Consider the following 140,012-nt stretch of genomic DNA (forward strand, 5'->3'; position numbering starts at 1 on the left):
GGTACTAGTACAGTGCAGTTCAAATACAGATTATTTCAGTTCATCAAAATGCTGCACCTTAATTTTTATTTTATTATATTTTGTATTTATTTGAGTGAATACATTACTCCCAGTTTAATAATAATAATAAAAAAAATATATATATATATATGTTATGTTTTTTGATAATCTTTTCTGCTGTACTGAAAACGTACCGAACCGAGCCGTGACCTAAAAACCGAGGTACGTACCGAACCGAAATATTTGTGAACCGTTATATATAGAAATAACAGTCACTTCAAGATTGTCTATAGCAGCGTAAAAATGTGTCTGGTGCTGGAATTGAGTGTCTGAGTGTGCGAGGAGTTATTGTCTAGTGGGGGCAGGGGGAGGGGAGAGAGTTCAGCCTCCTGACAGCCTGGTGTAAAAAACTGTTGTTTCATCGAGTTTGTTTATTTCAAACATGTTTAAATTGGAAGAGATTAAAATGTACTTCCTTTGTATTCGCAGGTCAGTCTCAGCTGATTGGCTCATATCAGCCAATAGTAGCAAACCTTGGCGGTGACATCATTTTGCCGTGTTATCTCGTCCCGGCGATAAATGTTGCCGATTTGACGTTGGAGTGGACGAGGCCCGACATGGACCCAAGATTCGTCCATTTGATTACGGCTTCGTCACGAACTGGCGAATAAAAAACACAAATTATTCAAGGGAAGAACATCAATGTTCACCGATGAGCTGAAGAACGGAAACATTTCCCTGAAACTCTCCAACGTACAACTCTCCGATCAGGGGAAATACAGATGTTTCATTCCAGAACTGAACCGGCAAGCTTTTGTTCAACTGGTTTGTGGTAAGTTAACAATCAATGTGTTCAGGGTGCATATTTTGCTGTGTGCCGACTTTTGTATCGAGAAAAGGGCTGTATTTATATCTCTGTGTTCCAAAAGACAATGATAATGTAATACTCTAGTCTAGAGCTCAAAGGTGAGAGTATCAGATTGTAGTTGGTTGTTTGGAAATGGTATAAGTCACATGATTATTCCCATAGCAAAAAGCCATAAAACTGGGAAACAATTCAATTTCAGGATGAATACTATTTCTTAGGGTTAGAGTAACTTTTAATAATGGGTTGATCATAGTTCACAGAAAGTAAATGCTATTTAAAGTTAAGAACTAAATATTTGTCTTATGAGAAACCTTTTAGTGTATTTTCTTAATTCTGATCATCTTTGGGATGCAAATGTGAGCTTTAACTTCCATTGCTTCCTCTAGCACAGCATCAGGTGCTGCTATTCCACCGATTGTAACTTTAGTTGTAGTCCGAAGCAAATCCTTTTATCCAACTTACAATAGGTGCAAATCCTGCAGAACTCCTGCTGTTGCATTGGTGGTTTCTTTGGTGTTTGATAGCAGAAAACAATAGACTAATCAAAACATGGATCCAGAAAAGAAAATGATTAGAAAAGGTGTTTGGGACAGAGTTTAATAACTTCAGTTTTGTGTCCAACACCAAATAGTAGCTGGTATTCCAAGTGTCCTTAAAGGCACGCTTAGGTTAAGTTAATTCACACAATTACATCTACCTTGATTGATAGATGTAATTGGGTATCATCTGCATAAACACTTAACTAACAGTGTTTACCTAAAGTGCATTAGCCTTAACTAAGCTAAACCATTTAGAGAACTACACCTTCTTTGTGTGTTCTGGATTGTATGGTCTAAGGTGCAGTAAAAGCAGGTGGGTTTTCAGTGTCTGACAGAGACTCTCTGCTGTCCTGAAGTCTATGAGGAGATTGTTCCAGCACTCCTTGGTTAGGATTTCTGTAATAATTCTCAAGTATTCTTACACTCTGTTCTCCTTTACTAGTATCAGCTGCTGCTCACCCATCAGTCGTAACGTTATCAGGGCTGGACGGTCAGAGTGGAGGAGTGGTGCTGCAGTGTGAGTCTGCAGGCTGGTATCCGGAGCCTGAGGTGTTGTGGCTGGACGCTGAGGGAAAGCTCCTCTCTGCTGGACCTCCAGAGACAGTCAGAGGTCCTGATGACCTCTATATTGTCAGCAGCAGAGTGACTGTGGAGAAGAGACCCAGCAACAGCTTCACTTGCAGAGTCCAGCACCACAACACCACCCGCACCACACAGACGCAAATCCATTTTCCAGGTAGACATCATGTTCATCTAACATGTTTTAGTTTATATATCAGAGACCAAGTTTTACATAAATGCTGTGATGTTCTGTGTTTTATCATTTCAGATGATTTCTTTAAGCTCCAGTCCAGGTCTTCTTCCATCAATATTGGTCTGGCCGTCAGTTTGGCTGTTTGCATTCTGTTAATGCTGGCTACTTTCTTCTTTCTGTGGAGAGAACTCATATTCAGTAAGTTACTAACTGTCGGGAGATTTGATTCAGTTTGGTTAATTAAAGGGGCCTACAATGCTGAGTGCTGTATGTTCTGTAGGTTTGTGTGCATGTTAATGGTCTCTCCCACAAACACCCCCCCCCCCCCCTTGCCTGAAACGCCTCCATTGAAGTCCTTTGTTTTGGACATAGTGACATCACTATGTAACACTCATGCTTCTATTGGCTAGCACTAGGGGCGGGACATCTCTAAGCTGTTGACCAATCACCAACTGTTCAGTTACATTTAGCCTGAAAAGTTTAATGTGCTTCGATCCCTTCCTAAAGTTCCTCTGATTATCTTTCAACACATCTTAACACACGTTTCATTTCACACAGAGACAAAGAGAAAGCATTCGGATGAAGATCAGTCTCTTAATGAAGGAGAAAGAGGACAGCTGATGAAACCTGACGAGGAGCAGATGGAGGCTTTGAAGGGAAACATCAAAAAGAAGAGCAAACCGGTGAGTAGAGAAACAACAACATGAAAAGTAAAGTCTTAGCAAGAAGCACAGAATACTTTACATCAAGATACAGGATCTGCCAGAAATGCATGAAAACATGTGTCATTGTGTGGCACCTTAAGAAATGATCACTAAAGAAACGTGACTATTCCTCTCATAGAAAAATCAATCTGAGCAGCAGCTGCTTGAGGAGCAGAGGAGGAGAGAGGAAGCTGAGAAGGAAGTCCAGACTCTGAAAGAGCAGCTGCAGAACAAGAAGAAAGAGGTTCATCTCCACTTCAATAATGAAACACATTGATTCCTGTTTGAAGTCTCTTTCAATGTCCTCCTTAGTGTAGACAAGGTCAAACCTTCAGGTCCAAGTAGAGACCACATCCAGACAGTCCTACTTTTAGACTGTGAATAAATGATGTTAATCTTCCTGCTGTTCTTTCAGGTTGAATCTAAAGAGTCTGAGCTGCAGGGTCTCCATGCAGAGAAGAGCCTGAAGGGAGATCTGGAGAACAAGAACAGAGAGGTTCACCTCTTCATCTTTGAACTTTAATGCTCATGTGAATAGAGAGATAGACATTGGGTTCATTGACCCCTCTCATGTGATCATCTGTAAACCTGCAGACAGTCAGGAAGCTGAGAGACTCAATCATCACCATGTTTAGGACCCACTGCACTGTAGCTACTTTGTAATGAGGTACTCGTCTGTCTCTACATGTCCCTTTCCTTCCCCCAGCTGGAGAGAGCTCAAAAAGACTTGCTTGCTTCCAAAGAAAATAAGGTAAGTTGGCCTGAGATTAATATAATATGCAATATATAAAATAAACAGTATACGTTCTTAATGTACATTCTAACCACAACATAAACTGAATTTTACTTACTGTGATAAGTCTGATTAAAAGACTGATATGTTGAGAAATGAGAATCAGACTGCATTCATCACCAGATAAAGGACAGTTTTGTGAAAGCAGAAGAATCAGTAGAAAATAATCTCAATATGTCGGTTAAAGACAGGAGGAACCATTTTTATTCAACCACCTGAATTAAAGTTACACAGAAAATGTTTCATTGAAAAGCAGAATTTATGTTATTCAGAGATATATATTATACAGTATATTAGATGCTTAATTATGTTTGCTGGGTCATTTTACAATAGTCACATGTCTTGATATAATTCAGGATCTCAGAGTTGAAAAACTGCAGAAGAAGAAGGATAAAGTTGAACAGGAAGTGGAGAACCTGAAGAAGAAGCTGGAGGCCCAACAGGAGAAAACAGACACCAAAACCAAAGAGGTTTCTGATATTTTACTGAACTCTGGGCTGAAGTCCTGAGTGTAAACTGTAACTAATCGACCCGGCCCTTACATGTAGAATGGTATTAATGATAAAACATGTCTCTCTCTCTCCTCTCAGGTTGAAGTGAAGGAAGCTGAAGTCCAGCAGCTCCAGGAGGAGGGTCAGAGGATGGAGACCCGCCTGCAGACCCTGAGGGAGGAAGTGGAGGTTTTGAGCATCCTGGTTACCTCTGGGGATAATCATTAATACATTTGTTGAATTTGTTGAATTGTTAGTGTACTTACAACTTTATTGTTTATATTGTAAAGATATGTGTAATTTTAAGCTTTAAAAAAGATAACACGTTAAACTGATTTTATAACCGTAAACCCAGCTTTAGTTTCCTCCATGTTTGCAGTCTTCTCCCCTCTCTTTGATGGCACATTTCCTCGTGTGTGTGTGTGTGTGTGTGTGTGTGTGTGTGTGTGTGTGTGTGTGTGTGTGTGTGTGTGTGTGTGTGTGTGTGTGTGTGTGTGTGTGTGTGTGTGTGTGTGTGTGTGTGTGTGTGTGTGTGTGTGTGTGTGGGTGGGTGGGTGGGGGTGGGTGTGTGTTAGCTGGAAGACAGAGATCAAGCTGAGCTGAATTGGACTATCACTGATGAAGAGCTGAAGAAAGCAAAGAGTCACCTGGACAGCAAGGACACAGAAATCATCCAGCTTAAGAGACATGTAAACACACACGCACACACACACACACACACACACACACACACACACACACACACACACACACACACACACACACACACACACACACACACACACACACACACACACACACACACACACACACACACACACACACACACACACACACACACACACACACTCACTCCCTTCATGTCTGGTTGTGTATCTGAAAGTCTTCTCTCTGTAATCCTCTCTCCTCCCAGATGGATGCACTTTTAGCTGATATCCAGAATCTGAAAGATGAAAAGCAGAAAAGTGAAAACATGCAAAAGGATCTGGAGGCAACGAGAAAAGAGGTTCATCTTCCATGATTTTTCAGTTTCTATGTGTTGTTTTTAGTTCTTTATATATTAATGACTTTGTTTCTTTCTTACTTTTTTGTTGATTTGCATAAACCACACTAATAGTCAGAGTATTTACATTTTTTAAATTGAAGCTACTGGTTTTTGTTGACATGTTTCTTATCTCCTTTCCTTTATCTGGCCTTAAAGTATGAAGCAAGTATTGAAGTGGTAACCATCCAGTTTGACACTAGCTGAACTGAACATTTGATGAAGGGGACAGAATACAGAAGTTAATGCTAATCGTTAAGATATCACTGAATTAAAAATCATTAGGACATTAGTCATGGTCAGGGTAAACTAGAGGTAGAATTTAAGACTTTGTCCAATAAGATAAATAGTTTTGCATCTATATCTAATTACATCTCACAAGAAGTTGAAACCAACGTGTGTGTGTGTGTGTGTGTGTGTGTGTGTGTGTGTGTGTGTGTGTGTGTGTGTGTGTGTGTGTGTGTGTGTGTGTGTGTGTGTGTGTGTGTGTGTGTGTTAAAATATCTTTATCTCTCTTTATATCTCAGTTTGAGGAGAAGCTCCAGGAGGAGAAGAGAGGAAGAGAGGAAGCTGAGAGAAAACTGAAGAACCTAAAGAAAGAGGTGGAGAGCAAGGTACACCCACACACACACACACACACACACACACACACACACACACACACACACACACACACACACACACACACACACACACACACACACACACACACACACACACACACACACACACACACACACACACACACACACTGTACCTAGCTTTCACCCAGACAAGGATATCATGTTAAATTAGTTCAAATGTAAAAGTTCAAATGTCCTTGTCTCTCTTTATCTTGCAGGTTCTGACGGTCCCGGAGGAGAAGAGCAGGATAGAGGAAGCTGAGAAAGACCTGAAGCTCACAGTTCCTCCCAGTGCTTCATCTCCTTTACATGGTCTCTCCGAGGGGAACCAACAAGCCCATGAGATGAAGGGAAAGGAAGCTGAGGGATTAGCAAAGGAGGTGATGGACAATTTTATTCAAATATTTACTTCATCTTCTCCAAAAAAACATTGATATATCAAGAGGCTAAAGTCTGTGACACAGAATGAAAGAGAAGTGAAGGACCAAAAAGATGCGTTGTTTATATTCTTTTTTTCAAAAATAGTTTAATCTTCTTTACAAGTTGTTGATATTTGAGACAAAGACAACTCAAACTACATGAACACAAACTGAGACACCAAATGAGATGGACCACAGCGTGTCACAGGGATCAAACAGCTGAGTCAAAGATGATGGATGAATATTTCCTGTGTTTTCCCCTTAGTTTCAGGAAGGAAACTGTGAAGGGTCTCGATCAGTGGAACCACCCCTCACCCCGAACGCTGAGACCTCAGACCCAGGATTTAATATTGAGGTCGACCAACAGCACACATATATCCGTCTCAGAAACACTTCCACTGAGGTAATGTTGTGAGCATTAACTCTGTATGAGCGCTTTATGAGAGAGAATAATATAATTTAAGCATACTCCAAATGAGCTGTTTAATTCTTCTTCTTCTTCAAACTCTCATAATCACCTGTTTAACTTTAAGAATAACTTTTATCTTGTTTTTGTGTAAATTGTTTTAAGTGAATTCAATGGTCACCTCCATTTGTTGGTCTCTCTGTCTCTCATCCTCTCTGCCTGTATGTGACCTCCTGCAGGACAAAGGGATGGGAAAATGGAAGTTAGATCTGCAGGTTAACAACAACAAATCCATCACGTACACATTTCCACCATCTTTCAAACTCAAGGCTGGAGAAACTGTCACTGTGAGTCCTTCTTGATTGTTCACTTTATGTTGCATTTTTCCTTTTCTTATTTGTTTCATTCAGCACTTCATTATATGTTAAAGAATAAGAATATTAAAAAATAATGCATTATTATTTTAATTATTTAATGATTCTGCTTGTAAGTCTGATTTTATATTTCACAGATGTGGGTTAAAGGTCATGGTCGCAATCATGCTCCCACTGACCCGGTGTGGAGGGACCTGAAGTCCTTGAGCTCTGGAGACAAACTGCAGGTCGTCCTCTTCAACCAAAAACAAGAGATCCAACATGAACTCTGTGTGACAATACCTTAAAGATTTAACTACCCTTTGTTCTGCTCTCATTGTGCTCATCTTTCCCTGCATTTATCAACAGTTACATATACACGTCTGCTCTCTGTCTGCCTAGCAACAAATAGCTGGAGTCCATTTGAACTTGTCCTCGTGTTGTGAAGTGACGGAGCAGATTTATCAGCAACAGCAAAAATGAGAGAAAGTTACAACGTTATAAAATATCTGAACATTATTCACAGGAACAGAAAGACTCAGAGATCAACCATTCATTTAATATAGAATCACACATTTTACTTTAACTATTCAGGTTCATTTAACAGTTTAAACATGTGTTGAGGTGAACTGCCTTCATTTTGCTGCCACTGCTTTTATATTTCACTAAACCTACTCTTTTATCGTGCTTTATGAAATGTCAAATATTCCACTCTAATTAATACAAAATGTGAGATAATGCAAATCATCAAATAACAAGTTTCCTCAAAAACCATAAGAAATGTTTATTTACCTGATCTCAAATACATTTGAGGTCAGGTAAATAAACATTTCTAATTTCTAATAGATCTTGGCAGAGCTTTGTAATTCTTTCTTTTGTATTGTTGACGGTGTAAATTGGCCATGTTAACTTCCAAATATGTTTTTAATATGTTTAAGATAATGTTTAATTTCAAGGTGATATATTTTAATTATATGATTTTTTTTTAACCCAAAACCAGATAAGTTAGTTTTGTTGACTGAAAACACGTTGACATGATTTCTGTTGAAATAAACAGTTTTTCTCTTTCAGTCTACAGTCTTGTTTCTCTGAGGCTCACAGCCGTCCTTTGAGCTATAAGCCAAAGTTAGCATGCTAACAATCTAGCAGGTATTACCACGTTCAAACCTCAACATTATATGATATGCTATAAGTTACTTGTTTCTATAAATCCTCCTGAAGGCCTCTTTACATATGTATTCATTTATTTATACAGACATGTCTGAGAAGCTGAAAGTATCTGGAGTCTAAAACAAAACTCAGAACAACATACACTCAGCTCGCCTTTTAAAATAAATGCATGCGTCAGTCAGTACCTCTGTGGTTTTTAACTTTATCTTGAGTGTGAGAAAGTCTAACAGCTGCTGCTCGTACCATCATGAGACACAGAGAAGTTACAGAGCTCACACTCAACCTGAGCAAAAGAAGAGATCAAACGCTGAAGAAGTGATAATGTCCTCGGCTCGTGGTGTTCATTGTGTTGATGACCAAACTATCTCTGATATTTTTACATGAGTTATTTCTGTGTGACCCTGAGTTTCCCACAATGCAGCAGTCCCACCAGCAGCAGCAGCAGCAGAGCCACCATCACTACACTCTAAAAACAAATGCCTTGGCTCAACAAAGAAAATCAATGCAACAGTTTGCATCAATGTTTATTGAGTTAAGACAACTTCTAATGAAATTGTCTTAAAGCAACAAAGTTATTTGAGTTAGGGGAGAAGGCTTTTCCTCTACAATCATAGGTGTTTTTAATTACCACTTACTTAATAATTGGTAGCATAAACACAAGACGTTTTGAAGTTGATTACTCAAAAATTAAGTTGTTCCAACTAGTTTTACCGTATGATTTAAAAGGAATTTTAAGTTGTATGTACTTAATTACCATCATTGTGAACACAGGTTTTTAAGTTGACGAGTTCTTAGGTTTTTCATGTTTTTGCCTTCAAAGAAAGAAATTAATTGATTCCACAACAAAAATATCAGGCAATTCACTTTTTAATTTGAACTGCAGTTGTTTATTTCAACACATGATGTTTCAATCAGGAGAGAATTAATTTAGTTTGAACATGTATTGACACCATATGATAAGGTGCATGAACACCTGGAATCACAGCTGGCTGCAGGAGAGAGGAGAACCATTTTATAGTTTGGCTGCAGCACGCTGATTGGCTGCTGGAGAATGAGGTGAAATGTAATAGGTTAAAGAGAACGCCTGTGATGAGCTGATTATAAGCAGCTGCGGAGTGAATGTATATACACCCAGTCTTCCTGAAAGAACTTGTGCTGAGCTTCATCTAAATCATGAGAAAAAAAAGATGAATAACACAAATTTAAATTGCCCCACAAATAATAAATAAACACATTAGCCATATTACCATATATTAGCAAATAAATGCTCCCATCACTTCGAAGTTAGAGGCCTTTGCATATTTAAAACCAGTGCCTAATATGTAAAATCTGTAAAGTTTTTGTAAAAATACAGTAACAAACTCTCAACGGCCACCAATCTGCAGATCACACACATCAATTTGACAAAAGATGTAACAAAGATGTTTACACTGCCGACAGTCATTATTTCAAACAGTATGAACACATTTAACGCAGAATGCTTGCTCATTCATTTGTTTCCCTCGACCACGATTGTTGCCATCGTATGGTCAGATCCTGGGGTGGACCGGTCACTGATGAAGGCGATATTCATGTCCTTTTGAAGCACATTGAATAATAGGTTAGCGCATTAGAGATAATGCATTAGGTAACTGCATACTTTCGAAACTGTCACTCTTCGCTAATTCAGAGCCATTATTACCAGCTGCTAAAGCAACGCTGGTATTGTTTTCACCTATTGAGTCTGCATGTGTGTGTCGTCATGACAATGTGGTCCTGAAGACACACAGAGGTGGTTTTGAGTACTTTGCCTAGTGTTTAAATGCATTTTGTCAATCCCAACCGTGCAAGTTTAAGTGTGTCTTCTCATCTTTTTAGCAGGTTCCACACAATATGTGAGCTGGTTAACTGAAGAGCAGAAGCCACTTTTCACATTGTACACAATCGTTTTCCCATGGCATTGCTGTCAACACCTATCCATGCTGAACGTTGCTAAGATATTATTGATTGGGTTGTGGCCAAAAGTGCAATATGCTTCAGAATGTAACTGACAGAGAGCAGTGCTTTTGTCCTGTGTTTTTACACTGTGCATGGATTTCATTTTATTTCAAGATTTTTAATTACGTCGCTAAACTCCTTGAAAAGGTCCTCTTCCTTTTCTCCAAGGTACACGACAAGGCAGCGGATGGCTATAGTTCTCTGCGTACTTCAATTGTATTGTGCTATTTTTCAAAAAGGAAAAAAAGAGAAATTACGTAAATTAATATGTTCTGAATGGGTGACTGCCAACAACTTGCATTTCAATGACAACTCTAAATAACGATCCTACCTCAAGAAGCATGTCCTTGATCTGCTTCACGAGATTCATTTTTGATAGAAAGCGATATCACAATAGCAACCAAAGTATTTTTACTCTCACAGTAGCCTCTACTACTTTGTATCCTCTCACAGAACTATTCACAGTTCAAAGGATGCTAGTTTTGGCCAAACAGCAATTTGCCTATACAGTGCAACCACAAGGCTATCTACTGTATTTGAATGACAAAAGATGACACTCTCCTTAAAATGTCCTTTGTATATTTATATTTGTCTTAACTGTCGGAACTTGTCCAGGCATGTTAAGTGGGAGTGGACTTGAAATCCTTAACTCAAGGTGTGTAATTGCATTACTTACTACAACTTGAATTTTGTTTTAAGTCAATTAAGGCAGAAATCAGAGTTCAAATTACACACAATATTAAGTTGATTTAATTACCAACATTATTACGTCAACACAACTTATAAATTAATGTTTGCAACTTAAAATGTTTATCTAAATCAATTAACTCACATTTGTATCTTGCAACCATGCATTTAATTAAGTGGAGGTGAAAGGTCGCCTGAATTCGTTTTTAGAGTGTACGGTGAACACAGTCCTTAAGACGAGGAGGACGTAAAGGGAGTGATCCAAGGAGGGACACGTCTCTCTGTGAACAGCTGCAAACACAAAACAACATAAATATACTATAATAACAAACTCCACATATACTCTCCAAATGTAAACTACAGGTTATATCTCACCTCTGACAGCCAGCCAGCTCTCTGGTGTGCTAAAAAGGTGACATTTCTGGGTGACTTTGTCAGTTTATGGAGCTTATCCCACAAATCCTGGAGATTCCAGGCCGAATTTGGGAGCTCATAGGCGGCCTGCCATGCGCCCCCACCCGTTGAAAGAAGGAAAAATTAAGGAAAAGGGTCAATTATATCTTAAAATAATCAAAAATGAAGTTTAAAAAAAGTCTCGAAAAAACGACTAAGTGCCAACGGAGAAGGGGCTCAACAAAGCTCAACCCTTCGGCGCTTCGGGCCGAAGCCCCGAACACTTTTCCACTCCCCCGTTGCAACTTACAACGGAGAGGGGAAACCAATCCTCCCCTACTCTGTCAAAAAATTCATTCATCAATTTCAGACTACTGTCTGCATGTAATCGGAAACCCGTTTTTTGAGAGGACTCAGGAAAAAAAAAAGGATGTCTGATTTCATGGAGGAATGTATCCGCTCCATGTGCACTCTGGCTCGGATTCATTTGTTGCCCGGAGACCCCCCAGCATGGTTCTTACCAAACTTTAAGTATTTGAACTGGTCTCTGGAGGAATGTAAGGGGAGTTGGCAGGGGACTCTACCCGCATTATGAGGTACTATTTTCGGATACATTTTTATCACTTTTAACCCTTTTTTTTATGGTTCTCCAAAAAGTTAACAGACTTTTTCTGCCTCTGGAGGAAAGTGAGGGAAGTTGACATGTTCTCACTTTCACCCCTTTTCTATGGATGAATTGAAATACATTGCCTGGAGGATAGGACAGAGAGATGACAGACTCTCTGGGGTTGCCCTCTTGAGGCTGTGTAACGCATGCGCAGTTAGTCTGTGTCGACCTGGAGCATGAGGTCCACTGTTCGTTAATGGCTCTGTATTGGTGTTATGCACGTTGATTGAATAAACCAAGTTAACAGAAGATAAACGTCGCGTTTATTTGTAGTAGACTAACAGTGTGGATTTAAAATGTATTTTCCATCATGTCATAATGCTTTTTGTCTGTTCTACACATCAAGACGTAAAGTTGTGTTTCTCACATGTGAGTTTTTGGCCTCAGCCTCTAATATTAACCCCACCACTGACACGTATTTCCTTCCATGACACGCGTCTGAGCTACAAGGCGTTTCATTAGTGAGCCACAAAGGAAGAGACCACTCCTCTTCTTCTTTTTATATTTCAGTGTGAGGTTCACTCAGTCAGCAGCCAGACACCATGGAGGCCATAGGGCTCTGCATCACACTGTGTGAGTACTGAGTCTTCATCTGCTGTTTTTCATATCAAAGATGATATCATATAGGCTAAAGGAACATATGGTAGATTTGTGTCAATATTGCTTGATTTTATACGTTTTTTGTTACGACTGGAGCACACACAAAAATGTTAGGACCCAAATGCATGACTCCAGACAAAAGATGATTCAAAAAAAGGATTTACTTGAGGTGATATACAAGGTAATACAAAACTCTCAAAAGACTTCACAACTATATATATTCACGTTGTGTTGTGTTTGCAGCTGTTCACAGAGAGACGTGTCCCTCCTCGGATCACTCCCTTCACGTCCTCCTCGTCTTAAGGACTGTGTTCACCGTAGTGATGGTGGCTCTGCTGCTGCTGCTGGTGTGACTGCTGCATTGTGGGAAACTCAGGATTACACAGAAATAACTAATGTAAAAAGATCAGAGATAGTTTGGTCATCAACACAATGAACACCACGAGCCGAGGACATTATCACTTTCTTCTGCGTTTGATCTCTTCTTTTTCTCAGGTTGAGTGTGAGGTGTGTAACTTCTCTGTGTCTCATGATGGTACGAGCAGCAGCTGTTAGACTTTCTCACACTCAAGACTAAGTTAAAAACCACAGAGGTACTGACTGACGCATGCATTTATTTTAAAAGGCGAGCTGAGGGTATGTTGTTCTGAGTTTCATTTTAGACTTCAGATACTTTCAGCTTCTCAGACATGCCTGTATAAATAAATGAATATGTAAAGAGGCCTACAGGAGGATTTTTTAACGTATAGCATATAATATAATTGTGAGGTTTGAACGTGGTAATACCTGCTAAAGTTAAAAACCACAGAGGTACTGACTGACACATGCATTTATTTTTAAAGGCGAGCTGAGGGTATGTTGTTCTGAGTTTTATTTTAGATTCCACAGATACTGGTGATACTTTCAGTTTCTCAGACACAACCCACAGAACATTTTGTATGTAAATGGGGGTGGAAGAGGCTTTGTAGAAACAGCAAAACGTTTAGGGTTTTATTGGGTAACTGAAGGGGTCAACAACTCACAAATCAATTTACAAATACAAAATGGTAGTTTTAATATATTGTTAATTTAACTGACGGGACACGTATACAAAAACATATTTGAAAGTTGGTATTTCCAAAAGAAAATATCAAAACTGTAAATCAGCATCTGAACTTTTCAAATTAAAATACAATTTGAAATTGATTATATCTTCATAGCAGAAAGTATAGTGCTGTATTATAGTTTTGACGTACACAATGGCAACAATACATGATTCATAAGTTCTGTAATGATCGTTCATACATTTCAAATCCAGTAAACTCAAAACCTTTTATTTTGTTAATTTCCGTATTCTCACCTTTCATAAGAATGTTTTCACTGAAGAAAAGTATTTTTTTATAACAATATATAAAATAAAGATATGTTCACCACATTTTAAGATTTTTTTTTTTGAATGGTTGAAATACCAGAATAATAAAAGTGAAATGTTTGTTTGAGCATCACGACTGTCATGTTGTTCCTGATGTATGATGTGTATAATGTTGGAAATGTGCTAACTTCTCTTATGACTCTTTCCTGTTGGTGATAAGTCTGTTCAGAGACGTTGCACATCTTTTTCATGAGGCAGCGGACAAGAGCATCAAAAGTCGCAAATCTACTTTTGTTGCTATGCAGATGATGAGCAGGAGCTTATTTGCAACCTTTAATAAAAATAGAGTAAGATCAGCTGAAGGAAAATAATATGAGCAGAAAAGAAGGGGTTGGTTATTGTCTTTCAGGGGATTTCATACAGAGTTGATGTTGTATCACCCCCTTTTTGTTGCGGAGGCTGAACCACAGTATATCTCCAGAGCTCCAGGGCTTCAGATCCTCCCACACCAGGTCATTGGGAGGATAACAGGGATCAGTCATTGGTACCCAGATCTGTAAAATACAAGTTCACACTCATCAGACGGAATCATTAAATGATGAAAAAATTAAAACAATAAATACTATGTGTTTTTAGACCTGGAATATATTAAATTCAGTGTTGAAAAAAGAAGAGTATTACAAATCTTTCAACAAAGTTTTTTAATACAACTCACAGTGACAGTTTCTCCAGCCTTGAGTGTTAAAGACTTAGCAAATTTGTATTTGTTTTTCTTTTCTTTGTTGTTGACTTGCAGAGTTAACTTCAAATCCTTCAATTCTTTGACCTGCAAGAGATAAAATCCGGTTTTGGAGGGAGGACGAGAGACAGAAACCCTAATCTTTTAATATCACAGGTAAATCCTCTATGTTCCAACAAGTCCTCCAACTCATACGACCAAGTGGTCCGATTGTTCAAGCGCATAATACGTCCTATAATTACGTTTTAAAGTTTTCGCCCTCTAGTGCTCCCGTTGAATGCAAACGTTACAGATGGTCGTTTATTCACGAATAACCCTCTCTGTAAAATCCTAAATTGTTGGATAGTTTGGCCATTAAAACGCTTTTTTATTAGATTTCTAGCGAGAAGTGTATATTGTACTTTTAGATTCCACGTCCAGTGGATATGTAGGATCTATAGTTTGATAGATATTACGAGGATGATTTGAGGTATGCGGCAGTATTTCCGGTCTCAACGTTTTCATAATAAAACCAATGATCAAATGATTTAACAGTGATATCTGCAGTACTCATCAACTAAAAAACATCAGTTTATCCTTGTTAATTATACAATATCTATTAGTTTAAATTGTGTACAATGCTTTTGTGTTTTTACCATAGGTTTTTCTCTTTAGATTCTGAGAGACACCTTTCTTTTTTCAGAGGTTTTTTGATAGGCTAAAACATTGATTGATTTTGCCGCAATGCATGTTGAGATATGGTGTTTGTGCGATATGAAATCGGAAAAACATTTTTTTAAAATAAAATAATACTTTCTTCCGAGTGTTCTTGCTTTTCTCTTTGGAAGTCATCACATAACGGCATTCTAATACACGGTTCGGCTGCATTAAATATTACATATCTGCCGTAGATATTTATTTATAGAGCCCTGATCAGAAGACTTCTGGACAAACTTGAATAACTGCCGCCAAAACTGAATATGTGACGTGGATCATAAATATATCATCAATTAAACAACATCTTGCATTTATTTTTACACAATACGTCTCTTTGCAGTATCAACACTAATTCGGCTGACTTTTATATTTGATCCAATCGGTTATATTTACACCATAACGGGGCACAGCTGATAGAAAGGGAATCTTTTGTAGTTTTTAAAGATATTATTTACAGAACTACCTTTCCAACTCCTCAGGCAGTTGACTGTTACAGGTCTATACAGGTTCATGGTACAATGCATACGCTTCAAATCAAGAGACTGAAACTGTATTTTCCTTTACCGTTCTGTTTTAATTTTACAATAAAGTTAATAGTCGTATTATGTTTGATATTATTATGTTTTATTAACTACACCACTGGTATTTTAACCCGCGCCACCTTGTGGTTAAAGCACGTTATTTAATTTAGTTGTTGAATAAGTTTTATGTGATGAAAACATTTAAATATTAAGAGTAGCCTACATACAAAATTTAACATATCAAGTAGATACTGTAGTGATCTCTACAATAAAACAGTTTAGTGCAGGACGTCCAAAGATATTAACAGGAGGATGTGAACAACAGACCAACTAATAAGGCTTTATTTAAACATTAAAGAATACTTTAAGTTAAGGTCTTCTTTTGAATAAGAAAAAAACGTTGGGGTTATCCACAGATAAATATGAAGTCTGACAAAGTACTTAAAGTCCAATATATTGCACAGTTTATTTTGGCCCTCGACAATCACCTTCCCTGAATTTGAGTCAGGTGTAACTAAAGTCTGATTAAAGGGTTGTTTATATTTCACATCATTAATCAGAATCTGCAAAGTAACTAAAATAAATGTGGAGTTAAAAATACCAGGTTAACCTCTGAATTGTAGTGGAGTAGAACAAAGTAGTACATGGTGCTGTAACAAAAACATTTCCCAATTTGGTATCAATAAAGTATATCTTATCTTAAGATGATCGATGGCTACTGCCATATTTGCAAAATGTGCCTCTGAACCTTGACAAGTAAATGGTAAATGGACTGTACTTATATAGCGCTTTATCCAGTCTTTAAGACCCCTCAAAGAGCTTTACATACTACATGTCATTCACCCATTCACACCCATTCATACAGAGCAGTGTACCTTACTCTAGGACCTAACATTCACACACATTCACACACCGTTGGCCATGCCATCGGGAGCAACTCAGGGTTAAGTATCTTGCCCAAGGATACATTGACATGTTGACTGCATGGGCTGGGATCGAACCCACAACCTTCTGGTTGAAAGACGACCACACTCCCTCACAGCCACAGTCGCCCAAGTGCATGTTTCTGGCTTATCAATGAACAACAGGAGGGGTCACAGACATAAGACCAGCTGTTAAATAAAGCTCTTCTGACCTTAGGTGTCATGTGGGTATATGAATTCACCCATTTATTAATTATATGTTTTAAATGTGATAACACCACTGTGTTTCGTATCCCCTAAACCTCCAGGGTGTAAACAGTTTAATACTGGCAACGTCTAATTGGGGGAAATACGAAAACGTCTTATAAATAGACGTGCCATAGAACATGTTGCAAAACACACAATAGACAGCATGTGTAGTTCCGGGGGGGGGGGGGGGGGAGGGGGTGCAGTGTCTAAATTCCGAAAAAACTATTTGTTTCTCCGAATCGAAGGTTAAACACACAAAAGCATTCTACACAATTTCAACTAATCAGTGTAATTAACAAAGATAAACTGATGTTTTTTAATGGATGAGTAATGCAGATATCACTGTGTAATCATTTGACAGTGAGGGGAATATATCCGGTTTTATTATGAAAACTTCGAGACCGGAAAAACTGTTTTCACCCACGCTAACTTTACATGGAAGCTGCATAGACGTTATACTGACGAGACCTCAAATCATCTTCGTAATATCCATCAAACTATAGATCCTACACATCAACTGGACGTGGATCTTAAAAGTACAATATACACTTCACGCTAGAAATCTAATCAAAAATCATTTTAATGGCCAAACTATTGTACAATTTAGGATTTTCCAGAGAGGGTTATTTGTGAATAAACGTCCCTCCGGAGCGTTTGCAATGAACGGGCCGGAAGCATGTTGTTTCTTACACGACCACTCGAGCACCTCGAGCGGTCGTGTAAGAAACAACATACACTTTAAAGCGTGTCTCTGGGTCGTAATAAGGGCATAAACAATCGGCCTATATGGTCGTTTTTTGTAGGAGGACAGGCTGCTATGTTCATAGAGGGGGAAATAGCACATACAAATATTGTTCACACTTAAAGTACTTATACAGAGGTCATCCACCCAAACCACATTACCTCAGTGGAAGTGTTTGTGAGGCGGATATTTTCACGTCGTTGGTCGACCTCAATATTAAATCCGGTGTTTGCCTAAGAGAGAAACAAAACACACAGTCATTTTCTTCTCAAACTGAGATTTAAAGAGTGATAAAGACATTTTAACTTAATTTGAATGAATATAACATCCTGGTCTGGATTAAAACTAGTTCCTGTTCTGCATCATATTTTCTTTCAAAGGAACAATAAATACTTTTACTACCTTACAGTTGAACTCGAGAAACAAAACACACCAGTCATTTAGCTTAGTTTAGTAAGTAATATATATGTGTGTGTGTGTGTGTGTGTGTGTGTGTGTGTGTGTGTGTGTGTGTGTGTGTGTGTGTGTGTGTGTGTGTGTGTGTGTGTGTGTGTGTGTGTGTGTGTGTGTGTGTGTGTGTGTGTGTGTGTGTGTGTGTTGAGCCTTGCTCTCCACCTCTTCCTTTATGTCCTTCAGTTTGTTCTCAGCTTCCTCTCTTCTGCTCTTCTCATCCTGGAGCTGAGTTGTAAAGAGAGATAAAGACATTTGAACTTTATTTAGTTTACATTATATCATGGTCTAAGTGAAAACTAAATAAATATGCTCACAGTGTCACTTTCAGTTTGAGTTGTTTGGTGTCTCAGATTTTCTCTCATGGACAAAGACAGATGTTAGGTTCAATTACAATCAGAGAGATGATTCAGAAAAATACATTCAGCTGTTTGTTTTATTTGTGATGTGAGAAGTTCTATATGATTCAAGACTCTTTAACTGCACAAAAACAAATTAATATGATACCTGTTTTATGGCATCTGGGTAAGACTGGGTCTATATATACAGGACTGTCTCAGACAATTAGAATATTGTGATAAAGTTCTTTATTTTCTGTAATGCAATTAAAAAAACAAAAATGTCATACATTCTGGATTCATTACAAATCAACTGAAATATTGCAAGCCTTTTATTATTTTAATATTGCTGATTGTGGCATACAGCTTAAGAAAACTCAAAAATCCTATCTCAAAAAATTAGAATAGTTCCTCAGACCAAGTAAAAAAAAAAGATTTATAACAGCAAAACACAATCAAACATTTGAAAATGTCCATTAATGCACTCAGTACTTGGTTGGGAATCCTTTTGCACGGATTACTGCATCAATGCGGCGTGGCATGGAGGCAATCAGCCTGTGGCATTGCTGAGGTGTTATGGATGCCCAGGATGCTTCAATAGCGGCCTTTAGCTCATTAGCATTGTTGGGTCTGGTGTCTTTCAGCTTCTTCTTCACAATACCCCACATATTCTCTATGGGGTTCAGGTCAGGGGAATTTGCAGGCCAATCGAGGACAGTAATGCCATGGTCAGTACACCAGTTACTGGTGGTTTTGGCACTGTGGGCAGGTGCCAGATCATGCTGGAAAATGAATTCCTCATCTCCATAGAGCTTTTCAGCAGACGGAAGCATGTAGTGCTCTAAAATCTCTTGGTACACAGCTGCATTTACTCTGGGCTTGATGAAACACAGTGGACCAACACCAGCAGCTGACATGGCTCCCCAAACCATCGCTGACTGTGGGAACTTCACACTGGATTTCAAGCAACTTGGATTTTGCTCCTCTCCAGCCTTTCTCCAGACTCTGGCGCCTTGACTTCCAAATGAAATACAAAACTTGCTTTCGTCTGAAAAGAGGACTTTGGACCACTGTGCAACTGTCCAGTGCTTCTTTTCCTTAGCCCAAGTCAGACGCCTCTTCCGTTGTCTTGAGTTCAGAAGTGGCTTGACCATGGGAATACGGCTATTGTAGCCCATTTCCCGGACACGTCTGTGAACAGTGACTTTTGATACCTGGACTCCAGCTTCAGTCCACTGTCTTTGAAGCTCCCCCAAATTCTGGAAGCGACTCTTCTTCACAATGCTGTTAAGGCTGCGGTCATCTCTCTTGGTTGTGCAGCGTTTCCTGCCACATTTCCCCCTTCCAACAGACTTTTTGTGGATGTGCTTTGAAACTGCACTCTGTGAACAGCTTGCTCTTTGAGAAATTTCTTTTTGTGTCTTACCCTCCTGATGGAGGGTGTCAATGACGGTCCTCTGGACAGCAGTCAGATCAGCAGTCTTCCCCATACTTGTGATTTAGTTTACTGAACCAAGCTGAGTGTTTTTCAAGGCTCAGGAAACCCTTGCAGGTGTTTCGAGTTAATTAGACGATTCAAGTGATTCGTTGAACACCCTACTAGTATACTTTTTCATGATATTCTAATATTTAGAGATAGGATATTTGAGTTTTCTTAAGCTGTATGCCATAATCAGCAATATTAAAATAATAAAAGGCTTGCAATATTTCAGTTGATTTGTAATGAATCCAGAATGTATGACATTTTTGTTTTTTTAATTGCATTACAGAAAATAAAGAACTTTATCACAATATTCTAATTTTCTGAGACAGTCCTGTATATACATTCACTCCTTAGCTGCATATAATCAGCTCATCACGGGCGTTCTCTTTAACCGATTACATTTCACCTCAATCTCCAGCAGACAATCACCGTGCTGGAGCCACACTTTAAAATGGTTCTCCTCTCTCCTGCAGTCAGCTGTGATTTCAGGTGTTAATACTGCTGCCTCCTCCCCATCCACCTCCTTTCATCATATCCAGGAGAGCTAATCCAAAGACCTCATAAACCAACACAGTCTCACTCCCTGAACGTCCAGGAGCAACGCTTGGTCAGGGTCCCGTGCAGTTGTGACGCGCCGAGGCTCCTTCAGCTTCATAAAGGGACGGAAAGAGCTTTCAACTGATTGCAATGTATTCCCAGCGGCGGTATTTGACGCTCAGGGAAGCACCGCATCGGTCCATGTCGGCGGCAGTTAAAGGCAATGTGAGCGTCCATTCCCATTGGATAACGGAGGATTTTACACCCGGAAGTAAGTATTCTCCTTACTGTCGATTAATTTTACAGTGATATCTGCACTACTCATCAACTCAAAAACACCAGATTACCTTTGTTAATTACACAACATTGATTGGTTTAAATTGTGTGCAATGCTTTTGTATTTTTCCCCCTTCGATTCGGAGAAACAAATATTTGTTCAGAGTTTAGGATGGCCGAAGACACTACACTACCCAGAGTCCTCAGCTATCGTTCCGCGTTGATCGACAAACCCCGTGATTAGTCCTCAAGCTCTGTGTGCCACGCTCACAGGTACAGATCAGAACCCAATAGCACGACACAGATACAAGCAGTGTTCAGAAATGTTCAGTTTAATCAGGTAAGGGACAGGCAGTGTCAAAACCAGCAAATCCAGCAGTAAGGCAAACAAATCCGAAAGGGCAGGGAGGGAAGTCGAGTTCCGAATACAGGTAGGCAAGTATGGAGTCAGATTTGGGTCAATATTCTAGCGCGCAAAACAAGCTACTCACGAGCGGAAAATGTGCTTTTACACGAGCATAAAATGACCCTCGTGCGCAGATTAAACCCCTGCGAGCGGCTATGCGCTCGCTCGTGGGAGTGTCAGCCTCTCTGAAACTTTGGGGCGGAGCCACTGAACTTTGATTGACAGCTGCCAGGAAGCCCGGAGTTGCCAGGTTTGATAAATGCCTGAACTACCAAGAGCCGAGGAGTGACAGCAGCAATGATCAGTTGGATGAGATTGAATGGTAAAGTTGTCCATTCAAAACTATTATATTCGTAAAGTGTACAGCTAATGTGTGATATATACGATTTCAGGATGGGGGTCTAATCATCAAAGACTTAAACAAAATGAAGTCTCTCGTGATTGAAATGACACAAAGTCTTGCTTTGGTAAACAAAGAAACAGACAAAGACTGCAAACATGGAGATAACCAATCTTGGATTTATGCTAATATAAATGTAGATACCTGTATATTGCAGATAACAATATAATCAAAATAATGTAGGGTTCACCCCTCAGTGAACTAGGACACCTAAAACGTTCACATATTGACAGTTGTTTTATCTTACTAGAACTAGACTAGAGATCTCAACAGACTCAGCTAGTCATGGAGTCCAACAACAGATCCTGTCTCAATGTTAATAATTTGTATGCTTAGATCAATCTTGACCTCAGTCAGTTTATCTCCATTTACCAAAGTGGTGTCCTGTTTCTTTACTTACCTGTTTGCTCTCTTCTTCTCCTTTATCCTTCAGAGTCTCACAGTTGGCACAGAGTCTCACAGTTGGCACAGTTTCAGGTGTCGTAAGCTTCCCTTTTTCTTCGTCAGTGGAAATCTGATCTTTTGTTTTATTAATTTTAAAGCATTCTGAAGGGTTTCTTATGGTATCTGTGTGAAACAAGACCAACGTATTTAAGACATGTATTTATCTAAAATACTTAGATTGTGATCAATTTAACTTTAATCAACACAACTGAAACATATCACTTAACCCTAAACCAATTGAGTATAATTTGACAAATTAAAAGTAATGAAATGAACAAGTCACTTACTGAATATGTTTTGTCTCCGCTTCCACAAAAAGAAGAAAGAAACCGCCAACATTAACAGAATGCAAACTGCCAAACTGACAGCCAGTCCAATATTGACGGAAGAAGAACTGGACTGGAGCTTAAAGAAATCATCTGAAATGATAAAACACAGAACATCACAGCATTTATGTAAACATGGACATCAGCCATTGGAGACTAAAGCAGTGGTTGTTTAAAACAATTTATATTTAGTCTACCTGAAATGCTGAAGTGTGTCTGTGTGATGTGGTTGGTGTTGCGGTGCTGGACTCTGCAGGTGAAGCTGCTGCTGGGTCTCTTCTCCACAGTCACTCTGCTGCTGACAGTATAGAGGTCATCAGGACCTCTGACTGTCTCTGGAGGTCCAGCAGAGAGGAGCTTTCCCTCAGCGTCCAGCCACAACACCTCAGGCTCCGGATACCAGCCTGCAGACTCACACTGCAGCACCACTCCTCCGCTCTGACCGTCCAGCCCTGATAAACTGATGACAGGCGGAGAGGCAGGACTGGATGCTGAAAACAAAAGGAAGACGAGTATTATTTGATATCTGATAGCAGGTGAGGAGATGCCACAGAAACAGACATTATTGTTACAATCCTCGAGAAATGTACAGCCTAATTTCTATTTCTATCCAGCTCCTCATGTAAGAGTCCAATGGGCTCGTCACTGTGAGATGGACCGAGTCACCCTACATCTGAAACAGTCCTGTTGCTGGCTCCAAAATGGTGGAACAACTTCCACATATCAAAATCAAGATAGCAGAAAGTCTACACGCTTTTTTCTTTTGAAACACGTAACTATAATCCGATACTCTTATCTTCAAACTCTCACTAGAACATGCAGTAGGCTAAGGCAAACAAAATAAACGACAGTATTACATATTTAGAGTGTCTGAAAACACGGAGATACTATAACTACAATCCTTTCCTAGAGGTGAAAGTAGGGACTTGGTAAAACATGCACCCTGAACACATACATTGAGGTGAAAGCATTTGATAAAGCTTATAGTTAGGGCTGATTAGATTCAGCCCCTAGTTTTGCTGATATAGGCTTAGTTTGTCGGGGGACATCTTACTTCTTCCTTCTCTCTGTCTATACCTGTGTACTCTCATGTTCCGATTAACCCAGCTTCCCCAAATTTCTTTCTTTTTGGTGTCTATATACGCCGGGATCCAGAGTCATGGATGATCCTGCGGTCCTGTGTCATGGATTGCGAGTCCTGGATCTTGAGTCGTGGCTGCGGTCCTGGATCATAAGTCCTGGATGGATATCCTCGTGGATTCATCTTCTTATTATACACACATGCATTTCAAAACATTTGGACTACCTATGTTGCAAATGTATTATCTTTTCAATTTACACACGGCATCTATTGCACGTCTGTCCGTCCTGGGAGAGGGATCCCTCCTCTGTTGCTCTCCCTGAGGTTTCTCCCATTTTTCCCTTTAAACTGTGGGGTTTTCTCTGGAAGTTTTTCCTTGTACGATGTGAGGGTCTAAGGACAGAGGGTGTCGTATTGTCATACTGATATTCTGTACAAACTGTGAAGTCCACTGAGACAAATGTAACATTTGTGATATTGGGCTATATAAATAAACATTGATTGATTGATTGATTGATACATTGCTCACTTACCACAAACTAGTTGAACGAAAGCTTGCCGGTCCAGTTCTGGAATGAAACATCTGTATTTCCCCTGATCGGAGAGTTGTACGTTGGAGAGTTTCAGGGAAATATTTCCGTTCTTCAGCTCATCGGTGAACATTGAACTTCTTCCCTTGAATAATTCATGTTTTTTATCCACCATCTCGTGACCAAGCCGCATCACATGGACGAATCTGGGGTCCATGTCGGGCCTCGTCCACTCCAACGTGAAATCGGCAACATTTAGCACTGGCACCAAATAACACGGCAAAATTATGTCACCGCCAAGGTTTGCTATTACTGGCTGAGGTGAGCCAGTCAGCTGAGACTCACCTGCGAAGATAAAGGAAGTAAAAACGTTCTCTTCCAATTAAGGTTAGAAATAAACAAAGATCAATCATTGTGTATGTATTTGTACTTGAATCAAAACATAATTAGGTGTTATTATTAACATGCGTGATAGATAGAAATCACACGGGCATACATGATGGTAGCTCGAGTGGTCTCCCCACACTATTGACTTATCATAGACATACGTTTGGCGCCTTTGGGAAAATAAATCCATATATTGGAAATCAAGAAGCCTTACAGACTTTTGAACCTCTAGGCTCTGTATTCAGGATTTCGAAAGTCTTGGCGTTGGACTGTAGACTAATCAATGAGGATTTCACAAGTTGTGGCTGGTCGCAGGCCTATACAGAGCAGTCTCAGTAGATATATAATTGTGGCAGCGAGGTGTGGTTAGGGCGCCAGCTGCTGGAGCGATGGGAGTGGCTCAGCCGGAGACAGCTGATCTGAATCAGGTAAATATGCTCTCAGTAAAAAGCATGCTGGTAACCTGATACTGGTCTCTTGCAGTAGACTGGGTCCTGAGAGGAAGACCGTCACTCTCCCGGCCACCTCCAGAAATATAGGAGCGGACCGGTGCTCATGTGTACCCCTTTTTGTGCTCAGTTGGAAATTAACCCTGCTTGTTTTCCCACCAACCTTTTTCCATCTTTCATTTTGTATCCCTATCGTGAGCTGGAACATTTACAATAATATATAAAAAATAAAAAATAAAAAAATAATATATAAAAAATATTTGCGAGTAGATTAGTAAATTTGCAGTGATGAGGCCGGAGCCTAGATGCCAAATCGAACTATAAGATCCTGCTAATAAACATTTCAAACGTGAGTTGTCTGACTGAACTGAATATTTGCCCAATAATGCCAAACATACATTCCCCCATCCTCTTTCAAATTGTCTTTTGAGGCTTGTATTTGTGTGAATTACCTCTACAGTGGTGTGTTAGGAGAAGAAGGAAAACCAAAACACTGAGAGCTCTGAGATGAGTTTTAAGGGGCTTTCCGTCTGCGTGGAAAAGCATCATGGAGCGCTGGAAATGAACAGAGAAAAGAGAACAGTGTGAACTTCCAGGTGAAAACATATTGTAAATAGTTAAAACTTGGAAAAATGCTGATAGTCATTTCAATTTGGCCATTAGTGCTGGAAGCTCCAATAAATGAAAAATAAAACTTTGCTGGCATCTTCTGTGCTCTGCTTATAATTACACACATGCAATGTTTCCTCATATTATGAACTCTGTTTCAAACACAGCCTACTCAAAGCTTCGCTTTTCTGTCATTTATACCTCTGTGGAAATAAATCAATACACCAATATTAAGAGAGTCAAGTCATTATGTATCTGTTTTAGCAACGTTCAGCAAAGAAATCACATTACAATTTCACTAAAGTAGACTAAAGCAAACCAAAGTGCATTGAAATATATTTCCTTCATTTGTTGAATATCTTAGTAACAGTAGGGTTAGTCCAATATCTCCGGTACATTTTCAGACTCTGTCGACAATAACCGGTTTTTGCTATGACCAACAGTTGATCTGTAAGTACGGCTAAAGGTTAACAATTCATGAAACATTTCAGAACTGTAGAAATCATAAATCAGTAACACAGTTTGAATCTGGATGCAGCTTTCACTTCGACACAAACATATTAAACATGTTTTGTTATATGTTCTAATCTGAAGTTGTGGCTGAGAGCACAACTCAAAATGCAGACACACTTTTTTCTCCAAAGTTTAAATCTATTTTAGATCCAATGTTAGACCAAGACCACTTACCTGTTGAGTGTTGCGAGGTCAAAGTCAGTAAATCATTAACAGGCTCCAGCAGTGTATCAGGAAATTTAAATAACACCTAATTAATTTGCTCCACTGAGTTTCTTAGTCGTCAATATTTAGTTTAGTTTTTTCAGAGTCTCTGTAACAGCAAGAGACATTTCTTCCAGAGCTTTGTAATATATTCAAGTACAGTTAAAATGTATCCACCCTATTGTTATCTGAGTGTTTGAGCGTCTCGGTCCATCCTATCTGAACTTTGGACTCACTTATCAGGTTATAAATCATACACTGCAATGAAATAAGTTCCAGGCGAATATCAGCTTATTTTTATTCTGGTAACAATTGAAAGGCAATTCTCTATTAAGGAGGATGACCTTGATCTTTTAGGGCAGGGGGCGGGACTTCTCCTTTTTAGAACATCTGTCAGACTTTATTGTATTGTGTGTGATTGAGAAATCACGCAAACAATGGCAGGATGTTTGTATATCTGAATAAATCTCCATCAGATAATAAACTCTGACCTCAATGTTTTTCAATGTACAGCAGTATGCATGGCCCTGCAGCCTGTGATGCAGAAAACCAGCAGGAGAAATGGGTCTGAAGTTGAAAAACAAAAACAACTCAGGGTTTCATAAAAGAAAGAACACTTGAGTGCATCAAATCTCTGATTGAGCGATGAGGACACAGCAGGATATTTAAGAATCTCTGCAGAAGTCCTGACTGCAGGCCTCTCTCTCTTGCTCTCTCTCCCTCTCTCTCTCTCTCTCTCTCTCTCTCTCTCTCTCTCTCTCTCTCTCTCTCTCTCTCTCTCTCTCTCTCTCTCTCTCTATCATAATCGTTTTTGTTTGTCTGTTCTACACATCAAGATGTAAACTTGTCTTTCTCACATATGAGTTTTTGGCCTCAGCCTCTAATATTAACCCCACCACTGACACGTATTTTCTTCCATGACACGCGTCTGAGCTACAAGGTGTTTCATTAGTGAGCCACACAGGAAGAGACCACCCCTCTTCTTCTTTTTGTATTTCAGTGTGAGGTTCACTCAGTCAGCAGCCAGACGCCATGGAGGCCACAGCGCTCTGCATCACACTGTGTGAGTACTGAGTCCTCATCTGCTGATTTTCAGATAAAGATTATACTAGATCATATTAGCTAAAGGAACATATGGAGCTAGATTTGTGTCAATATTGCTTTATTTTATACGTTTTTTACACATCTTTCATGAATAGTTTCTGATTTTACAAGTCCTTTATATAATTTTTGGAGGTCTTTAAACATTTACACACGGGTTATTGATCTGTCCAAACACATCATATAGAGAGAAATCTTCCTCCATATGAATAAAGACAATATGTTTCAAATGTTTTCATTCATGACAAGACATTTTTTTTATGTAGAGGATCTTCTTGGTGAGATCTCTTATAAAAAACTTGTTTTTATTTTATGCTTATTATTAAATATTTAGATATATGTATAATAAAGAAGAGCAAACATAGATGCTATTACTTATTGCTGCTAAATGGCCATTAGTGCTGTTCTCTATTGTGAATTCTATGTTTTAATGGTGAGTTGCTTTTCAAGTATTATCTATCAAAGACACATTTAAATAATAAAGTCAAGGTAATAAAATCTAATATAAGAACTCTGTGTGATGTTTGTCTCTGTTGTCTCTGCAGGGATGACGGTGTTTCTGCAGCTCTGTGAACAGAACGTTGGTAAGAAGCTTGTTTACCAAAAAGAAAGCAGAAAAAAAAGATGCAACAAAACAAAAATAAAGGTCATAACTTTATTTAAAGTGCTATATATTAATCTCAACAATACATGTATTTTTCAGTTTCAGATGCAGATGTTTGGATCGAACCATCCAGACTTCAGGTCTTTGAATACGAGCCTTTCTCTTTAAGATGTGTGGGCTTCGATGGTTTGACTGATGTGAACATTTCACGGTGGAGTGAAGCAGGAAAGGAAACTTGTGATGGTTCAAAATGGGGCTCGTTTCAAGAGTTTATTTGCACCATTAAATCTCCTTATAAGGAGGACAGTGGAGATTACTGGTGTGAGGCTGGAGGGAAGAAAAGCAACTATGTGAACGTCATTATCACCGGTATGTTGACATTAACTCAGCAAGAATCTCTTTCTGTGTGTATTTATGAAATATTAAACACCAAGACAAGTTCCCTGTATGTGGAAAACAACTTAGCAATAAACGTGATTCTATACAATGTTTGTTAGAAGAACATAAAAAGTGCAATGATGCCAAGGTTATACTATATAATAAACATATACTTTTTAAGCACGAAACATTTTTATATCTTAATATTGTTAAGAAAGAACATAATTCATGAAGAAAATGCAATGAAAGCAAACAGCGTTCACAAAGCTGAGCGTAGTCATTAAGCATAGCCTATTATTGGATTAAAGTCATAAAATTGCAAACAGATATGTTTCAAGTTGTTTCAAATCTAAACCAAATTGTGTTTTTTCTCCTGTCTCTGATGTCATTTTAATAATTTTCCACAAATATTATATCAATAAAACACTCAACGTTCAATGCTGCAACGATATCAGGAAAAGTTATTATGAACCTCTATGCAGACGATACACTACTATACATAACTGTTAAATTCATCTGTTCAGTTTATTTCTGATATTTTAAATTATTTTGGGCATGTTACAACCTGACTTTACTTCACAGTATCTTCACAATGCCTTTGTCTAAATCTATTGTAAATAACTCCTACTACAAAACTCAAACTGAATGTTTGATCCCCATGTTGTTCAGCTGGCTCTGTGATCCTGGAGAGTCCTGTGCTTCCTGTGATGGAGGGAGAATCTGTGACTCTGAGCTGCAGAACCAAGACGACCACTTCCTCCATCCTCTCAGCTGACTTCTATAAAGATGGCCGCCTCATCAGGAGCAGCTCTACAGGAAACATCACCATCCACAGAGTTTCTAAATCTGATGAAGGACTCTACAAGTGCAGCATCTCTGAAGGTGGAGAATCTCCAGAGAGCTGGCTGGCTGCCAGAGGTGAGATATTGCATTAAAGCTAACATTTGGGGATATATCTGGAGTTTCTGGATAATATATATATTCACGTTGTGTTGTGTTTGCAGCTGTTCACAGAGAGACGTGTCCCTCCTCGGATCACTCCCTTCACGTCCTCCTCGTCTTAAGGACTGTGTTCACCGTAGTGATGGTGGCTCTGCTGCTGCTGCTGCTGGTGGGACTGCTGCATTGTGGGAAACTCCGGGTTACACAGAAATAACTCATGTAAAAATATTCGAGATAGTTTGGTCATCAACACAATGAACACCACGAGCCGAGGACATTATCACTTCTTCAGCGTTTGATCTCTTCTTTTGATCAGGTTGAGTGTGAGGTGTGTAACTTCTCTGTGTCTCATGATGGAACGAGCAGCAGCTGTTAGACTTTCTCACACTCAAGACAAAGTTAAAAACCACAGAGGTACTGACTGACGCATGCATTTATTTTTAAAGGTGAGCTGAGTGTATGTTGTTCTGAGTTTTATTTTAGACTCCAGATACTTTCAGCTTCTCAGACACAACCCACAGAACATATTTGTATGTAAATCTAAGTAGAAGAGGCTTTGTAGAAACAGCAAAACTTGTATTGTTTTATTGGGTAACTGAAGGGGTCAACAACTCACGGGACATGTATACAAAAACATATTTGGAAGTTGGTATTTCCAAAAGAAAATATCAAAACTGTACATCAGCATCTGAACTTTTCAAATTAAAATACAATTTGAAATTGATTATATCTTCATAGCAGAAAATAAAGTGCTGTATTATAGTTTTAACGTACACAATGGCAACAATACATGATTCATAAGTTCTGTAATGATCGTTCCTACATTTCAAATCCAGTAAACTCAAAACCTTTTATTTTGTTAATTTCCATATTCTCACCTTTCATAAGAATGTTTTGACTGAAGAAAAGTATTTTTTTATAACAATATATAAAATAAAGATATGTTCAACACATTTTAAGAAAAATATTTTTTGAATGGTTGAAATACCAGAATAATAAAAGTGAAATGTTTGTTTGAGCATCACGACTGTCATGTTGTTCCTGATGTATGATGTGTATAATGTTGGTAATGTGCTAACTTCTCTTATGACTCTTTCCTGTTGGTGATAAATGTGTTCAGAGACGTTGCACATCTTTTTCACGAGGCAGCGGACAAGAGCATCAAAAGTCGCAAATCTACTTTTGTTGCTATGTAGATGATGAGCAGGAGCTTATTTGCAACTTTGAATAAAAATAGAGTAAGATCAGCTGAAGGAAAATAATATGAGCAGAAAAGAAGGGGTTGGTTATTGTCTTTCAGGGGATTTCATATGGAATTGATGTTGTATCACCCCCTTTTTGTTGCGGAGGCTGAACCACAGTATATCTCCAGAGCTCCAGGGCCTCAGACCCTCCCACACCAGGTCATTGGGAGGATAACAGGGATCAGTCATTGGTACCCAGATCTGTAAAATACAAGTTCACACTCATCAGACGGAATCATTAAATGATGAAAAAATTAAAACAATAAATACTATGTGTTTTTAGACCTGGAATATATTAAATTCAGTGTTGAAAAAAGAAGAGTATTACAAATCTTTCAACAAAGTTTTTTAATACAACTCACAGTGACAGTTTCTCCAGCCTTGAGTGTTAAAGACTTAGCAAATTTGTATTTGTTTTTCTTTTCTTTGTTGTTGACTTGCAGAGTTAACTTCAAATCCTTCAATTCTTTGACCTGCAAGAGATAAAATCCGGTTTTGGAGGGAGGACGAGAGACAGAAACCCTAATCTTTTAATATCACAGGTAAATCCTCTATGTTCCAACAAGTCCTCCAACTCATACGACCAAGTGGTCCGATTGTTCAAGCGCTTAATACGTCCTATAATTACGTTTTAAAGTTTTCGCCCTCTAGTGCTCCCGTTGAATGCAAACGTTACAGATGGTCGTTTATTCACGAATAACCCTCTCTGTAAAATCCTAAATTGTTGGATAGTTTGGCCATTAAAACGCTTTTTTATTAGATTTCTAGCGAGAAGTGTATATTGTACTTTTAGAATCCACGTCCAGTGGATATGTAGGATATATAGTTTGATAGATATTACGAGGATGATTTGAGGTATGCGGCAGTATTTCCGGTCTCAACGTTTTCATAATAAAACCAATGATCAAATGATTTAGCAGTGATATCTGCAGTACTCATCAACTAAAAAATATCAGTTTATCCTTGTTAATTATACAATATCTATTAGTTTAAATTGTGTACAATGCTTTTGTGTTTTTACCATAGGTTTTTCTCTTTAGATTCTGAGAGACACCTTTCTTTTTTCAGAGGTTTTTTGATAGGCTAAAACATTGATTGATTTTGCCGCAATGCATGCCGGGATGTGGTGTTTATGCGATATGCAATCGGAAAAACATTTTTTTTAAATAAAATAATACTTTCTTCCGAGTGTTCTTGCTTTTCTCTTTGGAAGTCATCACATAACGGCATTCTAATACACGGTTCGGCTGCATTAAATATTACATATCTAACGTAGATATTTATTTATAGAGCCCTGATCAGAAGAATTCAGGACAAACTTGAATAACTGCCGCCAAAACTGAATATGTGACGTGGATCAAAAATATATCATCAATTAAACAACATCTTGCATTTATTTTCACACAATACGTCTCTTTGCAGTATCAACATTAATTCGGCTGACTTTTATATTTGATCCAATTGGTATATAGGCTGTATTTACAAAATAACTGTGCACAGCTGATAGAAAGGGAATTTTTTGTAGTTTTTAAAGATATTATTTACAGAACTACCTTTCCAACTCCTCAGGCAGTTGACTGTTACAGGTCTATACAGGTTCATGGTACAATGCATAAGCTTCAAATCGAGAAACTGAAACTGTATTTTCCTTTACCGTTCTGTTTTAATTTCACAATAAAGTTAATAGTCGTATTATGTTTGATATTATTATGTTTTATTAATTACACCACTGGTTTTTTAACCCGCGCCACCTTGTGGTTAAAGCACGTTATTTAATTTAGTTGTTGAATACGTTTTAAGTGATGAAAACATTTAAATATTAAGAGTAGCCTACATACAAAATTGAACATATCAAGAAGATACTGTACTGATCTCTACAATAAAACAGTTTAGTGCAGGACGTCCAAAGATATTAACAGGAGGATGTGCAAAACAGACAAACTAATAAGGCTTTATTTAAACATTAAATAATACTTTAAGTTAAGGTCTTCTTTTGAATAAGAAAAAAACGTTGGGGTTATCCACAGATAAATATGAAGTCTGACAAAGTACTTAAAGTCCAATATATTGCACAGTTTATTTTGGCCCTTGACAATCACCTTCCCTGAATTTGAGTCAGGTGTAACTAAAGTCTGATTTAAGGGTTGTTTATATTTCACATCATTAATCAGAATCTGCAAAGTAACTCAAAAAAATGTGGAGTTAAAAATACCAGGTTAACCTCTGAATTGTAGTGGAGTAGAACAAAGTAGTATGCTGCTGTAACAAAAACATTTCCCAATTTGGTAACAATAAAGTATATCTTATCTTAAGATGATCGATGGTGACTGCCATATTTGCAAAATGTGCATCTGAACCTTGACAAGTGCATGTTTCAGGCTGATCAATGAACAACAGGAGGGGTCACAGAAATAAAACCAGCTGTTAAATAAAGCTCTTCTGACCTTAGGTGTCATGTGGGTATATGAATTCACCCATTTATTAATTATATGTTTTAAATGTGATAACACCACTGTGTTTCGTATCCCCTAAACCTCCAGGGTGTAAAAAGTTTAATACTGGCAACTTCTAATTGTGGGAAATACGAAAACGTCTTATAAATAGACGTGTCATGGAACATGTTGCAAAACACACAATAGACAGCATGTGTAGTTCCGGGGGGGGGGGAGGGGGTGCAGTGTCTAAATTCCGAAAAAACTATTTGTTTCTCCGAATCGAAGGTTAAAAACACAAAAGCATTGTACACAATTTCAACTAATCAGTGTAATTAACAAAGATAAACTGATGTTTTTTAATGGATGAGTAATGCAGATATCACTGTGTAATCATTTGACAGTGAGAGGAATATATCCGGTTTTATTATGAAAACTTCGAGACCGGAAAAACTGTTTTCACCCACGCTAACTTTACATGGAAGCTGCATACACGTTATACTGACGAGACCTCAAATCATCTTCGTAATATCTATCGAACTATAGATCCTACACATCAACTGGACGTGGATCCTAAAAGTACAATATACACTTCACGCTAGAAATCTAATCAAAAATCATTTTAATGGCCAAACTATTGTACAATTTAGGATTTTCCAGAGAGGGTTATTTGTGAATAAACGTCCCTCCGGAGCGTTTGCAATGAACGGGCCGGAAGCATGTTGTTTCTTACACGACCACTAGAGCACCTCTTGTGGTCGTGTAAGAAAAAACATACACTTTAAAACGTGTCTCTGGGTCGTAATAAGGGCATGAACAATCGGCCTATATGCTCGTTTTTTGTAGGAGGACAGGCTGCTATGTTCATAGAGGGGGAAATAGCACATACAAATATTGTTCACACTTAAAGTACTTATACAGAGGTCATCCACCCAAACCACATTACCTCAGTGGAAGTGTTTGTGAGGCGGATATTTTCACGTCGTTGGTCGACCTCAATATTAAATCCGGTGTTTGCCTGAGAGAGAAACAAAACACACTGTCATGTTCTTCTCAAACTGAGATTTAAAGAGTGATAAAGACATTTTAACTTAATTTGAATGAATATAACATCCTGGTCTGGATTAAAACTAGTTCCTGTTCTGCATCATATTTTCTCTCAAAGGAACAATAAATACTTTTACTGCCTTACAGTTGAACTCGAGAAACAAAACACACCAGTCATTTAGCTTAGTTTAGTAAGTAATATATGTGTGTGTGTGTGTGTGTGTGTGTGTGTGTGTGTGTGTGTGTGTGTGTGTGTGTGTGTGTGTGTGTGTGTGTGTGTGTGTGTTGAGCCTTGCTCTCCACCTCTTCCTTTATGTCCTTCAGTTTGTTCTCAGCTTCCTCTCTTCTGCTCTTCTCATCCTGGAGGTGAGTTGTAAAGAGAGATAAAGACATTTGAACTTTATTTAGTTTACATTATATCATGGTCTAAGTGAAAACTAAATAAATACGCTCAGTGTCACTTTCAGTTTGAGTTGTTTGGTGTCTCAGATTTTCTCTAATGGACAAAGACAGATGTTAGGTTCAATTACAATCAGAGAGATGATTCAGAAAAATACATTCAGCTGTTTGTTTTATTTGTGATGTGAGAAGTTCTATATGATTCAAGACTCTTTAACTGCACAAAAACAAATTAATATGATACCTGTTTTATGGCATCTGGGTAAGACTGGGTCTATATATATATACATTCACTCCTTAGCTGCATATAATCAGCTCATCACGGGCGTTCTCTTTAACCGATTACATTTCACCTCAATCTCCAGCAGCCAATCACCGTGCTGGAACCACACTTTAAAATGGTTCTCCTCTCTCCTGCAGTCAGCTGTGATTTCAGTTGTTAATACTGCTGCCTCCTCCCCATCCACCTCCTTTCATCATATCCAGGAGAGCTAATCCAAAGACCTCATAAACCAACACAGTCTCACTCCCTGAACGTCCAGGAGCAACGCTTGGTCAGGGTCCCGTGCAGTTGTGACGCGCCGAGGCTCCTTCAGCTTCATAAAGGGACGGAAAGAGCTTTCAACTGATTGCAATGTATTCCCAGCGGCGGTATTTGACGCTCAGGGAAGCACCGCATCGGTCCATGTCGGCGGCAGTTAAAGGCAATGTGAGCGTCCATTCCCATTGGATAACGGAGGATTTTACACCCGGAAGTAAGTATTCTCCTTACTGTCGATTGATTTTACAGTGATATCTGCACTACTCATCAACTCAAAAACACCAGATTAACTTTGTTAATTACACAACATTGATTGGTTTAAATTGTGTGCAATGCTTTTGTATTTTTCCCCTTCGATTCGGAGAAACAAATATTTGTTCAGAGTTTAGGATGGCCGAAGACACTACACTACCCAGAGTCCTCAGCTATCGTTCCGCGTGGATCGACAAACCCCGTGATTAGTCCTCAAGCTCTGTGTGCCACGCTCACAGGTACAGATCAGAACCCAATAGCACGACACAGATACAAGCAGTGTTCAGAAATGTTCAGTTTAATCAGGTAAGGGACAGGCAGGGTCAAAACCAGCAAATCCAGCAGTAAGGCAAACAAATCCGAGAAGGGGCAGGGAGGGAAGTCGAGTTCCGAATACAGGTAGGCAAGTATGGAGTCAGATTTGGGTCAATATTCTAGCGCGCAAAACAAGCTTTTACACGAGCATAAAATGACCCTCGTGCGCAGATTAAACCCCTTCGAGCGGCTATGCGCTCGCTCGTGGGAGTGTCAGCCTCTCTGAAACTTTGAGGCGGAGCCACTGGACTTTGATTGACAGCTGCCAGGAAGCCCGGAGTTGCCAGGTTTGATAAATGCCTGAACTACCAAGAGCCGAGGAGTGACAGCAGCAATGATCAGTTGGATGAGATTGAATGGTAAAGTTGTCCAAAAAAAACTATTATATTCGTAAAGTGTACAGCTAATGTGTGATATATACGATTTCAGGATGGGGGTCTAATCATCAAAGACTTAAATAAAATGAAGTCTCTCGTGATTGAAATGACACAGAGTCTTGCTTTGGTAAACAAAGAAACAGACAAAGACTGCAAACATGGAGATAACCAATCTTGGATTCATGTTAATATAAATTTAGATACTTGTATATTGCAGATAACAATATAATCAAAATAATGTAGGGTTCACCCCTCAGTGAATTAGGACACCTAAAACGTTCACATATTGACAGTTGTTTGATCTTACTAGAACTAGACTAGAGATCTCAACAGACTCAGTTAGTCATGGAGTCCAACAACAGATCCTGTCTCAATGTTAATAATTTGTATGCTTAGATCAATCTTGACCTCAGTCAGTTTATCTCCATTTACCAAAGTGGTGTCCTGTTTCTTTACTTACCTGTTTGCTCTCTTCTTCTCCTTTATCCTTCAGAGTCTCACAGTTGGCACAGAGTTTCACAGTTTCAGGTGTCGTAAGCTTCCCTTTTTCTTCGTCAGTGGAATTCAGATCTTTTGTTTTATTCATTTTAAAGCATTCTGAAGGGTTTCTTATGGTATCTGTGTGAAACAATACCAACGTATTTAAGAAATGTATTTATCTAAAACTTAGATTGTGATCAATTTAACTTTAATCAACACAACTGAAACATATCACTTAACCCTAAACCATTTGAGTATAATTTGACAAATTAAAAGTAATGAAATGAACAAGTCACTTACTGAATATGTTTTGTCTCCGCTTCCACAAAAAGAAGAAAGAAACCGCCAACATCAACAGAATGCAAACTGCCAAACTGACAGCCAGTCCAATATTGACGGAAGAAGAACTGGACTGGAGCTTAAAGAAATCATCTGAAATGATAAAACACAGAACATCACAGCATTTATGTAAACAAGGACATCAGCCATTGGAGACTAAAACAGTGGTTGTTTAAAACAATTAATATTTAGTCTACCTGAAATGCTGATATGCGTCTGTGTGGTGCGGATGGTGTTGTGGTGCTGGACTCTGCAGGTGAAGCTGTTGCTGTGTCTCTTCTCCACAGTCACTCTGCTGCTGACAGTATAGAGGTCATCAGGACCTCTGACTGTCTCTGGAGGTCCAGCAGAGAGGAGCTTTCCCTCAGCGTCCAGCCACAACACCTCAGGCTCCGGATACCAGCCTGCAGACTCACACTGCAGCACCACTCCTCCACTCTGACCGTCCAGCCCTGATAACCTGATGACAGGCGGGGAGGAAGGACTGGATGCTGAAAACAAAAGCAAGAAGAGGAAGTATTTGATATCTGATTGCATAGTTAGGTGTGCTTTTGAAACACCTAACTATAATCCGACACTCTTGTCTTCAAACTCTCACTATTGTGAACTTACCACAAACTAGTTGAACAAAAGTTTGCCGGTCCAGTTTTGGAATGAAACATCTGTATTTCCCCTGATCGGAGAGTTGTACGTTGGAGAGTTTCAGGGAAATGTTTCCTTTCTTCAGCTCATCGGTGAACATTGAAGTTCTTCCCTTGAATAACTCGTGTTTTTTATCCACCAGTTCGTGACCAAGCCGCATCACATGGACGAATCGGGGCTCCATGTCGGGCCTCGTCCACTCCAACGTGAAATCGGCAGCATTTAGCACTGGCACCAAATAACACGGCAAAGTGATGTCACTGCCAAGGTTTGCTACTATTGGCTGAGGTGAGCCAATCAGCTGAGACTGACCTGCGAAGATAAAGGAAGTAAAAACGTTCTCTTCCAATTAACAAGGTTAGACATAAACAAAGATCAATCATTGTGTATGTATTTGTACTTGAATCAAAACATAATTAGGTGTTTTTATTAACATGCGTGATAGAAAGAAATCACACGGGCATAGATGATGGTAGCTCGAGTGGTCTCCCCACACTATTGACTTATCATAGACATATGTTTGGCGCCTTTGGGAAAATAAATCCATATATTGGAATTCAAGAAGCCTTACAGACTTTTGAACCTCTAGGCTCTGTATTCAGGATTTAGAAAGTCTTGGCGTTGGACTGTAGACTCTGAGGATTTCACAAGTTGTGGCTGGTCGCAGGCCTATACAGAGCAGTCTCAGTAGATATATAATTATGGCAGCGAGGTGTGGTTAGGGCGCCAGCTGCTGGAGCGATGGGAGTGGCTCAGCCGGAGACAGCTGATCTGAATCAGGTCAATATGCTCTCAGTAAAAAGCATGCTGGTAACCTGATACTGGTCTCTTGCAGTAGACTGGGTCCTGAGAGGAGGACTGTCACTCTCCAGGCCTCCTCCACAAATATAGGAGCGGACCGGTGCTCATGTGTACCCCTTTTTGTGCTCAGTTGGAAATTAACCCTGCTTGTTTTCCCACCAACCTTTTTCCATCTGTCATTTTGTATCCCTATCGTGAGCTGGAACATTTACAATAATATATAAAAAATAAAAAATAAAAAAATAATATATAAAAAATATTTAAGAGTAGATTAGTAAATTTGCAGTGATGAGGCCGGAGCCTAGATGCCAAATCGAACTATAAGATCCTGCTAATAAACATTTCAAACGTGAGTTGTCTGACTGAACTGAATATTTGCCCAATAATGCCAAACATAAATTCCTCCATCCTCTTTCAAATTGTCTTTTGAGTCTTGTATTTGTGTGAATTACCTCTACAGTGGTGTGTTAGGAGAAGAAGGAAAACCAAAACGCTGAGAGTTCTGAGATGAGTTTTAAGGGGCTTTCCGTCTGCGTGGAAAAGCATCATGGAGCGCTGGAAATGAACAGAGAAAAGAGAACAGTGTGAACTTCCAGGTGAAAACATATTGTAAATAGTTCAAACTTGGAAAAATGCTGATAGTCATTTCAATTTGTCCATTAGTGCTGGAAGCTCCAATAAATGAAAAATAAAACTTTGCTGGCATCTTCTGTGCTCTGCTTATAATTACACACATGCGATGTTTCCTCATATTATGAACTCTGTTTCAAACACAGCCTACTCAAAGCTTCGCTTTTCTGTCATTTATACCTCTGTGGAAATAAATCAATACACCAATATTAACAGAGTCAAGTTATTATGTATCTGTTTTAGCAACGTTCAGCAAAGAAATCACATTACAATTTCACTAAAGTAGAGTAAAGCAAACCAAAGTGCATTGAAATATATTTCCTTCATTTGTTGAATATCTTAGTAACAGTAGGGTTAGTCCAATATCTCCGGTACATTTTCAGACTCTGTCGACAATAACCGGTTTTTGCTATGACCAACAGTTGATCTGTAAGTACGGCTAAAGGTTAACAATTCATGAAACATTTCAGAACTGTAGAAATCATAAATCAGTAACACAGTTTGAATCTGGATGCAGCTTTCACTTCGACACAAACATATTAAACATGTTTTGTTATATGTTCTAATCTGAAGTTGTGGCTGAGAGCACAACTCAAAATGCAGACACACTTTTTTCTCCAAAGTTTAAATCTATTTTAGATCCAATGTTAGACAAAGACCACTTACCTGTTGAGTGTTGCGAGGTCAAAGTCAGTAAATCATTAACAGGCTCCAGCAGTGTATCAGGAAATTTAAATAACACCTAATTAATTTGCTCCACTGAGTTTCTTAGTAGTCAATATTTTGTTTAGTTTGTTCAGAGTCTCTGTAACAGCAAGAGACATTTCTTCCAGAGCTTTGTAATATATTCAAGTACAGTTCAAATGTATCCACCCTATTGTTATCTGAGTGTTTGAGCGTCTCGGTCCATCCTATCTGAACTTTGGACTCACTTATCAGGTTATAAATCATACACTGCAATGAAATAAGTTCCAGGCGAATATCAGCTTATTTTTATTGTGGTAACAATTGAAAGGCAATTCTCTATTAAGGAGGATGACCTTGATCTTTTAGGGCAGGGGGCGGGACTTCTCCTTTTTAGAACATCTGTCAGACTTTATTGTATTGTGTGTGATTGAGAAATCACGCAAAAAATGGCAGGATGTTTGTATATCTGAATAAATGTCCATCAGATAATAAACTCTGACCTCAATGTTTTCAACGTACAGCAGTATGCATGGCCCTGCAGCCTGTGATGCAGAAAACCAGCAGGAGAAATGGGTCTGAAGTTGAAAAACAAAAACAACTCAGGGTTTCATAAAAGAAAGAACACTTGAGTGCATCAAATCTCAGATTGAGCGATGAGGACACAGCAGGATATTTAAGAATCTCTGCAGAAGTCCTGACTGCAGTCCTCTCTCTCTTGCTCTCTCTCTCTCTCTCTCTCTCTCTCTCTCTCTCTCTCTCTCTCTCTCTCTCTATCATAATCGTTTTTGTTTGTCTGTTCTACACATCAAGACGTAAACTTGTCTTTCTCACATATGAGTTTTTGGCCTCAGCCTCTAATATTAACCCCACCACTGACACGTATTTTCTTCCATGACACGCGTCTGAGCTACAAGGCGTTTCATTAGTGAGCCACACAGGAAGAGACCACCCCTCTTCTTCTTTTTATATTTCAGTGTGAGGTTCACTCAGTCAGCAGCCAGACAACATGGAGGCCACAGCGCTCTGCATCACACTGTGTGAGTACTGAGTCCTCATCTGCTGATTTTCACATAAAGATTATACTAGATCATATTAGCTAAAGGAATATATGGAGCTAGATTTGTGTCAATATTGCTTTATTTTATACGTTTTTTACACATCTTTCATGAATAGTTTCTGATTTTACAAGTCCTTTATATAATTTTTGGAGGTCTTTAAACATTTACACACGGGTTATTGATCTGTCCAAACACATCATATAGAGAGAAATCTTCCTCCATATGAATAAAGACAATATGTTTCAAATGTTTTCATTCATGACAAGACATTTTTTTTATGTAGAGGATCTTCTTGGTGAGATCTCTTATAAAATAACTTGTTTTTATTTTAGGCTTATTATTAAATATTTAGATATATGTATAATAAAGAAGAGCAAATATAGATGCTATTACTTATAGCTGCTAAATGGCCATTTGTGCTGTTCTCTATTGTGTATTCTATGTGTTAATGGTGAGTTGCTTTTCAAGTATTATCTATCAAAGACACATTTAAATAATAAAGTCAAGGTAATAAAATCTAATATAAGAATTCTGTCTGATGTTTGTCTCTTTTGTCTCTGCAGGGATGACGGTGTTTCTGCAGCTCTGTGAACAGAACGTTGGTAAGAAGCTTCTTTACCAAAAAGAAAGCAGAAAAAAAAGATGCAACAAAACAAAAATAAAGGTCATAACTTTATTTAAAGTGCTATATATTAATCTCAACAACACATTTATTTTTCACTTTCAGATGCAGATGTTTGGATCGAACCATCCAGACTTCAGGTCTTTGAATACAAGCCTTTCTCTTTAAGATGTGTGGGCTTCGATGGTTTGACTGATGTGAACATTTCACGGTGGAGTGAAGCAGGAAAGGAAACTTGTGATGGCTCAAAATGGGGCTCGTTTCATGAGTTGAATTGCAACATTAAATCTCCTTATAAGGAGGACAGTGGAGATTACTGGTTTGAGGCTGGAGGCAAGAAAAGAAACAATGCGAACGTCATTATCACCGGTATGTTGACATTAACTCAGCAACAATCTCTTTCTGTGTGTATTTAGGAAATATTAAACACCAAGACAAGTTCCCTGTATGTAGAAAACAACTTAGCAATAAACGTGATTCTATACAATGTTTGTTAGAAGAACATAAAAAGTGCAATGATGCCAAGGTTATACTATATAATAAACATATACTTTTTAAGCACCATACATTTTTATATCTTAATATTGTTAAGAAAGAACATAATTCATGAAGAAAATGCAATGAAAGCAAACAGCGTGCACAAAGCTGAGCGTAGTCATTAAGCATAGCCTATTATTGGATTAAAGTCATAAAATTGCAAACAGATATGTTTCAAGTTGTTTCAAATCTAAACCAAATTGTGTTTTTTCTCCTGTCTCTGATGTCATTTTAATAATTTTCTACAAATATTATATAAATGACACACTCAATGTTCAATGCTGAAACGATATCAGGAAAAGTTAATCTGAACCTCTATGCAGACGATACACGACTATACATAACTGTTAAATTAATCTGTTCAGTTTATTTCTGATATTTTAAATTATTCTGGGCATGTTACAACCTGACTTTAATTCACAGTATCTTCACAATGCCTTTGTCTAAATCTATTGTAAATAACTCCTACTACAAAACTCAAACTGAATGTTTGATCCCGATGTTGTTCAGGTGGCTCTGTGATCCTGGAGAGTCCTGTGCTTCCTGTGATGGAGGGAGAATCTGTGACTCTGAGCTGCAGAAACAAGACGACCACTTCCTCCATCCTCTCAGCTGACTTCTATAAAGATGGCCGCCTCCTCAGGAGCAGCTCTACAGGAAACATCACCATCCACAAGGTTTCTAGATCTGATGAAGGACTCTACAAGTGCAGCATCTCTGATGGTGGAGAATCACCAGAGAGCTGGCTGGCTGTCAGAGGTGAGATATTGCATTAAAGCTAACATTTGGGGGATATATCTGGAGTTTCTGGATTTTATATATATTCATGTTGTGTTGTGTTTGCAGCTGTTCACAGAGAGACGTGTCCCTGCTCGCATCACTCCCTTCACGTCCTCCTCGTCTTAAGGACTGTGTTCACCGTAGTGATGGTGGCTCTGCTGCTGCTGCTGGTGGGACTGCTGCATTGTGGGAAACTCAGGGTTACACAGAAATAACTCATGTAAAAATATTCGAGATAGTTTGGTCATCAAGACAATGAACACCACGAGCCGAGGACATTATCACTTCTTCAGCGTTTGATCTCTTCTTTTGCTCAGGTTTTGTGTGAGGTGTGTAACTTCTCTGTGTCTCATGATGGAACGTGCAGCAGCTGTTAGACTTTCTCACACTCAGGACAAAGTTAAAAACCGCAGTGGTACTTACTGACACATGCATTTATTTTAAAAGGCGAGCTGAGGGTATGTTGTTCTGAGTTTCATTCTAGACTACGGATACTTTCAGCTTCTCAGACATGTCTTTATAAATAAATACATATGTAAAGAGGCCTTCAGGAGGTTTTTTTAACATATAGCATATAATATAATTGTGAGGTTTGAACGTGGTAATACCTGCTAAAGTTAAAAACCACAGAGGTACTGACTGACACATGCATTTATTTTTAAAGGTGAGCTGAGGGTATGTTGTTCTGAGTTTTATTTTAGATTCCACAGATACTGGTGATACTTTCAGTTCCTCAGACACAACCCACAGAACATTTTGTATGTAAATGGGAGTAGAAGAGGCTTTGTAGAAACAGCTAAACGTGTATGGTTTTATTGGGTAACTGAAGGGGTCAACAACTCACAAATCAATTTACAAATACAAAATGGAAGTTTTAATATATTGTTAATTTAACTGACGGGACATGTATACAAAAACATATTTGAAAGTTGGTATTTCCAAAACAAAATATCAAAACTGTACATCAGCATCTGAACTTTTCAAATTAAAATACAATTTGAAATAGTTTATATCTTCATATCAGAAAATAAAGTGCTGTATTATAGTTTTAACGTACACAATGACAAAAATACATGATTCATAAGTTCTGTAATGACCGTTCGTACATTTCAAATCCAGTAAACTCAAAACCTTTTATTTTGTTAATTTCTCACTCTCTCATGTACCCAGATTTGAGCTCCTTTCATGAGTAATAAATTGAGATGAAGCAGCCTGTCCTCTTGGTGCGCTATGTGGGTCTCGCAGCCTGCTTCTCCGGGGTGCTGGAGAGTCATTTTCAGGCTCCTCTCCACAGTTGTCCCCCTAAAAATGATTTTTAATCATTATTTTTGCATTTAAATGATTTCATTTATCATTAATATGGTTCCTTAACACAATGCACATAGTCTGGAGCTCACTGGGGTCCTGCATATGCTTTAATCAGGCGTTTTAACACTTTTTTCCATGAAAATGATTTTTATTCACTATCATTGGGCCATATAAATCAAATTCCGGGTAATTCGGAGCATAATTGTACCTTTTACTATTTAAATGTATTTGTATTATATATGTATGTTTGGGCTAAAAAGGTGACATTTCTGGGTGACTTTGTCAGTTTATGGAGCTTATCCCACAAATCCTGGAGGTTCCAGGCCGAATTTGGGAGCTCATAGGTGGCCTGCCATGCGCCCGCACCCGTGGAAATAAGGAAAAATTAAAGAAAAGGGTCAATTATATCTTAAAATAATCAAAAATGAAGTTTAAAAAAATTCTCGAAAAAACGACTAAGTGCCAACGGAGAAGGGGCTCAACAAAGCTCAACCCTTCGGCGCTTCGGGCCGAAGCCCCGGACACCTTTCCACTCCCCCGTTGCAACTTACAACGGAGGGGGGAAACCAATCCTCCCCTACTCCGTCAACAAATTAATTCATCAATTTCAGACTACTGTCTGCACGTAATCGGAAACCCGGTTTTTGAGAGGACTCAGGAAAAAAAAACGGGTGTCTGATTTCATGGAGGAATGTATCCGCTCCATGTGCACTCTGGCTCGGATTCATTTGTTGCCCGGAGACCCCCCAGCATGGTTCTTACCAAACTTTAAGTATTTGAACTGGTCTCTGGAGGAATGTAAGGGGAGTTGGCAGGGGACTCTACCCGCATTATGAGGTACTATTTTCGGATAAATTTGTATCACTTTTAACCCTTTTTTTATGGTTTTCCAAAAAGTTAACAGACTTTTTCTGCCTCTGGAGGAAAGTGAGGAGAGTTGACATGTTCTCACTTTCACCCCTTTTCTATGGATGAATTGAAATACATTGCCTGGAGGATAGGACAGAGAGATGACAGACTCTCTGGGGTTGCCCTCTTGAGGCTGTGAAACGCATACGCAGTTAGTCTGTGTCGACCTGGAGCATGAGGTCCACTGTTCGTTAATGGCTCTGTATTGGTGTTATGCACGTTGATTGAATAAACCAAGTTAACAGAAGATAAACGTCGTGTTTATTTGTAGTAAACTAACAGTGTGGATTTAAAATGTATTTTCCGTCATGTCATAATGCTTTTGTCTGTTCTACACATCAAGATGTAAAGTTGTGTTTCTCACATGTGAGTTTTTGGCCTCAGCCTCTAATATTAACCCCACCACTGACACGTATTTCCTTCCATGACACGCGTCTGAGCTACAAGGCGTTTCATTAGTGAGCCACACAGGAAGAGACCACCCCTCTTCTTCTTTTTATATTTCAGTGTGAGGTTCACTCGGTCAGCAGCCAGACACCATGGAGGCCACAGCGCTCTGCATCACACTGTGTGAGTACTGAGTCTTCATCTGCTGTTTTTCATATCAAAGATGATATCATATAGGCTAAAGGAACATATGGTAGATTTGTGTCAATATTGCTTGATTTTATAAGTTTTTTGTTACGACTGGGGCACACACAAAAATGTTAGGACCCAAATGCATGACTCCAGACAAAAGATGATTCAAAAAAAGGATTTACTTGAGGTGATATACAAGGTAATACAAAACTCTCAAAAGACTTCACAACTATATATATTCACGTTGTGTTGTGTTTGCAGCTGTTCACAGAGAGACGTGTCCCTCCTCGGATCATTCCCTTCACGTCCTCCTCGTCTTAAGGACTGTGTTCACCGTAGTGATGGTGGCTCTGCTGCTGCTGCTGGTGGGACTGCTGCATTGTGGGAAACTCAGGGTCACACAGAAATAACTCATGTAAAAAGATCAGAGAGAGTTTGGTCATCAACACAATGAACACCACGAGCCGAGGACATTATCACTTCTTCAGCGTTGTATCTCTTCTTTTGCTCAGATTGAGTGTGAGGTGTGTAACTTCTCTGTGTCACATGATGGTACGAGTAGCAGTTGTTAGACTTTCTCAAACTCAAGACAAAGTTAAAAACCACAGAGGTACTGACTGACGCATGCATTTATTTGTAAAGGTGAGCTGAGTGTATGTTGTTCTGAGTTTTATTTTAGACTCCATATACAGTACTTTCAGCTTCTCAGACACAACCCACAGAACATATTTGTATGTAAATCTAAGTAGAAGAGGCTTTGTAGAAACAGTAAAACTTGTATTGTTTTATTGGGTAACTGAAGGGGTCAACAACTCACGGGACATATATACAAAAACATATTTGGAAGTTGGTATTTCCAAAAGAAAATATCAAAACTGTATCAGCATTTGAACTTTTCAAATTAATAGACAATTTGAAATTGATTATATCTTCATAGCAGAAAATAAAGTGCTGTATTATAGTTTTAACATATACAATGACAACAATACATGATTCATAAGTTCTGTAATGATCGTATACATTTCAAATCCAGTAAACTCAAAACCTTTTATTTTGTTAATTTCCATATTCTCACCTTTCATAAGAATGTTTTGACTGAAGAAAAGTATTATTTTTTTATAACAATATATAAAATAAAGATATGTTCAACACATTTTAAGATTTTTTTTTTTTAATGGTTGAAATACCAGAATAATAAAAGTAAAATGTTTGTTTGAGCATCACGACTGTCATGTTGTTCCTGATGTATGATGTGTATAATGTTGATAATGTGCTAACTTCTCCTATGACTCTTTCCTGTTGGTGATAAATCTGTTCAGAGACGTCGCAAATCTACTTTTGTTGCTATGTAGATGATGAGCAGGAGCTTGTTTGCAACTTTTAATAAAAATAGAGTAAGATCAGCTAAAGGAAAATAATATGAGCAGAAAAGAAGGGGTCGGTTATTGTCTTTCAGGGGATTTCATACGGAGTTGATGTTGTATCACCCTATTTTTGTTGCGGAGGCTGAACCACAGTATATCTCCAGAGCTCCAGGGCCTACGACCCTCCCACACCAGGTCAATGGGAGGATAACAGGGATCAGTCATTGGTACCCAGATCTATAAAATACAAGTTCAAACTTATCAGATGGAATCATTAAATGATGAAAAAATTAAAACAATAAATACTATGTGTTTTTAGACCTGGAATATATTAAATTCAGTGTAGAAAAAAGGAGACTTACAAATCTTTCAACACAAATTTAAAATGCAACTCACAGTGACAGTTTCTCCAGCCTTGAGTGTTAAAGATTCATCAAATGTGTGTCTGTTTTTCTTTTTTTTGTTGTTGACTTGCAGAGTTAACTTCCAGTCTCCCAGCTGTTTGACCTGCAAGAGATAAAATCCGGTTTTGGAGGGAGGACGAGAGAGAGAAACCCTAATCTTTTAATATCACAGGTAAATCCTCTATGTTCCAACAAGTCCTCCAACTCATACGACCAAGTGGGCCGATTGTTCAAGCGCTTAATACATCCTATAATTAAGTTTTAAAGTGTTCGCCCTCTACTGCTCCCGTTGAATGCAAACGTTACAGATGGTCATTTATTCACGAATAACCCTCTCTTTAAAATTGTTGGATAGTTTGGCCATTAAAACGCTTTTTGATTAGATTTCTAGCGAGAAGTGTATATTGTACTTTTAGAATCCACGTCCAGCCGATATGTAGGATCTATAGTTTGATAGATATTACGAAGATGATTTGAGGTATGCGGCAGCCTCCATGTAAAGTTACGGGTTGAAAACAGTATTTCCGGTCTCGACGTTTTCATAATAAAACCAATGATCAAATGATTTAACAGTGGTATCTGCAGTACTCATCAACTAAAAACATCAGTTTATCCTTGTTAATTATACGGCATTTATTGGTTTAAATTGTGTACAATGCTTTTGTGTTTTTACCATAGGTTTTTCTCTTTCGATTCTGAGAGACACCTTTCTTTTTTCAGAGGTTTTCATAGGCTAAAACATTGATTATTTTAGCCGCAATTCATGCCGGGATGTGGTGTTTATGCGATATGAAATCGGAAAAACAATTTTTTTAAATAAAATAATACTTTCTTCCGAGTGTTCTTGCTTTTCTCTTTGGAAGTCATCACATAACGGCATTGTAATACACGGTTCGGCTGCATTAAATATTACATATCTGCCGTAGATATTTATTTATAGAGCCCTGATCAGAAGAATTCAGGACAAACTTGAATAACTGCCGCCAAAACTGAATATGTGACGTGGATCATAAATATATCAACAATTAAACAACATCTTGCATTTATTTTCACACAATACGTCTCTTCGCAGTATCAACACTAATTCGGCTGACTTTTATATTTGATCCAATTGGTTATATGTACACCATAACGGGGCACAGCTGATAGAAAGGGAATTTTTTGTAGTTTTTAAAGATATTATTTACTACCTTTCCAACTCATCATGCAGTTGACTGTTACAGGTCCATACAGGTTCATGGTACAATGCATAAGCTTCAAATCGAGAGACTGAAACTGTATTTTCCTTTACTGTTCTGTTTTAATTTCACAATAAAGTTAATAGTCATATTATGTTTGATATTATTATGTTTTAACTGAACCACTGGTCTTTTGACCCACGCCGCTTTGTGGTTAAAGCACGTTATTTAATTTAGTTGTTGAATAAGTTTTATGTGATGAAAACTTTTAAATATTAAGAGTAGCCTACATACAAAATTGAACATATCAAGAAGATACTGTAGTGATCTCTACAATAAAACAGTTTAGTGCAGGATGTCCAAAGATATTAACAGGAGGATGTGCAAAACAGACAAACTAATAAGGCTTTATTTAAACATTAAATAATACTTTAAGTTAAGGTCTTCTTTTGAATAAGAAAAAAACGTTGGGGTTATCCACAGATAAATATGAAGTCTGACAAAGTACTTAAAGTCCAATATATTGCACATTTTATTTTGGCCCTTGACAATCACCTTCCCTGAATTTGACTCAGGTGTAACTAAAGTCTGATTTAAGGGTTGTTTATATTTCACATCATTAATCAGAATCTGCAAAGTAACTCAAATAAATGTGGAGTTAAAAATACCAGGTTAACCTCTGAATTGTAGTGGAGTAGAACAAAGTAGTATGCTGCTGTAACAAAAACATTTTCCAACTTGGGATCAATAAAGTATATCTTATCTTAAGATGATCGATGGCTACTGCCATATTTGCAAAATGTGCCTCTGAACCTTGACAAGTGCATGTTTCTGGCTTATCAATGAACAACAGGAGGGGTCACAGACATAAGACCAGCTGTTAAATAAAGCTCTTCTCCACCTTAGGTGTCATGTGGGTATATGAATTCACCCATTTATTAATTATATGTTTTACATTTGATAACACCACTGTGTTTCGTATCCCCTAAACATCCAGGATGTAAACAGTTTAATACTTGCAACTTCTAATTGTGGGAAATACGAAAACGTCTTATAAATAGACGTGTCACGGAACATGTTGCAAAACACACAACTATTTGTTTCTCCGAATCGAAGGTTAAAAACACAAAAGCATTGTACACAATTTCAACTAATCAGTGTAATTAACAAAGATAAACTGATGTTTTTTAATGGATGAGTAATGCAGATATCACTGTGTAATCATTTGACAGTGAGGGGAATATATCCGGTTTTATTATGAAAACTTCGAGACCGCAAAAACTGTTTTCACCCACACTAACTTTACATGGAAGCTGCATACACGTTATCCTGACGAGACCTCAAATCATCTTCGTAATATCTATCAAACTATAGATCCTACACATCAACTGGACGTGGATCCTAAAAGTACAATATACACTTCACGCTAGAAATCTAATCAAAAATAATTTTAATGGCCAAACTATTGTACAATTTAGGATTTTCCAGAGAGGGTTATTTGTGAATAAACGACCCTCCGGAGCGTTTGCAATGAATGGGCCGGAAGCATGTTGTTTCTTAAACGACCACTCGAGCACCTCGAGTGGTCGTGTAAGAAACAACATACACTTTAAAGCGTGTCTCTGGGTCGTAATAAGGGCATGAACAATCGGCCTATATGGTCGTTTTTTGTAGGAGGACAGGCTGCTATGTTCATAGAGAGGGAAATAGCACAAACAAATATTGTTCACACTTAAAGTACTTATACAGAGGTCATCCACCCAAACCACATTACCTCAGTGGAAGTGTTTATGACACGGATATATTCACGTCGTTGGTCGACCTCAATATTAAATCCGGTGTTTGCCTGAGAGAGAAACAAAACACACAGTCATTTTCTTCTCAAACTGAGATTTAAAGAGTGATAAAGACATTTTAACTTAATATTACATTACATTACATTGCATTTAGCTGACGCTTTTATCCAAAGCGACTTACAATAAGTGCATTTGACCAGGAAGATACAACCTTTAAGAAAACAGAATCATATAAGTACATCAGGTTTCATAGAGCCAAACATTTCAAGTGCTACTCAACTGGCATTTAGAAAGCCAGCCCTTTATTAGTATATAAGTGCTTATTAATATGAATGAATATAACATCCTGGTCTGGATTAAAACTAGTTCCTGTTCTGCATCATATTTTCTCTCAAAGGAACAATAAATACTTTTACTTTTTACTTTTACTTTTACTTTAGTTGAACTCGAGAAACAAAACACACAGTCATTTAGCTTAGTTTAGTAAGTAATATATATGTGTGTGTGTGTGTGTGTGTGTGTGTGTGTGTGTGTGTGTGTGTGTGTGTGTGTGTGTGTGTGTGTGTGTGTGTGTGTGTGTGTGTGTGTGTGTGTGTGTGTGTGTGTGTGTGTGTGTGTGTGTGTGTGTGTGTGTGTGTGTGTGTGTGTGTGTTTGTGTGTTTGTTTGTTTGAGCCTTGCTCTCCACCTTTTCCTTTAGGTCCTTCACTTCTTACTCAGCTTCCTCTCTTCTCGTCTTTTCCTCCTGGAGCTGCTTCTCAAGCTGAGTTGTAAAGAGAGATAAAGACATTGTAACTTTATTTAGTTTACATTATATCATGGTCTAAGTGAAAACTAAATAAATACGCTCACAGTGTCACTTTCAGTTTGAGTTGTTTGGTGTCTCAGATTTTCTCTCATGGACAAAGACAGATGTTAGGTTCAATTACAATCAGAGAGATGATTCAGAAAAATACATTCAGCTGTTTGTTTTATTTGTGATGTGAGAAGTTCTATATGATTCAAGGCTCTTTAACTGCACAAAAACAAATTAATATGACACCTGTTTTATCGCATCTGGGTAAGACTGGGTCTATATATACATTCACTCCTTAGCTGCATATAATCAGCTCATCACGGGCGTTCTCTTTAACCGATTATATTTCACTTCAATCTCCAGCAGCCAATCACCGTGCTGCAGCCAAACTTTAAAATGGTTCTCCTCTCTCCTGCAGTCAGCTGTGATTTCAGGTGTTAATACTGCTGCCTCCTCCCCATCCACCTCCTTTCATCATATCCAGGAGAGCTAATCCAAAGACCTCATAAACCAACACAGTCTAACTCCCTGAACATCCAGGAGCAACGCTTGGTCAGGGTCCCGTGCAGTTGTGACGCGCCGAGGCTCCTTCAGCTTCATAAAGTGACGGAAAGAGCGTTCAACTAATTGCAATGTATTCCCATCGGCGGCGGTATTTGACGCTCAGGGAAGCACCGCATCGGTCCATGTCGGCGGCAGTTAAAGGCAATGTGAGCGTCCATTCCCATTGGATAACGGAGGATTTTACACCCGGAAGTAAGTATTCCCCTTACTGTCGATTGATTTTACAGTGATATCTGCACTACTCATCAACTAAAGAACACCAGATTATCCTTGTTAATTACACAACATTGATTGGTTTAAATTGTGTGCAATGCTTTTGTATTTTTCCCCTTCGATTCGGAGAAACAAATATTTTTTCAGAGTTTAGGATGGCCGAAGACACTACACTACCCAGAGTCCTCAGCTATCGTTCCGCGTTGATCGACAAACCCCGTGATTAGTCCTCAAGCTCTGTGGTTCAGAAAATTTCAGAATTTCTTTAAGAAATGTATTTATCTAAAACTTAGATTGTGATCAATTTAACTTTAATCAACACAACTGAAACATATCACTTAACCCTAAACCATTTGAGTATAATTTGACAAATTAAAAGTAATGAAATGAACAAGTCACTTACTGAATATGTTTTGTCTCCGCTTCCACAAAAAGAAGAAAGAAACCGCCAACATCAACAGAATGCAAACTGCCAAACTGACAGCCAGTCCAATATTGACGGAAGAAGAACTGGACTGGAGCTTAAAGAAATCATCTGAAATGATAAAACACAGAACATCACAGCATTTATGTAAACAAGGACATCAGCCATTGGAGACTAAAACAGTGGTTGTTCAAAACAATTAATATTTAGTCTACCTGAAATGCTGATATGCGTCTGTGTGGTGCGGATGGTGTTGTGGTGCTGGACTCTGCAGGTGAAGCTGTTGCTGTGTCTCTTCTCCACAGTCACTCTGCTGCTGACAGTATAGAGGTCATCAGGACCTCTGACTGTCTCTGGAGGTCCAGCAGAGAGGAGCTTTCCCTCAGCGTCCAGCCACAACACCTCAGGCTCCGGATACCAGCCTGCAGACTCACACTGCAGCACCACTCCTCCACTCTGACCGTCCAGCCCTGATAACCTGATGACAGGCGGGGAGGAAGGACTGGATGCTGAAAACAAAAGCAAGAAGAGGAAGTATTTGATATCTGATTGCATAGTTAGGTGTGCTTTTGAAACACCTAACTATAATCCGACACTCTTGTCTTCAAACTCTCACTATTGTGAACTTACCACAAACTAGTTGAACAAAAGTTTGCCGGTCCAGTTTTGGAATGAAACATCTGTATTTCCCCTGATCGGAGAGTTGTACGTTGGAGAGTTTCAGGGAAATGTTTCCTTTCTTCAGCTCATCGGTGAACATGGAAGTTCTTCCCTTGAATAACTCGTGTTTTTTATCCACCAGTTCGTGACCAAGCCGCATCACATGGACGAATCGGGGCTCCATGTCGGGCCTCGTCCACTCCAACGTGAAATCGGCAGCATTTAGCACTGGCACCAAATAACACGGCAAAGTGATGTCACTGCCAAGGTTTGCTACTATTGGCTGAGGTGAGCCAATCAGCTGAGACTGACCTGCGAAGATAAAGGAAGTAAAAACGTTCTCTTCCAATTAACAAGGTTAGACATAAACAAAGATCAATCATTGTGTATGTATTTGTACTTGAATCAAAACATAATTAGGTGTTTTTATTAACATGCGTGATAGAAAGAAATCACACGGGCATACATGATGGTAGCTCGAGTGGTCTCCCCACACTATTGACTTATCATAGACATATGTTTGGCGCCTTTGGGAAAATAAATCCATATATTGGAATTCAAGAAGCCTTACAGACTTTTGAACCTCTAGGCTCTGTATTCAGGATTTAGAAAGTCTTGGCGTTGGACTGTAGACTAATCAATGAGGATTTCACAAGTTGTGGCTGGTCGCAGGCCTATACAGAGCAGTCTCAGTAGATATATAATTATGGCAGCGAGGTGTGGTTAGGGCGCCAGCTGCTGGAGCGATGGGAGTGGCTCAGCCGGAGACAGCTGATCTGAATCAGGTCAATATGCTCTCAGTAAAAAGCATGCTGGTAACCTGATACTGGTCTCTTGCAGTAGACTGGGTCCTGAGAGGAGGACTGTCACTCTCCCGGCCACCTCCAGAAATATAGGAGCGGACCGGTGCTCATGTGTACACCTTTTTGTGCTCAGTTGGAAATGAACCCTGCTTGTTTTCCCACCAACCTTTTTCCATCTGTCATTTTGTATCCCTATCGTGAGCTGGAACATTTACAATAATATATAAAAAAAAAAATAAAAAAAAATAATATATAAAAAATATTTGCGAGTAGATTAGTAAATTTGCAGTGATGAGGCCGGAGCCTAGATGCCAAATCGAACTATAAGATCCTGCTAATAAACATTTAAAACGTGAGTTGTCTGACTGAACTGAATATTTGCCCAATAATGCCAAACATAAATTCCTCCATCCTCTTTCAAATTGTCTTTTGAGGCTTGTATTTGTGTGAATTACCTCTACAGTGGTGTGTTAGGAGAAGAAGGAAAACCAAAACGCTGAGAGTTCTGAGATGAGTTTTAAGGGGCTTTCCGTCTGCGTGGAAAAGCATCATGGAGCGCTGGAAGTGAACAGAGAAAAGAGAACAGTGTGAACTTCCAGGTGAAAACATATTGTAAATAGTTCAAACTTGGAAAAATGCTGATAGTCATTTCAATTTGGCCATTAGTGCTGGAAGCTCCAATAAATGAAAAATAAAACTTTGCTGGCATCTTCTGTGCTCTGCTTATAATTACACACATGCAATGTTTCCTCATATTATGAACTCTGTTTCAAACACAGCCTACTCAAAGCTTTGCTTTTCTGTCATTTATACCTCTGTGGAAATAAATCAATACACCAATATTAACAGAGTCAAGTCATTATGTATCTGTTTTAGCAACGTTCAGCAAAAAAATCACATTACAATTTCACTAAAGTAGAGTAAAGCAAACCAAAGTGCATTGAAATATATTTCCTTCATTTGTTGAATATCTTAGTAACAGTAGGGTTAGTCCAATATCTCCGGTACATTTTCAGACTCTGTCGACAATAACCGGTTTTTGCTATGACCAACAGTTGATCTGTAAGTACGGCTAAAGGTTAACAATTCATGAAACATTTCAGAACTGCAGAAATCATAAATCAGTAACACAGTTTGAATCTGGATGCAGCTTTCACTTCGACACAAACATATTAAACATGTTTTGTTATATGTTCTAATCTGAAGTTGTGGCTGAGAGCACAACTCAAAATGCAGACACACTTTTTTCTCCAAAGTTTAAATCTATTTTAGATCCAATGTTAGACAAAGACCACTTACCTGTTGAGTGTTGCGAGGTCAAAGTCAGTAAATCATTAACAGGCTCCAGCAGTGTATCAGGAAATTTAAATAACACCTAATTAATTTGCTCCACTGAGTTTCTTAGTCGTCAATATTTTGTTTAGTTTTTTCAGAGTCTCTGTAACAGCAAGAGACATTTCTTCAAGAGCTTTGTAATATATTCAAGTACAGTTCAAATGTATCCACCCTATTGTTATCTGAGTGTTTGAGCGTCTCGTTCCATCCTATCTGAACTTTGGACTCACTTATCAGGTTATAAATCATACACTGCAATGAAATAAGTTCCAGGCGAATATCAGCTTATTTTTATTGTGGTAACAATTGAAAGGCAATTCTCTATTAAGGAGGATGACCTTGATCTTTTAGGGCAGGGGGCGGGACTTCTCCTTTTTAGAACATCTGTCAGACTTTATTGTATTGTGTGTGATTGAGAAGTCACGCAAAAAATGGCAGGATGTTTTTATATCTGAATAAATCTCCATCAGATAATAAACTCTGACCTCAATGTTTTCAACGTACAGCAGTATGCATGGCCCTGCAGCCTGTGATGCAGAAAACCAGCAGGAGAAATGGGTCTGAAGTTGAAAAACAAAAACAACTCAGGGTTTCATAAAAGAAAGAACACTTGAGTGCATCAAATCTCAGATTGAGCGATGAGGACACAGCAGGATATTTAAGAATCTCTGCAGAAGTCCTGACTGCAGGCCTCTCTCTCTTGCTCTCTCTCCCTCTCTCTCCCTCTCTCTCTCTCTCTCTCTCTCTCTCTCTCATAATCGTTTTTGTTTGTCTGTTCTACACATCAAGACGTAAAGTCGTCTTTCTCACATGTGAGTTTTTGGCCTCAGCCTCTAATATTAACCCCACCACTGACACGTATTTCCTTCCGTGACACGCGTCTGAGCTACAAGGCGTTTCATTAGTGAGCCACACAGGAAGAGACCACCCCTCTTCTTCTTTTTATATTTCAGTGTGAGGTTCACTCAGTCAGCAGCCAGACAACATGGAGGCCACAGCGCTCTGCATCACACTGTGTGAGTACTGAGTCTTCATCTGCTGTTTTTCACATAAAAGATGATCATATTAGCTAAAGGAACATATGGAGCTAGATTTGTGTCAATATTGCTTTATTTTATACGTTTTTTACACATCTTTCATGAATAGTTTCTGATTTTACAAGTCCTTTATATAATTTTTGGAGGTCTTTAAACATTTACACACGGGTTATTGATCTGTCCAAACACATCATATAGAGAGAAATCTTCCTCCATATGAATAAAGACAATATGTTTCAAATGTTTTCATTCATGACAAGACATTTTTTGTATGTCGAGGATCTTCTAGGTGAGATCTCTTATAAAATAACTTGTTTTTATTTTATGCTTATTATTAAATATTTGTAAATATATGTATAATAAAGAAGAGCAAATATAGATGCTATTACTTATTAATGCTAAATGGCCATTAGTGCTGTTCTCTATTGTGAATTCTATGTTTTAATGGTGAGTTGCTTTTCAAGTATTATCTATCAAAGACACATTTAAATAGTAAAGTCAAGGTAATAAAATCTAATATAAGAACTCTGTCTGATGTTTGTCTCTGTTGTCTCTGCAGGGATGACGGTGTTTCTGCAGCTCTGTGAACAGAACGTTGGTAAGAAGCTTGTTTACCAAAAAGAAAGCAGAAAAAAAAGATGCAACAAAACAAAAATAAAGGTCATAACTTTATTTAAAGTGTTTTATATTAATCTCAACAACACATTTATTTTTCAGTTTCAGATGCAGATGTTTGGATCGAACCATCCAGACTTCAGGTCTTTGAATACGAGCCTTTCTCTTTAAGATGTGTGGGCTTCGATGGTTTGACTGATGTGAACATTTTACGGTGGAACAAAGCAGGAAAGGAAACTTGTGATGGTTCAAAATGGGGCTCGTTTCATGAGTTGAATTGCAACATTGAATCTCCTTATAAGGAGGACAGTGGAGATTACTGGTGTGAGGCTGGAGGGAAGAAAAGCAACAATGCGAACGTCATTATCACCGGTATGTTGACATTAACTCAGCAACACTCTCTTTCTGTGTGTATGTATGAAATATTAAACACCAAGACAAGTTCCCTGTATGTGGAAAAAAACTTAGCAATAAACGTGATTCTATACAATGTTTGTTAGAAGAACATAAAAAGTGCAATGATGCCAAGGTTATAGTATATAATAAACATATACTTTTTTAACCCCGAAACATTTTTATATCTTAATATTGTTAAGAAAGAACATAATTCATGAAGAAAGTGCAATGAAAGCAAACAGCGTGCACAAAGCTGAGCGTAGTCATTAAGCATAGCCTATTATTGGATTAAAGTCATAAAATTGCAAACAGATATGTTTCAAGTTGTTTCAAATCTAAACCAAATTGTGTTTTTTCTACTGTCTCTAATGTCATTTTAATAATTTTCTACAAATATTATATAAATAAAACACTCAATGTTCAATGCTGCAACGATATCAGGAAAAGTTATTACGAACCTCTATGCAGACGATACACTACTATACATAACTGTTAAATTCATCTGTTCAGTTTATTTCTGATATTTTAAATTATTTTGGGCATGTTACAACCTGACTTTACATCACAGTATCTTCACAATGCCTTCGTCTAAATCTATTGTAAATAACTCCTACTACAAAACTCAAACTGAATGTTTGATCCCGATGTTGTTCAGGTGGGTCTGTGATCCTGGAGAGTCCTGTGCTTCCTGTGATGGAGGGAGAATCTGTGACTCTGAGCTGCAGGAACAAGACGACCACTTCCTCCATCCTCTCAGCTGACTTCTATAAAGATGGCCGCCTACTCAGGAGCAGCTCTACAGGAAACATCACCATCCACAAGGTTTCTAAATCTGATGAAGGACTCTACAAGTGCTGCATCTCTGAAGGTGGAGAATCACCAGAGAGCTGGCTGATTGTCAGAGGTGAGATATTGCATTAAAGCTAACATTTGGGGGATATATCTGGAGTTTCTGGATTATATATATTCACGTTGTGTTGTGTTTGCAGCTGTTCCCTCCTCGGATCACTCCCTTCACGTCCTCCTCGTCTTAAGGACTGTGTTCACCGTAGTGATGGTGGCTCTGCTGCTGCTGCTGGTGGGACTGCTGCATTGTGGAAAACTCAGGGTTACACAGAAATAACTCATGTAAAAATATTCGAGATAGTTTGGTCATCAACACAATGAACACCACGAGCCGAGGACATTATCACTTCTTCAGCGTTTGATCTCTTCTTTTGCTCAGGTTGAGTGTGAGATGTGTAACTTCTCTGTGTCTCATGATGGTACGAGCAGCAGCTGTTAGACTTTCTCACACTCAAGACTAAGTTAAAAACCACAGTGGTACTGACTGATGCATGCATTTATTTTAAAAGGCGAGCTGAGGGTATGTTGTTCTGAGTTTCATTTTAGACTCCAGATACTTTCAGCTTCTCAGACATGTCTGTATAAATAAATGAATATGTAAAGAGGCCTACAGGAGGATTTTTTAACGTATAGCATATAATATAATTGTGAGGTTTGAACGTGGTAATACCTGCTAAAGTTAAAAACCACAGAGGTACTGACTGACACATGCATTTATTTTTAAAGGTGAGCTGAGTGTTTGTTGTTCTGAGTTTTATTTTAGACTCCACAGATACTGGTGATACTTTCAGTTTCTCAGACACAACCCACAGAACATTTTGTATGTAAATGGAGAGCAAAACGTGTATGGTTTTATTGGGTAACTGAAGGGGTCAACAACTCACAAATCAATTTACAAATACAAAATGGTAGTTTTAATATATTGTTAATTTAACTGACGGGACATGTATACAAAAACATATTTGAAAGTTGGTATTTCCAAAAGAAAATATCAAAACTGTACATCAGCATCTGAACTTTTCAAATTAAAATACAATTTGAAATTGATTATATCTTCATAGCAGAAAATATAGTGCTGTATTATAGTTTTAACGTACACAATGACAACAATACATGATTCATAAGTTCTGTAATGATCGTATACATTTCAAATCCAGTAAACTCAAAACCTTTTATTTCGTTAATTTCCATATTCTCACCTTTCATAAGAATGTTTTGACTGAAGAAAAGTATTTTTTTATAACAATATATAAAATAAAGATATGTTCAACACATTTTAAGAAAAATATGTTTTGAATGGTTGAAATACCAGAATAATAAAAGTGAAAAGTTAGTTTGAGCATCACTACTGTCATGTTGTTCCTGATGTATGATGTTTATGATGTGTATATTGTTTATAACGTGGTAACTTCTCTTATGACTCTTTCCTGTTGGTGATAAATCTGTTCAGAGACGTTGCACATCTTTTTCATGAGGCATCGGACAAGAGCATCAAAAGTCGCAAATCTACTTGTGTTGCTATGTAGATGATGAGCAGGAGCTTATTTGCAACTTTTAATAAAAATAGAGTAAGATCAGCTAAAGGAAAATAATATGAGCAGAAAAGAAGGGGTTGGTTATTGTCTTTCAGGGGATTTCATACGGAGTTGATGTTGTATCACCCTCTGTTTGTTGTAGAGGCGGAACCACAGTATATCTCCAGAGATCCAGGGCCTCAGACTCTCCCACACCAGGTCATTGGGAGGATAACCGGGATCAGACATTGGTACCCAGATCTGTAAAATACAAGTTCACACTCATCAGACGGAATCATTAAATGATGAAAAAAAAAAAAAAAAAAAATACTATGTGTTTTTAGACCTGGAATATATTAAATTCAGTGTTGAAAAAAGGAGACTTACAAATCTTTCAACAAAAATTTAAAATGCAACTCACAGTGACAGTTTCTCCAGCCTTGAGTGTTAAAGATTCATCAAATGTGTGTCTGTTTTTCTTTTTTTTGTTGTTGACTTGCAGAGTTAACTTCCAGTCTCCCAGCTGTTTGACCTGCAAGAGATAAAATCCGGTTTTGGAGGGAGGACGAGAGAGAGAAACCCTAATCTTTTAATATCACAGGTAAATCCTCTATGTTCCAACAAGTCCTCCAACTCATACGACCAAGTGGGCCGATTGTTCAAGCGCTTAATACATCCTATAATTAAGTTTTATAGTGTTCGCCCTCTAGTGCTCCCGTTGAATGCAAACGTTACAGATGGTCGTTTATTCACGAATAACCCTCTCTGTAAAATCCTAAATTGTAGGATAGTTTGGCCATTAAAACGCTTTTTTATTAGATTTCTAGCGAGAAGTGTATATTGTACTTTTAGAATCCAAGTCCAGTCGATATGTAGGATCTATAGTTTGATAGATATTACGAGGATGATTTGAGGTATGCGGCAGTATTTCCGGTCTCGACGTTTTCATAATAAAACCAATGATCAAATGATTTAACAGTGATATCTGCAGTACTCATCAACTAAAAAACATCAGTTTATCCTTGTTAATTATACAATATCTATTAGTTTAAATTGTGTACAATGCTTTTGTGTTTTTACCATAGGTTTTTCTCTTTAGATTCTGAGAGACACCTTTCTTTTTTCAGAGGTTTTTTGATAGGCTAAAACATTGATTGATTTTGCCGCAATGCATGCCGGGATGTGGTGTTTATGCAATATGAAATCGGAAAAACATTTTTTTAAAATAAAATAATACTTTATTCCGAGTGTTCTTGCTTTTCTCTTTGGAAGTCATCACATAACGGCATTCTTATACACGGTTCGGCTGCATTAAATATTACATATCTGCCGTAGATATTTATTTATAGAGCCCTGATCAGAAGACTTCTGGACAAACTTGAATAACTGCCGCCAAAACTGAATATGTGACGTGGATCATAAATATATCAACAATTAAACAACATCTTGCATTTATTTTCACACAATACGTCTCTTCGCAGTATCAACACTAATTCGGCTGACTTTTATATTTGATCCAATTGGTAGATAGGCTGTATTTACACCATAACTGTGCACAGCTGATAGAAAGGGATTTTTTTGTAGTTTTTAAAGATATTATTTACAGAACTACCTTTCCAACTCCTCAGGCAGTTGACTGTTACAGGTCCATACAGGTTCATGGTACAATGCATAAGCTTCAAATCAAGAGACTGAAACTGTATTTTCCTTTACCGTTCTGTTTTAATTTCACAATAAAGTTAATAGTCGTATTATGTTTGATATTATTATGTTTTATTAACTACACCACTGGTCTTTTAACCCGCGCCATTTAATGTTGTTGTTGAATAAGTTTTATGTGATGAAAACATTTAAATATTAAGAGTAGCCTACATACAAAATTGGACATATCAAGAAGATACTGTAGTGATCTCTACAATAAAACAGTTTAGTGCAGGACGTCCAAAGACATCAACAGGAGGATGTGAACAACAGACAAACTAATAAGGCTTTATTTCAACATTAAAGAATACTTTAAGTTAAGGTCTTCTTTTGAATAAGAAAAAAACGTTGGGGTTATCCACAGATAAATATGAGTGTAGTGTCTAAATTCCCCAAAAACTATTTGTTTCTCTGAATCGAAGGTTAAAAACACAAAAGCATTGTACACAATTTAAACTAATCAGTGTAATTCACAAAGATAAACTGATTTTTTTTAGTGGATGAGTAATGCAGATATCACTGTGTAATCATTTGACAGTGAGGGGAATATATCCGGTTTTATTATGAAAATTTCGAGACCGGAAAAACTGTTTTCACCCACGCTAACTTTACATGGAAGCTGCATACATGTTATCCTGACGAGACCTCAAATCATCTTCGTAATATCTATCAAACTATAGATCCTACACATCAACTGGACGTGGATCCTAAAAGTACAAAATACACTTCACGCTAGAAATCTAATCAAAAATCATTTGAATGGCCAAACTATTCTACAATTTAGGATTTTCCAGAGAGGGTTATTTGTGAATAAACGTCCCTCCGGAGCGTTTGCAATGAACGGGCCGGAAGCATGTTGTTTCTTACACGACCACTGGAGCACCTCTAATGGTCGTGTAAGAAACAACATACACTTTAAAACGTGTCTCTGGGTCGTAATGAGGGCATGAACAATCGGCCTATATGGTCGTTTTTTGTAGGAGGACAGGCTGCTATGTTCATAGAGGGGGAAATAGCACATACAAATATTGTTCACACTTAAAGTACTTATACAGAGGTCATCCACCCAAACCACATTACCTAAGTGGAAGTGTTTATGAGACGGATATATTCACGTTGTTGGTCGACCTCAATATTAAATCCGGTGTTTGCCTGAGAGAGAAACAAAACAAACTGTCATGTTCTTCTCAAACTGAGATTTAAAGAGTGATAAAGACATTTTAACTTAATTTGAATGAATATAACATCCTGGTCTGGATTAAAACTAGTTCCTGTTCTGCATCATATTTTCTTTCAAGGGAACAATAAATACTTTTACTGCCTTACAGTTGAACTCGAGAAACAAAACACACAGTCATTTAGCTTAGTTTAGTAAGTAATATATATATGTGTGTGTGTGTGTGTGTGTGTGTGTGTGTGTGTGTGTGTGTGTGTGTGTGTGTGTGTGTGTGTGTGTGTGTGTGTGTGTGTGTGTGTGTGTGTGTGTGTGTGTGTGTGTGTGTGTGTGTGTGTGTGTGTGTGTGTGTGTGTGTGTGTGTGTGTGTGTGTGTGTGTGTGTATGTATGTATGTGTGTGTGTGTGTGTGTGTGTTTGAGCCTTGCTCTCCACCTCTTTCTTTAGGTCCTTCACTTCTTTCTCAGCTTCCTCTCTTCTCGTCTTCTCCTCCTGGAGCTGCTTCTCAAGCTGAGTTGTAAAGAGAGATAAAGACATTTGAACTTTATTTAGTTTACATTATATCATGGTCTAAGTGAAAACTAAATAAATACGCTCACAGTGTCACTTTCAGTTTGAGTTGTTTGGTGTCTCAGATTTTCTCTCATGGACAAAGACAGATGTTAGGTTCAATTACAATCAGAGAGATGATTCAGAAAAATACATTCAGCTGTTTGTTTTATTTGTGATGTGAGAAGTTCTATATGATTCAAGGCTCTTTAACTGCACAAAAACAAATTAATATGACACCTGTTTTATGGCATCTGGGTAAGACTGGGTATATATACATTCACTCCTTAGCTGCATATAATCAGCTCATCACGGGCGTTCTCTTTAACCGATTATATTTCACCTCAATCTCCAGCAGCCAATCACCGTGCTGCAGCCAAACTTTAAAATGGTTCTCCTCTCTCCTGCAGTCAGCTGTGATTTCAGGTGTTAATACTGCTGCCTCCTCCCCATCCACCTCCTTTCATCATATCCAGGACAGCTAATCCAAAGACCTCATAAACCAACACAGTCTCACTCCCTGAACGTCCAGGAGCAACGCTTGGTCAGGGTCCCGTGCAGTTGTGACGCGCCGAGGCTCCTTCAGCTTCATAAAGGGACGGAAAGAGCTTTCAACTGATTGCAATGTATTCCCAGCGGCGGTATTTGACGCTCAGGGAAGCACCGCATCGGTCCATGTCGGCGGCAGTTAAAGGCAATGTGAGCGTCCATTCCCATTGGATAATGGAGGATTTTACACCCGGAAGTAAGTATTCTCCTTACTGTCGATTGATTTTACAGTGATATCTGCACTACTCATCAACTCAAAAACACCAGATTATCCTTGTTGATTACAAAACATTGATTGGTTTAAATTGTGTGCAATGCTTTTGTATTTTTCCCCTTCGATTCGGAGAAACAAATATTTTTTCAGAGTTTAGGATGGCCGAAGACACTACACTACCCAGAGTCCTCAGCTATCGTTCCGCGTTGATCGACAAACCCCGTGATTAGTCCTCAAGCTCTGTGTGCCACGCTCACAGGTACAGATCAGAACCCAATAGCACGACACAGATGCAAGCAGTGTTCAGAAATGTTCAGTTTAATCAGGTAAGGGACAGGCAGGGTAAAAACCAGCAAATCCAGCAGTAAGGCAAACAAATCCGAGAAAGGGCAGGGAGGGAAGTCGAGTTCCGAATACAGGTAGGCAAGTATGGAGTCAGATTTGGGTCAATATTCTAGCGCGCAAAACAAGCTACTCACGAGCGGAAAATGTGCTTTTACACGAGCATAAAATGACCCTCGCACGCAGATGAAACCCCTGCGAGCGGCTATGCGCTCGCTCGTGGGAGTGTCAGCCTCACCAACACTTTGGGGCGGAGCCACTGGACTTTGATTGACAGCTGCCAGGAAGCCCGGACTTGCCAGGTTTGATAAATGACTGAACTACCAAGAGCCGAGGAGTGACAGCAGCAATGATCAGTTGGACGAGATTGAATGGTAAAGTTGTCCATAAAAAACTATTATATTCGTAAAGTGTACAGCTAATGTGTGATATATACGATTTCAGGACGGGGGTCTAATCATCAAAGACTTAAACAAAATGAAGTCTCTCGTGATTGAAATGACACAGAGTCTTGCTTTGTTAAACAAAGAAACAGACAAAGACTGCAAACATGGAGATAACCAATCTTGTATTCATGCTAATATAAATGTGGATACTTGTATATTGCAGATAACAATATCATCAAAATAATGTAGGGTTCACCCCTCAGTGAACTAGGACACCTAAAACATTCACATATTGACAGTTGTTTGATCTTACTAGAACTAGACTAGAGATCTCAACAGACTCAGTTAGTCATGGAGTCCAACAACAGGTCCTGTGTCTCAATGTTAATCATTTGTATGCTTAGATCAATCTTGACCTCAGTCAGTTTATCTCCATTTACCAAAGTGGTGTCCTGTTTCTTTACTTACCTGTTTGCTCAGTTCTTCTCCTTTATCCTTCAAAGTCTCCATTGGCACAGTTTCAGGTGTCGTAAGCTTCCCTTTTTCTTCATCAGTGGAAATCTGATCTTTTGTTTTATTCGTTTTAAAGCATTCTGAAGGGTTTCTTATGGTATCTGTGTGAAACAAGACCAACGTATTTAAGAAATGTATTTATCTAAGACACTTAGATTGTGATCAATTTAACTTTAATCAACACAACTGAAACATATCACTTAACCATAAACCATTTGATTATAATTTGACAAATTAAAAGTAATGAAATGAACAAGTCACCTACTGAATATGTTTTGTCTCTGCTTCCACAAAAAGAAGAAAGAAACCGCCAACATTAACAGAATGCAAACTGCCAAACTGACAGCCAGTCCAATAATGTGGGAAGAAGAACTGGACTGGAGCTTAAAGAAATCATCTGAAATGATAAAACACAGAACATCACAGCATTTATGTAAACAAGGACATCAGCCATTGGAGACTAAAACAGTGGTTGTTTTAAATAATTTATATTTAGTCTACCTGAAATGCTGAAGTGTGTCTGTGTGATGTGGTTGGTGTTGCGGCGCTGGACTCTGCAAGTGAAGCTCTTGCTGGGTCTCTTCTCCACAGTCACTCTGCTGCTGACAGTATAGAGGTCATCAGGACCTCTGACTGTCTCTGGAGGTCCAGCAGAGAGGAGCTTTCCCTCAGCGTCCAGCCACAACACCTCAGGCTGCTGATACCAGCCTGCAGACTCACACTGCAACACCAATCCTCTGCTCTGACCGTCCAGCCCTGATAAACTGATGACAGGCGGAGAGGCAGGACTGGATGCTGAAAACAAAAGGAAGACGAGTATTATTTAGGGATGTAACGATACCAAAAACTCACGGTACGATAATATCGCGATAACAAGCCCACGGTACGGTATTTATCGCGATATTGAATAATAAAGGGAAGAAGAATAAAGATATCTGAATTTTTTTTTCAATAAAACATTTTTTTACTCGGAAAAGTTTTTTTTATTACATAATAAATCTGATTTTTACAGCATTTTTGTAGGATAGCAGTATTTTAAAGTGTCAAAAACAAAGTGACAGTAACAGACTGGAACAAGAAAACCAGTGTTTTTGTACCTACTAGTACTACCAAACAAAGTAAGCATTTTCTTTATGCCACTGCATCTCACAAATAAACAAGGACATTTAATAATCAGACCCTGCAATAAAATAAATCAAGTTTCACTTTAGTTTTTCAAGTAACTCAACTCAAACTCACTAGTCACTCACTCAGCATCATCAGACCGGTTTTTAGGAATATGAGAATGTCCACATTTCCAGGTATTTATAAGCTGGGATGTTTGGGCATTTACAATATCCCCTGCTCTGGAAAAAACTCTCTCGCTTGGTACTGATGTTGCTGGGACAGCAGTGGTCGCGTTAACCGAATATTTTATTTAACAATGACGGAAAAATCTGAAAGCAGTCTGTCATTTTGACAGATTAGAACAAACTCGGAACAGCACCAACGTTTCCCCGCAGCGAGGCTCTGGTGTTATGCCGTGTTATGCATGCCCTCCAAAAGGAAATGATATAGTTTCCAAACCGTACTTTGCCGTACAGATCAATACATGTCTGGGAGGTCTTGCTTTACGCTGTGCGCGTCGCGCAAGGTGCATGCACACACGGCATAACACCGCCCCCCCCCCCCCCCCCCCCCGCTGACAGTTCACGAGCATGCTCTATCGTGAACTTTTCAGACCCGACGGGTAATAAGGAATTATGACGGATATTTTATGATCCTGTCTGTCGAAATGACGGACAGCGAAAAAGTCTAACGCCAGGCTTATTGACAGGGCGAGATATAAATATATGGTTGATACTTGTCAATGTCTCTAGGTGTTTAAATGTAGCCCTGTAAATACGATGTCCTTTTGTGTTATCTGTTGTTTTATTTTCATGTTGTAACCTACTTGCTGCCATGTTAGACAGGTATCTCTTGAAAAAGAGATCGATGATCTCAATGGGACCACCTGGTTAAATAAAGGTTTAAAAAAAAAAAAGTGTTTACAAAAAATAATATATATTTTTTTAATTAATTTTTTTTGAAAATCGCGGTAGATTTTGTCAGTCTCACGACGGTATTGGGAAGTTTATTTACCGCGATACCGCGATATTCGGTATATCGTTACATCCCTAGTATTATTTGATATCTGATAGCAGGTGAGGAGATGCCACAGAAACAGACATTATTGTTACAATCTTCGAGAAATGTACAGCCTAATTTCTATTTCTATCCAGCTCCTCATGTAAGAATCCAATGGGCTCGTCACTGTGAGATGGACCTTGTCACCCTACATCTGAAACAGTCCTGTTGCTGGCTCCAAAATGGTGGAACAACTTCCACATATCAAAATCAAGATAGCAGAAAGTCTCCACACTTTTTTCTTTTGAAACACGTAACTATAATCCGATACTGTTATCTTCAAACTCTCACTAGAACATGCAGTAGGCTAAGGCAAACAAAATAAACGACAGTATTACATATTTAGAGTGTCTGAAAACACGGAGATACTATAACTACAATCCTTTCCTAGAGGTAAAAGTAGGGACTTGGTAAATATGCACCATGAACACATACATTGCTCACTTACCACAAACTAGTTGAACAAAAGCTTGCCGGTCCAGTTCTGGAATGAAACATCTGTATTTCCCCTGATCGGAGAGTTGTACGTTGGAGAGTTTCAGGGAAATGTTTCCGTTCTTCAGCTCATCGGTGAACATTGAAGTTCTTCCCTTGAATAATTCATGTTTTTTATCCACCATCTCGTGACCAAGCCGCATCACATGGACAAATCTGGGGTCCATGTCGGGCCTCGTCCACTCCAACGTGAAATCGGCAACATTTAGCACTGGCACCAAATAACACGGCAAAATGATGTCACCGCCAAGGTTTGCTATTACTGGCTGAGGTGAGCCAGTCAGCTGAGACTCACCTGCGAAGATAAAGGAAGTAAAAACGTTCTCTTCCAATTAAGGTTAGAAATAAACAAAGATCAATCATTGTGTATGTATTTGTACTTGAATCAAAACATAATTAGGTGTTTTTATTAACATGCGTGATAGAAAGAAATCACACGGGCATACATGATGGTAGCTCGAGTGGTCTCCCCACACTATTGACTTATCATAGACATACGTTTGGCGCCTTTGGGAAAATAAATCCATATATTGGAATTCAAGAAGCCTTACAGACTTTTGAACCTCTAGGCTCTGTATTCAGGATTTAGAAAGTCTTGGCGTTGGACTGTAGACTAATCAATGAGAATTTCACAAGTTGTGGCTGGTCGCAGGCCTATACAGAGCAGTCTCAGTAGATATATAATTGTGGCAGCGAGGTGTGGTTAGGGCGCCAGCTGCTGGAGCGATGGGAGTGGCTCAGCCGGAGACAGCTGATCTGAATCAGGTCAATATGCTCTCAGTAAAAAGCGTGCTGGTAACCTGATACTGGTCTCTTGCAGTAGACTGGGTCCTGAGAGGAAGACCGTCACTCTCCAGGCCACCTCCAGAAATATAGGAGCGGACCGGTGCTCATGTGTACCCCTTTTTGTGCTCAGTTGGAAATTAACCCTGCTTGTTTTCCCACCAACCTTTTTCCATCTGTCATTTTGTATCCCTATCGTGAGCTGGAACGTTCACAATAATATATAAAAAAAATTAAAAAAAATAATAATATATAAAAAATATTTACGAGTAGATTAGTAGATTTGCAGTGATGAGGCCGGAGCCTAGATGCCAAATCAAACTATAAGATCCTGCTAATAAACATTTCAAACGTGAATTGTCTGACTGAACTGAATATTTGCCCAATAATGCCAAACATAAATTCCTCCATCCTCTTTCAAATTGTCTTTTGAGGCTTGTATTTGTGTGAATTACCTCTACAGTGGTGTTTTAGGAGAAGAAGGAAAACCAAAACGCTGAGAGTTCTGAGATGAGTTTTAAGGGGCTTTCCGTCTGCGTGGAAAAGCATCATGGAGCGCTGGAAGTGAACAGAGAAAAGAGAACAGTGTGAACTTCCAGGTGAAAACATATTGTAAATAGTTAAAACTTGGAAAAATGCTGATAGTCATTTCAATTCGGCCATTAGTGCTGGAAGCTCCAATAAATGAAAAATAAAACGTTGCTGCCATCTTCTGTGCTCTGCTTATAATTACACACATGCAATGTTTCCTCATATTATGAACTCTGTTTCAAACACACCCTACTCAAAGCTTCGCTTTTCTGTCATTTATACCTCTGTGGAAATAAATCAATACACCAATATTAACAGAGTCAAGTCATTATGTATCTGTTTTAGCAACGTTCAGCAAAAAAATCACATTACAATTTCACTAAAGTAGCTTAAGACTTTAAAGCAAACCAAAGTGCATTGAAATATATTTCCTTCATTTGTTGAATATCTTAGTAACAGTAGGGTTAGTCCAATATCTCCGGTACATTTTCAGACTCTGTCGACAATAACCGGTTTTTGCTATGACCAACAGTTGATCTGTAAGTACGGCTAAAGGTTAACAATTCATGAAACATTTCAGAACTGCAGAAATCATAAATCAGTAACACAGTTTGAATCTGGATGCAGCTTTCACTTCGACACAAACATATTAAACATGTTTTGTTATATGTTCTAATCTGAAGTTGTGGCTGAGAGCACAACTCAAAATGCAGACACACTTTTTTCTCCAAAGTTTAAATCTATTTTAGATCCAATGTTAGACAAAGACCACTTACCTGTTGAGTGTTGCGAGGTCAAAGTCAGTAAATCATTAACAGGCTCCAGCAGTGTATCAGGAAATTTAAATAACACCTAATTAATTTGCTCCACTGAGTTTCTTAGTCGTCAATATTTTGTTTAGTTTTTTCAGAGTCTCTGTAACAGCAAGAGACATTTCTTCCAGAGCTTTGTAATATATTCAAGTACAGTTCAAATGTATCCACCCTATTGTTATCTGAGTGTTTGAGCGTCTCGGTCCGTCCTATCTGAACTTTGGACTCACTTATCAGGTTATAAATCATACACTGCAATGAAATAAGTTCCAGGCGAATATCAGCTTATTTTTATTGTGCTAACAATTGAAAGGCACTTCTCTATTAAGGAGGATGACCTTGATCTTTTAGGGCAGGGGGCGGGACTTTTCCTTTTTAGAACATCTGTCAGACTTTATTGTATTGTGTGTGATTGAGAAGTCACGCAAAAAATGGCAGGATGTTTGTATATCTGAATAAATCTCCATCAGATAATAAACTCTGACCTCAATGTTTTCAATGTACAGCAGTTTTTTTTGTTTGCCTGTTCTAAACATCAAGACGTAAACTTGTCTTTCTCACATGAGAGTTTTTGGCCTCAGCCTCTAATATTAACCCCACCACTGACACGTATTTCCTTCCATGACACGCGTCTGAGCTACAAGGCGTTTCATTAGTGAGCCACACAGGAAGAGACCACCCCTCTTCTTCTTTTTATATTTCAGTGTGAGGTTCACTCAGTTCTAATCCTTGGCTGCTCCTGGTCTCTTGGACGCCTAGCAGGCTCATAATTATAAGGTTGTGGTCCGTCATATGCATTCGAATATTCATGTTCAACTTCTTCTGTGTCTTCTGTGTCGAAACTAGCATTGTGATCCATGTTTATTCATACCTTACACTGGCCGCTCTCCCTTTTGTTTCCCCCATGTTACGTCACACGCGGGAGGTCACGTGCTGAGGCTTTTTTATGCGGAAGTGAAAATGTCTTACAAAAACCCCGCCAGATGTCTCTGTAGTGTATATTTCTGTATATTTTTTAGAAAATCTAGTGTATTCATCATTTTCCTAGACATTTATTCACAGGTGTCTTTAACCTGGAAGTTGCTCTTTAAAGAACAAATCATGTTTTTCTTATTCATTTTTTTGGGTAATGAAACACTTCCATCCAGCAGTCAAGGACATTTTTGTTATTCAGCTGTTCATTTTATCCACAGCGACCTATAATAAGTGCATTAAATCATGAGGAAAAAAACTCAAAACAAGAAGATTCAAGTGGATACCATCCATAAACCAAACACACAAACTGAACCTCCTGCTGGTGGGTTTCTGCATCACAAGCAGGAGGGCCATGCACACAGCCTCATCAGAGTTTATTATGTGACAGTACATCACATTTTATTGGCATTTTATGGCACTTTTATTTAAAGCGCTTTATTATATGTGCACTCAACCATGAAGATTCAAATCCAAAAAAGCAAGAATCCTGCAGGTGCATTGGCTTGTAATATGCCAAATCAGTTGATACTGCAAAGGCTTTAAATAATTGTATTGGCCAAGGGTGAAATCATAACTAGCCCTTCCGACAAATCCTGCTATCTTTTTATGTGCTTCATCTCAATTAATTTATTGTTCAGTCTTTGCCAGTCACACACACACACACACACACACACACACACACACACACACACACACACACACACACACACACACACACACACACACACACACACACACACACACACACACACACACACACACACACACACACACACACACACACACACACACACACACACACACACACACACACACACACACACACACACACACACACACACACACACACACACACACACACACACACACACACACACACACACCAGTAGAAAGTCTGACAGATGTTATACAAACTGAAAGCAGTGGCTCAGTGAGTAGTGTGCTGGACTTCGGATCAGGGGATAGCAAGTTCAAACCCCACTGCAGTCAGCATGTCGTTGTGTCCCTGAGACACTTCACCCCAAATTGCTTCTGTGGGGATTGTCCACAGTACTGAATGTATGTCGCTTTGGATAAAAGCATTTAACAAATTATATGTAATGAAAGTCCTGCGCCCTGCATTCAAAGATCAGACATCTCATCTGCCTTAATAGAGAACTGTTTTTCAACCGTTGCCACAATAAAACCATATAAAAGGTCCATCGCAACTGATATTATTGCCATGTATTAATTTATAACCCGTAACCGAGACACTGAATCCAAAGTTCAGATGTTCAAAAACCGAGAAACTCAGACTGAAACTCAGATAACAATTCAGCGGATAGATTTGAACTAAACTAAATATTCAACACAGCTTTTGTAGAAAATGCCTCTTGCTGTTGAAAAAAATAGTAAGCATAACATTAACCATCAAGAAGTTTGGTGAAGAAAAATGAATTACCCATTACTCTATTTGCTTCATACTCTGCATGAGCCTGTCAATGATTTACAGGCTTTTCCTCGCAGTCAGAGACGGTGATACGCAACATTCAACAATTATGTGTTCTTCAATGTGTTAAGCCAGGGTTCCCCAGACTACGGCCCGCCACGCCCCTTTGACCGGCCCTCCACCTCTCTGCACCTCACCATTTGAACTGGCCCAAAGAAGAAAAAAATAAAAAATAATAAAATATTTTTTAAAATATTTTATTTTAGTTGTCCAACTTGTTTTTTGAAATAATAACATGACTCTCCAAACGAGGGCGGTAATCGCTGTTCATTCCGTCACCTGAGATTAGAACTCGAGGCCGTCAGTATGTAGTGGCCAGAGCGGCTCTGGTAGTGGCCATGAGCCAAACAGTGGAACTGTCAATCAGATCGCCAGCGCCTCTATCACGCTTTAAAAGCAACGTTATGTAACGTTCTGGTTGACATCTGTTACATTTGTATCTTGTTTTTTTAACACTAAAATATTTTTTTATTAACCATTTATATTTTATATAATTTAATATGTGTGTCTGTATTATTTATATGACGTATGTTTATGACCGAATTTCCGCCACCTTACAAGCTGATCGAAGTCATGCGCAGAAAATATTATGCTACAGTTGAACAGCAGTGTAATGGCGTGCAGTAAAGTGAGGAAAATTGACAGAGAGTGTCGGGTTTTTAAAGAACAATGGACCAAGGATTATTTTTTTGTTCCATGGAAGGACCGTGCCATTTGTATTATATGTAAAGAAAATGTGGCCGTGTTTAAAGAATTCAACCTTCGCCGCCATCACGAAACCCGGCACAGAGAGTATGCTAGCTTGAGCGGGCTAGCGAGAGATGATAAGGTTCGGCGTCTGAAAGGCGGACTAGCTGTTCAACAGGATGCCTTCCTTCGTCAATCCCGGGTCAACCTGGCTGCTGTCCGAGCTAGCTACAAAGTAGCTAACCTACTGGCTACCCACGGCAAGCCGTTCACAGACGGAGAATTCGGGAAGGCCATGATGCTGGCTGTGGCCGAGGAGGTGTGTCCCGAGAAGACAGATGCCTTCCGTGGGGTGAGTCTCTCAGCACAAACGATGACGAGACGAATTGAGGAGATGGGGGGAAACGTGTTTGACCAACTGAGAGAGAGAGCCGCAGAATTCAAGTGTTTTGCTTTAGCCATGGATGAAAGTAATGACGTACAGGACACGGCACAACTGTTGATTTTTATTCGTGGAGTCAACACACGTTTTGAAGTGTCAGAGGAGCTGGCATCACTGAGAAGCCTAAAAGGCACAACAACTGGAGAAGACCTTTTTGTCGAAGTGTGCAAAAACAATGGGCGAACTTGGTCTGCAATGGGCTAATTTTGCCGGTGTCACTACAGATGGTGCGCCTAGCATGGTCGGATCTACGAGGGGTCTAGTAGGGCGCTTGAACGGCGAGTTCGAGGAACGAGGTCTCGCCCCACCGATTCAAGTCCACTGCCTGATTCACCAGCAAGCGCTGTGCTGCAAAGTTTTGAAGTGGGCGTCTGTGATGAAGGTGGTTGTGCACTGTGTCAACTACATCCGGAAAAATGGGCTGAAACACAGGCAGTTCCAGGCCTTTCTCTCCGAGCTGGGGTCTGCTCACCAGGATGTGCTGTACTACACCGAAATCCGGTGGTTAAGTCGAGGCAAAGTATTGCGCCGTGTCTATGACCTGCTGCCCGAAATCAACACCTTCCTCCAGTCTAAAGGTGAAACGGTACGGGAGCTGACCGACCCGGAGTGGAAATGGGACCTCGCGTTTTTAACTGATGTGACTGAACTGTTGAACCACCTCAACCTACAGCTCCAAGGCAAAGGGAATCTCATCAGTGACATGTATTCCCACATAAAAGCATTCGAGGTCAAACTGCAGCTCCTTGTGCGACAGGTCCAAAAGCTGGACTTCACACATCTCCCTGCCACCCAAAGCTACTGCGCCGAGAAACCAGCCGCCCCTTTCCCAGTCGCGAAGTGCAAAGATGCCCTGGAGATGCTGCAGCGAGAGTTCAGTGTGCGCTTCCGCGAGCTTCATGTCAACAACAAAGACATAAGTCTGTTCCAGAACCCCTTTGCTGCTGACATTGACGACGTACTTCCCTCTCTTCAGTTTGAACTAGCCGAGCTGCAGAATTGTGATGTCCTTAAAGACGCATTCAAGCCTGACCACCTCCTTGAGTTCTATGCTGAGCTACAAGAGGGCACTTACCCAAACATTAAACAACATGCTCTGAAGATGTGTACCGTTTTTGGCAGCACCTACACCTGCGAGCAGACGTTTTCCCGCATGAAGCAAATAAAAAATCCAACGAGGAACAGACTCTCAGATGAACATTTGCATCAAACTTTGAGACTGGCAACCACTAGGCTACACCCAGACATCGGACTTCTCACCAGCCAGAAGCAAGCACACAGTTCACACTGATATGGTAAATATACTGATTTTAACTATTACGATTTTATATGGCTGTAAACATGAACTATGATTTTTTGATGAAATATGATTAATGTTTTTAATGAATTTTAATGAATAATGCTACACTGTATTTGTAAAATCACATCACAAGGAACAACAGGCAGCATATTTATGTAATTTACTGAATGTGTCCAATGTCATCCCTTTATGCCAGGTTTCCAGGCAGCAAGAGAGGGGACTGCAACTGCTGACCTCAAAGATCACTGCCCATCCATCCTTCCTTCCACCCTGGCTACAAGTACCAATTCAGTTCACCTACTGCACATATTGCTGACTTCCCATTCTGTTACTCTCTTCTAGTTTAACCTGCCGAGGGTTTACTGCTCAGTCTCTCCTCCCAATCTCTTCTCTCAGCATCTGCCTCTCCATCGTTGTCTCTCTCTCTCCCTCTCTCTCCTCTCTCTCCTCTCTCTCCTCTTTCTCCTCTTTATGCACTGCCCCTCATCTCAATCTCCTATTTCAAAGGGATGATAATTGTGCTGTAAAAGTGTTTGGGTGCTCATTGCATTTTCACCTTGAACAAAAAAAATCTCACCTGAATATACAAATAAGAGTTGGTTAGTTGATATATTGTTCACCAAGTTTCTTGTCTTGATGATTTCTCATCTCACTGTAATATAGGCCTACCATTTCTATTGTATCACTCATAAACTGTCAATCACCATGTTTTTCTAACCTTTCCTTGCTATTTTTACATGGTTGTTATTAGAAAATAAAAGGAATACCTGTGGTATTTCAAATTGAAAAACATGTGAAGTACTCACTTCTTTTGCAAATCACTTGTAATGATGAACTATTTTTGTGCTAGAAATTATGGCTATAACAGGCAGTGGCCTAGTATACAGCCCACATGATCGATCCCGGCCCCTCATCACAGTCAGGAACGATAATGTGGCCCCCAGAGAAAAAAGTTTGGGGACCCCTGTGTTAAGCAATGGCGGATGTGGATCACAGCTTGGCAGGTGCTGTTCTTCCACCTTTCCAAACAAAACACACTAGGAAACTTCACGACCGTCGACCAAGTAAAGCAGGAATACACAAATCATCACAGTCGGCTGGTGTAAGATGGAAATGTGATCCGATGTATATTGGACTTCTAATAACAAACATACTGATGATTGCTCTCTTACCTATGTGTAGCGCCTGGTTTGCGGCCTCTGTGTGCTCGGTATGCTGTGCTGAGAGTGCAGGGAAGCCGCCTGGCTTCCTCGACTCATGGAGCCAATATATTATATACTCCACAATTCTCAGAAGCGGGCAGGCTGTGGCTCAGTTTCCCAAGTCGGGTCACAATTGAAACAGGACCTTGATGTCTGGAAACGGAGGGTTTGCTGGATTTTGCTGCGTCATGCTGATTCTGAGCGGGGATATACATCTAAACCCGGGCCCTGGTCATGTTCAGCAGACGCATACCGACGGTGCTCCACTTTCGTTCATACACTGTGAACAAGTGGCGGGCGCGAAGCACTTTGTTCCTGGCTCGGTTTCCGTGGCGATGACCGGGGTGCCATCATGCGGTTGTGGAGCTGCGGCTGTGATTGGCGACCCTTCGATCGGCTGGACCCGAGCCGCGCAGAGCTGTGCGTTGTCCGGAGAGACCCCGCATCTGATGACCGGGGTGGCGTCTTGCGGTTGTGGAGCTGCGGCTGTGATTGGCGACCCTTCAATCAGCTGGACCCGAGCCACGCAGAGCTGTGCGTTGTCCGGAGAGATCCCGCATCTGACCTGCGGACCCAGGCTTCGTATCAACGACACACCGGTGCCTGTTCCTCCAGTCCAAGGGGAGCTTTATGATACAATTCAACAAGGTAACTCTGTCACCACTTCTGAACGATCATCTCATGCACCCAGTGGCAAACGACACTCTAACTTTCAGCGCACTATTTGCAGCGATTTGAAGACAAAACAACATGACACCAAAATGTTTCAAACTGTAAATCATGCAAAGGTGTTATGGGACTCAAATGTCAAACCTAAGGGCATTTTCGGTGGACACTTAAATATCAGAAGCATGACGTCAAAAATGGAACAACTGGAGCAATTATTAACAAACTCAAACCTTGATTATTTATGCCTTTCTGAAATCTGGCTACACCCTTCAATTCCGTTGGATATTGTTAATATCCCAGGATATAACATTTATAGACTAGATCGTAATCAAGGTAAGGGAGGGGGTGATATGATTTATGTTAAGAAAAGCCTGCAAAGTAAACAAATCAAATGATCCTGTGATACCACTGAATGTGTGGGAATAACTATCTCACTATCTCAGGAAATGTGTTTTAATGTAATTGTTGTATGTCGACCTCCGCAAAGAGTGTTTTTTATGATAATTTAACTAGTATTCTCAAACAGTGTAATGGTAAAGAAACAATCTTAATGGGTGATTTTAATATTAACTGGTTAGACAAAAAAGGCAGGAAGAAATTAAAGGATATTAGTGATAGATTTCAAATGAGTCAATTAATTAAAAATGCAACAAGAATTACTAAATCATCACAAACATTGTTGGATTTAATTTTTACGAACAAAAAGGATCGCATCTCAAAAACATACAATCTTGTTACTGGCATGTCCGATCATAACCTTACTCTAGTTGCCAGGAAGCTATCCAAGCTGAGTTACAAAAATAACAATATAACAAAGGGTAAAAGATATATCTCGTACATCCCAAAGCGGGACATGGGAAATCTGGAGAATGAAATAATGCAAACTCACTGGTTTGATTTGACATATGGTGAAAATTGTGAGGGGGCCTGTGATAATTTGAAACATACTTTAAAACAAACCGTAGCTAAATATACAAAAGCAATGCCTCAAAATCGTATTGGCAAACAACTGTTACCATGGTTTAACACTGCTTTATGGGAAGTAATGAAAAAAAGGGATGTAGCTCTAAAGAAACCTTTAAAATCGGGACTAGAAACAGATCGCTTGATATACAAAAGTCTTAGAAATAAAGTTACAGTTCAATTAAGAAAGGCAAGGGGAAATTACTTTTTAGATACTATTCGACAGGCAAAGGGGAATTCTCAAAAACTATGGAAAACCATTGACAAACTTATTGGAAAAGATCACTCAAAAAATTATAATACTGAGCTTATGATAAACGGAACCTTACAACAGGATAGCCTAGCCGTGGCCAACCATTTTAATACTTTCTTTATTGAGTCTGTTTCAGAATTGGCACACAGTTTCAATGTAACAGAACCGCTTCTTACATTAGCTGACGATACAAAATTGCTCAAACTCAACTGTACAAATGAGACTAAAGTGAATAAAATAATTTCCACCTTATCAAATTCTAAGGCTAAAGATCACAGGGGACTAGACACAGTATTTATAAAAAAACATAAAAAGAACTTAGCTAGCTCCATCACCTATATTACAAATCAATCATTAAAAGAAAATACATTTCCATCAGTTCTTAAAACTGCGATTTTAACACCAATTTTTAAATGTGGCGACAAGAAAGAACTAGGCAACTATAGACCCATCAGCATTCTACCTGTTGTGTCCAAAGTAGTTGAAAAAGTAGTCGCGGAGCAGCTGGTATCACACTTAAGCTACAACAACCTACTCCATCCTATGCAGTTTGGTTTTAGGACCAATTATTCTACTGAGACTGCATGCTGCTATTTAGTGGAAGGAATCAAGGCTAAGGTAGACAAAGGAGGGATAGTTGGAGCAGTGTTCCTTGACCTGCGAAAAGCATTTGACACAGTAAACCATACCAAACTTTTATCAAAACTCAACAATTTCAACCTGTCAGTTAGCACAATACAATGGATCAGGTCTTATTTAGCTGGTCTTTCTCAATGTGTCTGTATAAATGATAAACTGTCAGAAACTACGCCATGCTCAATCGGAGTGCCACAAGGCTCAATTCTTGGACCGCTGTAGTTCAGCATATATATTAATGATCTCCCATCTGTTTGTGAGGATGTGGACGTCCAGATGTATGCTGACGACACAGTGGTTTACACTCATGGGAAAGATGCTGAACAGGTTGCCTCTAAGCTCTCGTCGACGCTGCACAAAGTTGCTCAATGGTTAAATGACTCGTGTCTTACTTTAAACACCAACAAAACAGTGACAATGTATTTCACGAATAAGAAAAAAACAACCATGCATCCACAGCTTCGTGTGAATGGTAAAATAATTGAAAACGTCAATGAGGTCAAGTACTTGGGAGTGATCTTGGATGCCAATTTGACTTTTGAAAGCCATATTAGAAGCATGACTAGAAAGCTGAAATATAATATTTTCAAATTTAAACATATTAGGAACTCATTAACACAGAAGCATCGAAAACCTTTTTGCATGCCATGATACTATCACATTTTCAATATTGTATAACCTGCTGGTCCAAAGCAACTAAGACTGCTATGAGACCACTTGATGTTCTTTATAAACAAGCCTTAAAAGTTATGGATAGAAAGTCATTACAACACCATCATTGCAATATACTGTCCAAATACAAACTTTTCAGTTTTGATAGTCTTGTTCTATTTTCCCGAGTTTGATTGATATTCAGAATCATTCACAATTCTACAACACCACCGTTGAGGGGCTTTTTTCAGTTTCGCCATGAGCAGAGTTGCAGAAACTCCAGATCTTCATCAAATGCAGATCTAACCATCCCTCTGAGGCGCACTGCCTTTGGACAATCAGCATTTTCGTTTACGGCCATCAAGCACTGGAATACTCTTCCAGTTGAACTTAAAACCTGTACTGATTTTAACTTGTTTTCCCATGGCTCAAAAAAAATGATATTAAGCAACCAGTCATGCCAACATTAATTACACTGTAATCTGATTTTTTTTTATTCAATCAATCAATCAATGTTTATTTATATAGCCCAATATCACACATGTTACATTTGTCTCAGTGTACTTCACAGTTTGTACAGAATATCAGTATGACAATATGACACCCTCTGTCCTTAGACCCTCATCATACCCTGCTTTCATCAAAGGTTGCAAATAAAATCCTGCACAGTATATAATGTGAAAAGTAATGCATTGAATTGCAAAGTCTATACCACTCTTCTCCTGAAAAAGTCTGTGCTTTATCAGCATCAGGAAGTCATGAGGGAAAGATACCAGATTATAAACATTGAGGAACAGCATGACTCAGAGATCACATATATATGGTATAGATATAAAATCACCCACTTTACCTTTATCATTCTGGTATATTAAACTTTTCAGAACATATTTATTGGTGAACAGATCTGCCTTTTTCAAACCACTGCTTTTATATTTGACTGAAAATCAATTGTAGGCATTACATGATTAAGAAATCTCAAATATGGAACTCATATACATCCATTAAAAAAAGTGAGCTAATGCAAATTAGCTCACATTTTGTAATTGTCTCAAGAACTGTTATTTTGCATGATTACTGGATTTGAAATATATATTTTTATATTATATTATATATTATATTATATATCAATGTATTCTGTAAACATATTATCCACTACTCCTTTTTCTGTAATCAAGATAATGAACAATTTTAAATAAAGTTTATTTTGACATATGCTCGTGTACCATTTGGATTATTTTTGCTTTTAGAAATACGAGTTCAAAATGTGTTTCTTTTTCATATTTCCTGTGATATTCAACCTCAGTTGATAGATAAAAGTTTTTTTTGTGATACGTGCACGTTCTTTGATAAGTTCAAACTAAATCAGGAGTGACAACTACATTTTTTAAATTACTGTACATGTTTGAATAAACGTTTAAAATAAGTTTGTATTTTCTGCTCAAATATCACTTTTGTACTCAGATCTTATACTTGAGTAAAACAGAAGTACTCAGATCTTATACTTGAGTAAAAATAGAAATACTCAGATCTTGTACTCGAGTAAAAGTAAAAGTACTCAGGTATTGTACCAGAGTAAAAGTAGAAATACTCAGATTCTTGTACTTGTGTAAAAGTAGAAGTACCAGAGTGTAGGAATACTCTGTTAGATAGATAGAATTGGAGGGATGAAACCCCTCTTTAATGGTCACACATGCAGAGCACACAGCACACACAGTGAAATGTGGCCTCTGCATTTAACCCATCCTAGTACTAGTGGGCAGCTACTGTACAGCGCCCAGGGAGTAATGGGAGTGAGGGGGGGAGGGGGATGTCCGGTGCCTTGCTCAAGGGCACCACGATGTGGCCACCTTGGGAAGAAATCGTCGATATATGCCCGTATCCCTGGACAGGGTCCTGAAAACAGCTAAATATTTGACATTGTCCAATTGTCTCCATTTTCACACCAATTAATTAGAGGGTGGCCAACATAGCACAGTCCTTAGCAAGCTAGCTGGACGGGCTCCAAAAAAAACGTTTATGTTTTTATTTCACTGAAGCTTATGAAATTGTTTTTAGTTCTATTATTATAAGATAAGATAAAATACTATTTGTTTTATCATTTTTGTTATGATATCTAATGATCTGCATCGTTTTAGTCAACTGACTATTCAGGAGACAGAGTTGCTGATCATTTGACCTTCCTTTGAACATTACATATTAACTAGAGAATGCAATTCCTGAAGAAATTGCTAGTGGGAATGCTTTATGCTGAAAATCTAACGCTAAACTGCTATGCTGAAATGTAATGTGTAAGAAGAAAGTGAATAATTGAGATTGAAATGATACATGAACACTGGGGGGTTGAATGTGTGATGAGAGAAGAAAATAAAGTAAAAAGGCTTGGAAAAACAGCAGAATATTCAAACTGCAAACTTCGGAACTAACTTGATGGCGAATGATCTGTCGCCATGCCAACGGCATTTGATGAAATCCCATAATATGCTTAGATGCGTTGATGGCTGCATCGTTACCAAACCTGTGAAGTTTTGGGGCGTTTGGAGCATTTTCACAGAATTTACAGATGTAGCACTCCAAATAGGACTTACATGGGTGTGTCCCAGTCAAAAGTCCAGCGGATCCCAGTGGCTGTGGGTGTTGCCAAATTGCTAGAGGGCGTTGCCAAATTTCCCCATTTGTTCAATTACAGGATTTAACCATGAGATGGCGCTTCATTCACAAATACACAAAGACAACTGGGTGTTGTAGAACTTATTCTCTTTGCATTGTTTGCAGCTCTGCAGTTTTGTTTGCTGAATACTGTAGCATTTAATCACTTATTTGTTATGGTTTTCACAGGCTACTATAATGAAAAAACATCAATATTTTAGATCAAATAAAGTATATAGTTTGCTTTATGCAGTATATTTTTTGTAATATTGTTGGGGTGTTTTTACACAGTACAGTAGATTGAAGTAAATCAATTTATACATTAAGATAAGATGGACCTTTATTAATCCCCGTGGGGAAATTTAGTAGTTCAAACAGCAACAGGGTAAGAGTGAAAAACAGGATAGCACAGATTCACACAGATTAATAAAATCAAAAATAAGATGAGCGATAAAAATTATAATAATGAGAAACTATGAAATAAAAAATGAATAAAACTAAAATATAATTATCATATCATATATTATAATGTATTGTATTATTAAGTAATATCATACATTAACCCCTTTATAGCAGATGCCACATTGAATGGATGAACACATTTATGCATCAATAATTACAACAGAGTATTTCTAAATACAAGTTGTAAAAATACTTATATGTATTTAATATTAATAACATAATGATTAATTTCAGCTGATAATACTTTTCAGGGTTAGGTCCGGTCTGCTCTCTGCTGCAGAGAAGATCACTGCTCTAAACAAAGTCAAAAATCCTACATCCAAACGGAATAAATATAATTAATTATTATTAATACGTTAAGTCTTGTTAATTGTTTTTCACTTTTATTAAATGTTTGATATTTCCGGCACAGATCCTTTCATACCGGCAATGCACGATAGAAGCAACAGAAAGTGCGACAGTTTAAATATGCCAGTGTTAATTTCGTCAACGAAAACTATGACGAAAAATGTTCGTCAACAACCGTTTTTACTTGACTAAGACGAGACGATGACGAGCTAAAAATAGATTCTTGATAACGAAAACTAGGACGAAATGTATATTTAGTTTTCGTTGACGAGACGAGTCGGGACTAAGGTATTAATGGTGGACTATCGGACATTCAAAACGCAGCATATTTTCCCCCAAGTGTCCATCTTGTCTGTCAAAATGCATCTTACGTTTCTAACTTGCAATATCATTATTTCCCCCTCTCTTCTCTCCAGAAGAGCGATCTCCCTGTGTCTCTCTGTGTGCGGGGGGCGGGGCCTAACAGAAATGTAGCAGCGGACACAGAGATCTGCCGGGGACGGAGCGTTCAGAGAGTATAGAGACACATTTTGACTAAAAGTTGACTAAAATGTAATTTTTCTTCGACTAAAAGTTGACTAAAACGTTTTGAGTTTTCGTCGACTAAAAGTTGACTAAAACGTTTTGAGTTTTCGTCGACTAAAACTAGACTAAAACTACGAAGGATAGGAATGACTAAAATGTGACTAAAACTAATAACCATTTTCGTCTAAAGACTAAGACTAAATCAAAAACAGCTGCCAAAATTAACACTGAAATATGCGAACACAAACCTACAGACTGGGGGTTGAGAGATCACAGGAAGGGGGGGGGGGGAGCTGTGGAATGTGACCATCCCCCTTGGGAGACTTACTCCACACATTCCGATGGCCAATTAGTTTTAAACAAAGAGTTTTCAACATACAGCATAGGCAACATGGGGGGTGGGGGCTCCTCAAAAGAGAAAATGCAGATATTATTCACTCTCTCGACTCTCTGGTATCTCGAGCTGAGCACTCATTGGTGGTTTGTACCCCGTGCTATTGATGAAACTCTCCATTGGCTCTGCAAAAGTTTGTTGTTGTTTTGTGTCAGTTTTACGTCGCCACTTCCATTCACATTTTTCATCATTGTTCCACAATGTTTATCATGAAATTAATATCCATATATGTTATACTATACTTGCACTGCTTACCGTTGTCATACTTTATATATCTTAGCATATTCATACACACTGTTCATACTGCTCACAGGCTGCTGTGTATATCTAGTGTATTCATACCCCTCACTGTTTATTCATCATTCAATTAATTCTATATTTTATTCTGTAGATTGTGTACATTACTTTTCCCTTTACTGCTTGTTGCACCGTTAGAAGCTAAACTGCATTTCGTTGTCTCAGTACCTGTAATCTGTGCAATAACAACAAAGCAGGCATCTTTATTGTAGCCTCAACAATCAAGTTCTAAGTAGTGCAATATGAAAATAAAAACAACTACACTCTTTTGGCAGTGTTGTGGTGCCGAGAGATGGGAGTCGGAGGCGGGGTATCAAAGGTACAAGCTAGACTTTTATTTAGCATCTGAAAACCATTGTAAACAACTTCATGCCCGGGAAGCGAAGACCGGCGGAAACAGGAAGTCCGGTTCACTAAAATGTCCGTGCAGAACAATACCCCAACCCATAGATCCGTGGGTGAATAATGTCAATCACCACGGTGTACACATTAACAACAACTACACTATTTTGGCAGTGTAACAATTAAACAAGAACTACACTCTTTTGGCAGTAACAATTAGATAAATAATAAACTGTCAGACTGACACTGAAGACAAACAAACTATTTTCAGCAATCAATCTGTTTAGTTGACTCTGGGTGACATGTGGCGATTTAAAAAAATCGTTTTTTGGCTGTTTAGATGGTGTTGCTCCATCTGGGTCACTGCCGGTGGTTGAGATGGTGGGGTCTTGGCGACTAGTTTTATAGCAACATGTACATTACTTAGGTGCTTCAGGAGATTGGCATTGCTGTTTTTCGATGTGGACAATGCTTTCTGTCCTGCACACAGTTTACATTTGACCATAATATTTTGTGCGTCCTTTATCCCCACAAATTGAAAATAGTGGTTTTATCTCTCACAGGCTCCGCCCTCTACTGGACTCTATGGGTACTACCTTATCATGCAAGCATTCACCTACTGAGATTTCTATAGACGTAGCCGGCCCCAGGGCGGGCCTACCTGAATGCGTGCGCATCTCACTTCCATATAAAAGGGGGCCTCGCCTCCCTAACCATCCTGACCACCATCCTTTACTGTTCAGCGAGCGGAGGTGATAGCCTAGCACTGAGTCCGAGACTCATTTTTTGAGACAAAGGAAGAAAGAGAAAGAAAGATAGCTGGCGCCGATCCCCACCATCTCTGCTTTGAGTGTTTGGGAGACCAGGATATGGCCGAGGCGGTGCCATTTCACGTTCGCCATCCCTTCCGAGTCTGGCGTCCATGGAAGTCCACCGCCCAGGGCTGTACTCTCCCTGGATGATGATCATGGCGGCGGGTGTGTGGGCTACTCGCTCATTGCTAGAGATGCCCCCGCCTCACCAGGTCAGAGCGATTATTTGGCCGCAAGGCCGAATAAGTAGCTTGGTCCACGAGCTTTGCCCCAGGCCCGGTTCCCCCGGGGACCGGTGTTCGGTGGCTTCATATGATATAGGGTCGACCCTACTTCATCAAAGGCCGCCGCCGCTGCCTGCCTTGTGATGTCCCTGGGATATCACGACGTAGGACATTTTTCCAAAGAGGACCGTGTTGATCTCCTGGGAGCCCCGTCTTTACGGAGGGGCTCTATGGATCGATCTCCTTGCTCACGGGATAAGGAGTAATCGCAGCGTGGCTGATTCTTGCCCATCCCCAGCGGAAGAAACGCTGTCCTACATTCCCCGCCCCCACTGTAAACCCCAGTATAGGGAGCCAGCAGGTGGGCGTGTGCACGTGAGTAGAATAAACCGTGTGCTGTCAAAGCACTGTGCGGGTTCAAGAGACGCTATTGCCGGCGTGCTGTTGTCAGAAAACACACCTGGCCTGGTATAATAGCTACGATTAATGCATTTCACCGTTGAATGGGAAATACAGCGTTAATACGTGGGCGCGCGGCCCTCGTGAGAGTGGCCGCGGTGAGTTCAGGGACCTCCGCAGGGGAACGGTGGTTTACGTTTGTAAACTCTAGTTCTAGAGTGATGTGTGGGAAAAATGCATTCAGTGAGAACGAGTGCATTTATCCCAGAGTAAGAGTAATCTCTCTCCACAATTCCACTTTTGCCCATAATGTCCGTTTCGAAGAGACGGCATTGTGACGGTGCGCGCAGGCGCAGCCCCCCTCCTCTGAGGGCGGGCCACGTTGCATTCAAAGACCTCAGTAGAGAGAAGAGTCACCGCAGCGCGCGCTCCTCCACAGGCTTTTCTGCAGACGAGGGAGCGCGGCGCGACGGTGAGACGAAGGGAGAGGTGCCGGCACAGAGATCTCGTGCCCGCGGCGCCCTCCACCTCTTCAGCCCACCCCGTGGAACCGGCGTGCCGGCACTCACGGGGACGGGCTGCCCGTCTTCACGAATCTGACTGGCCTGGCGGGGGGAGAACATCTCTCCGCCCCGGGACGAGAGGGCGAATCCCGCCTCCTCTCTGTATAATGCATTGATCACTACGTCTTCTAATAAGAATGAGGTTGATCTTTATCAAATTCTGAGTGTCTTTTGTTTCCACAAATGCTAATCTTACACACAATGTTAACCGTACAAATTCCCCATTCGCTGCCCCAGCTGTAGCTCCTGTAAAGGAGGTGGCTAGTGGGCATGCGCAGATGAGAGGGATGAACCGCAGGGAGTGCTATCTAAAGGAGAGCGCTATGCGGGTGCAGGGACATTATGGCCGGCGTATTGCTGTCAGAGAACACACCACGCCTAGAGCAAAGACTTCAATTAATGCAGTTTTCCATAGTGGTAAAGGCTGCATTATGGCGGAGCCCGCACTCACACAAGAGCGCGTCTCAGTGCGTTCAGGGACCTCAGTAGAACACACTACGCCTATAAAAACTCAGATTAAATGCTGTTTAGAGTAGTGGTAAAAACAGCATTATGGTGGAGCGCGCGCTCACACAAGAGCGCATGGCGGTGCGTTCAGGGACCTCAGCAAATAATCGGCCCTTTCTGTGTCGACCCTCCATGGGCAAATCTTCCCTTCACGGGGAGTTTTGCGGCGGAACGGGTCACCAGAGAGTATCACAGCTTCATAGCTGCGGCCCAACAGCTGAGGGCTTTCCATTAACACAATGTTATGGGGAATGGAAACTCAGCTGTGTGCTAACAAAGTTGATGGACAGGACGCTGAAACGGGGCTATTCACTCCAGTTTTGCAGCGTCCCACCTCCTTTTATGGGCATGCGAGAGGAAATCTGTCTTCCCAGGAGGAGATTGGTTTCCTCTCAGCAGAGATTCAGGCTCTGGTGCAGAAACAGGCTGTGTCTGTTGTGCACCCTCAGCTCAGAGAAAATTGTCTTTATTCCATGTACTTCCTGGTTCTCAGGAAGACAGGGGAATTTAGATCTATTCTAGATCTCAGCAGCCCGAATCGCTACATTGCCTGCAGAAAATTCTGCATGTTAACTATAAAACAGTTAATTGGGCTATTGCAAACCGGGCGATTGGTTAACCACCATCGACCTGAAAGACGCATACTTTCATGTGGAAATTGCTCCGGAGCACAGGAAGTGTCTGCGTTTTGCCTTCCAGGGAATAGCCTAAGAGTACAACAGATTACCGTTCGGCTACTCCCTATCCCCATGCACATTCAGAATTTGTGGTCACTGCGCTTCAACCGCTGCGCGCCCACGGCATGAGAGTTTTTCTTTTACCTAGACGACCTCATAGTCATGGCCGGGTCCAGGGAACAGGCAATGTTTTGCACAGCACAATTGATCACACACCTAACCAAATTAGGCTTTGCGATCAATTGAAAAAAGAGCACCCCCATACCTCACCAACAGGCGTTGTAGTTGGGAGTGGTGTTCGATGCAGGCGCGCTACGCGCCACCCTGTCAGGGAGCAGAAGTGCGTCCCTTCTCGGGCGGTTCACAGGCTGTGACAGGGGGCGACAGTGACAGCTTTAACTGTCATGCAGACTTTGAGTTTCATGACGGCTGCTCACATTGTGGTCCCGCAGGGGTTACTGCATATGCGCCGCCTGCAGAGGTGGTTCTCCAGCCTGCGTTTTGATCCCAAGAGGCACACACGGCGTTTGGTGGCCATCCCCCCCTCAGTGGAGGGCAACCTCCGGTTCTGGGGGTCACCCGGGTACCTCCGGAGGGGGTCTCCACTGGGACGGGTAACCTCCTACATCACAGTGTTCACGGGAACAGGATGGGGAGGGACCTGCCTGAAGAGGGCTATAGGTGGGCGCTGGTCTCTAACAGAAACACGACACAGCAACCTCCTTGAGCTATGGGCGGTAGTGTTAGTCCTCCAGCATTTCATGCCCCTAATTCAAGGGAGACATGTATTGGTCAGGAGCGACAACAGCACCACAGTGGCTTATATCAACAGGCAAGGCGGAGTCCGCTCCGTCACCTTGTTGGCCACAGCGGAGAGGCTGTGGTTATGGGCTTCAGAGGTGGTGTTATCTCTGAGAGCCCTCCATATCCCGGGACTGGAGAACAGGGGGGCCGACCTCATGTTGAGGGGCGGCCCCCTGCCCAGTTCGGGAGAGCGGAAGTGGATCTATTCGCCAGCCGGCGCAACAGCCACTGTGCCCTGTGGTTATCCATGGCCCTGAGCGACGACCTGCCTTGAGGGGTGGACGCGTTTGCACACGAGCCATGGCCAAGGAAGCTGCTATACGCCTCTCCACCGCTGCGTCTCACTCTCCCTCTCCTGGGGAGAGTGAGGCGAGAACGTCTGGCAGTCATTCTGGTATCGCCGGATCGCGTCAGGGCGCCGTGGTACTCAGAGATGACAGAGATGAAGTTGGGCCAGCCCTGGGTAATTCCCCAGTTCTGGGGGGCGATGTCTCAAGAGGCAGGTGCAATCAGGGCGTTACCCACTCTGGGCCGTCCTCTCCAGGCCTGGCTCCTGAGGGACAGGCTGAGACAGGGTGGATTGTCTGACAGCGTTATTCAGTCTATCCAGGCAGCTAGAGCGGGATCCTACACAGCCTGTTACAGGCCAAAGCTGCTGGGATTCCAGCGATGGTGTGAGGAGCGGAAAATGGAGCCCCTATATTGTGAGTTGGGCTCTATTTTGTCCTTTTCACAGTTATTGGTGGACAGAGGGCTTGCTCATTCTACTGTAAAGTGTATGCAGCAGCCATCTCGTCCTGTCATGAGGGATTCAACGACAGGTCAGCCTTTTCTCATCCACTGATGTTGCGGTTTTTACAGGGGGTCAGGAGGCTGCGCCCAGTAGTGTGCGCCTCCACCTCGCAGCGGGACCTGCCGCTGTTGCTCGAGGCTCTGGTCACAGAACCATTTGAGCCTCTGGAGCTCTCCTCACTGTCGTGGACGACAGCGTTGCTACTTGCCTTTACCACAGCCAAAAGAGTGTCCGAGGTAACCACTCTGTCGGTGCATCCGAGCTGTTTACTGATTCGGGGTAACCGGGGCGACACTCAGACCGAACCTCCCCTTTGTGCCCAAGAGCCTAAGGAGTGCATTCAGGTCGAGGGCTATTCAGTTGGGGGGATTTAGTCTTCCACCCCATGGTGGGGCCAGGGAAGCTAAATTACACCTCCTCTGCCCGGTGCGCACGTTATCATGTTATGTAGAGCGCACAGCTACCATGAGACGCACTGAACAGCTGTTTGTGTGCTTCGGGGGCGGGGTGACTGGAAAAGCTCTGTCCAAGAAACGCCTGGCAGGCTGGCTTTGCGGAGGCATTGCACACGCCTACGAGCAGGCAGGGAGAGCCTGTCCCACGGGGGTCCGCACACGAGCTGTGGCTGCGTCGACAGCTTTATTCAACGGTGTGAGTGTGGAGGACATATGCACGACGGCGTCTTGGTCAACGCCAGGCTCCTTCATAAAGTTGTATCTCTTTCTCAGCGTCTGTGCTTGCTGGGGCAACACAGGACTGGTGAGGAGGGGGGGTCTGTGGGTCAGTTGGCATCTTACCCCCTCTCCGGGCGTAAATGCGCTTACGTTTCTCCGAACTCCTGGAGGGTCGCGGGGTGACGTAATGCGCTTTGGGCCCTTACAGGAGGGTCGCGGGGTGACGTAATGCGCTTTGGGCCCTTATGGAGGGCTCTCCATACTATAGTCCGTACACACTCTGCATGGGGTCAGTGTCTGAGTGTGGGGACATAGGGGGCACTTGTGCTCTCCCCATTTTTCTTTAGGGACTCAGGAGAGAGGATGCATAGTGAACCCATACAGCTGCGGACTTTCCCTGTCTGCCTATAAGCGGATGCAGGGGAGCCCTCAGCACTGTTTTCGAGCACACTTTTATGCGAGGCAAGCGCGTCAGGGTGTGCTCTATCGGCCGCAGCCTGGACTTCTCCACGGTGACAACCGAGGGAGAGGTGAGTGAGGCGCAGCGGCTGCTAAAGCCGGTCAGGGACAGTGAGGTGGAACGGTGTGCTGGACGACAGTGCATGCATACATCGGGGCTCCGCCCACTGTACCCATAGAGTCCAGTAGAGGGATATAACGCTGGGTTACGTATTCTAACCCTTGTTATATTAACACAGGCGGAGCCCTCTACCTTGGGGCACTGTCTGTCCTATACCGCTTGCTGAAGAGTGGTGTAGGATGGTGGTCAGGAGGCGAGGCCTCCTTTTATACGAAAGTGAGATGCGCACGCATTCAGGTAGGCCCGCCCCGGGGCCAGCTACGTCTATAGAAATCTCAGTAGGTGAATGCTTGCATGATAAGGTAGTACCCATAGAGTCCAGTAGAGGGCTCCGCCTGTGTTAATATAACAAGGGTTACAATACGTAACCTGGCATTATATCTCCAAGTTGTAAATGCGCTGCTGCTCTCGCTGATACTTGCATCTGCCAAAGTGTGTGTGCTGGTGGTGGGCGTTGCCGTTTATGTGTGTGTGTTAGCAAGTGTTTGTGTGTCTGTCTATTTTCCCCATAAGGCAAGACCCGCCCAACTCTGTTTCTGATTGGCTTACCCTGAAATGTTACCCCGCGTTAACCAATCATCACTCCTCTCTGGCCACTTTCACTTTTCCATGATGGTACTGTGAGAGGACATCGCTGTATTCGCCTGTAAATTACATCTGCAGGGAGATTCGGTTCAGTTGGATCACATGATGTAACACAGTAACGCACCCATTTAAATCACAGTAACTATAACGGCGTTACTGAATGGGAATAGGTAACTAGTAACGTTATTAGTTACCGCAAAAGGTAGTTGCGTTACAGTAATGCGTTAGTTTGTAACACGTTAGTCCCAACACTGGTAAACACACACCTGATCACCTGAGAGCTGCCGTTTCATTCAGACTGTTTAAAAAAAAACAACGGTCTGATTTTAACAACCCAATGTGTGATTGTTATAGCAGTAATATTAGACACTAATAATACAGTAAACTATTAACACTGTACATATTATTGTTTGCCCGTGGGATTAGGATTATCGGTAGTGAGAGCCGTGCTGCATTTTCCTCCGGTCGGATGTGATATAAAAATAAAGCGATTATTTTTGTTGTTGTAAACTCACGTGGATTAAACTACATGTATTAGTGCATTCATTTCAATTTGCGAACATATGATACGTTAAATGATCGTGAGGATGATGGTTGAAAATCATTTGTTTGAGCCGGGCAGCATTTCCTGATGAAAAAACATAGCGATGGTTTTGTACTTACACCTACGTGAATTAAACAACATTATTTTGTTAAATAAAAACATGGTGATGTTTTGTAAATGATTAAATGTCTCTTATTTAGCACAGAATATGATCCTATCCGTGACATATGGATCTTAACAAATATCCGCTATATCAGATACCTGTAGATCTATCAGCTGTTTATTTCACATGACCTCCAGTGTGGCAGCTTTTCACGGCTCCCCCTGATGGATCCATGATCCATTGCAGCTGGTTTCATGAAAATTACATTTATTTATCAAGGGGGCGTATCAAGTCCTGCCGGGGGGTTTTCCTTTTCAGCAGGGGCCCACCCCGTGCAGGTCACGGACCCGCACGGGTAGGCGTCTGAAATGAAGCGCTACATCTGTATGAGAAAACTGTGTTTCATGGCGAGCATTGTGTTGCCATGGCAACGGCATTTGAAGAAATCTCTAAACTGTCCGTAGATGTCTTCACGGCTGGACTGTTAGCACACATGTAAAGTTTGAGCAGTTTCTGAACATTTTCATAGGAGTTATAGCAACATCATGTTTTATGGCGAGGGATGCGTTTCCATAAAAACGGCATATGGGGAGATCTCAGATTTGGCGTAGAGCTGTTGAGGCATGGACCGGTGATATACAAGTGAAGATTGGGGGACGATTGGACCGTGTCGATTGGACTACAGCGACATCGTGTTTCATGGCGAGTGGTCTGTCGCCATGGCAACGGCATTTGATGACACCCCATAATACGCTTAGATGCGTTGATGGCTGCATCGTTACCAAACCTTTGAAGTTTTGGGCTGTTTGGAGTATTTTCACTGAAGTTATGAGAAAACCATGTTTCAGGGCGAGCATTGTGTTGCCATGGTAACGGCATTTGAAGAGATCTCAAAACTGTCCCGTAGATGTCTTCACGGCTGGACTGTTAGCACACATGTGAAATTTGAGCACTTTTTGAACATTTTCATAGGAGTTATAGCATTAGGAGGTTACATTACTCTCTCTCTTCTCTTGATCGCCCTCTCTCTCTTCTCTCTCTCTTCTCTCTCTCTTCGGCATATGATGATGACACCCCATAATTGACGTAGAGCTGTTGAGGGCAGTATCATTAACCTTTATCTGAAGTCTGCTGCTCTGAGCATGTCAGTTGGAGTGATGACATCATCGTGTTCCATGACACAGGTGTTTATATTTGAGCTAACGAGGTGTGCAGAGATCAAAGGTTTCCATTGTGAATTCCATTGAATGCTGTTAACAGCATTCCCACTAAATAAATAACCCTTGTTTATTTGTAATGGAAACATCTGCATGCTTTTAGATATAATAACTACATTTTGATGTTAAGCCTTACAGCTTCTCGCTGAATAAAAAATGGATGCAGTGTATTTCCTCCCTCTGTCCACCAAATGTCTCCACACTCTCAGAGTCATGTTGAACTCCTCACTTCTCAGAGTGCAGTCACATGACCCTGGTTCACCTGCTCACCTATTTCCACTTCCCCTCATCAGCCTGCAGAGTATAAGTATCCTGCAGCCTCTGTCTGTCTTTAAGCTTTTTGTAATCAAACACTGGCTTGTTTGCATGTGGGTCATTTCCCTTAGCAGCCACTGACAGATAGTGAACTTTTAGCAGACTTTTCTCCAACATGGGGGCCACTGTTCTTGCTCTTGTAGCTTTAGCACCTCGTTACAGTTTCAGCTTCTTCTTCTTTCACCTTCAGAATAAAAACCACACGAGGAACCCACAGACAGAAACAGGTAGACGGGCCTCTCAGCTCACGGGCAGCCAGCGTCTGAAAACCACCCAGCTAGCACATGCAGTAAAACTATTTTTATCTGGAAACCGAGTAGTTTAAGTTAGCCTGATGTACCTTGTGGTTAAGTGAAGGGCTGATCGAGGTTGTGTTAATAACAAAGGGACTGCTGATCACAAGACTCATGCATTAGTACAACTGGGCATCTTTTTTTCTCATTTAGTTCTAAAGTCACCTGCATAACAGATGAAAGTAATAGAGGCTGCAGTTTGTTAAATATTATTATTTAAGTATGTGAATTAAATAAAAAATGAAATAGTTTACTTACATATGCAGGTCTATTGTAGATGTTGCTTTATTCTGACCAAATCAAACAAAGGACCAGGTCATTGATGTTATTTATGTTGAAATCACCTTTTCAAACTGCCTTTTAATGTTATTGTTAATATTATTATTATTATGAATAAAGACATATATTGAGTGGGTATCACGTGCATAATAAGGATTTAAAAAGAAAACTGCCAATGATGTTTCTCGGGGGAATTTGGCAAATTTGGCAATAAAGATGTGGCAATAATTGAGCCTTGTGGTACTCCATATTTTAAAGACAGCATCATAACAATGTTTAATTCTGTGTAAGTAGTTATGTTAAAGTATATTTTTCCGTCATGTCATAATGCTGTTTGTCTGTTCTACACATTGAGACGTAAAGTTGTCTTTCTCACGTGTGAGTTTTTGGCCTCAGCCTCTAATATTAACCCCACCACTGACACGTATTTCCTTCCATGACACGCGTCTGAGCTACAAGGCGTTTCATTAGTGAGCCACACAGGAAGAGACCAGCCCTCTTCTTCTTTTTATATTTCAGTGTGAGGTTCACTCAGTCAGCAGCCAGACGCCATGGAGGTCACAGCGCTCTGCATCACACTGTGTGAGTACTGAGTCTTCATCTGCTGTTTTTCAGATAAAATATGATACTAGATCATATTAGCTAGAGGAATATATGGAGCTAGATTTGTGTCAATATTATTTGTGTACACAGATCACTAACCCGTGTGTAAATGTAAAAATAAGTCTACGCGTGTCACTGCCATTTTGGTACGATGACGTGGTTTCAAGCATTTTTAGATGAAGTCTGAAAAATAATTGCTGCTTGACGTACATTTTATAAATTCTTTACACATTTTCCATTCATATTTATGTGATTTTACAAATCCTTTTGAGAATTTATTTTACATTTACACACGGGTTGTTGATCTTTCCAAAGGCATTATATTGAGGCAAATCTACCCCCATATAAATAAATACAAATGATTAACATTTTAAGATTTTTCAAATTGTTTTAAAAGTATTATCTATCAAAGATATAAGGTTATAACATCTAATATAAGAACTCTGTCTGATGTTTGTCTCTGTTGTCTCTGCAGGGATGACGGTGTTTCTGCAGCTCTGTGAACAGAAAGTTGGTAAGAAGCTTCTTTACCAAAAAGAAAGCAGAACAAATCATAACTTTATTTAAAGTGCTATATATTAATCTCAACAACACATGTATTTATCAGTTTCAGATAAAGATGTTTGGATCGAACCATCCAGACTTCAGGTCTTTGAATACAAGCCTTTCTCTTTAAGATGTGTGGGCTTCGATGGTTTGACTGATGTGAACATTTCACGGTGGAGCAAAGCAGGAAAGGAAACTTGTGATGGTTCAATATGGGGTTCATTTCATGAGTTGAATTGCACCATTAAATCTCCTTATAAGGAGGACAGTGGAGATTACTGGTGTGAGGCTGGAGGGAAGAAAAGCAACTATGTGAACGTCATTATCACCGGTATGTTGACATTAACATATTCTTTCTATACAATGTTTGTTAGAAGAACAAAAAAAGGGCAATGATGCCAAGGTTATAAAATAAACATATCCTTTTTTAGCAAACATTTTCTTTTATCTTAATATTGTAAATAAAGAACATAATTCATCAAGAAAGTGCAATAAGAGCAAACATCGTGCACAAAGCTGAGTGTAGTCATTAAGCAAAGCCTACTATTGGATTAAAGTCATAAAATTGCAAAAAACGATGTTTCAAAAATCTAAAACAAATTGTGGTTTTCTCCTGTCTTTGATGTCATTTTAACAATTGTCTACAAATATTACAAATAACACACTCTGATTTCTGATGTATTCATCAATGTGTTCAGTTTATTTATCTGATATTTCTCATTTCTGGGCATGTTACAACCCGACTTTACATCACAGTATCTTCACAATGCCTTCGTCTAAATCTATTGTAAATAACTCCTACTACAAAAATCAAACTGAATGTTTGATCCCAATGTTGTTCAGGTGGCTCTGTGATCCTGGAGAGTCCTGTGCTTCCTGTGATGGAGGGAGAATCTGTGACTCTGAGCTGCAGAAACAAGACGACCACTTCCTCCATCCTCTCAGCTGACTTCTATAAAGATGGCCGCCTCATCAGGAGCAGCTCTACAGAGAACCTGAACATCCACAGAGTTTCTAAATCTGATGAAGGACTCTACAAGTGCAGCATCCCTGATGGTGGAGAATCACCAGAGAGCTGGCTGACTGTCAGAGGTGAGATCAGAAATGTATGAGATTTTCTCTGGGAATGAAATGAAAAAGATGTTAAGAGAAAGCTAAAAGAAGAGATAAGTCAAAACTAGTGCACACAAAGTGAGCAATCACTGTAATGACGGACATCATTTTGTTTATACGTTTCTGAGTTTGGATTATCTCGCCAACTTTCCGAGTGATCTACTTCCTGCCAGACTTGTGTGTTATACTGAGGGAGTTCAGTGCTCCACGTGAGGCTATTTGACACTCAACAAAGTGAAGTGTTTAACAAACATGGGGCAAACATGTAATGGGGCTTTTTCTTGATTCGGGCCAAAACATTTCATGGCAGATTTTGCATTCATGATTTGTTGAATGTAGCGTTGTTGCCATTAACGTATGCAGTTTCTTCAAATGTTATGAAAGGCTTTAACACCTTTGTTGTTCAGCTGGCTTTGTGATCCTGGAGAGTCCTGTGCTTCCTGTGATGGAGGGAGAATCTGTGACTCTGAGGTGCAGAAACAAGACGACCACTTCCTCCATCCTCTCAGCTGACTTCTATAAAGATGGCCGCCTCCTCAGGAGCAGCTCCACAGGAATCATCACCATCCACAGAGTTTCTAAATCTGATGAAGGACTCTATAAATGCAGCATCCCTGATGGTGGAGAATCACCAGAGAGCCGGCTGGCTGTCAGAGGTGAGATATGTTATGTTTTAATACAAGTAAAATACTTGCATTCAAATTTTACTTATGTTTTTATGTCTTGTAATTACGTTGTTGAGGAACCTGTGACCCCAGTTGTTCATATCATATACACAACTATACCGTAGTTTTGTATATTTATGTAACCTTTTGAATCTTTGCATCTTTTAATTTAATCTACATTATTACTTGTACTACAAGTAATAGGACAAAACTAATGGCATCAAAATATACTTAAAGTACAACAATTACAGAATATTATATGTGATTTATAATGTGTTCATCACTTTGATGATGCATGTCAAAATGATGTTAAGAAATACATGTGATTACCGTCTGCTCCTAAGTTAATTATTCCTATTTCAGTTTCAGCTGAAGACTCTTCCTCCACTCTCGCCCCGTGGATCTTTGTCTCTGTTTCATTGATGGTTCTGCTGCTGGCCGTGGGAATACATCAATTTTGCAAATGTTATCGGCACAGAGGTACGATTACAATCCACCAACAATCTGCTACTATAGGCTATGGAGAGCTGCAGGAATGAGTTTTAAAAACCTGAAAGGAGTCAGCATTTTAATACTTTGTGTTCCCTTGTGTTGAAGTATTTTGTTTTGGTTTAAGCCTGAAATCAGGTCTGTGGTTAACACAAGCTGAAGAGATTTTAACGTTTTGTTTTAAGTCATAAAATACGTCAGTAAATACCCGACTGGTGTATTTCAAAGCGGCGGTTGCTAACAAGTGTCTAAATGAGACGACTAAACGCCATCACACCCATCCTAAGAATAATGAAAAAACTAATTGTGTGACATTCAGGATTCGAGGTGTTGATAATAAGGAAACACTCAGTTCTATTTTGAGCCATTACATTAATTATCTTTCTCAACGCTGTGAAGGTATTTGGTGAAGGTCAGCGTCCCTATAGATTTTATTTGTATTTTATGAATGGTTTTTTCTACCTCTCAAAAATAGGTCAATTTATGTTAGCTGTCACAACATGAGGCATGGAGGAAAATAGTTTCCATATTCATTATGCCATGTCTGAATCTTCTTCTGTTTATGGTTTTAATGTTGTTTTTCCTTTACTATGCTGCAGTGTTGCTCTGCCAGTCCACGTTAGCACCCGGACCGGCTGAGCATCACACAGGTGAGAACACAAACCAGGTTGCATCCTTCATAAAGATCTACGTAATGTAATTAGCTTACCTTAATATACTATGACTTTTAAATAGAAGATTCAAAGGTTTTTTCGTCATGTGCGAAATAACTAGAGTGTAGTTATACGTGGTATTAGAATACGACCAATTGTTTAAAGGATGTTACATATCTAATTAAAATGATAACAATATTCTGTACTTAATAAACACTGGCTGTTTTTCTGTCTCATTATTTGTCTGTCCATTTATCATCGTCGTGTTAACTAAACAATATGTCTTTGTTGCTGGTTTCAGTAGAGGCCAGTGCAGTGGATTCAGGCCAAATGACGAATGATGTGGTATCAAAAAACAGGAAGAAGAAAGGTACCTAAAACCTGACAGTGTTACTACTGCTTTAATTTCACCTTACATGCTTGTCTTACTTATATCAAGTACAGTTGTGTATTTAATTGCAGTCTAAAGGCAAACATTTTAGACAATTATTGTTAGGGGGTGGGGGGTTTGGGAGAGAAACTCCCTCTGGAGGGAACACAGGAATGTTAGCCTTTGCAGACCATTTACATGCTCTAAAACCTACAAAACACACTAGATGAGAGGGGACACCACAAAAAGCATGATTGAGCCTCTTTAAATACCTTGGGACTTTTTGTCCAAAGATAATCATGTTTTGGGCCTTTTTTTCTGTCTGTCAGAACATTGGAAAAACAATTGGCCTGACTTTCTAGTAATAGTTATGTTTATATACTGTATGTATATGATTAACTATGTCTCTCTATCAGGTGAGGATCAATCATTTCCAACAGCCGTTTACTACACCTTGGGCCCGGAAGAAACTCAACAACAGGGTGAGACCCAATGAGATTAGAAATGTTACTGATTTTAAAGCTTTAACGGCTCCATTGTGATGTTCAGTGTCCTCGTTGGTAATAAAAACATTCAGACTGGTAGATGATAGTTACCAGAATCATAACCTCTATTTTCAACGCAGAGCCATCCGTAGCAGAGGTAGACTTGTATTCTACAATCCAGCGGGTAAGACTGAGAATTAAATTATTATAATTAATTATATTAAGTCATACTGGATGGATGGTAGATATTTTAAACATCCTAATATTTACAACTTTGGACAAAATGGGTGTGTGGTTGGTTGAACGAGGGTTTAAAATAATGTGCTTTGACTTTATACAAATATGCATGTTGGTTTAACTATATATTATATATAGAACAAAAGGGTAACCATCTAACATACATTTACTGGAGTCATGCATTCAACTTAAAATTAGATTTTGTAACATTCCTCATTATTATTCTTGAACTTTAGAAATATTTATAATCATGCTTACTACCTGTAAATGATATAAAAACATATATAACATTTTAACAAAGCCTACCTCTATAATACCTCTATATTCTATATTATTAACATTTGTTCTGCATTTGTTTTACAGGTGAAGATGGAGATTTGAGAATCTGTTTCACACCCTGTACCTTAATGAAAAGGTGAATTCATGAGAATGCACTGATATTTGTTTATAAAGTATTCTAAATAAATAGTTATTTTTTTATAAGAACAAATGTAGGTGTTAGTTGTCAAAGTGAAGCACTCATTTATGTTTTAAGATATGAAAGTTTCTTGTGGTTTCACAGTTAAACCGACTTGTTCCATCTCTCAGACACACGGCTGATTCTAAATACTCTCGCTGTGGTTTACTGCCGAGTTAAAGGTGTTTCTGCATCGCGCTGAGTCTGTGGTTAAACATGGTTTATATTTACTGTCCTGTGAAAGTGTGAAGGTGACTGTGAGGACACATGAACTATAAAACATTTCACAGTCTATTTTTGTGTCACTGTTTTCAGATTAATTGTAATTGTACATATTGCTTTAACGCGTCACATAATTGAATGAGGTTATACCGCTCTGCCATAGAGAGCATATTCACATACTATGAATTGCTTTCTTACCCCAAAACATACACACTGAGCTTAACACACACACACACAGAGACTTTGCAACTCAAAAACGAATCTACTTTTATACAGCCACATATTATTGTATCTTATCATATTATAGAACTGCCTTAATCATTCACTAAAGCTCTTAAACTGTCTTTTCCTCTTCTTCTTGTTTTTGTCTTTTGTTGCTTGTCTTTTACTAAAATAGTTTGTGAATTTGTTGTTCATGTGTGCATATTTTAAGCACTGCTCGTACGGGCACTCGTAGTTTCATTGTATGTTATATATAATGACAATAAAGGCTTCTATCTTAAACAGCATCTGCATTGATTAAAGAAACTCTGTTCTTTTCATCCTGAAAGAGAAACCAGACGTATGTCACTGTGACATATTTTGTCCAATGATAAAAGTAAATTCAGCCGTTTTCAATCTATTTTTATTCATGTATTTGTATAATTTGTGTATTTATTGTCCGCAGTGTTTGTCAACTGACTGCAGGTGGCAGAGGAGCTGAATATGGATATTATATATGACACGATAAACCTGCATTATTTGTTATGCTCCCTCTGTCCACCAGATGTCTCCACACTCTCAGAGTCATGTTGACCTCCTCACTTCTCAGAGTGCAGTCACTGGTTCACCTGCTCACCTGTTTCCACTTCCTCTCATCAGCCTGCAGAGTGAAACCAGCTTGACTCCTCTCTTTCCTGTCACAGACTTAATGTGTGCCTCTGGAGGGAACTGTTTTAATCTTAGCAGACCATTCACATGCCATACAATATATGTAACAAACTACAGGAAAGTGAAACCCCCAAAAAGCACAATAGAGCATCTTAAACACAACTCGTGTTTAAATATGTGGACTTTAATGGCTTAGAAAACGTGTGGTTGTTCAAAGGAATTATTTTCAAGTAAAACTTCACTGAATACATGAAAACAAATAACACAAATACACAGATATGAAAAGTTAAATGAGACCAAATACTCTGAGCAGAGTTAACAAAAGAAAATGCAATATAAATATAAAAATGTACTTCCAGCTCTAGGAAGATTTGGGTTGAATATATTTACTGAACATTGAACTGAGTTGAACTGAAAATCATTTCTGATCAATTTGCTAATCTGACGAAGCGTCTCTCAACTTGCCGACCGAGTCCTGAAAGATAAAAGAAAAACATTCAAGGAAACAATTGAATCTTAATTAATTTACTTAACCATGACATGTAATGTAATCTTTTAAAGTATATTTTCAAGCCATTATGAGGAACATTTACAGTCCTACCTTCATCACGGGTGCGTAGAGAGGCTCCTCTGCTGAGGGTGAGTTTTTAAATCCTGATTCTGCACAAGAGACAAGTAATTCATGATAATATGCAAGAAATCAACAGTAGAATTATCTTAAATAACTTAATTCAATGTTAATAGTTGGAAAAACACCTACAAGTAACCTTTAGATCCAACATTATCGCTTTAAAAAAGAGAAATGTCAGTATTTGTTATGTTTTCTGTCCAGCACTTTATCGTTAGAAGGGTTTGCCATGCAACAGAAGATGAATGTAGGTTCTTACTTTTTAAACTCAAACCATAACCTAAAAATTATTCTGAAACATTTGACAAACTGAGAAAAAAGTCAGAATATCAGAGAAAACACTTATTTCTGGGGAAAAGTCATAACTAATAAAAGTTTTATATTCTGACTTATATCACTTTTAAGGTTTTTCATTTTCATCAAGCACTTTGAACAACCTGGTCTCACCAGAGTGCGCGACTCCACCACAACTCCTTAACACCACAGTGCGTGGTGGACTCACAAACTCTGCGACATTTATGTGTCGTGGTGCACACACGCATTTCTACGACGTCCAGCAAGTGAGCTTTTATTCTATCAAACGTTTTTAAAATCTACTTTATAGCTTGTACTAACTAACTAAATTGTATTTGTATTCATAATAATTTTGATTTTTCATCAGAATGTATTATGGTGCATTAGTTACAAATTTTTGTTCTCAAAAAACAGTGCATTGTGTGTAATACAACTGTGATTTTTATTAAATTAGTTAGCTTCAGCTGTGTCAAATAGATTGTTTCCTTTAGTTAACGTTTTTTAAAAGAACATTATATTCCGATTTGATCATGTCCCCTTTATTGTATTATGGAGAGCAATGTGAGCGTCCATTCCCATTGGATAACGGAGGATTTTACACCCGGAAGTAAGTATTCCCCTTACTGTCGATTGATTTTACAGTGATATCTGCACTACTCATCAACTCAAAAACACCAGATTATCCTTGTTGATTACAGAACATTGATTGGTTTAAATTGTGTGCAATGCTTTTGTAATTTTCCCCTTCGATTCGGAGAAACAAATATGTGTTCCGAGTTTAGGATGGCACTACCCAGAATCCTCAGCTATTGTTCCGCTTTGCCTCAAGCTTTGTGATTGGTTGATCTCCAACTGCATTCCATATGAAAAAAAGACGTTTCGTAAAGGATAAATACTTTATTCAGCAGTGCTTGCTTTACTCTTTGAAAGTCATCACATGAATGCATTGTAATAAATGGTTCGGCTGCATTAAATATTACACATCTGTCGTAGTTCTTTATTTATTTTACAGCAGGCATGGGCAAACTAAGGCCCGCGGACCATATACGTCCCGTTGGGCTTTTGAATCCGGCCCGCCGAATATTGGTACAAAATTGTCCAAATTATAGTAAAGACCACATTCATTTAGCCTTTTTCCTGCAATACCCGGCATTTCAGTTGATCCCACTAGATGGCGCACTCTAGACACAATTTATCTTTGCTTGAGTCTGGTCTATTCTCTCAGCTGGCCCCACTTGGCAACCCAGCAAGATCGGCGAATACAAGCAGTAGCGCTGAGCAAAATGACTAGAACGCGACCACACACTTATAAAAACACTTATATAAAGTCAGGGAACACTAACCAGACTTAGTGTGATTCTGTCTATTTTACCTTACTTTAATAACCATCCGTTCACTGTTATTGACCATTGTGAAGAGGCAGACATTTTCCTTTTGTTTTGTATTGTAATATATATTGGATTCGCTCAGGTGTGGCAGGAAACACTACCACTTTGTCAGAACCTTCTAATAAATACAGAGGCAGCTTTGTACAAAATATAGGACAATCTTTATTTTAACCACAACAGTTCATTGGTAAGAGGAGAGGAGAGAACAAGAGGAAGCGAGTCCACGGGATACCAGAAACCCCCACTAGACTGTGGAGTCCACTTTTAAATACACTTCAGCAGGGCTAGTTTTACTAGCATTTAACGCGGCACACCACACCAAGAACACGTCATGCAAACACCCTCTGCCGGAGGCACACAACTAGGCAATTATGAACACACACAGCACACCCACACTGCAATGACCCAACCCAATTTAGGGTGAGAGCTCTAATTCGTGGTAGCCTCTCCCCTGCTGCTCTCCTTCCATACACTGTAAAATACTTCTAAAATCCGACATACAACAATATAAATGAATATATGTAACTCGCCAGTTGGCGAGACCCTCCCCTGGGGTCTACGCTTCGGACGCCGTCCAACTCCCCGGGGATCGGCTTCGCTGGACGACGTGAACTGAGTCACAGCTGGTGTCCGTGTTGCTTGGGCACCACCGTGCATAAGGAGGGATCGCGGCTCGCACTCACTAAAACCCGGGCCCTGACTATCTATAGGAGGTAACAGGCCTCCCGATCCTGAGACAACACTGCCCCAATTCCAACATCACTTGCATCTGTATCCAAGGTAAACAGTTTACTGGGGTCAGGATACGCCAACTCAGGGGTCGGGACCAGACTAGCCTTAAGTCGGTCAAAAGCACTTTGACAGTCCTCACTTCATCGGAGACGCTTCCCTTTCTCTGTGGGCTGATGCAAGGGGTGAGCGATGTCCGCAAAACCTTTTACGAAACGCCTATAGTACGAGGCTAGCCCCAAAAAACTCTGAACCTCAGTCTGGTTTTTTGGAACAGGCCACCCCCTAACTGCTTCTATCTTAGCAGGGTCTGGCATCACCCCCCCTGCAGATATGACATGGCCGAGGTAATGGACCTGCATGGAGAACAAGTTACACTTTGATGGTTTCACTTTAAGATTGGCCTGCCGGAGCTTCTGGAGCATGCCATCCAGGCGGGTCAAATGCTCCTGAAAAGTCCGGCCAAACACAATAATGTCATCCAAGTAAACCAAACAAGTAGTCCACTGCAAGTCTGCGAGGATCAAGTCCATCAACCTCTGGAAAGTACTGGGTGCATTACAAAGACCAAAACTCAGGACATTGAACTCAAACAGCCCCTCGCGTGTGATAAAAGCAATCTTGTGGCGATCTTTAGAATCTACTTCCACCTGCCAATAGCCACTCCAGTGTGGAAAACCAACAAGCATGACTAAGACTATCCAAGGCATTGTCAGTTCTAGGAAGGGGGTAAGCATCCTTTCTAGTAACATCATTGAGTTTCAATGATTTTTGTAAGCAATGAGCAAACATTTTGAAAGTTTCAGTTTCTTGAGTAAATAACAGTGTGTGGTTTAGAAAATAATACAAAATTAGAAGGAAAAAACGATGAAACAATACAGATTTCAGTATCCTGAGCCCCTACTCTCCCCATAACTGACGGCAACAAAAGTCCTACAGTACATTATTTAATTAAAATAAAGAAGTAAAAACAATAAGTGGGGCTTGATATTGAGTTAGAAAAAGGTTGATAAATGCTGTGAGAATGGATCTGCGCGCTCGCGATCTCAAGTCGTCTACAACATATGTTTAGGGAGCTATATAGAAGCCTATGGACATCCCGGAAAGTTGAAAATGTACGCTAAGGGCCGCCCCCTTGCGTTGGAAAAAGCCGACACAGGGGACTTGACATAACGTCAACGTAGGCCGACCTGGGAGTGAGGATGTGTTGTTCAGTTCAGTTAATCAGTGCCCATGCAGGCACATTCACATCACAGTATTATTGCAACTATCGGATGGAATCAATACATGGGCTACATGTGGCCATCACAAGTAAAATCATAACGAAAACTTCGCCGGTAAAATATGCGTGTAGAAAACGGCTTATGCCACAATATGATAGCAAGTAGTCAAGATAGTCTGATTAGCTTCGGTTGCTATGCTAACATCACCTGTAGAATGCCAGAGAAACTTTCATAACAGCGTTGTGATGCCAAACAGCTTTCAGACTAAAACAAATTCACTTATGGGGATGAGGGATATTTATCAGCTGCTTGTGTGACAGTCAGACAATGAAAACTTTACAGCGGCAGCTGCTGCGAGTTAACGGGAGAATAAACTCCGGTAGACGAGCAGCACTGCAGCGGGCAGTAGGCTAATGCAGCTGAACCACATTAATAAACAATACACCACGGCACTCTGGAGAAAGGTACAAGGTTGGAGAAGTAGTTGTTTAATTTAATCTGGCTTCATATAATTAAAAACTACCCGACGCAGTCCTCTATTGATGTTGTTGTGACCGGTGTTGCGGAGAAAATCAGCGACGTAAAACGCTGTGTGGGTCATAAGAAGGCACGTAAACGGTTACGTCATGATGCAAACAATGATGCAAGTACGCAATAATTCACCTTTGAACCTAATTCACCTTTGAACCTGCATCTGTAAGAATGAGTGGACCAAAGAAAATAAAAGTCAACATTGAGTGCCGAGTGTATAATGAGGAGTGGACAGCTACATATTTTTTTACCGATCTGCTACTGGCCCGGCCTGTCTGTCAAATTTAAAACTCATAGTGGACCCGAGCCAAAAAGTTTGCCCACCCCTGATCTACAGAGATCGGGCCTCAGAATAGACCGGAAACTATTCTTTTACCGTTCTGTTTTAATTTCACAATAAAGTTAGTAGTAATATTTTGTTTTGATATTATTGTTTTTTATTAACTACTAGACCGCTGGGTCATGTTAAGACCATATTTTTGAAAACTTAATTTTAAGTTTATTTGAAGCTTCAAAGGTACAGGTCTCATAGAGGAAAGTCTGCAGGAGTGTGCGCAATAGTCACAGAATAGCAAAGCTTATATACAAGATAGGGCGGGCAGACATGTATTCCGTTACAACCCAACCCTGACTCGGTGGTAGGCATTTCGCAGGTCCAACTTTAAGAAGATGGTGGCTTGATGGAGGAAACCAAAAGCTGAGTCTATGAGCGGGAGAGGATATTTATTCTTCACAGTGATATCATTCAAGCCCCTGAAATCAATACAGGGGCGTAGAGTCGTATCCTTCTTGTCAACAAAAAAAAAAACCCGCCCCCAATGGAGAGCGAGAAGGGCGAATGAGATCAGTAGCAACAGAGTCAGTGATATAAGTCTCCATGGCCTCCCTCTCAGGCTTGGAGATATTATAAAGTCTGCTCGAAGGCAAGGGAGCACCGGGGAGCAAGTCAATGCCACAGTCATAAGGTCGGTGAGGTGGTAGAGACAGGGCACGATCCTTGCTGAAAACCTCCTGGAGGTCATGATACTCAGAGGGAACTGACGTGAGGTCAACAGGTATGGGGGGAACAGGTTTGGAAGTAACAGTGGTGGGTATGGCAGAGTGTAAACAGTGAGAGTGGCAGAACAAACTCCAATTGACGATGGATAAGGTGGCCCAGTCTATGTGTGGATTGTGGAGTTTAAGCCAGGGGAGACCTAACACCAGCGGAGAAAGGGGTGAGGGAATGAGATAAAGGGAAATGGTCTTGTGATGATTACCTGAGAGTAACAGTGACACTGGGGCAGTACTTTCTGTTAGGGCCAAGAGAATATTGGACCCCAAAGCAAAAGACTAGAGAGAGATGGTCAAAAACAAAAAGCTTTATTAAAGCAGAGGAACAGAAAAACGGTAGTGGAGGCAGGAAGCTGGCTGGCACGGAGACGTCAGGGACAGGAGGCAAAAAATCCAAGCAACAGATCATAGGGACGAGGAGAGCAGTGAGACACACTGGAGGGTCGAAACACAAAGGAATTATCTGGCAGGGAAGTGGCATGAGGACCGGGCTTTTATATCCACAGGCGAAGAGGTGAGTGGAAACAAGTGTGCCTCGTCTGCTACTGGGAGGAGCCAGCCAACTCCCTGTCACACACCAGCCCTGAAGAGGAAAACAGAGAAGGGAGGGGGGAGACAGGAAAAAACACAAAAAGAGCACAACAAAACCAAAACTAAACAGAATCATAACAGGTCTTTCAATAAATTGTGTTGATTTTGTCTTTTGAATTGTTCGTCTAAAGTCAAGTAGCTAGAACTTTTACTTATAGTTTGAATGATACAGTCTGGTTATAATGTGTGGAGGAGGCATCACAGGGAAGAGCACCATTTGTTGTGTTCCATCTACATCAAATGCACAGATTGATGTGAGTATTTATTTATCTACTATTTCTTGAATCATTACTGTCAGTCCAAAACAAGAGATATTGTTTTAGTAACATGTTTCTAAAACATTATCTCTTTTCCACTACACTATCTTGAATATTTTTGTTTTTACATCACTACATTTATCTAACAGCTGTAACATTGTAAAGGTGTCACTTCGGACTCTGGGTAATTATGACAGCATGTCCTACTATTGAGAGTTTGAACAAACCAGAACTTCATCTATTCATGTAGAAAATAGTCAGCACATTAAACCATTATGAAAGTAATCATTAGTTAGCTCATTGTTCAAAATGAGCTCAAACTACAACAGTTAGGTCAACTCTTGCATCGGTAATAACAATAAAACAAATGATATAATATAATAGTATAACTTGTGTACTTTAAATACTTTAACAACACTTTCCTAATTATACTAGCATTCTTTTACTAAAGTAACATTAACATGTTTAAATGCAGGGCTTTTGTAAGAGAGTATTTGTATAGTGTAGCATGGTCTACTTGACTTATCTAACCGAAGTGATCGTAACGTTACTTTGCAAACCCCCCCACACACAAAAGGACACGGTAACGTTGTGATTCACTTCAATTAATGATAACTACAGAGCTTGCTAACAGCAAGGCACAAGGCTACTTCACTCATTTAGCTAGCTAATGTAAGATACAAATGGTGTCGAGCCCTCACTGCTTGTAAAATAAAGAGCACCTTAGCCGAGCCCCACTGTTCTCTGTCATTTTTCTCCCGGGTTGTTGTGATCACATGACTGCCAAAGCCGTGCTCTGATAGGCCAGAAGTCGATTTGATTGCATTCGGGCTCGATTGCTTATCCTGAGCCCAGATGATGCTGCATCGCAATTTTGGACGTCAAATGTTATACACCGAAATTATGCATTCAAATTTTTTTAACTTGAATTTTTACATTTTGATTTCACATAGGTACATTCGGAGCAAATACATTCAGATACATGATTTTCAAAGTAATTATTTTCAATGCTATACATTTGCTGTTTAATAAAATTGAAATACTTCTGTCTCTTGTTTGCTTCCATATATAAAGCCATTTTAGGTAAGCTTCCTTCCACTGTACATATGTGCCAAATTTGCTCCAGTTTGTGACTCTTACAACCTCAGATCCAGTGCCTGGATACGGTTCCAGGTTCCTGCTGTGCGGACTGAGGCTGGAAAAATTAGTATTTTTTTATTATGGTCCTTGGTCTTGGAATGACCTTCAATCATGCCTCAAACTGAAGGCACTTGTCTCAATAGCATGTTTTAAATTGAAGTTGTCAGAAGTCCTTACCACCAGCTGCTCTTGCAGTAATAAGTAGACTTTCTTACTGTCCTAATGTGCACAATGTAGTGACTACTTTTTCGTCTTTTCTTTTCTTCGTTATGTTCTCTGTATTTTATATGATTGTGTTATGTGTAACGTTGCTGCCTTCTTGGCCAGGTCAGCATTGAAAATGAGATTTTATCTCAATGCTTTTTTATGTGGTTAAATAAAGGTTAAAAAATAGGATATGTAAATTATAAGTAGAAACCAGAAGATGGTAATAAAGTTTTTGTTTCCATTTGTTGGGGCCTCAAGTTCAAGTAATGTGCAAAGGTCAAATTCAGTTTATAACTCAGACCTTCGGATTGACCACTTTTTGTCCAGACTGTTTTAAAACGTTTTACTTAAAGAATTGTTTTAAAGCATGTTATCCTGAGAGTTCAGTCTGCTTTCTCTTTTTTCTGTTCATTTGCAGTTCTCCATGGTGATTTTACTCACAGACGGAAAGCCCCTTCAAAAAAATCTCAGTGTTTTGTTTTTTCATCATCTTCTTCGCATTTCAGAGATAAAGAAAAACCTTGGTAATCCTTTAGCCGTAACTGCTGTGAGGCTAACGTTAGCTTACAACGCAAGACTAAGCTGTGTGCAGGAGCTAAACCATAAGAAACATTTGTTTGAGATATTTTTTTCTTGAGCTCTTATTTGAGTTGCTTTTGTAAGCAGTTGTTTCCAATGAAAACGCATGGGAATGTGGAGAACAGCCTATAACAGCCCTCTTAGAATATAAAAAAACCTACGATTAGCCAAAGTCTACCATCACAGGTTACATTATAATATACTTCCTTTGTCTTTCAGGTCAGTCTCAGCTGTAGCAAACCTTGTTTATGACATCATTTTGCCGTGTTATCTGGAGCCGGCGGTAAATGATGGTAGAATACAATTTTGATATTTGTTTACGGCCATGTTAACTCCCAAACATGTTTTTTAATGTCCTGTGAGAGATAATGTTTAATTTTTAAGGTGATAAAAAATAAATATCTTTATGAAATGTAAAAAACTCCACTCTTATTAATACAAAATGTGAGCTAATGCAAGTTATCAAATAAAAGTTTTGCCAAAATATAATTCATATTCAAGTTTATGTAGTTTAGATGTAAAATTGTGATTTATTTTTGTATTTACATGATGCTGATGTACAATTTTGATATTTGCTTACGGCCCATGTTAACTTTAAATATGTTTTTAATATATTTAAGATAATGTTTAATTTCAAGGTGATATGTTTTAATTATATGATGTTTTGCAAAACCAGATAAGTTAGTTTTGTTGAGTGAAAACACGTTGACATGATTTCTGTTCAATTAAACAGTTGTTCTCTTTCAGTCTACAGTCATGTTTCTCTGAGGCTCACAGCCGTCCTTTGAGCTATAAGCCAAAGTTAGCACGCTAATAATCTAGCAGGTATTACCACGTTCAAACCTCACAAGTCTTTTATATGTTATGAGTAAAACAAATCCTCCTGAAGGCCTCTTTACATATTTATTCATTTATTTATACAGACATGTCTGAGAAGCTGAAAGTATCTGGAGTCTAAAATAAAACTCAGAACAACATACACTCAGCTCTACTTTTAAAATAAATGCATGCGTCAGTCAGTACCTCTGTGGTTTTTAACTTTGTCTTGAGTGTGAGAAAGTCTAACAGCTGCTGCTCGTACCATCATGTGACACAGAGAAGTTAACCTTACACTCAACCTGAGCAAAAGAAGAGATAAAACGCTGAAGAAGTGATAATGTCCTCGGCTCGTGGTGTTCATTGTGTTGATGACCAAACTATCTCGAATATTTTTACATGAGTTATTTCTGTGTAACCCTGAGTTTCCCACAATGCGGCTCGTGGTGTTCATTATTACCTCGTTATTAACGCGTTAACTTGACAGCCCTAATATATATATATATATATATATATATATATATATATATATATATATATATATATATATATATAAATACATATATATAAATATTAGGGCCGGGACTCGATTAAAAAAATTAATCTAATTAATTAGAGGCTTTGTAATTAATTAATCGAAATTAATTGCGTTTTTAATCACATATAAATATTTGACCTGAGAACAGTGAGAAGCAATTTTTTTCACATGGATTTTAGTATACCATTGAATAATGACTGAATACATAAGCTTAAGCAACAAAACATTGTTTATCTTTTTCAAGGTGGTACTTAACCAAGACCAACAGAAAAGTGAATTTTTTGCCATAAAGTGTAACAATAGCATATTTAGGAATATAGTACATTTCAGAGATTCAGGTAGCCTATAGGTAGGTAGACCTTCTGTAAACTATAACACTTTGTTTTTTAAGTAAAACACAATACTTTCAAGTACATTCAGAACATTGGAAACCCTGACTATTAGAAAACATCTCTCTGTTGCTTCAGAGGCCATAACAGACTTTGTTGATTTACCAACAGTTGATTTAAAAAATCTAATACATTTCAGTCCAACTCTCTCAATAACCTTGGCCAAAACAATAAACAGTTCAACATAAAGTGCCACTTGCACCAACAACGTAATAAAAAGTTCAACATAAAGTGTACCATTTAAAATAAAATAAAAAAGTGCCAGTGATTGACCTCAATCCCTCCTATTCTTCCAATATCCTGATGAAAAATAAAATCTCTCTGTTGCATAGGCCACTGTTTGATCAACGCGAATTGGGTGTGGGTCCTTGTACTCCGAGTCGGGCTAACGTCCACGCTAGCTTCCACGCTAGCTGCTATATGTTTTGCATTGAGGTGATACTTGAGGCTTGATGTGCTGCGGTGATATGCAAATTCCTTTTTGCATAATTTGCAAACAACCGTGCTCTTATTGACGCTTCCATCCGTCCGTTTTTTAAAACAAAATGTCCCATCCACGGGGCCAACCAAAGCGGTCTCATCAGCTTCTTCGTTCATGTTTGACTATTGTTCACTGTGGTTTGTTGTTGTCTGAAGTCATGAGCGTTAGTTGGTGCTCCAGTATAATCGGTACCCCTGAAACTCATCCAGTGAGAAACGTTCCGCGGTGCAAAAATAAGTGCGATTAAAATGCGTTAATTTTTTTAACGCGTTAATTTTTGTGTAATTAATTAATCTTAATTAACGCGTTAAAGTCCCGGCCCTAATAAATATATATAACTTATCGTGCGAGCTATCAATAAAATCACATTTGATTTGGGGGTATTCTGTAGAGAATTTAAATTTTTACAAATATGTAAAAGTTAGCTAAAAACGCAGGAAAATTGTATTTTTCCCAAAATAGCTGACTTCCTGAGGGGCGGGCTAAAGAAAGTCAATTAGTAATATGTTCGCAATGACACAAGCAATGTGCGTGTACAATTGTGAGCATATCGGATAAACTCTATGTGAATACCACATATTAGGGGGCGCTACTGAGCTATTTTTACCACAAATGCAATATTTTTTAGGACATGGATTGTCACATGTGTTTCTGAACAGTCAACCATTATACATTGAACAAACTAATTTAATGCATCATAAGCCACGCCCACATTCCTCAAACTTTATGACCTGGCAGAATACAGTAAATGCTCGACCTGAGAGGAAGCGTATCAAATTTAGTAAAATTTGGTCCATCCGTTTTTGAGAATTACATTTGTAGTGTTTTTGGAGCCCCCTATGGTCCACGATGAAAAGGCTTTTGTTGGCATATTCTCCAAGACACACTGAACATTCACTAAAATGTGTGATAATTGGATAAATCGTTGATGAGTTATGAACATTTATTTCCAGGCCCCGCCTTTGTGTGAAGAAGTTTTGATTAACGCGGGCCATGTTTTCCGACTGACCTTGCTAATTATTTATGGAAACATGTCTGATCCTCCTCCGAATAACAACTTTGGTGTTGATAGACTCAACATTCAAAATTAAAGTAAATATGTTTGTGTTTGTCACATTATGCTAATTAGCAACACATCTAAGTAGGCAGAGCTTATGGGTTCCTGAGGCTTTTTTGTAGAGCAGGCCGAGCCGGATATGTGTGCAAAATGTCAGGTAAATCGGACTTAGGTTGCGTGCTTGGTACGTTTTCAAAAATGTGATTTCCATAGGTGCCGCTAGCGAGCACAGGGGCAACTGTTAACCCATTCACTGCAGAACGTCTGTGTCAAATTATACTGTAGAGGGATCAAACCATGGGAAGTGCCTCAAAAACACATTCTCATGAGAGAATAATAATTAAATAAATAATAATAATCTCTTCAAGAACGCCCTAATTAAGCTGTTTGATTTCAATCAGTGTGGACCAGAGAAACAAGTCCTGCTCTGTCCCCTGCAGCAAGAAAACAGATGTTACACCTGCATCATAAACACTCCTCTTCTACAAAGTTGAAAAGGAATCAAAGGACCATGTTTATTGCTCCTGAGGTTTAATTGCAGCCCTATACTTTATGCTAAGTTACCATGGCAACGGGCTCAAAGTCCAGAAAAGTGTTAAATAGTGATACCATTTTTAATAATTAGTGAATTATTGAGGTCAAAGCTTTTCAGACATCTTGAAACAGGTACGGCAGCTTGTGAATTTCTTTTGTTACTCATGTTTTAACTTATATTTTAGAAACCAGACCACAAAATAGTTTGTAGAATATACAAAATGTATTTTAATAGCCTTTGTGTTGGTTCAAATGTTTTATACACATTTACACGTTACATTCAGTTCTGATCTGGGAGCGGTGTCGTTAAACGCAAAACTGAAACGCCGACCTCAATGTACAGGGTATGACAAAGAAAATCCTTCTATGTTTGACACAAAAACAGATTTAACAAACAGATACAGAAATACTATTTATAATTATTGTACGGTCGAATTCTAACCCGATGCAGTTTTAAAACATGCACTTCTGAATTGCACTACTGTGTTTGTTCTGATTTGTTTTGTCTTGTTTTTATTGTGTTGCAAATGTAACTAATCTACAACTGCATTTCCACTGCCTTTCAGACTGATGAATCACAAAGATACCTTTATTTTTTAAGGAGCACCGACAAGGTTTTTACCTGTTCCCCCATTTCTGGACTTTGACCCATACTAGGTACTAAAATATAGGATATTATTTAAATCATGTTTTTATACACTGTATTTACTGGTTTATTTTCAGAGCTGCAGGATGCTTCTCCAGACTGACAGACTGTCATCTCAGTTTCCACTCAGACCTCTCAGTGTTTTGGTTTTCCATCTGCTCCTCACCCACTCCTGTAGAGGTAACACACACACCAATAGAGTCATGAACTCACATGAGCCTTTTGGATTGAATGCTGATGATATGGGCATTGATATATTTTATTAAATGCTAAGATTGCTATTGAGTAATTTTGTTAAATGCAGGCGCCAACCCAAGGTCTGAAAAGTTAATAAAATATCCAGCAGAGGGCGACTGCTCTGTTTTCAAAAATAAATCATATTGTATAGAATTCTATGAGAGAATTAGCATACTAGGAGCTGATGTATTACCTCAGTGAACATCTTCCTGATCAGTTTGTGGTCTCAAGCTTTAGTTAGAAGTGTTCTTCTTGTGGTCCCACTCAAAGTAAATAGACGATTAAGCAAAATATGCTTTAGGAAAGCTCATCAATAAGGTGTCTCAACAGCTTTGAGCAATACTTTTAACATTTTAAAGATAAGGAAAACTTTGTTAAAACACATCCATTTCTTTCCAGGTCAGTCTCAGTTAATGGGTCCTCCTCAGCCTATAGTAGCAACACTTGGACATGATGTGATTTTGCCGTGTCACCTGGAGCCTGAGATGGATGTTACTGCAGACACGTTGGAGTGGACGAGATCCGACTTAAACCCAATATTTGTCAACGTGTTGCGTGCTGGTCAGGACCTCCAAAACACCAGAAATCCTTCCTACAAAGGGAGAACCTCGCTGTTCAGAGATGAGCTGAAGCATGGAAACATTTCACTGAAACTCTCCAAAGTACAACTCTCTGATCTTGGAACGTATACATGTGATATTCCTCTAAAGCGTAAACATTTGTCTGTTAAGCTAGTTTTAGGTAAGTACACTCACAGTTTGTGTTCATGGTGGAGTTTGGTGTATGCTTTGTCAATGATGCAGTATTTAACTTTCATAACCTTTAGAACGACCTAACGACCTAACGGCAACCAGTCAGCGTTATTCATGGTTACCAACATTTAAGTATTTGAATATCATCACGCTACATAATCATAATGTAAAGCTATAAAAAAGCAAAGAGCTTTTAAAAATTTGCAGAATTCAATAAATGCATTTATGCAGGAACGGGCAATGGGAATTTTCTGTTAGTTATTGGCCTTGCACACATTTCAATTTGCTCATTTTTAGATGTTTTGTTATCGTGCAGCATTTTTTTTTTCCACTGACACCGCTGTTTTAAACGTGTCTCTTCTGTCCAGCTTCAGGTCCTTCCTCTCCGCCTGTCATCAGGTTATCAGGGCTGGACAGTCAGAGTGGAGGAGTGGTGCTGCAGTGTGAGTCTGCAGGCTGGTATCCGGAGCCTGAGGTGTTGTGGCTGGACGCTGAGGGAAAGCTCCTCTCTGCTGGACCTCCAGAGACAGTCAGAGGTCCTGATGACCTCTATACTGTCAGCAGCAGAGTGACTGTGGAGAAGAGACCCAGCAACAGCTTCACCTGCAGAGTCCAGCACCACAACACCACCCGCACCACACAGACACAAATCAGCATTTCAGGTAGACTAAATGTTCCTTTAACATGTTTTATTCTCCAATAGCTGCTGTTCAATTTGTATATGTTGTTCTGTGTTTTATAATTTCAGATGATTTCTTTAAGCTCCAGTCCAGTTCTTCTTCCATCAATATTGGTCTGGCCGTCAGTTTGGCTGTTTGCATTCTGTTAATGCTGGCTGTTTCTTTCTTCTTTTTGTGGAGAGAACACATATTCAGTAAGTCACTTACAGTCGGGTGATTTGATTCAGTTTGGTTAATTAAAGGAGTCCTATTAAGCTTAGTGCTGTATGTTCTGTGGGTTTGTGTGCATGTTAATGGTCTGCAAAGGCTACAATATCTCCCACAAACTCCCCCCCCTCCCCCTGCCTGAAACACCTCCATTAGACTCCTTTGTTTTGAGCATGGTGACATCACTATGTAACACTTGTGCTTCTATTGGCTAGCACTAGAGGCGTGACATCTCTAAGCCGCTGACCAATCACCAACTGTTCAGTTAATTTAGACTGAAAAGTTTGATGTGCTTGGATCCCTTGCTAAAGTTCCTCTAACTATCTTTCAACACATCTTAACACACGTTTACTTTCACACAGAGACAAAGAGAAAGCATTCGGATGAAGATCAGTCTCTCAATGAAGGAGAAAGTGGACAGCTGATGAAACCTGACGAGGAGCAGAGGAGGAGAGAGGAAGCTCTGAAAGAGCAGCAGAGGAGGAGAGAGGAAGCTGAGAAGAAAGTCCAGACTCTGAAAGAGCAGCTGCAGAACAAGAAGAAAGAGGTTCATCTCCACTTCAATAATGAAACACATTGATTCCTGTTTGAAGTCTCTTTCAATGTCCTCCTTAGTGTAGACAAGGTCAAACCTGCAGGTCCAAGTGGAGACCACATCCAGACAGTCCTACTTTTAGACTGTGAATAAATGATGTTAATCTTCCTGCTGTTCTTTCAGGTTGAATCTAAAGAGTCTGAGCTGCAGGGTCTCCATGCAGAGAAACAGAGGAACAAGAAGGAGCTGCAGAGCCTGAAGGGAGATCTGGAGAACAAGAACAAAGAGGTTCACCTCTTCATCTTTGATATTCTGCATTTATTGTAAAACAGAAAAGCATTTGAGGAAACCCCAAAACAAGTCAGGAGAGGCCTGTACTACCAAGCTGGTTCAACCTAACCTGGATATGTTTGAGTTAGCCGGTTGGCCTAATCCAAAACATACCCGCTCTCTCTAAACTGTACTACGACGCTGGTTATCAAGTGGATCGCTCAAGCCAGCCGTGCCCTATCTAGTTAGGTGCGCGTTCACATGAAAGGGGTGGTATCTGGAGCACTCGACCAATCACAAACATGGAGAAGCATACTGGCAGCGCAGCGTCATACTTCCTGAATGAAAAGTCAACTATAATATTAGACATATGAAGAAGTTAAACTTTAAACATCCATGACTTAAACACTTTATCCAGGATCAAAGCCACATAGCTGCACCTGCAAGGTGAATACAGCTGGTAACAGAACAAGTGTTTGAATGCGTACATTAACAGGTTTATGATATCACTGCCCCGTCTAAGACACGATCTGACTTTAATTACATTTCTCTCGAGTGTTTCGTCAACTTAATGTGTTGCTTAAAATAATACTTCTGCATACAGTATGTGACACTGTGAGTGTTGCACGGCCAGACACGGCTCAGCTGACTCAGATAAGGAGATATATGATACATTATGATGTGATATGCCGCGGACTGTACTTAATGTTACTCTGATCCGGTTACTTATGTTGTGGCAGATATTTAAGTAAGCTTTCTTAACGCTAATGTTATAATAGTCAGATTGCTCTGAAGATGGGAGGTGATATTCTAATTCTAATGTTCACGTTCACACAGTCGGTGATTTTTTCCGGCCGTCTTTCCTGCAACGGCAGCTTTTCTGTATTTCCTTTCTCCTGTAATATGACTTGATCGCTTTAAACTCTGCACACTGAGCTCTGATTGGTCAGCAGGCAGTGCTTTCACTGAGTTGATCTCTTAGCCTGCAACCTAACCTGCTCCGGGGCAGGTTAGCCGCACAGCATAAGTTACCATGGAGATCTAGCCTGCTAAAAAGAGAACCAGCTTCGTAGGACCGGAAACCCCAAGTTTTCCCTGAAGTTAGTCGGCTAGGCGAAAATCCAGCTTCGTAGTAAGGCCTCTGGAGCAGTGACACAGCATGCCACACTTAGGTTTCAGGCTTACAAGATGAATTGTAGTGCACTATGTTTACTTCAATACATGTTCTTCATTCAGTAACATTGAGCATAACAGATCCACCTAACTGTATGAGCTATAATGACCACATGCTGTGATGTAGTACTCACGTGTCTCTAAATGTGTTTCCTCTACCAGCTGTGGAGAATTCAGAGGACCAAAAAGAGCATTCCCAAACTTGATCTGGTAAGTGGACATGATGTTAGTGCATCACTGCTGTGGATCCTCAGATCAGGGGCGCTGGGGAACCGGTTCAATCCCGCCCTGACCCCCACTGCAGTCAACATGCCGCTGTGTCCTTGAGCAAGGCACTTCACCCTAAATCACTCCTGTGGGAATTGTCCACAGTATTGATGTGTTACATGTCTGATATATGTCATATGTAATGTCAGTGCTTTGAGCATTTGGAAAAGCGCTGAATAAATGTAATGAATTATTATTATTATTATTATTATTATTATTATTAAGATAAACAAAAATAAAAATGTAGACACAACAGGAAGTCAATTATCTTAATATCAATGTACATCACTAATAGATTGTAAAGAGATAATCAGACTGGATTCTTTAACACATAAAACTGTGCAACACTTTAAACATTGAACAGTATGTTGAGTGACTTTTCTCCAAAAGATCAAAAAATCGAAAAAAGAAGAACAGAAGAAGAAGGCTGCACAGGAAGTGGAGACACTGAAGAAGGAGCTGGAGAGCAGACAGAAGGAAACAGACAACAACATCAGAGAGGTTACTGTTTGAATATGTTACTTCAAATATAGTTTTCAGTTGATGATTATAACGGTAAATGATGCATTTAGATTCTGAATGTGTTTGGGGCAGAGTATAATAACTTTTCATGTCTAACATCAAACAGTTGATGGTCATCCAAGAGTTTTTGTCCTTAAGGCATGCTGGAAGTTTAGGTTATTGATTATCATCTAGATCAAAATGAACTTCTGTAATGTTTCCTTTTTATTTGGAAGCATAAATAAGTTCAATAGAAAAGGTCTCAGTATAAACCCTTTCTCTTTAATTAGAAATCAGGGTAAAGTCCTGCCGTGTAAACTAGACATTAGTTTAGTTTCCATAACAGATGCAGATGAGTCACTTTAGTCCTGATATACATACGAATAAAGGTTTATGATAAAACATGTCTCTCTCTCTCCTCTCAGTGTGAAGTGAAGGAAGCTGAAGTCCAGCAGCTGCAGGAGGAGGTTCAGAGGATGGAGACCAGCCTGCCGACCCTGATGGAGTCCATCAACATGGAGGTTAGACTTCCTGCATGAACCTTGCTGTTTATATGAAGATGAAGTCTGATTCTAGCTCAAAGGAGACACATCAACTTGTACATGTGTTGAGCATCCTGGGTCACTTGAGTTTTCAATCAGAAATCCTGTTGCTGCATGTGATTATGGTTTCAGAACGTCATTGTTTCTATCCTTGAAGTTTCACAGATATGTGCACTTGATTAAAAACATTTAAATGAAGATTTGACGAGTTTATAACCATGGGGGTCACGGGTTCAAACCCCACTGCAATCAGCATGTCGTTGTGTCCCTGAGACACTTCACCCCAAATTGCTCCGGTGGGGATTGCCCACAGTATTGAGTATGTAAGTCTCTTTGGATAAAAGTGTCTAACAAGTAACATGTAATGTAATGTAAATCCAGGTTTGGTTTCTTCCATGTTTACAGTCTTCTCCTCGGTCATGTGTTGTCCAATGAGAGGACTCTTTACAAACACATGGACCCAATCATAGAAACACTTCTCCACAGAGCTTCCAGTGGAACTGATGATGTGAAATGAGAGTTTTAGTTGTTGAGATAATAACATGTAAGAACCCATGAACACGTCTGTCTTAATCTCTCCATCTCTCCAGCTGGAAAGAAGCCGAGCTGCTGAAGCCAGTTCTTCCTCCTCTTCACGGGTCAGTGGGTTCAGATCAATACTCTCTTCTGGTTTCCTGACCTAAATAAAGCTTCCTTTATAATCTCTGGCTGCAGAAGAGCTGGATGAAACGTGTGAATATGAACTTACTGAGAGTCATTTGGTCAAATGTGATATTTCATCTCTCCTGTCTCGTCTTTTAGTTCAAACTGAAGATATTATCCAGAAATAAGTGGCAGGAGGAGCAGAAGAGGAGGGAGGAAGCTGAGACAGAAGTTTCCATCCTGAAGCTGCAGAATGAGTCCAGAGAGGTTTGTGTTTGATATCTCCAATCAAAGTCATGAAGACAGAGAGAAAAGAGGTTAATCTTTCATTGATGATAATTTCAGCCTCGTTCTTTTTCTCAAACTGTTGAAGGTCCAATAGGAGAAATGTAAATGCATTTATTATTTATTTTGAAAGTGATTTTGTTGTTCATTGATGTTCGATTGTTGTAAACAAACAGTTGGAAGCAGCATCTGTGTGTGTGTGTGTGTGTGTGTGTGTGTGTGTGTGTGTGTGTGTGTGTGTGTGTGTGTGTGTGTGTGTGTGTGTGTGTGTGTGTGTGTGTGTGTGTGTGTGTGTGTGTGTGTGTGTGTGTGTGTGTGTGTGTGTGTGTGTGTGTGTGTGTGTGTGTGTGTGTGTGTGTGTGTGTGTGTGTGTGTGTGTGTGTGTGTGTGTGTGTGTGTGTGTGTGGGGGGGGGGGGGGGGGTGTGTGTGTGTGTTAGCTGGAGGAAAGAGGACAAGCTGCTGGCAGTAAATGGAAGAAGACTGATGAAGAGCTGGAGGAGGCACGGACTCACCTGGAGAGCAAGGAGGGAGAGATCAACCAGCTTAGGGTGGAGGTACACACACACACACACACACACACACACACACACACACACACACACACACGCTGGTTGTTCCTCACTCTTCTCCTCTGAAACACAGAGACAGCTCTGTGACTTGTCTCCGTCTGAAAGTCCAGCTATAAAGAGTTTATCTGGAGGTCTCTCTTCTTCTGTCTGTGTCTCCTCTCAGGTGGAGAGACTAAAGGCTGATCTCCAGAGCGGAGGAGAGGAGAAGAGGAGGAGGGAGGAGGAGATGGAGAGACTACACACTGATCTCCAGAGAGGAGGAGAGGAGAAGAGGAGGAGGGAAGAGGAGATGAAGGAGGAGATGACAGAGAGACAAAAGGTTCATCTTCCTCCTATCTGTTTGTTAAAGTTTAAATCTCACAAAAACTGCTTTATATCATAAACGTATTAAAACGTGTAACAACACGTAGCATCATCTCTCAAAGAGTCAAAGTATTATGAGATTGTAAAATGTAATTGAAGCCACTCTCGATTTAATCAACTGTGATCATTATTCTCTTCTGACCTCAAAGTATAAAGTATATAACAGTATAACTTCAATGAGCTGTGATTAAGGTGATGTAATAAAGAAATGAGCTCAGAGCTCTGTGATTAAACTGAATATCAAATATCTCATCTTTGATGTCCTACGGGGACATGTTTCATTCAAAGCACTTCTGTTAGAATTATTATTTTTACTTTAGGAAACTGTTGAAATCAACATCTGTGTGTTTGTCAGATAACGGACCAAAAACTAGCTGACCAATTGAAGAAGGAGAAGGAGACACAGAGTCTACTGGAGATCCAGAGAGCAGAGAACAGCAGAGAGAAGACAGAGGTACACACACACACACACACACACACACACACACACACACACACACACACCCACACCCACACCCACACCCACACACACACACACACACACACACACACACACACACACACACACACACACACACACACACACATACACATACACATACACATACACATACACACACACACACACACACACACACACACACACACACACACACACACATCACTGTGTTGATGTTTGTTTATGTAATATATGACATGTCCTCCTGTGATTTAAACTTTGTGTGATATAGTTATGTGTTATGTACATTTACATTACATTTGGCTGATGAGTTTATCTTAAATAAATCAAATGTCTCCTTCCAGTTAAACGATCAACCCCTCGCTGAGAAGAAGAGGGGAGAGGAAGCTAGGAGACATCTGAAGGAGCAGCTGGACCAAAACAAGGAGGTTCATCTTTTCACACAAACATATATTTGTATTTTTATGCAAGACATTGAACGACTGAAACTGGACTTGAGTTCCACTGTGAGGAAGAAAAGCATTTATTGTTCCTGTGAGAGAAAATATGATGCAGACCAGGAACTAGTTTGACTCCAGACCAGGATGTGATGTTCATTCAAATCAAGTTCAAATATCTTCATCTCTCTTTCTCTCAGTTTGAGAAGAAGCTCCAGGAGGAGAAGAGAGGAAGAGAGGAAGCTGATAAAGAACTGAAGGATCTAAAGGAAGAGGTGGAGAGCAAGGTAAGTGTTTCTGAGACTATCAAGACCACAACATGCCACACACACACACACACACACACACACACACACACACACACACACACACACACACACAAAGTGGAACAACCAACCCCATGATAAGAAGCAGAAGGAAGAGGAAGCTGAGAGATTTGTGAATGACGTGATGAAAAACAAGGAGGTTCATCTTTTAATCTTGACTTCATCTTCTCCAAAACACATTGATTTGTTTAGAAGTGATATCACTAACCATGAGAGATAATCTGAGACACCGAATGAGAGAGAAGTGAAGGAACAAAAGGTGGCGCCTGTTCATTCATTTAGTTTTGATCTCACATTTTAGTTTAATCTTCTTCACGAGTTGTTGATATTTGAGACTAAGACAACTCAAAATAGACATGAAAACAAACTGAGACACCAAATGAGATGGATCTCAGCGTGTCACAGGGATCAGACAGCTGAGTTAAAGATGATGGATGAATATTCTCTGTGTGTGTTTTTCCCCTTAGCCACAGGGAGGTGATTTTGGAGGGTCTGATAATTCTCAATCAGTGAAACCACTCCTCACCCCGAGCACCCAGACCTCAGACTCAGGATTTAATATTGAGTTTGACCAACAGCGCAAATTCATCCGTCTCAGAAACACTTCCACTAAGGTAATGATGTGAGCATTAACGCTGTATGAGAGCTTTATGAGAGAGAACAATATCACTGGAGCATATTCCAAATGAGCTGTTTCATTTCAAGAACCCCTTTTCTCTGTCCCTCACCCTCTCTCCCCTTATTTCACTTCCTGCAGGGCAAACAGATGGGAGGCTGGGAATTACATCTGCAGGTTAACGACAACAAACCCTTCATGCACAGATTTAATAAATCTTCCCTCAAGGCTGGAGGATTTGTCACTGTGAGTCTTTCTTGTTTTCGGACTTTATGTTGTTGCATTTTCCCTGCATTTATTTTATTATTGAATGATTCTGCTTGTAAGTCTGTGATTTTGTATTTTACAGATGTGGGCAGCAGGTTATGGTTACAATGATCCTCCCACTGTGCTGGTGTGGAACGATCTGAAGTCCTTGAGCTCTGGAGACAAACTGCAGTTCGTCCTCTTCAACCAAAAACAAGAGATCCAACATGAACTCTGTAACAACAGCAAAAAGCCATGAGAGAAAGTTACAACGTTATAAAATATCTGAACATTATTCACAGGAACAGAAAGACTCAGAGATCAACCATTCATTTTATAGAATCACACACTTTACTTTTACTATTCAGGTTCATTTAACAGTTTAAACATGTGTTGAGGTGAACTGCCTTCATTTTGCTGCCACTGCTTTTATAATTTACTAAACCTACTCTGTTATCGTGCTAAATATCTTTATGAAATATAAAAACGTCACTCTTATTAATACAAAATGTGAGCTAATGTAAATCATCAAATAACAAGTTTTGAGTTTCTCAAAAACTATAAGAAATGTTTGTTTACCTGATTTCAAATGTATATTAGATATTAGCAGATCTTTGTAATTCTTTCTTTTGTTTTGTTGAAGGTGTAAATTGTCAAAATATAATTCATATTCAAGTTTTTGTAGTTAAGAAGTAAAAATGTGTTTTATTATTGTATTCACATGATGTACAATTTTGATATTTGCTTACGGCCATGTTAACTTTAAATATGTTTTTTTAATATGTCCTGTGATTGATATTTCATTTTTAAGGTGATTTTAATTATATGATGTTTTGAACCCAAAACCAGATAAGTCAGTTTTGTTGACTGAAAACACGTTGACATGATTTCTGTTCAAATAAACAGTTTTTCTCTTTCAGTCTACAGTCTTGTTTCTCTGAGGCTCACAGCCGTCCTTTGAGCTATAAGCCAAAGTTAGCACGCTAACAATCTAGCAGGTATTACCACGTTCAAACCTCACAATTAAATTATATGCTATAAGTTACTTGTTTCTATAAATCCTCCTGAAGGCCTCTTTACATATGTATTCATTTATTTATACAGACATGTCTGAGAAGCTGAAAGTATCTGGAGTCTAAAATAAAACTCAGAACAACATACCCTCAGCTCGCCTTTTAAAATAAATGCAGACGTCAGTCAGTGCCTCTGTGGTTTTTAACTTTATCTTGAGTGTGAGAAAGTCTAACAGCTGCTGCTCGTACCATCATGAGACACAGAGAAGTTACACAACTCACACACAACCTGAGCAAAAGAAGAAATCAAACGCTGAAGGCTCGTGGTGTTCATTGTGTTGATGACCAAACTATCTCTGATCTTTTTACATGAGTTATTTCTGTGTGACCCTGAGTTTCCCACAATGCAGCAGTCCCACCAGCAGCAGCAGCAGAGCCACCATCACTACGGTGAACACAGTCCTTAAGACGAGGAGGACGTGAAGGGAGTGATCCGAGCAGGGACACGTCTCTCTGTGAACAGCTGCAAACACAACACAACATGAATATATATATAATCCAGAAACTCCAGATATATCCCCCAAATGTTAGCTTTAATGCAATATCTCACCTCTGACAGCCAGCCAGCTCTCTGGTGATTCTCCACCTTCAGAGATGCTGCACTTGTAGAGTCCTTCATCAGATTTAGAAGCTCTTTGGATGGTGATGTTTCCTGTAGAGCTGCTCCTGATGAGGCGGCCATCTTTATAGAAGTCAGCTGAGAGGATGGAGGAAGTGGTCGTCTTGTTTCTGCAGCTCAGAGTCACAGATTCTCCCTCCATCACAGGAAGCACAGGACTCTCCAGGATCACAGAGCCAGCTGAACAACATGGGGATCAAACGTTTAGTCTCATCTGGTTATTTATAATAAAGAATAGGAAATGATCTAGACAGAGGGAAGAAATGTCATCCTGAAAATGCAGTGAATATAATATGTGGCGTCATCATACTGAATGAACATATCATAAATAAACAGAACTACATGATCAATACATCAGAAATTAGATAGTAACATAGAGAAGTGTATCGTCTGCATATCTAAAAAGCTAAGGGTCAGTGCACTTCCTGCATATTTATGACACACTTGGTCAGAATCAATATGTTTTAGATGTACTGTATTTAGATATAACATTGACAAATAGGTGCATTATATCTGAATTAAAAGAAAAGAGCATTGCAGTTTAAAACAAATCTTAATTATGATAAACATACCGGTGACGGTGATGTTGATGGAGTTGCTCTTCTCTCCTTTCTCATCCTCACACCAGTAAACCCCGCTGTCTGAATCATAGGCCTGTTGAATGGTGCAGTTCAGTGTTGATGAAGCAATATTATAACAACCCTGAATTAACTCATTGTTGTTCCTAAACCCCCTCAGAGCAGAGCCAAGACCCTCGCAGAGAAAAGAGAAGGGCTCGTATTCAAAGAGCTGCAGTCTCTCTGAGACAATGTGCTGCGTCTGAAAGAGAGAGACAAGGAATCATCTGGTTTATACAAATACTGCAGAACTATGATGTTAATGGAAGGAAATCACTGTATTTGTCACACGATGCACCAACCCAGTCTCATAAAAAAATGTGTAATAACTACGTTGGTCCACAACGTAGGACGTAGTATTTCTACAAAAACGCCTCTGAAATTGTACGGTTTTTTTCACCATTCAACAATGGCTGGCGTCTCCCAGCAGAAAAAAAAAACATGGCCGAACTTCGTTTTATTCTCGATGGAAAATGCCTATTTTAAAGTTAGTTTGGCCATTATTCCCTCTCGAGTCCCCTCTCCAGTCACCTCACGAGTTCTCTCTCAAGTCCCCTCTCGAGTTACCTCTCAAGCCCTCCCTCGAGTCTCCTCTCGAGTTCCCTATCGAGATCCCTCTCAAGTCAACTCTCAAGTTTCCTCTCGAGTTCCATCTCAAGCCCTCTCTCGAGTCCCCACTCAAGTCCCTACTCAAGTGCCGTTGGAGGTTCCGCTGGGGGTCCTGCCAACTCCATGTCCTGTCCCGTTGGGGGTCCCGCCGACTACTCTTCTGCCGGGGGTCCTGCCAACCCGATGTCCTGTGTCTTATCTGCTGTTTTTCACATAAAAGATGATACTAGATTATATTAGCTAAAGGAATATATGGAGCTAGATTTATATCAATATTATTGGTTTGAACAGATCACTAACCCGTGTGTAAATATAAAAAACGTCTACGCGTGTCACTGCCATTTTGGGACGATGACGGGGTTTCAAGCATTTTCAGAGAAGTCAAATAATTGCTGCTCGACGTGCATTTTATAAATTCTTTACACATGTTCCATTAATATCTTTATGATTTTACAAATCCTTTTGGTAATTTTTGGAAGTGTTTTTACATTCACACACAGGCTATTGATCTGTCCGAACACATAATATTAATTATCTACCTCCATATGCATAAATACAAATTATTAATATTTTACAATTCTTCAAATTGTTTTAAAAGTATTATCTATCAAAGATATATTTAAACAATAAAGTCAAGGTAATAAAAGTTAATATAAAAAATGTGAGTGATGTTTGTCTCTTTTGTCTCTGCAGGGATGACGGTGTTTCTGCAGCTCTGTGAACAGAAAGTTGGTAAGAAGCTTGTTTACCAAAAAGAAAGCAGAAAAAAAGATGCAACAACACAATAAAAAATCATAACTTTATCCCCTCCGGTATCACTGTGGACGTTTTTGACCATATGGGTCATTTTTCACTTTTCATTTTGCAATAACTTTGGTTCTGTTGGTGCAAATGGCCTGATTTTTTGTAACAAGGCTATTTTCTCGATCTATTTTGGAATTCCAATTTCAATTTTTCAAATCGGTCTTTAATTCACTGTGTAACAGATTGACTACGCAAATTAGTCATTTGAGACAAAAATGTCCACTGCAAAATACTTTACTTTACATTATATTAAAAGGTTTTTTTCACAACTTTTTTGGGTTCAACCTTCAAATCAACTTCCGCCCTAATAGAAAATACCAAAAATGTAATCATTTTCAGGATTTTAACTCTTTAAATGCCATTTTTAATACATGAAACCGCTGTTTTTTTTCATGATGAAAACAGAGAAAATTAGGTATTTCCCAAAAAATACATATCTGGGGACTGGCTCTTTTTTATCACAGTCTTGGATATGTCAAAGATTAGCAGCAACATTTTTTTTTTGAATTATTTGTTTTTGCACAAAATCAGATTAAACAAAAAAGTCACACATTAGTCATTCGGGACAAAGATTTCCACTTCAAAAACTGCTCTAAAATGACAACAGATTAATATTTTTAAAACCCTTTTGGGGTTATATCTTTCAATCAACTTCAGTCCTGATCAAAAATACCAAATGTTAACGTATGTTCAGGATTTTAACCCTTTAACTGCCAGTTTGAAAACATGATTGTGCGTTTTCTATGAAAAACATGCACAAAATAAAGGCAGTTATTTTCCATATAATGAATGTTGGGGGGGGGCAGCTTTTTTTTATCACAGTCTTGGATATGTCAAAGATTAGCAACAACATTTATTTTATTATTATTATTAGTTTTTGCGCAGAATCAGATTAAACAAAAAACTCACATATTAGCCACTCACGGACAAAAAGGTCCCATCCACTCCCATTATAACCACATCTTTTGATCCCTCCGCCATACCGGTATAAAATCATGCATTTTGTAATGTCAGGGTTTTATATCGGAGGAAAATAGTTCAATTTGTCATTTTTACTGTATATCACCAGATGTGACATTTTACCATTGAATTACATGCTTGTCATTTCTTGGTTTCTTTGCCTGTGTATAATGGGGCCCTGACAGCCATTGGAATACATGTATGCAACTAATATGATGTAGGTGTGTTTGTGTGTGTGTGACCTGTGAAGCCCATATATTGATTCCATCCGATAGCTGCTATAATACAAAACAAAACGTCTGTCTGCTCTCCACAATGATCAATGACAGTGCACGGATGGTCAAAGTAAGGTACAAATAAACAGAATCACACGAAGCGTGGTTAGTGTTGCCTGACTTTATAAAGTGTATTTATAAGCAATACTGCTTGTAGGCAGGCATGACGAGACTCTTCAGTCGACCCATGTTCAGGGGAGGTGGGTTTAGTTTCCTGCACGCCTCGACGTAAGAGAGACGTAAGCGACGCCGCCTCTTAGCTCTGAAGCTCCGAAGCTCTTGCCTCTAGGCCACTGGTTCTCAACGGGGGCGGTACCGCCCCCCAGGGGGCGTTCAGAGAACGTCGGGGGGCGCTGGAAGCAATATTTTTGAAAGGGGGGCGTTGAGGTGTTCTTGGGGGGCGTTCACGAATAATGTCTTTTTGTCATGAAAAACGCTGGCCACCCACAGCGTCTTTTCCTGTACAAAAAGCAGCTGTCAGCATCTTTTGTTGCTATAGGAAACCACAACTCTGCTTGCGATTGGTCAGCTGTCAGCAGTGTTATTACGGGTACGTTCGTAAATGCACGAACGGTCAGTCCGCTCGGACAACCCGTCTGTTCCGCCAGAGCACCCAGCTGTGAGCGCTCAGAGCGCAGCGCTCTGGACTGTGGAACGGGGACGCTCGGAGCGCTCTGAGCGCATTTACGAACGTACCCTACAAAAAGCAGCCGGGAGCGGACCGGAAGTCGTTGTAATTTTGGGATCGCGACTGTTAATAATCTGTGTCACTTTGTTAAATTTTGATATGTTTTGATATGACAAATTCCACTAACAGATTCGAACTAAGTGGTCAGTTTATGAAAATAATACCCGTTTCTATGTCTGCTACGACATGGAAGAGCTGGCTAGCCAGGCTGCTCCACACAGAGCTGTTTGTTCAAAATTACAACAACTTCCGGTCCGCTCCCGGCACGATGTCTTGTCATGTCACCAGCTAGCCCTCTAGCGTTATCGTGACACTACTTGTGGCCAAATCTAAAAGTCCACCTCTCCACAAGTCTCTCAATGTTGCAGTAAAGGCAATAAACAAAATAAAAGCCCACGCCCTGAATAACAGATTGTTCCGACAGCTGTGTCAGGAAAATGATGAGACCTTTGAGCGTCTTCTTCTCCACACTGATGTCCGCTGGCTCTCAAAAGGAAACTGCCTTGCTCGTTTTTGTGAGCTGTTTGACAGCATCGTGGAGTTCCTGGAGGAGGTGGATGCAGCTCTCGGGGAACAGGTGTCATCCAGCCGCTGCGACATCATGTACCTCACAGACTTCTTTGGCAAAATGAATGAAGTAACGCTGAAGCTCCAAGGAAAAGGAGTTACTCTGATCCAGAGCAAGGCGGTCATCCACAGTCTCACCTCCAGGCTGGATCTATACCGGAGCATAGGCAGGAGGCAGTTTGCTCATTTCCCGCTGTTGACCAAGGTGATCTAGCCTAGGCTACTAAATAATGATAATAATAAATAATACATGTAATAAATGTAGGCTACTCTATGCAACACTATATTTGTGTTCCTGGTTAGTATAAATAACTTATGTTCTGAATGTATTATGAGAATAAAGAAACATCAATTAGTAAACTAATTAGCAATAAAATAACCAGTTTAAAATCAGATGGTAACATTCTGCACCGATAACAATTTCCTGGTTATACTCATTGCAGGTGTCTGAGGCTCTTACCGATGAGCGCCTTCTCATTTACACAGACCACCTGAGGATGGTGAATGCCGATTTGAAGATCCACTTCAGAGGTCTTTTGGACCTCGATGTTCCCACCTGGGTGGTGCAGCCCTTTCAGGCGGACGTGGCGGAATGCGAGCCAGCAATACAGGAGCATCTCATCGACATCCAGAGTGACGATGAGGCCCAGGCTATTTTCCGCACCTCTGGCTGGGGCAACTTGTGGGTCAAATACTCTCAGCGTTACCCGGCTCTCTGGGAGAAAGCGAGGCTGCTTCTTCTGGCTTTCCCAACCACATACCTCGTGGAGCAGGGATTCAGCCAGGTCCTCCACATGCAGTCCAAGTACCGCAATCGCTTGAACTTGACGGCCTCAGGTGCACTGCGACTGAAACTAAGTTCTCTGCAACCCGCAGTGAAGAAACTGGCGGAGAACCACCAAGCGCAGGGCTCACACTAACCTTCCCCCCCCCGCAATTCGGCGAAATGCTCACACCTTTCCGACCTGTTAGTTCTGTAGGCCTAATGTACAGTTTTGTAGCCTACTGTTTGTTCTGCACTGGACATGTGTGAAATTGCTGCTGTTCCGTAGCAGTCTGTTTGTATTCTCTGCTCTTGTCTGAGTTTGTTTAACACTCATAAATATCATTTTAATTCACATTCACATGGCTTTTCTGCTCTCTGGTAAACTAATGATAATGATATTCCAACTGCCCAGTTAAATCAAATCTATTATTTGGCATTCAGTGACATTCTTTTTAAATGATATAACACAGAATTTTAGTCAACATTAATATTCAGGGAAGAAAATAAGTCTACTTATTTTGATGGGGGGCGGTAAGAGACCTGGATAATGGACAGGGGGGCGCTGGCCCAAAAAAGGTTGAGAACCCCTGCTCTAGGCCGACAATTTTTTGGAGCTGGAAGTGAACCGGATTCCGGAGCTAAGAGGCGGCGCCGCTGCGGTGTGAACAGGAAAAAACGGTACTTTTCAGGCTCCAGCTCCGAGCCGGAGCTGAAAACGCATTGGTGTGAAAGGGGAATTAGTTGTTTTTTCGAGAATCTTTTTTAACTTCATTTTCGATTATTTTAAAATATAATTGACCGTTTTCTTTACTTTTTTCTTCTTTCCACGGGTGGGGGCCCATGGCAGGCCGCCTTTGAGCTAAAAACGCCTGATTATGATGTTCGTAAGGCTGGCAGCAGGTTCACTGCTGTTAGCAGGGTCTCACACTCACAGGCACCTATGCAGAGATCCAGGGTGATGCACAAGGCTTTTCTGCCCAGCAATGAGTCTTTGAAAGCTGGGGAAAAGTGCTGTGAATACAGGGAGAGAGCAGGGAGAGAACAGCCAGAGAGAAGCGGGGTGTGAGACTCACACAGAGACACAGAGAGCTCCTTGCAGCACATGGCTCTCCCACCCAGACTGCACCCAATGCGCATTTGACTGCATAAACAGCCGGTCATATGGACAGGAAACTGTCAATTTCGTCCACATTTGACTCAATGTAAAAGAAGATAAGTACAGCAGAGTCACTGCTGTTAGCAGGGTCTCACACTCACAGGCACACAGGCAGAGACCCAGGGTGATGCACATTGCTATTCCACCCAGCAATAAGTCTTTGAAAGCTGGGGGAAAGTGCTGTGAATAGAGGGAGAGAGCAGCCAGAGAGAAGTGGGGTGTGAGACTCACAGAGCGCACCCGGAGAGATCCTTGCAGCACATGACTCTTGCACCCAGACTGCACCCAGAGAACAGGCTGCTTCACAACACTTTACAAGCCAGGAAAAGTGATTGTATCCTGGGTATACATGTTTTAAATATTATGATACCTCCAGGGCTCATCACCGCATTTTACAAGCAGCCTGTCCTCCTACAAAAAACGACCAAATAGGTCGATTGTTTAAGCAGTGTTGATCACGATATTACGACCCATAGCCACGTAGCTTTCCCATTATTCATTTCTAGCAGCAGTTTATTACAACCTTTTGTCACGTTTTGTCACGATCGTAATCCCGTGAACTTTAACCTTGCGCATCAATAAAAGTGCGACGAGCCAAGAAGATGAAGATGAAGAAGAAGAAGGATTGTTAAAGAGCGTCAGAGCTTTACAAGTGGTAAATCTGATTTCTGTATTTCATTTGATTTGTTTACGCTTTTAATTAATCCTGTCGTTTTTCTACTAAGCATGTTTAACCACGATATTTCAGTTTTACGTTTTAGGGCTGGCCCGTGGCATAGGCAGTATAGGCGAATGCATGTTGTTAGCAATAGCATGGCTGTAAAGGTTAGCGCTTAGCGCTTAGCTTATATGCGCTAACGGATATGTATTGCAATATAAGAAGGTTCGTCTACAACAAGTTGTAGGGAGAGTTTTCTCCTTCGCACAAAAGGAGCTAAAATCTTGCCTAAAAACAAAACCCTTGGTAGCACGTGACATAACACATAACAATGGCAAAAGTATGTATATTCAGCTAACCAGACCAGGACATGATATGAACGTAAACAATGCGAAAGGAAATGGCACTTTAATAATAATAATAATAATAATAGTTGACATTTACATGGCGCTTTTTATAATGCACACACTTTTTCTTTCTTCGAAATGTCACCTAACATGTTGCATTAATGATAGTTAGGGTAAGTTCAACACTTGAATATCATCAGGTCATAGTTGTTTTACTACTTTAAACATTCGCTAATTCAACTTAAGTTTTGTGAAAGCATCACATCTAGTTAAAAAGAGAAATATATTTCCCTGTAATTACTGATTTACCTGGGACTTGATTGATTTTGGTGCCTGTAGTTTTATTTTGGCGAATGCTTATTTATGAAGCAACAATTAAATTACATGGTAGCACAGCTAATCTGAGTTCATCTGTTTGGTTTTTTTCAGGTCATCTATCAATTCAATTATATGAAGTAGCCTATTATCATAAAAAAATCAACGGTTCTTTTCAGAGCCATATTCCTCTTCCTACTCTCTTTCACCCCTCTCGTTTTCTTGTCTTTTGTTTTGTTTTTCTCCCTCCCTGTATGTCAGTTCATCCTTTGTTTGTTGTTGCCCTTTTTATCCTCACTTAAAAATGGCATCCAAGCAACTGAATGAATGGCTAGAGATAGGGAATGCCCTCGCAGATGAGTTGGCAAATAAGGCAAGTACAACATTATCCAAAAATGTATTATAACATTTACTCAAATGATAACAGACACACACATTACAAAGATGTGTGTGCAACAATTAAGGGAAATATATAATCTCTTTTATATATTTATATATTAAGATACCAAAGAAACCAAAGAAACCGAAGATACAGAAGATACCAAAGAAAATAACGCAAGGATCAAATGTTTCCTGGAGGAAGAGGGACCTGGATGGGAACATTATAGCCCAACATTGGAATAAGAATCGATCTGGTCTGTAAAATATAATCTAGTTCTAGTGTTTCATTAAGTTTTAATGTCGTTGGTCGGTCCTCAATAATGTTTCCCATAAATTCGTACTTTGTTTTATGCAGTTAAACCTTCCAGCTCTCAGAAGTCCCCAGAGGTCGAGGAGACACATGAGATTCCTCTACAGGTCCCAAGTCTTGGTATGCACAATGAATTCTTAAATTATCCTTCAACTTGAAATGTAGGTAATTGTTTGTAGTATGTAATAGCTTTGTTCATGATACATTGTAAAGTGAAAAGCCATGTATGGAATATCTTTTTTAAATTAAACTAAATTCCATGATTTGTTTTATATTTTGTTATTTTAGATCAACATCTTCAGACACTGAGAAACCTGTTGGGTTCTCTCACTGTCCCTGCATCATCAGAAGAAACACCCACTGCATCAACATGGACCCAAAGACAGTTGAAACGTGAACAAAAATTCAGAGCTGCAATGCCAGAGCTCCTTAATTTGAAATTGGCTGCAGAGATTGTCACTACACGTTCCTGTCTCCAATGCAAAACTGCTGATGCTGTGGTCCGGTGCTTGGACTGTGTTCCACCAGGAACTCCCTTTCTTTGTCCGGCATGTGACCCTATTATCCATGGTAAACATGTCTTCCATGACAGGGAAGCCATGTTTGATGGGTTTTACAGACCTATTCCTCCCACATCCTTAGTGGTTGTGGATGAAAGTGGCCAATATGGACTCTGTGAACAAGGTGGGTTCAAATAAGGTATTACATATTCCCTTACCATGGTTTCCTAATGTGCACTACATATACAGCGGCATCATTTTCACCATGTCGGAAGTTTGCTTTAACAGTTAAAATGTCTCAATTTGTATTGACTACATTTCCTAACATGTCCTAACATGCATATGAATCTCTGAAATTGTCTTTGCTGCAGTGTGTCTGCTTCCAATTCCTCCGCCATCCCAAATCTGCTTCTGTGGTCCAAGCCAAGATTTCACCATCATCCCAGGAAAGCAGACCGTGTTGGTGACTATCAATGGTTTGTTGCCACCAGAAGACGATCAAGCAGAAATACAGGATTACTATTATACTTTTGTCCTACATTGCATAGATAGCTGTCAAATTGCACATTTATATTTTTTCTCAGGTCCATACAACGTTCGTCTGCCTTCTGTGTGCTGCCCAATTTGTTCCGCCAAATGGTCCCCGAGCATAGGTGACTTGCTGGGATACAAATACTGGCCAGCAACCGACAGCTGCAAAATTATTTTTAACTTTGATGTGTTCACATCATTCGAGCAAATGAAATTGGCCAGCCCAGCATTATCCCAGCAAGTATTTATAAAAATGCTTGAACATCGATCGTTTTCCACAGGAAGGGTAAGAATAAAATGTGGTTTTCAAGATTTTTGAATACCAAACTTTTAATTAACCAAATGAATACCATTCTTTTTTCCAGACAGGCAGAATCTGTAGCGATATCTTCCACAGAGTCTTTCGGGAGTTTGCCTTCTGTAATTACAGACAAGAAGATCTATGCCTGGTGGAGCCCTTTAAATGCCCAGCATGCACACCTGACATGCTGGCTATTGCTGTAGATGGCAATAGAAAGCATTATCGCTTCAAGAAGTCCAGAGGGTCAGTGAAATCATATTCTCATTTTAGTTGTTGTTTTATTGACTAAGCTGAATGTCTTTGCTGAAATGTCTAACTTTCCCCAACTCTGCAATTTCTTTTTCCAAAGTTTGTAGACCATCAGAAAACAATGGTTGGTTTGAAATTACACATAATTATATAAATCCAATTCATAAAAATTATTATATATGACGCCTGTAAAGTTAACTCAACTTTAAAATGTTAAATGGTTGACGTTAGTTGGATATGTTGGAGCTAAGAACCAGTTTTGGATATAATCGCTTCATGAAAAATGTATTAAATTGCCCAGGAACCTTTTTCTATGCCTTCCTCTGCCCTATTCCATGCCCATCAATATAAAGGATGTACTTTTATTTTTACCTTTTTACAAGAAGTCAGTAAACTTTTCACTAATGTTAAATAATGGTGGCAAAAGACTTTACACAGAATTACAGATCAAATTCACAAAGACCTTTTCCACATTTATGAAAATGTTATGGCAAAAGCAAATTGGCCACATTAAATAGAGGACACAATCAAACTTATGTATGTATGATAATGTTGCTTACAATGTCTTTCTCGAATTTCGCAGGACAGATGAACCGTCTTTATTTGATGGACTGTTCATTGCCCAGGACAGTAAAGTGTCTGCCTTTGTCGACAAAATCAGGAGCCAGATGACGATTGTAAGAATCTATTCAATCCCCTAACCCTTTATTTATTTATCTTAGCACAGGGTTAAATGTAACAGATTGTGTCTATTTCAGAAAAGTGGTCGTGATGTTTGTGGACCGGCAACATTCACAGCTTGCAGAGAAACCTCACACAAGTCCAGGGCCAAGGTGGATGAGGAAGGACTGCAAATAGCTGTGTGCAGACATGGCATCTTACTACAAGGCCTAAATCACTACCGTGGTGAAATATATGCCTACCCAATGTTCCTGCAGAAGGAGCTGGCTGAAGTTGTGAATGCAACATTCTTTTGTATGGATGTTGCCTGCAGGTAGTTATAACTATTGCAAAATTGGAAGTGTTTGTGGGAAACGTGTTATCTATTTAATTCTTGCACATCCAGTAGATGTAAAGCAAAAAAAGCATTCATTTGGATAAATGCTGATGTTGGTTACAAGGATTATACTGGTAATTTTAAGGACCTGGTTTATCTTTTTACTATTATGCCATCATGCAACTGGAAAAGCTAATTGATTTTGTCATTACAGGTACTGGCCTTATTTGGAGAAGATGGCAGCAAAGTTGCCTGAGCTCCAACCACTTACAGAGATGAAACCTTTTCTCTCTGTAATGCACGCCAAGGCCCACACAGGCAAATGCGAGGTACAGTATGCAAGTTAAACATTTGTGTCACTAGATTCAAATGTTTTAGAAATTGTAGTGCACATAAGAATATCATGTAGTATATTCTATTCAAGCCTGTGGAATAATTGTAATAGTTACAAATGTTGACAAAATTGTTACAAAACAGACTGTCACAAGGATAGGCTTCCAAAACCCATTATGTTTATTTTAGTAAATATATCCGCACTGTAGAAATAATGAATGAATAGAGCTTCAAATAACTGCAGTTGTGACATTGTAGTTCAAAGCATAATTCAATATCAGAACATTTTAACTTTCTGAAATTTCTCCTGACACTGATGATAACTAAAGATGTACAGTACAAGAAATTATAATATTGAACTAAATAGCTAGATCTCATTGTTTATGATTCTGAGCAGGTGAAGTGGGGTGGCAGAAGCCAGGAAGGTGCTGGAAATACTGTCGGCGAGGAAGTGGAACAGGTTAACAGCTTCCTCTCAAGGGCAGCTCTGACAACAAAATACATGACCAAATCAGGTTGGTAGAGGAAAACAAATAGTTTGAAGTAGTGCCACATTGTAAAGCTCATATGAATTTTCATGTTTTTGTGTTTACAGCTAGAGCAGATATGATAACCGTGCTGGCTATGCAATGGAACCACAGGAAGGTGGAGAATCTCCACAAGACACTCTCAAAGAGATTTGTCAAAGTAAGACGTCCATGCTGCATTTCAAAATGTATATTAAGACTATCCGAGTTTGTTGTTGTAGTAATTTAACACCATCCTTAGCTACATGTTGTTGAATTGAATGTATTCTGCAATCATTTCATTATGATGGCGCTGCCATGGCACACTGTTCTGCCAAGAGAGTCTCTGTTCTGTCTGTTTTTAATAAAGCACTATAGGTTGATTCATCTGAATTTCTGGATAATAATAATAATAATAATGTTAATCCTGCTTGATCTTGAAAAAAAAGGGACACTAAGGTGATACTTGCCAACCTTGAAGAGAAGGTGTTTAGCATTTCATGTTGTTGTCTGGTCAGTTAATGTGCATAAAGGAATTCAGTAAAAAACAACCTTCTCAACCAACTGGAACGCATATTCACTTTTTCCTTTTAAACATTCTAACCAGACTACACAGAGAGCACAAACTGAAGTGGACAATCTTGAGAGTCTCAAGCAAGAGCTGAACATCTCCCTGGAGGACACGGAGCAGTGGGTGTTGGAGGTCAAGCAATGGGCAGCCACTGGTATGTTATATGATCACTGTGGTATAGATTTGGTTCCATATTTCCAAACATTTGGCTTCATGTTTTATGATTACACCTTGTTGTTTCTGTTTTCAAGAGAAACATGGAGCCCAGAGTAGCCAAGAGGAGCTCCAGAGAGAAATAGATGAAATTATTTATTCCCTCCGAAGAAAGAAACACGACCTCTATCGACAAAATGGTATTTATTATTACGTTATCTAGAAACAATATTTGTTTCTTGTTGTTGTTGTTTGTATTATTAATATTAGTTTATTTGTATTTTGTTTTACTTTACAGACAGCAACCAAACAAGGCAACGCAAACGGAGAAGACTGACAGAGCTCAAGAAGAAACTCAGAGAGAGGATACTGCAGTACAACACCATTGATGCCTGTTCAGAGAAAATTGACACAGAAGCAGCATGCGGTCTGTCTGAGGATGTCATTCTGCCCTGGGAGGCGCAAGGAGATGGTAAGAAACAACTTGTTTTTGTTTGCCCTAGATATTCCATAAATTCAGTTGAAGTACTAGAATACAATCACCAATGTAACACAGAGCTATCAACATAGGTGTCACAAATCATCACGATCACAACAAATCATTTTAAAATAATGATATTGAAAGGTCTGTATGATGTTGCCCTATCAAGTCTTAATAGTCTAGTCTCACTGGGACAGGCATATCTATGGAAACAGTAAAACCCTTCCTGACCACCCTGAACTGCATACTAATGTTGAATCTCAAGACATACTGAATGTAATTCTGCCAACATAGACAGAATTGAAAAAATTCAGCAAGCGGCGAGGTTGAATTTTTTTTTACCAGATTTTAAGGTTTTGGTCAATTTAATTAAAAAAGATTGAATACAAACTGATATTATTTGTTTTATTAGCCTTACCATTGTGGTTGTTATATTTTGTGTTTTTTCCATTATAGTGGTGAACCTGCGCACAAAGAGGCGACTTTTTGACCAGGTTATGCTGGTCAGGCGTATGGAAGAGGAGAAAGTCATCATTGTGAAGGAGATGACCCAGCATTGTCAAAATCTGAGGCAGGCACTGGACAAACTGGACCGCCTCCTTCATCAGACAAAAGACGACATCAGAAACCAAAGTATGTTCCACAAATACCGATTTATAACATTTGCCACTGCCCCCCTCCCAGTGTCAAATGTCTATCACTGAATAGCATCTGTAATGATTGCATTTTTTCTGAATCACAAATCTTTTTAGCTAATATACAGCCTCGGAGTTAAACATTCAAATTGCTTATATGGAACCAACATCAATGCTAATTAAAAGTTGCCTTACATAGACTGTCATTTTGTCTTTTTATTTTAGTTTCTCCAAGCGATATAACAGAAGAGGGATACAGGGGACTGCACTGCTGTATTTTACACCATCAATATCTTCTGGAGCAGAAACTGAGCAGAGTCACCAGCACCTACAGCTGTATTGGCTCGGACTCGTCTTTTCTCATGATGGAGGAAGACATTGAAGACGGTAATGAGGACGACGAACAGGACGGTGATGAGGACGGTGGTGAGGACAACGAACAAGACGGTGATGAGGACGGTGATGAGGACAACGAACAAGAAGGTGATGAGGACGGTGATGAGGACAACGAACAAGACGGTGATGAGGACGGTGATGAGGAAAACTAACAGGACGGTGATAAGGACAACAAACAGGACAACGAACAGGACTTAACAAGTCTATTGTGTTGTATGCATGTCAACGTATTAAAACGAGTATTACGATTGAATGGCTTGTTTATTACCTTTTTTTTTATATGATCCTGCTTTGCATTTACTATGTCTGGTATTCAACTAAATGCCATTAGCAGTTATCAGTCACCTTCAGATCCGAGTTACCTCGAGGGCCAGAGGTTCCCCACCCCTGGTATAAGGTTTTGGTGATCACCCTTATTATCATCATGTCATTTAATCATGATCTGTTTAATTAGCCAATGCTTACATCCAAAGAATGTGTCTAGACTTTACTCCTACAGACACACACTAACAATACAAATTGAGCTAAGTAATACACTCACGAGCCACTTAATTAGGTACACCTTGCTAGGATGGGTTGGACCCCCATCTGCTTTCAGAACTGCGTTAAGTCTTCATGGCATAGATTAAACAAGGTACTGGAAGCATTCCTCAGAGATTTCACTCAATATTGACCTGATCGCATCACACAGTTGCTGCAGATTTGTCGGCTGCACATCCATGACGCAAATCTCTCGTTCACCATATCCCAATGGTGCACTGTAGGATTTGGATCTGATGACTGTGGACTGTGACATTTGAGTAAAATTCATTGTCATGTTCAAGAAACCAGTTGGAGAATATTTGAGCTTTGTGACACGGTGAGTTATCCTGCTGGAAGTAGCCATCAGAAGATTGGTACACTGTTGTCATAAAGGCATGGACATGGTCAGCACAACCCGGTATCACGGCAAGACGTGAACATGTGACGATTTACCATGATGGGAGACGTGAAGCTGTCACGATTTCGTCCCTTCAAACGTGACAATTACACAGTATTGTTAACGTGGCCCAACCAGTGGAGATATACCCGGAAATGCCAAGCAAATGCTACCCCGACGGTCGGTTGTTATTATTATCAATATTAATATAATAATGATTTCATTTGTAATAGTCACACTCAATTTCGCTAATTTTCTGTTGCCCCAGCTGGTCGGCACCTCTTTTAGCAGATACAAAGGCTATATTCATTTATTAAATCGATGTGTGTGGATGTGGAATTAACGGACGTGACGTTGCACGATTGCGTTACCAGGCAACAGCTTCGGTTCATGTTAATTTATAAACTCTTCAACTCGAACCGTAGTTATATTTTAAAACATTTTAGAAAGCCTCATGAAATATTTTAATGTACATTTTAAATTAAATGTGAAGGAATGTGTGTATAACAAAATACATCCGTCAAAAACAATACCGGAAACAGACGTAGGCAAGATCCTCGGTTATGGCTAGAAAGGATCCTTCTATTGTAAATATGACGTCACGTTCTCGTTGTAACTCTCGTTGTAATCGGAGCGGCTCGGAAACACATCTACAGCAGTAACATGATGCAACATACACATTAATGCAGCAGCAATATTAATAGAGAAACATCAGACATAATAGTAAAACACTGCAAGGGAACATTTTATTGCACCAGGAGCTATCTTGGGACTTTTACTGCGACAACGTTGACTTGCCTGTGAATAAAAAATAAACCATAGTGTTGGTGATCTACAGTGTTGTCATTCTTCTTTGAACACCAGCAAGACCGCTTTTCAACGATCACACTCCCTGTCATTGACATAATTAATAGATAGTTTAGCTTCTCACCATCATTTGCTGTGGCCAACTGATGTTAACGATCCTAACTGAAAGGCTGCCTGCCAAACGTAAACATTCAGCCACGTGACATTCAGCCGAACTCTCGCGAGAGTTTTACACAAGACGGATCCTTTCTAGACATAACCAAGATCCTCAGCTCGGTGATTCATGGTTTAGCCGCAATGCACGTTGGGAAATGGTGTTTATGCGATGTGAAATCCGAAAACATTTAAAAAAATAATAATAATACTTTATTCCGAGTTTGCTTGCTTTTCTCTTTGGAGCTAATCACATAACGGCATTGTAATACATGGTTCGGCTGCATTACATATTACATATCTGCCGTAGTTATCTATTTATAGAGCCCTGATGAGAAGACTTCTATACAAACAGGAAGAACTGCCGCCAAAACTGAAAACGTGACGTGGATCACAAATATATCAGCCATTTAACAACATCTTAGATTTATTTTCACACAATATGTCTCCTTGCAATATCAACAGTAATTCGGCTGACTTTTAT

At 39.7% G+C, this 140,012-nt stretch overlaps 14 protein-coding genes across 29 annotated transcripts in view; 9 read left to right on the top strand and 5 right to left on the bottom strand.

The window, feature by feature from the left end:
* Window positions 1–8,062, top strand: part of LOC307031442 (uncharacterized protein) — an 18,190-nt gene extending 10,128 nt beyond the window's left edge. Inside the window, exons 3-18 of one of the 2 annotated variants that reach the window (XM_079668559.1) lie at window positions 490–832; window positions 1,850–2,143; window positions 2,237–2,359; window positions 2,720–2,844; window positions 3,005–3,109; window positions 3,281–3,361; window positions 3,572–3,616; window positions 4,015–4,128; window positions 4,249–4,338; window positions 4,725–4,838; window positions 5,063–5,155; window positions 5,719–5,805; window positions 6,033–6,194; window positions 6,499–6,636; window positions 6,879–6,986; window positions 7,151–8,062. In XM_079668559.1, the coding sequence (XP_079524685.1) occupies window positions 703–832; window positions 1,850–2,143; window positions 2,237–2,359; window positions 2,720–2,844; window positions 3,005–3,109; window positions 3,281–3,361; window positions 3,572–3,616; window positions 4,015–4,128; window positions 4,249–4,338; window positions 4,725–4,838; window positions 5,063–5,155; window positions 5,719–5,805; window positions 6,033–6,194; window positions 6,499–6,636; window positions 6,879–6,986; window positions 7,151–7,300 (1,959 nt within the window). In that variant the 5' untranslated portion in view covers window positions 490–702 and the 3' untranslated portion in view covers window positions 7,301–8,062. The remainder of the gene's footprint in view (window positions 1–489; window positions 833–1,849; window positions 2,144–2,236; window positions 2,360–2,719; window positions 2,845–3,004; window positions 3,110–3,280; window positions 3,362–3,571; window positions 3,617–4,014; window positions 4,129–4,248; window positions 4,339–4,724; window positions 4,839–5,062; window positions 5,156–5,718; window positions 5,806–6,032; window positions 6,195–6,498; window positions 6,637–6,878; window positions 6,987–7,150) is intronic. The other variant, XM_079668560.1, reaches the window with a different exon arrangement.
* Window positions 8,063–12,629: 4,567 nt separating this feature from the next.
* Window positions 12,630–26,346, bottom strand: LOC307031828 (butyrophilin subfamily 3 member A2-like). Of its 6 annotated transcripts, none has more exons than XM_079669281.1 (10): window positions 26,111–26,345; window positions 25,267–25,369; window positions 23,982–24,239; window positions 22,565–22,858; window positions 22,329–22,460; window positions 21,998–22,164; window positions 18,323–18,385; window positions 17,869–17,940; window positions 14,553–14,663; window positions 12,630–14,391 (listed from the first exon to the last, which is right to left on the bottom strand). In XM_079669281.1, exons 2-10 carry the CDS (start codon window positions 25,361–25,363, stop codon window positions 14,233–14,235), a joined length of 1,353 nt encoding a protein of 450 aa, XP_079525407.1. In that variant the 5' UTR covers window positions 25,364–25,369; window positions 26,111–26,345; the 3' UTR covers window positions 12,630–14,232. The 6 variants fall into 6 exon arrangements, with proteins under 6 accessions (XP_079525407.1, XP_079525406.1, XP_079525405.1 ...); XM_079669280.1 differs by having other exon boundaries at window positions 18,323–18,379; window positions 23,982–24,323; XM_079669279.1 differs by having other exon boundaries at window positions 23,982–24,323.
* A 1,388-nt stretch (window positions 26,347–27,734) lies between these two features.
* LOC307031834 (vascular cell adhesion protein 1-like) lies at window positions 27,735–29,596 on the top strand. The gene is made up of 3 exons (XM_079669295.1): window positions 27,735–27,825; window positions 27,945–28,214; window positions 28,893–29,596. The coding sequence occupies exons 1-3, from the start codon at window positions 27,762–27,764 to the stop codon at window positions 29,156–29,158; spliced, it is 600 nt and encodes a 199-aa protein (XP_079525421.1). The 5' UTR covers window positions 27,735–27,761; the 3' UTR covers window positions 29,159–29,596.
* Window positions 29,597–29,735: 139 nt separating this feature from the next.
* Window positions 29,736–39,586, bottom strand: LOC307031829 (butyrophilin subfamily 3 member A2-like). The gene is made up of 10 exons (XM_079669285.1): window positions 39,331–39,586; window positions 38,487–38,589; window positions 37,204–37,545; window positions 36,789–37,082; window positions 36,553–36,684; window positions 36,233–36,390; window positions 34,192–34,248; window positions 33,788–33,859; window positions 30,772–30,882; window positions 29,736–30,610 (listed from the first exon to the last, which is right to left on the bottom strand). Exons 2-10 carry the CDS (start codon window positions 38,581–38,583, stop codon window positions 30,452–30,454), a joined length of 1,422 nt encoding a protein of 473 aa, XP_079525411.1. The 5' UTR covers window positions 38,584–38,589; window positions 39,331–39,586; the 3' UTR covers window positions 29,736–30,451.
* A 771-nt stretch (window positions 39,587–40,357) lies between these two features.
* LOC307032918 (sialoadhesin-like) lies at window positions 40,358–45,769 on the top strand (the record flags this gene model as incomplete). Its single annotated transcript, XM_079671196.1, has 5 exons — window positions 40,358–40,388; window positions 40,973–41,011; window positions 41,137–41,400; window positions 42,079–42,327; window positions 45,073–45,769. The coding sequence occupies 5 exons, from the start codon at window positions 40,358–40,360 to the stop codon at window positions 45,075–45,077; spliced, it is 588 nt and encodes a 195-aa protein (XP_079527322.1). The 3' UTR covers window positions 45,078–45,769.
* Window positions 45,770–45,915: 146 nt separating this feature from the next.
* LOC307031832 (butyrophilin subfamily 3 member A2-like) lies at window positions 45,916–54,845 on the bottom strand. 2 transcript variants are annotated; one of them, XM_079669293.1, is made up of 9 exons: window positions 54,644–54,845; window positions 53,800–53,877; window positions 52,512–52,853; window positions 52,097–52,390; window positions 51,861–51,992; window positions 50,573–50,647; window positions 49,865–49,936; window positions 46,905–47,015; window positions 45,916–46,745 (listed from the first exon to the last, which is right to left on the bottom strand). In XM_079669293.1, exons 3-6 carry the CDS (start codon window positions 52,723–52,725, stop codon window positions 50,643–50,645), a joined length of 645 nt encoding a protein of 214 aa, XP_079525419.1. In that variant the 5' UTR covers window positions 52,726–52,853; window positions 53,800–53,877; window positions 54,644–54,845; the 3' UTR covers window positions 45,916–46,745; window positions 46,905–47,015; window positions 49,865–49,936; window positions 50,573–50,642. The 2 variants fall into 2 exon arrangements, with proteins under 2 accessions (XP_079525419.1, XP_079525418.1); XM_079669292.1 differs by having other exon boundaries at window positions 53,800–53,902.
* Window positions 54,846–55,649: 804 nt separating this feature from the next.
* LOC307031833 (Fc receptor-like B) lies at window positions 55,650–58,299 on the top strand. The gene is made up of 5 exons (XM_079669294.1): window positions 55,650–55,695; window positions 56,276–56,314; window positions 56,434–56,703; window positions 57,383–57,631; window positions 57,717–58,299. Exons 1-5 carry the CDS (start codon window positions 55,665–55,667, stop codon window positions 57,848–57,850), a joined length of 723 nt encoding a protein of 240 aa, XP_079525420.1. The 5' UTR covers window positions 55,650–55,664; the 3' UTR covers window positions 57,851–58,299.
* A 112-nt stretch (window positions 58,300–58,411) lies between these two features.
* On the bottom strand, window positions 58,412–75,840 carry LOC307031830 (butyrophilin subfamily 3 member A2-like). 2 transcript variants are annotated; one of them, XM_079669287.1, is made up of 10 exons: window positions 75,367–75,840; window positions 68,414–68,516; window positions 67,129–67,470; window positions 65,016–65,309; window positions 64,780–64,911; window positions 64,470–64,615; window positions 62,397–62,471; window positions 61,869–61,940; window positions 59,509–59,619; window positions 58,412–59,348 (listed from the first exon to the last, which is right to left on the bottom strand). In XM_079669287.1, the coding sequence occupies exons 2-8, from the start codon at window positions 68,508–68,510 to the stop codon at window positions 61,869–61,871; spliced, it is 1,158 nt and encodes a 385-aa protein (XP_079525413.1). In that variant the 5' UTR covers window positions 68,511–68,516; window positions 75,367–75,840; the 3' UTR covers window positions 58,412–59,348; window positions 59,509–59,619. The 2 variants fall into 2 exon arrangements, with proteins under 2 accessions (XP_079525413.1, XP_079525412.1); XM_079669286.1 differs by lacking the exon at window positions 75,367–75,840 and adding an exon at window positions 69,266–69,511.
* LOC307034420 (general transcription factor II-I repeat domain-containing protein 2A-like) lies at window positions 73,084–74,997 on the top strand. The gene is made up of 2 exons (XM_079673269.1): window positions 73,084–74,189; window positions 74,391–74,997. The coding sequence occupies exon 1, from the start codon at window positions 73,133–73,135 to the stop codon at window positions 74,183–74,185; it is 1,053 nt and encodes a 350-aa protein (XP_079529395.1). The 5' UTR covers window positions 73,084–73,132; the 3' UTR covers window positions 74,186–74,189; window positions 74,391–74,997.
* LOC307031827 (Fc receptor-like A) lies at window positions 75,546–99,300 on the top strand (the record flags this gene model as incomplete). 5 transcript variants are annotated; one of them, XM_079669274.1, is made up of 12 exons in its annotated part: window positions 75,546–76,044; window positions 94,030–94,068; window positions 94,162–94,431; window positions 94,944–95,192; window positions 95,621–95,869; window positions 96,242–96,358; window positions 96,967–97,017; window positions 97,322–97,390; window positions 97,807–97,872; window positions 98,016–98,059; window positions 98,476–98,527; window positions 99,189–99,300. In XM_079669274.1, the coding sequence occupies 11 exons, from the start codon at window positions 75,546–75,548 to the stop codon at window positions 98,491–98,493; spliced, it is 1,671 nt and encodes a 556-aa protein (XP_079525400.1). In that variant the 3' UTR covers window positions 98,494–98,527; window positions 99,189–99,300. The 5 variants fall into 5 exon arrangements, with proteins under 5 accessions (XP_079525400.1, XP_079525401.1, XP_079525402.1 ...); XM_079669277.1 differs by adding an exon at window positions 93,471–93,533 and having other exon boundaries at window positions 75,917–76,044; window positions 98,476–99,277; XM_079669278.1 differs by lacking the exon at window positions 75,546–76,044 and adding exons at window positions 92,220–92,606; window positions 93,471–93,533 and having other exon boundaries at window positions 98,476–99,277.
* Window positions 99,301–112,177: 12,877 nt separating this feature from the next.
* On the top strand, window positions 112,178–122,770 carry LOC307033823 (uncharacterized protein). Of its 3 annotated transcripts, none has more exons than XM_079672455.1 (21): window positions 112,187–112,228; window positions 112,663–112,753; window positions 112,820–112,922; window positions 113,379–113,720; window positions 114,100–114,393; window positions 114,480–114,605; window positions 114,981–115,165; window positions 115,337–115,441; window positions 116,759–116,806; window positions 117,254–117,364; window positions 117,790–117,885; window positions 118,497–118,544; window positions 118,708–118,815; window positions 119,272–119,388; window positions 119,567–119,722; window positions 120,122–120,220; window positions 120,571–120,654; window positions 120,864–120,950; window positions 121,457–121,603; window positions 121,747–121,851; window positions 121,955–122,770. In XM_079672455.1, the coding sequence occupies exons 3-21, from the start codon at window positions 112,829–112,831 to the stop codon at window positions 122,108–122,110; spliced, it is 2,508 nt and encodes an 835-aa protein (XP_079528581.1). In that variant the 5' UTR covers window positions 112,187–112,228; window positions 112,663–112,753; window positions 112,820–112,828; the 3' UTR covers window positions 122,111–122,770. The 3 variants fall into 3 exon arrangements, with proteins under 3 accessions (XP_079528582.1, XP_079528581.1, XP_079528583.1); XM_079672457.1 differs by lacking the exon at window positions 112,187–112,228 and adding an exon at window positions 112,388–112,440; XM_079672456.1 differs by lacking the exon at window positions 112,663–112,753 and having other exon boundaries at window positions 112,178–112,228.
* A 468-nt stretch (window positions 122,771–123,238) lies between these two features.
* LOC307032919 (low affinity immunoglobulin gamma Fc region receptor II-like) lies at window positions 123,239–126,554 on the bottom strand (the record flags this gene model as incomplete). Its single annotated transcript, XM_079671197.1, has 4 exons — window positions 123,239–123,387; window positions 123,475–123,723; window positions 124,116–124,362; window positions 126,498–126,554. The coding sequence occupies 4 exons, from the start codon at window positions 126,552–126,554 to the stop codon at window positions 123,239–123,241; spliced, it is 702 nt and encodes a 233-aa protein (XP_079527323.1).
* A 552-nt stretch (window positions 126,555–127,106) lies between these two features.
* LOC307030909 (zinc finger BED domain-containing protein 5-like) lies at window positions 127,107–129,410 on the top strand. The gene is made up of 2 exons (XM_079667545.1): window positions 127,107–128,268; window positions 128,507–129,410. The coding sequence occupies exons 1-2, from the start codon at window positions 128,098–128,100 to the stop codon at window positions 128,981–128,983; spliced, it is 648 nt and encodes a 215-aa protein (XP_079523671.1). The 5' UTR covers window positions 127,107–128,097; the 3' UTR covers window positions 128,984–129,410.
* A 980-nt stretch (window positions 129,411–130,390) lies between these two features.
* On the top strand, window positions 130,391–137,902 carry LOC307031259 (uncharacterized protein). Of its 2 annotated transcripts, XM_079668209.1 has the most exons (18): window positions 130,396–130,640; window positions 131,420–131,678; window positions 131,808–131,940; window positions 132,042–132,116; window positions 132,285–132,680; window positions 132,868–132,972; window positions 133,081–133,313; window positions 133,393–133,571; window positions 134,161–134,254; window positions 134,336–134,571; window positions 134,789–134,903; window positions 135,305–135,422; window positions 135,503–135,594; window positions 136,021–136,138; window positions 136,236–136,337; window positions 136,436–136,609; window positions 137,075–137,251; window positions 137,479–137,902. In XM_079668209.1, exons 2-18 carry the CDS (start codon window positions 131,610–131,612, stop codon window positions 137,799–137,801), a joined length of 2,739 nt encoding a protein of 912 aa, XP_079524335.1. In that variant the 5' UTR covers window positions 130,396–130,640; window positions 131,420–131,609; the 3' UTR covers window positions 137,802–137,902. The 2 variants fall into 2 exon arrangements, with proteins under 2 accessions (XP_079524336.1, XP_079524335.1); XM_079668210.1 differs by having other exon boundaries at window positions 130,391–131,678; window positions 137,453–137,591.
* Window positions 137,903–140,012: the final 2,110 nt, after the last annotated feature.

Source organism: Notothenia rossii, assembly GCF_949606895.1.
Source record: "Notothenia rossii genome assembly, chromosome: 3".
NCBI classification, from domain to species: domain Eukaryota; kingdom Metazoa; phylum Chordata; class Actinopteri; order Perciformes; family Nototheniidae; genus Notothenia; species Notothenia rossii.

Bases quoted from the DNA above. Each gene is read 5' to 3' on its own strand.
- LOC307031828 (XM_079669279.1), bottom strand. From the start codon at position 25,363: ATGATGCTTTTCCACGCAGACGGAAAGCCCCTTAAAACTCATCTCAGA. The intron at 22,461-22,564 runs GTAGACTAAATA...TTATCATTTCAG, and splicing joins GACACACTTCAGCATTTCAG to ATGATTTCTTTAAGCTCCAG. The intron at 22,165-22,328 runs GTAAGTGACTTG...TGTTTCACACAG, and splicing joins GCGGAGACAAAACATATTCA to ATACCATAAGAAACCCTTCA.
- LOC307031834 (XM_079669295.1), top strand. From the start codon at position 27,762: ATGTTTGTCTCTGTTGTCTCTGCAGGGATGACGGTGTTTCTGCAGCTC. The intron at 27,826-27,944 runs GTAAGAAGCTTG...TGTATTTTTCAG, and splicing joins GCTCTGTGAACAGAACGTTG to TTTCAGATGCAGATGTTTGG. The intron at 28,215-28,892 runs GTATGTTGACAT...CATGTTGTTCAG, and splicing joins TGTGAACGTCATTATCACCG to CTGGCTCTGTGATCCTGGAG.
- LOC307031829 (XM_079669285.1), bottom strand. From the start codon at position 38,583: ATGATGCTTTTCCACGCAGACGGAAAGCCCCTTAAAACTCATCTCAGA. The intron at 34,249-36,232 runs GTAAGTAAAGAA...ACTCACCTCCAG, and splicing joins GAGAAGAAGAGAGCAAACAG to GATGAGAAGAGCAGAAGAGA. The intron at 30,611-30,771 runs GTGAGTTGTATT...TGTATTTTACAG, and splicing joins AGGCTGGAGAAACTGTCACT to ATCTGGGTACCAATGACTGA.
- LOC307031832 (XM_079669292.1), bottom strand. From the start codon at position 53,896: ATGATGCTTTTCCACGCAGACGGAAAGCCCCTTAAAACTCATCTCAGA. The intron at 52,391-52,511 runs GTAAGTTCACAA...TTTTGTTTTCAG, and splicing joins TTTTGTTCAACTAGTTTGTG to CATCCAGTCCTTCCTCCCCG. The intron at 51,993-52,096 runs GTAGACTAAATA...TTATCATTTCAG, and splicing joins GACGCATATCAGCATTTCAG to ATGATTTCTTTAAGCTCCAG.
- LOC307031833 (XM_079669294.1), top strand. From the start codon at position 55,665: ATGGAGGCCACAGCGCTCTGCATCACACTGT. The intron at 55,696-56,275 runs GTGAGTACTGAG...TTGTCTCTGCAG, and splicing joins AGCGCTCTGCATCACACTGT to GGATGACGGTGTTTCTGCAG. The intron at 57,632-57,716 runs GTGAGATATTGC...TTGTGTTTGCAG, and splicing joins GAGCTGGCTGATTGTCAGAG to CTGTTCCCTCCTCGGATCAC.
- LOC307031830 (XM_079669287.1), bottom strand. From the start codon at position 68,510: ATGATGCTTTTCCACGCAGACGGAAAGCCCCTTAAAACTCATCTCAGA. The intron at 65,310-67,128 runs GTAAGTGAGCAA...TTTTGTTTTCAG, and splicing joins TTTTGTTCAACTAGTTTGTG to CATCCAGTCCTGCCTCTCCG. The intron at 62,472-64,469 runs GTAAGTAAAGAA...TTTACAACTCAG, and splicing joins GAGAAGAACTGAGCAAACAG to CTTGAGAAGCAGCTCCAGGA.
- LOC307034420 (XM_079673269.1), top strand. From the start codon at position 73,133: ATGGTCGGATCTACGAGGGGTCTAGTAGGGCGCTTGAACGGCGAGTTC.
- LOC307033823 (XM_079672456.1), top strand. From the start codon at position 112,829: ATGCTTCTCCAGACTGACAGACTGTCATCTCAGTTTCCACTCAGACCT. The intron at 117,886-118,496 runs GTTAGACTTCCT...CCATCTCTCCAG, and splicing joins TGGAGTCCATCAACATGGAG to CTGGAAAGAAGCCGAGCTGC. The intron at 120,655-120,863 runs GTTCATCTTTTC...TCTTTCTCTCAG, and splicing joins AGCTGGACCAAAACAAGGAG to TTTGAGAAGAAGCTCCAGGA.
- LOC307030909 (XM_079667545.1), top strand. From the start codon at position 128,098: ATGTACCTCACAGACTTCTTTGGCAAAATGAATGAAGTAACGCTGAAG. The intron at 128,269-128,506 runs GTGATCTAGCCT...TACTCATTGCAG, and splicing joins ATTTCCCGCTGTTGACCAAG to GTGTCTGAGGCTCTTACCGA.
- LOC307031259 (XM_079668209.1), top strand. From the start codon at position 131,610: ATGGCATCCAAGCAACTGAATGAATGGCTAGAGATAGGGAATGCCCTC. The intron at 133,314-133,392 runs GTAAGAATAAAA...TCTTTTTTCCAG, and splicing joins GATCGTTTTCCACAGGAAGG to ACAGGCAGAATCTGTAGCGA. The intron at 137,252-137,478 runs GTATGTTCCACA...TTTTTATTTTAG, and splicing joins AGACGACATCAGAAACCAAA to TTTCTCCAAGCGATATAACA.